The sequence below is a fragment of the Mauremys reevesii genome, linkage group 6 (assembly GCF_016161935.1).
Source record: "Mauremys reevesii isolate NIE-2019 linkage group 6, ASM1616193v1, whole genome shotgun sequence".
NCBI classification, from domain to species: Eukaryota; Metazoa; Chordata; order Testudines; family Geoemydidae; genus Mauremys; species Mauremys reevesii.
The window spans coordinates 28,545,529-28,689,707 of NC_052628.1; the positions used below are offsets into that span (position 1 = coordinate 28,545,529).

The 144,179-nt window shown below is 42.1% G+C and overlaps 4 protein-coding genes across 10 annotated transcripts; all 4 read right to left on the minus strand.

Annotated features, from left to right (window-relative positions):
* Window positions 1-1,464: 1,464 nt before the first annotated feature.
* On the minus strand, window positions 1,465-12,109 carry CCL28 (C-C motif chemokine ligand 28). Its single transcript, XM_039545210.1, is given in 5 exon segments — window positions 1,465-2,897; window positions 2,900-3,012; window positions 5,849-5,978; window positions 11,772-11,859; window positions 12,069-12,109. Coding segments are annotated over 4 exon segments (363 nt in total). The 5' UTR covers window positions 11,836-11,859; window positions 12,069-12,109; the 3' UTR covers window positions 1,465-2,841.
* Window positions 12,110-27,146: 15,037 nt separating this feature from the next.
* On the minus strand, window positions 27,147-66,590 carry TMEM267 (transmembrane protein 267). 2 transcript variants are annotated; one of them, XM_039545207.1, is made up of 5 exons: window positions 66,452-66,590; window positions 58,289-58,676; window positions 50,833-51,250; window positions 29,336-29,396; window positions 27,147-28,940 (listed from the first exon to the last, which is right to left on the minus strand). In XM_039545207.1, exons 2-3 carry the CDS (start codon window positions 58,610-58,612, stop codon window positions 50,915-50,917), a joined length of 660 nt encoding a protein of 219 aa, XP_039401141.1. In that variant the 5' UTR covers window positions 58,613-58,676; window positions 66,452-66,590; the 3' UTR covers window positions 27,147-28,940; window positions 29,336-29,396; window positions 50,833-50,914. The 2 variants fall into 2 exon arrangements, with proteins under 2 accessions (XP_039401141.1, XP_039401142.1); XM_039545208.1 differs by having other exon boundaries at window positions 27,147-28,944.
* A 3,089-nt stretch (window positions 66,591-69,679) lies between these two features.
* C6H5orf34 (chromosome 6 C5orf34 homolog) lies at window positions 69,680-90,994 on the minus strand. 5 transcript variants are annotated; one of them, XM_039545202.1, is made up of 14 exons: window positions 90,810-90,994; window positions 90,365-90,421; window positions 89,908-90,135; window positions 89,299-89,388; window positions 87,165-87,829; window positions 86,147-86,248; window positions 80,675-80,798; window positions 79,219-79,310; window positions 78,847-78,916; window positions 76,891-77,061; window positions 76,063-76,190; window positions 72,488-72,568; window positions 71,084-71,124; window positions 69,680-70,417 (listed from the first exon to the last, which is right to left on the minus strand). In XM_039545202.1, the coding sequence occupies exons 3-14, from the start codon at window positions 90,100-90,102 to the stop codon at window positions 70,227-70,229; spliced, it is 1,950 nt and encodes a 649-aa protein (XP_039401136.1). In that variant the 5' UTR covers window positions 90,103-90,135; window positions 90,365-90,421; window positions 90,810-90,994; the 3' UTR covers window positions 69,680-70,226. The 5 variants fall into 5 exon arrangements, with proteins under 5 accessions (XP_039401136.1, XP_039401133.1, XP_039401135.1 ...); XM_039545199.1 differs by having other exon boundaries at window positions 90,732-90,994; XM_039545201.1 differs by having other exon boundaries at window positions 90,662-90,994.
* An 11,973-nt stretch (window positions 90,995-102,967) lies between these two features.
* Window positions 102,968-138,697, minus strand: PAIP1 (poly(A) binding protein interacting protein 1). 2 transcript variants are annotated; one of them, XM_039545400.1, is made up of 11 exons: window positions 138,187-138,697; window positions 136,313-136,482; window positions 131,878-132,066; window positions 125,881-125,993; window positions 119,448-119,559; window positions 118,125-118,250; window positions 112,134-112,240; window positions 109,001-109,118; window positions 108,778-108,832; window positions 106,709-106,802; window positions 102,968-103,332 (listed from the first exon to the last, which is right to left on the minus strand). In XM_039545400.1, exons 1-11 carry the CDS (start codon window positions 138,422-138,424, stop codon window positions 103,239-103,241), a joined length of 1,416 nt encoding a protein of 471 aa, XP_039401334.1. In that variant the 5' UTR covers window positions 138,425-138,697; the 3' UTR covers window positions 102,968-103,238. The 2 variants fall into 2 exon arrangements, with proteins under 2 accessions (XP_039401334.1, XP_039401335.1); XM_039545401.1 differs by lacking the exon at window positions 138,187-138,697 and adding an exon at window positions 137,633-137,787.
* Between the last annotated feature and the right edge of the window lie 5,482 nt (window positions 138,698-144,179).

Here is a 144,179-nt window from a genome sequence, read left to right on the forward strand (position 1 = left end):
CAGAACTTTTTGTTCCTTCTGTCTCAATAAACAAAGCTCAAAGCTTGTAAGCACCAGATCCTCACCTCTGATAAAGATCCTCGGAGGCACCTCTCCAGTTGTACAAAGGCTTTAATTGGACAGCTGAGGATTTCCCCAGCATGGTGGAATTCTCAGCTGGTGTAAAGCTGACTATGCCAACTTTGCTCCACCTGCTCCCCAACCTTGGTGTAGAAGGTATCCAATGGGAAGCATTTCCAGGTGCATCAAGGGTTGGGGAACAATCCTGGGCCAATAGAACATTTTCTAGCAGGCGTAGGTGAGAGCTATGGCTGCTCTAAATTGTGCCAGAGGTGGATTCAGCCCTCATCGTCCTAGAGGATTGGAGGAAGAGTAAAGGTGGCCTAGAGCTACCATCCGTGCTGCGCCCCCTGCACTGAATTGAGGATCCAGTCCTTAGTTTTTTCTTACCTATTGCTATTTCAGGTGTGAATCAGTTTCTTCCAGCATTGTGCACGTCAGCAGCTGAAGGAGCTGGGTTGTTATTTAGCCGTTTTTATTTTGTTTTGGGGAGACTTGCTTGCTTCTTGTATCTACCATCCTACACGCTTTATCATGTGTTAGTAGTTTTAGTTGTTTGTATTAATAATAACTGCAATGTACTTTACACAGTCCCTACTCTCAAGGAACTAACAGTCTAATTTTAGATGTGCTGCAGTGAGAACAAAAACAACTGGAAAAGAGAGAAAAGAGTTATAACACCACATTATTGTAATTTAGGGTCATTATAGGTATACCTTGATGAGCATAGTGCTCTTATCTGATTTTAAATCTCTACCTTCCTTCACTCATTACTTCTTCTCTCACGTTATGTTGGGGCAGAAAGAGTGTGTGTGACTGACATGGCTTAGTATTTCTAGGCTGTGTGGAAGTAGTAAGTCTTCATGAGGGTTTTGAATGAGGAGGGAGAGGACCTAGTGATTTGAGTCTGGAAGGCTGCTCCACGCATTAGGAGGCAGCAGGAAAGATGGCAGTGGAAGGAGGGACATGTCGTGTCTAGCAAGGCTGGTATCACTGGCAATACTAAGATGATGAGGTGGGCCAAAAGGAACAAGATCAAAGGTGTAGGCTGGGGCAAAGAGGTGCAGGCCTGTGATGGCCAGGATGAGAAGTTTGGTACAGTAGGCAGGTAGCACTTGAAGAGGGGAGTAACATGATCAGAAAAAAGAGTAATGAAACTGGGGAGGTGATCTTTGCAGCAGAATCTTGGACCCCATAATTTTGAGCCTGAGGAGCAGGGAGGACAGTGGTATTGCCAGCAATAATGAAGGGCTTGGCTACACTTACGGTTTGCAGCGCTGGTAGTTTGCAGCGCTGGTCATCCAGCTGTGTAGGAGCAGCGCTGGTGTGTGGCCACACTCACAGCTACCAGCGCTGGTGTGTGGCCACATTTGCAGCATTTCCAGCGCTAATAATAACTGCAATGTACTTTACACAGTCCCTACTCTCAAGGAACTAACAGTCTAATTTTAGATGTGCTGCAGTGAGAACAAAAACAACTGGAAAAGAGAGAAAAGAGTTATAACACCACATTATTGTAATTTAGGGTCATTATAGGTATACCTTGATGAGCATAGTGCTCTTATCTGATTTTAAATCTCTACCTTCCTTCACTCATTACTTCTTCTCTCACGTTATGTTGGGGCAGAAAGAGTGTGTGTGACTGACATGGCTTAGTATTTCTAGGCTGTGTGGAAGTAGTAAGTCTTCATGAGGGTTTTGAATGAGGAGGGAGAGGACCTAGTGATTTGAGTCTGGAAGGCTGCTCCACGCATTAGGAGGCAGCAGGAAAGATGGCAGTGGAAGGAGGGACATGTCGTGTCTAGCAAGGCTGGTATCACTGGCAATACTAAGATGATGAGGTGGGACAAAAGGAACAAGATCAAAGGTGTAGGCTGGGGCAAAGAGGTGCAGGCCTGTGATGGCCAGGATGGGAAGTTTGGTACAGTAGGCAGGTAGCACTTGAAGAGGGGAGTAACATGATCAGAAAAAAGAGTAATGAAACTGGGGAGGTGATCTTTGCAGCAGAATCTTGGACCCCATAATTTTGAGCCTGAGGAGCAGGGAGGACAGTGGTATTGCCAGCAATAATGAAGAAAGTTTAGAACCAAAGGAAGCTTGACATGGGGGGGAGAGAGGTCATTTTTGGTCATCTTGAGCTTGAACTGGTGGCAGGCCATCCAGAACGTTATGTCAGAAAAACAGTCAGATACACAACTGGGAAGGAGAAGGCAGGTCACATGAGAAGAAATCAATTTGTGAGCCAGCAGCAAAAAGATCATAGCTAAGTCTGTGCAAGCGGAGAAGGATAAGATATAAGGAAGAGGAGGGTGCCAAAGGCAGGACCCTGAGATAAGCAGAGGAGGGGGAGAAACTGCCTAAGAAGTTGTTAAAGCAGCAGTCAGAGAGTGAGCAGGATATGAAAGCCAAGTCAGGAGAGGGTGTCAGAAATTAGAAGTATTGACAAATACAGAGATATCAGAGGATGAAGCGGAGTAAAAAGCACAAGGTGTGGCCAGGAAGATATTGTCATTCCTAATGCATCAACTTTTGCCTTTATCTGGCCAGGATGATTCCCAAAGAACAAGATCCTTTCAAGATGCATATTAAAGGTGGTAAAGGATGTGTACAGCTGACATCTGTCACTGCTCGCTCTGGGAATTTAGACATTTGGAAAACTATTTTTAAAGCTGTAATTGCAAAATGTTGAGCAGTCACTGTATGTGAACTCCTAACCAAACATTTGTCTATTGCAGAGAACACAATGCAGCATTCACAGGTAACTCCGTCCTGGGTGTTGTTTCAGCACACTACTGCTTCACCACAATTTGATTTTTCCTTTTGGTGTTCCTTTTCTTCCCAGAATGAAGATTTCCATTTCTTCTATGATTTGTGATTCTGTTCCTTTTCATCCATTTCTTAACGGTTTTATTATGGGAGCTTACACATAACTTCTTGTGCTTTACATGAAGGCTGCCAGAAGAAAAAGAAGTTACGTTGTCTATTGCAAAACTCATTTTTTTTTAAAAAAAAGAAGCAACTCTTAAAAGGTAACTAGCCATATTTGAAAGCAACAAAACTACTCTCAGCTCAGGTTTTGGGAGACCAACTTTTGATCACCATGTTATCTTCCAAACAGAGCTAGGCACATATCTGATTTTTTTTCTGTTGGCTTGTTTGCTGTCAATACTGCAAAAATAAAAAAAATGTTCAGTTTGGTTTGAACCATACTCAGACATTTTTGGCTAATAGAGGAAGTCCATTTTGGGTCAAATGCAATGCTCCATTAGATCTGAAATATTTTCTTTCTGGGCATTTGTAAAAGGACTGTATTTTAGGAGAATGAAGTGGTGGTGATGCCACCAGGGCTTTGGAGCTGTGCTCTGGCTCTGCTCCAGCTCCAGGCAAAAACCTGCAGCTTCACTGCTCCAGAGCTGCTCTGCGCTCCAGCTCCGGGCTCCGCTCCAAAGCCCTGGATGCTATCCTCCCATTCTAGCCCAGTAGTTAGGGTCCTCATCTGAGATGTGAGCGGCTGAGGTTCAAATCACTGCTCTAAAACAGCGATTTGAACCAGGTATCCCCCATCCCAGGTGATTGACCTACCGTATATTCCGGTGTATAAGACGACTTTCTATATTAAAAAACAACCCCCCATCCAAGATCGTCGTCTATACGCCGGTATAACGGCGCTGCTGGGTTTTTTGCTCTCGGCTCCCCCGCCATGGCCAAGCAGCCAAACCCTCTGATCCCCAGCGCGGCTGGGTTTAAAAGGCTGGGCTCCCAGCCAGGCGCCGCCAGAGCCCTCTGACTCTGACTGGTGGCCCGGCTGGGAGTGCCTCTCCTCGCTCCACCGGCGGGCAGCCCAGAGCCTCTCTCTGACGGCTCGGCTGGGATTTAAAAGGCTCTGGGCTCCACCACGCTCGGCGCCGCCCAGCCACTCTGACCGCCCCCAGGCTGGGACTAAAAGACGACTCGGGGCTGGGATTATTAAGCCGACCTCGGAAGGTATAGCCCAAAACCTATATTTCCCTCAGCCCGCCCAAGCTCTCCTTAATTCGCCGTCGCCTACGGTAACTACCAGTCTACAGAGCCATTCTCACTCTCTCTGGTCCAATATTATTCAAGTATTTTATCACAAGTAGGAAATCTTCCACAGAGAGATTGAAAGACATCCATGCTCGAATACCCTGTATCTGATGAGTAGGTCACCCAGCTTGGAGGGGGAGACCCAAATTCAAGTCCTTGCTCCAATGACTAGTAAATTCTTTATAAGAGGTAGAAGAGCTTCAAACAGCACACATTGAGATCTACCCCAGATGGGAGTCCTGGGATGGGAGTCCTGGGTTCAAATCCCTTTTCCAGAGCACAGATTCAAAGCTGGGTCTCCCACATCCCAGATGAGTGGACTAAAGGGATGAGAGGGGCGCACACACCCCATTTTGTCAACTGTGCCTAAGTCTCCTTGTGAATCTAGCCCCTCCCCAGGGGCGGCTCCAGACCCCAGCACGCCAAGCGCGTGCTTGGGGCAGCATGCCGCGGGGGGCACTCTGCCGGTCCCGGGAGAGCGGCAGGCGGCTCCGGTGGACCTCCCGCAGGCGTGCCTGCGGAGGGTCCGCTGGTCTCGCGGCTCTGGTGGAGCATCCGCAGGCACGTCCGCGGGACCAGTGACCGACAGAGCTCCCCCCGCGGCGTGCCGCCGTGCTTGGGGCACTGAAATGGCAGAGCCGCCCCTGCCCCTCCCCCACTTTTTTGGCCAAAACTATTCAATGAATTTAAATCAAATTAACAAATAGTTTGGGGTCAACCAAAACTGCATTTTTCAGTAAACAAACTATTCATCCAAAATGTTTCTCCCAGCTTTACCTTCCAAAGCAAAAGTAGCTTTAGTGCATAATTACTCAGTAACTCCTAACCTGAAAAAGTACAGAGCAGGAGGGAAGCGTCTTTGCTGGGGCTGAAGATAAACACAGTGCAAATTAGTGCATTGGGAATGAAGTGACACAGTCGGGTCTGTTCAAGTGTTATAAAAACAAAAGACTTACAAAGCCTAAGATGAACAGTAATATTTCCACGATTTTTAACTTAATTTAATTTATTTGGATTTTAAGCACTCCCTTGAGATATTACTGACCAAACATTGTGTTATTTTGCTAGTACATGACAGCAAAAAGTGAAACTGAGTAGGAATGACTATAAAAAAGAAGAAAATCTGATTTGCTAAGTTTATGCTCATTTTCCAGCACACATTGAGATCTACCCCAGATGGGAGTCCTGGGATGGGAGTCCTGGGTTCAAATCCCTTTTCCAGAGCACAGATTCAAAGCTGGGTCTCCCACATCCCAGATGAGTGGACTAAAGGGATGAGAGGGGCGCACACACCCCATTTTGTGAACTGTGCCTAAGTCTCCTTGTGAATCTAGCCCCTCCCCAGGGGCGGCTCCAGACCCCAGCACGCCAAGCGCATGCTTGGGGCGGCATGCCGTGGGGGGCGCTCTGCCGGTCACGGGAGAGCGGCAGGCAGCTCCGGTGGGCCTCCCGCAGGCTGCAAAAAGCAACAAAACATTAATGGTGAAATATAAATTAGATTTTAAACAATTAATTCAGTTTTAACAATTGAAGGTGTAATGCAGGGAAGGAACGTTTTTAAAATATACAGGGTCTGTTTCTCCACTGTTACATCAGTTTTATGCCAAAGAAATCAATGGAGTGATACTGGTATAAAATTGGAATATCTCGGTAGAAAACCAGGAATAATTTTTAACTTTTGACAATGTCTCTTTAATATATGATCACACAGAACTCCACTTACATCACAGCTGGTATGTTGCACACTCCATCATCTTTCTGGATTTCAAATTTTAGAACTTTTCTTAGAAGTCTTCTGGGTACATGGTGCGATACTTCCGTGCAACAGTTAAAGGATACCAGAAATAAAGTAGCTGAAAGAATCAAAGGGGAAAAAAAAGTCTTCAACGTTGAAATGAATGGGACATTGTGTTGCCCATCTTGTCAAACCCATCTTGTTTAGTGAAAGATTGCAGTCTTTAAGATCAGTCAGTATTTCTTCCTCCTGGGTCTTATCACCACCTCCACCACCACTCCTTCAGGTATAGCGTTTCTTCCAACTATCCCTGTGGATTTGTATTTAAATACCAAGATTTAATAAATAGCTTACACTTCTGGAGGGAGAACTCTGAAAGCAACTGTGATGCTGGTAAACCAAGGCTATAGGTGTTAGCTAAGAACTGACAAATTCATAGCTGGAATTTGTTCACCTATTTGTTAGTTTTGTTCAAAATAGGTATTAGTCTTATAAGAATGTATTTAGTGTTTAAATTCTATGAAATGCTTGTAAATTGCTGCATGCGCTAATCTCACTTGTTATGTCTGTATTCAATACTACAAGGAAATATGTAAGTTTTGCTTTTTAACTTTGAAAATATTTGCTCTGAACTTGTGAACCCAGGCACAGGAATCATCCCCCTGCCCATAGAGAAGGAATATCAAAATCAGATGGGCCATCAAGGAACATCACAATACAAAGGATTGGTTAATGGCCCTGTCACACTTTGGAAATGCTATGTGCCATGGTGGCAAGAGCCTGTGGACTGACTCCACAGCAAGACTGATATAGCTGTCCAGTTCACTTTTGTTACTGGGTAGGTGAAATCTAATTATAGACCATACCACCAGTTTGGATGTCCATCCTGCTGTAGATAGCGATTGCTGTCACACTGTGGTCACAACAGTCAGTGCCTACCTCAGGGCAGGCTCTGGCTGTTGTGACCACAGTGTGACAGTAATCACTAATGACTGTGTGTTTGGGTCTCAGCTCTGAAGCCACCTTCTGCAGCTACTCTCCTTATCTCTCTGCAGACAGCTTCCCTGGCTGACAAACCACCTAAAGAGCCAGAAGAGGCTTGTTGATGGGAAGGAGAAGCATGTATTTTGCCCCCAAGATTATATATCCTTGTGTTATGAGACTGAGGGGGTGCACTACTGGGATAAGCCTGTATGCCCCCCCTCCCCAGTATTTCCCTCTAATGGGGAGATTGAAGGGAGAAGGGGTACTGCAAAGTGTTCAGGGGAGTAAGTGGAGATCAGGGAACCCAGAGAGGACATGTAAAACATCCCCATTATGGCCTTCTTGGACTTGGGAAATGTACCTCCCTTCCCCTCTCCTGGGGTCCCATTTATTCAGTATCATTCAGCTCTCGCCAAGGTCTCTTTTTGCTCACCCACAAGGTTTAGTGTCCCACAGTCCTCCTTGGAACTGTGGCTTTAAATTCTGGCCTTCCTGGCTCATAATTCACCCTTCCAGTTTAAAGGTTGCACAGCCCTCCTTCCTGGGCTGTGTTGGTTGACTTCTTTCCGCCAGCCACCGTCTCTGATTGGGCTCGGAGCTTCCTTTTGATTCCCCTGCACAGTCTAGTCAGGATCCCCCCTCCTGCTCTGCCAAGCAGAGTTTTTAGTGGGTGTAGAATTCGTGTGTTTTGTAAAGACCCGGAACAAGCACATAAGGAGCAGCTTTCTGTAAGACATCACTCTGAAGGATATAGAAGTGTGGGATATTGTTGTGATTTCACAATTAAAAAAAAAAAAAAGGTTTAGGAAAAGGGACTAGGAGGGGTGGGGGCTAGTTAAGGAGCCCACCCTCCTTGCTAAATTGGTAGTTGACCAAAGCCTGCTACGACTGAGGATATATTCACCTATGCAATTTTTCCCCGACAGATGGGTAGGAGCAAGGACTCTAATCCTCCCCCTTATGGCCCGGCACCTCTATGACCAGGGGTGTGTATAGCTAGACAGTTTGTACAAACAGTGTATATCTGTATAGTTTTCCCTGACAGACGGGTCAGAGCGAGGACTCTAAATTCTCCCCCTATTGCCCGGCACCTCTACGACCAGGGGTGTGCACACCGGAATGATCGATCACTTTATACGTATGGGATACCTTTTAGCAGTATTTAGCAGTATTTTCAACAATCACAGTGCACGTCTTCCCCTTTTCGCAATTCTCCACCAAAAATGTTATGCTTATAAGAAGCACACGGGATCTTTTTCAGGGGAAAAAGCAATATAGTGCAGTGTCTGAACTAGGAGAGAGACTTGTGCCCTCTTCTTCATGCACCCAGGAAGACTTGCCCTTAAGTTTGATTTTTGGTTCAGTCTAATCCAGTTGCTAAAAGAAAAGAAATCTGAAGTTTGGCCTGGCCTTTTTCATTCCTACAGGCATTCCTCCCTCCTCCTCCTCCTCCCATGTTTTGCCTGCCTCTGTCACTGTCAGCAGCACAGACAGCAATCCATTTCATTACTCTTCATCCAGCCAGGATTTAGACTCAGTGTGGTAACACAGTCACAAGCTGTATTCCTCAACCAGCAAGCTAGAGCTAGTGGCTGTGTGGGATTAGCAGCTGCAGTGGCAAATCCCCAGCTTCTTGCTTCCTCTCTGTCACGAGGGACGGACATCGCCCTGTTGGTGTCATTATTTCTATAGATTATATTATCCATGTTGATCCTTCCCCTTGCCTGGGGACTTTCACCAAGGAGACATCAACTGTTTGTTAGAGGCTTTGTTCCCTTTATTTATAAAGAGCTGAATCATACAATCATGCAGAAGAATCCACCAGACGGCTATCCAAGAAATTCAATACGGTTCCCCACCATACAGAGCTCCTAATTTACGATGACAGACCCAGGGAGGAGCAAGGAGCCCTTCAACCACATCTACATCCCAAAATTTTCTGGAAAATCCCAGGGATTTTGCACCATCCAGTTCCAAAGCAGTATTTCCTGGCCTTTCCCATGACAGCAAAACCCACTGAGATGCTGTGCCAGTCAATACCTGTGGTCAGTTTTCACCCATCTCTGACGGGAGCTGAAAGCCACTTAGGGAGGATTTCTTGTTCTGAAGTCTTACTGGAATTTCCAACTGGAATTCTGCACATTTTCCAGGGGATAAGAACAAAGGAAGAAGCAATAGCTTCCCAGCTCTGGCCACCCTCCAACTACTGTCAAGAAGCCACATTTCTGGGTGGGCCATGTGATGAAGGAGGAGGAAGAGAGGCACAAATGAAGGGGTGAGGGTTAAGGACGGGAAGAGAAAAGCAAGGAGGAAACTAAGCAGGAGGTCAAAATATGAAAGCAAAGGAAGAGGGAAAAACCCACATCTCCCCCAACCCTCTGGTTGGACCCTGGCAGATCTCCCTGCCTGACCTCAGTAAAGCCCAGGAGTGGGAACCCAATCCCCCAATTTTATCTTTAAACACGTAACCTCTAATCTACCTCTTTTTGCAGATCCCACTTCTTTATGTGATTGAGCTACTCTTTTCCCAGGCAAGCATTTCCACGTGATAAGTTTGAGTTCAGAGGTCACTTAAAAAATTTTGGTTTAGAAAAGTGATTTAATTTTTGCAGTGCCCCAAATGTGCTCAAGTTCTTGCAAACACATATGAGACTCATCCCTGCCCTGCAGAGGTTACAATCTGATCCTGCAAACACTTACTACTGAGTGTGATTGACGATGGGACAATGAGACTGTAAGCCGCAGTAAGCACTCGGTTTGGTACAAGCAGGTGTTTGCATGATCTACTTGCATCATTACAATTAACTCAGTTGATTAAGTGTTTGCAGGATCTGGTCCTAATTTAAAAACATACAGGATCACGTAAGTAATTTCTACTTTGAAATATAATTCTCCTCCCTTGCCCATTCATGTTTATTACCATTTGCTTAACTTTAGTTGCTTAACTCACTCACTCTCACTTTATGACTGGCAGTTTGATGGAAGCCCTTGCCACTTATTTTTAACCCTTCCTTATTTTCAGCACATTTGAGGGGGTGGAGAGGTGGTTCTTATTTTCTACAAGTTTTTTAAAACTTTTTTCTTTTTTGTATCTTAATTGAAAATTAATTATTGTTCCAACCCTTTACCATTTATCATGCATTTGCTAATCCTTAGCAAGTAATAGTTCCCCAAATGTCTCTTCCTTTGGCCTGGGCAGTACAACCAGTGTCCTAAGTCGCACCCCAGAATACCCAAAAGACATAGCCAGCACTTCTCCAACATGAAATGCAATAAACCAAATCTGAATCCACTACCTTTGAAATACTTTGGAGATTCCTTATCCATTAGGCTGCCTTGATTCATGAGACTGCACAGGTATTATTTTGGCCACCAGAGGGCTCTCGTGTATTCCACTGAACTGAGGTCAAATATACGGAAAACCACAAAGAAAAGAAACCCACATAAAACTGAATATTAAGAGCCAGGTCTTATTCTTACATCTGTGCCACACCACTGAAGTAAATGGGGTGTAGCGGAGGCAGAATTTGGCTCAAAGCCTATAAAACTCCTACTGTATTCTCTAGTTCCAAAATGGGCTAGTATGTTTGCTAGACTTTAAGGAAATTTGCCTTTAATTACTGATTTGTTGTTAAATGCAGAGTGTGTTTGCCTTAGTCACCTAATTATTTGTCTCATACATATTGATCCATCTGGCATACAGAATAAAAGAATAAATTTAAGAAAACTCCCTTTATGCCCTTATTTGAACACCCTAGCATGGAAGCACATGCATTCCCAGCAAGTACATCCAGATTACAGCTCACACAAGCCTGTACCATCCAACAGGTGCAGAGGCCATTTTGGCAGGGTAGAATTTTAAGGCACATTTTACCCATTTGTGACATGATCCTGCAAGGTGCTGAGGGCTTGTCTATACACAGTTAGTGCACAGCAAGCCGGGGTATAAATCTGCAATGCCCTAGCTTGCTGGGCACTAACTGGCTGTCTGAGCCTGCTACCATGCACTAAAAGTTCTGCAGTGTGGTTTGATGTACTGCTGTTTAAAACTCTACTCTCGCTGAAGTCAATGGGGGTTGAAAACACTCCATATTGCACAGGATCAGGCTCTTGGATCGCCTCCTGAATTTGATAAAGATTTTAACATCACAGAGTTTAACAAGATTATTTTGTATATAAAATTACAAGGAAAACAATAAAATATTGACTATATGGGCTAGAAAATTCAAAGTATGTGGACCCAACTCATGTATGCACCTAGCATAGCTGTCAGTAAGCATGATGCAAAATGGGAGATTTAATCTATTGTGCAATTTGCTACAGTTAAAATGTGAGACCATGAAAATCAGTTTTTCTACATTTTAGCTATAAAATCCTACTGAAACATGGCACCTATCACACACAGTGTACATGACTTTAGAAAGTGCTGGTTAAGTCTGCAAGTAAAGTGTCCTAGAGACCCTCCTGCATGTGAGTAACTTCAGTCAGATGAATTGTCCCAGTTGCTCTGAAGTGCAGTTAAAATGGTAGCATTTATTGTCACAAATACCTTGTACTGATCCTTTCTAAAAACCTGGCATTTCCTGTTTAAACCATTTTACAAAATTTTTCCCAGTCTAAATATCCAACTGCCCTTGATTTTACAAATAGTAATTAGCTAAAACAGAGTGAAATTCTACCCCCAATGAAGTCAAGGGGAGTTTTGCCACTGATGTCAGTGGAGTCAGGATGTCCTGCTTAAAGTTCTCCCAGTTTTCTGTATGGAAATTAAAACCAAAAGCAATAATCTCCAATTACTCACAATGCTATGGATATAAAACAGCTCCAATTCCACACAGAGACGCTCTGCCTTATGTTTTGTTTTGGTTTTTTTTTAAGATAAACCTATTCTAAATGTAGCAAATAGATAATGTACAGGATGACTTACCCTCAGATGTTTGGACAACCACAAATGCAAAAGCAGCAAAGAGAGTGACTAGCTTCAAATCCATTCCTTCCAACTGCTGCAGCACTTACTGTAACAGACCAGGTTGTAAATTACAGGAAACAAAGGTGATCCTACCTCCAGGACTGCAGTAAAAGAAACTAACTTTAAAGCCCCACCCTTCACAGATGCTGCAAGTGGGCTTGAACCTGCAAGGTACTAAGCAATCTGGCCCAATCTAGCAAAACACTTCAACACATGCTCAACGTTTTATTGACTTTAATAGGACTACTCACGTACTTAACGTCAAGCATAGGCTTAAATACTTTACTGGATCAGGCCAAACTATTCAGAATCTTGCAGGATCAAACCCACTTCTGTGTTCTTACTTCTCTATCTCTGTGTTGGACTTGGCAGCTGCCAGTGCTTTGGCATTAAAGGTGCTAAATAACTGTGGGTGAAGAAGAACCAAAGAATCAGAATTGATCATTGCTTTATACAATTCACATATGAGGGCCAAATTCTGTTGTCAGTAACAAACATGCAACTCCATTAAAGTAAATGAGCCAAATTCAGCTGTGACACAAACAGGCACAACTCCTGGAGTTGCGCCCGTGCTGAATTTGGCCCATTTGTACGGGGAGATTTTGGCAAACCAGTAAAGTGGCCATGCAGCAGGTTTAGCTTAACCAAGACAGGAGGGGAGGAGGTTTTGGGTGCCACAGAAAGAGCAACTTGACCCAGCGTCCTTCCTGATAAGAATTGTGTTGAAGTTGCTGATACATGCATTTTAGGGGCCTGAAGGCTGCAAACTCTGGGGAAAAAACCCACACACCTGGTTAATCAATAATCAGAAGGAAACCTCCTGCTTGACCATTGAAACTGCTTGCTTAACAAGGTTTCTTTAAGGGTATGTCTACACTATGAAATTAGGTCGATGTTATAGAAGTCGATCGTGTATGTCCCCACTAAGTGCAGTAGGTGGCAGAGTGTGTCCTCAATACTGTGGCTAGCATCGACTCACGTAGTGGTGCACTGTGGGTAGCTATCCCACAGTCCCTGCTGCTCATTGGAATTCTGGGTTAAGCTGCCAATGCCTGATGGGGCAAAAACATTGTCACGGGTGGTTTTGGGTACATGTCATCAGTCTCCCCTTCCTCTCTCCCTCCCTCCTTGAAAGCAACGTCAGACAATCGTTTCGCGCCTGGGTTACCTGTGCAGACGCCTTAGCACAGCAAGCATGGAGCCCGCTCAGCTCACTGCTGCTGTTGTGAGCATTGTAAACACCTCACGCATTATCCTGCAATATGTGCAGAACCTGGCTAGGAGATGCCAGCACAAGGACAATTGTGAGGAGGACATGGACACAAACATTCCTGAAAGCACGGGATGTGGCAATTGGGACATCATGGCGGCAGTGGGGCTAGTTGATACAGTCGAACGCCGATTCTGGGCCCGGCAAACAAGCACAGAGTGGTGGGACCATATACAGGGCCGGCTCCAGGATTTTTGCTGCCCCAAGCAGCAAAAAACAAAAACAAACAAAAAGCTGTGATCGCGATCGGCGGCAGTTCCACTGCACCACTTTCTTCTTCGGCGGCAGGTCCTTCCCTCCGAGGGGGGCCGAGGGATCCACCGCCGAAGAGCCTAACGTGCCGCCCCAAGCACCTGCTTGCTCAGCTGGTGCCTGGAGCGGCCCTGATCGCATAGTGTTGCAGGTATGGGATGATTCCCAGTGGCTGCAAAACTTTCACATGTGTAAGGCCACTTTCATGGAACTGTGAGAGTTGCTTTTCCCTGCCCTGAAGTGCAGGAATACCAAGAAGAGACCTGCCCTGACAGTTGAGAAGCGGGTGGCGATAGCCCTATGGAAGCTTGCAATACCTGTCTGCTAACGGTCAGTTGGGAATCAATTCAGAGTGGGCAAATCTACTGTGGGGCTGCTGTGATCCAAGTAGCCAAGGCAATCAGTAACCTTCTGCTAGCAAGGCTAGTGACTCTGGGAAATGTGCAGGTCATGGTGGATGACTTTGCTGCAACGGGGGTTCCTAACTGTGGTGGGGCGACAGATGGAACCCATATCCCTATCTTAGCACCGGACCACCTTGCCAACCAGTACATAAACTGCAAGTGGTACTTCTCAATGGTGCTGCAAGCACTGGTGGATCACAAGGGACATTTCACTGACATCAATGTGGGATGGCTGAGAAAGGTGCATGACGCTCACATCTTTAGGAACTCTGGGCTGTTTGAACAGCTGCAAGAAGCGATTTACTTCCCAGACCAAAAAGTTACCACTGGGGATGTTGAAATGCCAATAGTTATCCTTGGGGACCCAGCCTACCCCTTGCTCCCATGGCTCATGAAGCCATACCTAGGCAGCCTGGACAGTAGTAAGGAGCAGTTCAACTATAGGCTGAGCAAGTGCAGAATGGTGGTAGAATGTGCATTTGGACATTTAAAAGTTCACTGGCACTGTTTGCTGACTAGGTTAGACCTCAGTACAACCAATATTCCCATTGTTATTGCTGCTTGCTGTGTGCTCCATAATATCTGTGAGAGTAAGGGGGAGACGTTTATGGCAGGGTGGGAGGTTGAGGCAAATCGCCTGGTGGCCAATTTTGAACAGCCAGACACCAGGGCGATTAGACGAGCACAGCTAAGCGCGCTGTGCATCAAAGAGGCTTTGAAAACCAGTTTCATAACTGGCCAGGCTACAGGTGTGACAGTTATGTGTGTTTCTCCTTGATGCAAAATTGCCCCCTTTGTTGAATTTACTTCCCTGTAAGCCAATCCCTCTCTCCCCTTCGACCACAGTTGGCAAAGGAAATAAAGTCCCTATTGTTTTGAATCCATGCATTCTTTATTATTTTTAAAAAACTGAGATGACTGACAAGGTAGCCTGGGTGGGGTGAGGGAGGAGGGAAAGACAAGGCCACATGGCTTATTGTAGCCACACTACAAATTAAAGCTGTTTGAATAACAGCCTTGTGTTGCTTGGGCCATCCTCTGGAGTAGAGTGGCTGGGTGCCAAGAGCATCCCTCTCCAATGTTCTTGGATGTCTGGGTGAGGAGGATATGGAACTTGGCAAGGAGGGCAGGCAATTATACAATGGATGCAGCAGCAGTCTCTGCTCTTGTTGCCTTTCCTGCAGCTCCACCAGACGCCTGAGCATGTCCGTTTGCTCCCACATTAGCCTCAGAATCTCCTTCTGTGCGTTCTGATCATGCTCACTGAATGCTTTCCTGGCCTCTGCCACTGAATGCCTCCATGCATTCAGCTGTGCCCTATCAGTGCGGGAGGACTGCATGAGCTCAGAAAACATGTCATTGCGAGTGCATTTTTCCACCTTCTAATCTGCAATAACCTCAGGGACGGAGATGATACTGGCAGCATAGAAACATTTGCACCTGCAGGGGGGATAAAAAGGGAGAGTAAAATTTAAGATACATTTCTGAGAACAAAAGGGAGACTCTTTCACAATTCACACCAGACAGCACATGTGCTTTAGGTACAACGTCGCATTTTGCCTTTTATATTGAGCGCCTGCCGGTATGGTGACACGTCACATACGGCTGGGCAACAGAATTCAGTTTCCAGGCAGCCATGGTAAGCCAAAGGGTACACGGGGTTGGCTTCTTCCACCTTCGTAACATCTGGGAATGGTTTCAAACTGCAGCGCCCTCCTTTCCCATAGCAAGCAATGCTGGGTTTGCCATTTAAAAGGAGGGGGCTGTAGTTTTGGGTTGGATATGCAGCACACCCCTCCCTCCACCACGTGGCTATTCTCCAGGATGATCCCTTTTAGCCAAGTGCAAACAGCCCAGCATGAACTGGGTCCTTCTACTGTTCCCTTACAAAAATTCCCCTATTTCAACCAGATGACCATGAATGATATCACTCTCCTGAGGCTGAGACAGAAAGGTAAAGACTGAATGTTGCATGAATGCGAACATAACCCTGGACCATTCACTGCCATGCTTTGTACTGCAATGATTCCAGACTACTTGCTACTGGCTTGGCATGGTAAAGTGTCCTACTGTAGAGGACAAAATAAGGCAGCCTCCCCAAAAATCTTCTGCAAAGGCTCTCGGAGTACCTCCAGGAGAGCTTCATGGAGATGTTCCTGGAGGATTCCCGCTCCATCCCCAGACACATTAACAGACTTTTCCAGTATCTGTACTGGCCGTAAACACATCCCAATTCTTCAGGGCAAATCAAACATTAAACACAATTGCTTTTAACCCCTGTAGTGTAGTTACAAATGTGCACTCACCAGAGGTGCCTTCTTCGCCTTCAGGGTCCGGGAACCCACCTTGGGAGGCTATTGGCTCCAGGGTGATGAAAAGGCCCTGGCTGCCAGGGAGAATGGATTCTCTGCTTCCTGCTGCACATTCTCCTCCTCTTCCTCCTCCTCTTCTTCATCCATAAAATCCTCCTCCGTGTTGCGTGAGACTCCCCCCCGGCAGGTGTCCATGGACAGTGGTGGGGTACTGGTAGGGTTCCCCCTTAGAATGCCATGCAGCTGATCATAGAAGCGACGCGTATGGGGCTCTGACCCGGAGCGACCATTAGCCTCCTTTGTCTTGTGGTAGGCTTGCCTGAGCTTCTTAACTTTCACGCAGCACTGCTGTGTGTCCCTGTTGTAGCCTCCCTCCACCATACTCTGTGCGATTTTGGCATAAATATTAGCATTTCTTCTTTTTGATCAGAGTTCTGCCTGCACAAATCTTCTCCCCATACAGCAATCAGATCCAGCATCTCCCATTTGCTCCATGCTGGAGCTTGTTTGTGATTCTGGGACTGCATGGTCACCTGTGCTGCTCAGCTCGTCACACTGACCAAACAGGAAATGAAATTCAAAAGTTCCCAGGGCTTTTCCTGTGTACCTGGCTAGTGCATCGGAGTTGAAAGTGCTGTCCAGAGTGGTCACATTGGAGCACTCTGGGATAGCTCCCAGAGGTCAATACCATCGAATTGTACAATGCTGCATCTACACTACTCCAAATTTGACCCAAGGAGGTCGATCTTAGTGCTACTCTCCCCTCACCGGGGAGGAGTACAGCAGTTGATGTTAAGAGCCCTTTAGGTCGATGGAATGGGATTGGTTGTGTAGCCGCGTTGCTTATAAAATCGACCTAATGCAGCTAAATTCAACCTAACCTTGTAGTGTAGACCAGGGCTAAGTGACATGTCATTGTATTACTTAATGTATAAATAAGGGGGAAAAGTTTGAGGTAGTTGGATGGGTCTCTCCCTCTAGATGCATCTTGTGTTCCCCACTGGCAGACGGGTTGTCGCTATGCCACTTGAGAGCCACACTCAGTTTGGGTAATTAGTGAGGGCTGGGGGTGTTTTACTAGCCTGTTGCAGATGTGTGTAAGTGCTTGAGACTAAGTAAAGTTTAGCCTTAAGTGAAAACACTCTTGTGTTGTCCTGTTTGTGCCAGCCATCTATCGGTCGGATGGCCTTCTCCTCCCAATTTATTTCTTGTCACCACCTCGCACAGAGTAAAAGTTACCAAGAGCTTTGGGTTGAAAGAACCCCGGGTAACACATTGACTTCCAAGAGGTTGCATGGCCATAAGTGAGGGCAGAATTGGACTGCCCCATTTCACCCTACCTCTTACTGCTTTTCTGAACTGTTAACAACAGCAGTAACTGAACTGGAGACCAAAGTTACACTGTAGGAGCACGTCTTCTCTGCCACCACAGAACCAGAGCATCCCGGGTGAAATTATACTTCTGACATCACTCTGTTCACATTCCCTGCACTCTTATTTCTGAACCAAATATAGAATTTCCATTTGGTGGAAGAACAAGGGGGTGGAAGAGGAGAATATTTTGTGGCAGCAATAGAACATCCAATCTGAACAAAAAGTGGGGGGGGGTGTTTGTTTTTTGGTGAATCACTTCAAGCTAAACTGGGAGACTAGTTGCTTTCCATATTTCTGTGGGTTGCATGAAAGAAGGCCCTTCCCTGATGCTTGCACATAGAGGAAGTATTTGCCTACATAAAATGTCTCCTGATCTAACTTTCTACCATTTCTGGTGCACAAAACGTTCAGACAAATAATTTGAAACAGTTCATGCTTAATCACCACTCGTGCAGAATGATATTACTGCTCAAGAAAAATGTTTCCTTTCCCCCTTGCAATTAGAAGTTGCCTACTTACCCCTCCCTTTAAGGTCTTTCTTGAAACTTAAATTGAACAAGAACAACTACATTTAATAATCAGAGGGGTAGCTGTGTTAGTCTGGATCTGTAAAAAGTGACAAAGGGTCCGGTGGCACCTTAATAGACTAACAAACGTATTGGAGCATAAGCTTTCGTGGGTGAATACCCACTTAGTCAGATGCAACTACATGCATCTGACGAAGTGGGTATTCACTCACAAAAGCTTATGCTCCAATACGTCTGTTAGTCTATAAGGTGCCGTAGGAATCTTTGTCGCTAAATTTAATAAGATTCTTATATGGTGCCCATCACTGGTCAACAAAAACAGACAATCTGTGAAAAAACTGAAGAGGAAGTCTTTCCCACCTACCTGTTAGTGCCTCTCCTCTGCTAAAATGTACCCACTTGCTAGTCTCTCTCCGGTCTTGTAATACCATCCTTCTCACCTCCCTGTGCCTCTACACCCTTGTTACAATAAACACTTACAGCTTCTTAGGCTCTCCCTCTCACCACAGTGCTGGCATCTGCTTCCCAGCATCTCTTCTCCCCTCTGTGTTCCCACGGACTTCTCTCTCCCTCCTACACTCCCCTACCCTTTGCACTGCAGTGGCTCCAGGTTTACTTCTTCCTTCAGTCTTTTAATTTGAGGTCAAAAGAGCTGGTTGGAAGTTTCCCAAAAGAACGTTACTCGTGTCAGAAACTGCCAATTCACTGAAAGCAAAACATTTCATGGAAACGGATCAGTTTTGATGACATTTCATTTTGAAAAGAGAACACATTTGATTTTTTATTTTGAAATGACATTTTATATTATGAAAAAATGTAAAATGTCAAAATTGGAAAAATACTTTGATTTTTTAATCAAAACAGTTTGATCTGATTTTTTTTCCTTCAGAAAAAATCATTTTTCCGGACATTTAAAAAATTGTTATTGTTTTGTTTCAGAACAAAGAACAGTCAAATTCAGAGAATTTCTTATAAAATGGGAAATCCACTTCCTGCCCAGTTCCAGGTGCTGATTTAGTAGGCAATCCCTATTGAGCAAGGCACTTAAGCACGTGCTGAAGTCCCAATGATCTAGTGGGACCTTCACCATATTTTACGTCTATAAATACTAAAAGTTGTACTCTAGCTCAACCAGAAATTATGAATTTGATGCAGGAATCACTTGGTACATTTCTATGGCCTGTGTAATGCAGGAGGTCAAGCAGTGGCTTTTCAGACTACTGTATCCCTTCCATGAGTCTGATTGTCTTGTGTACCCCCAAAGTTTCATGTCACTTAAAAACTACTTGCTTACAAAATCAGACATAAAAATACAAAAGTGTCACAGCACACTGTTACTGACAAATTGCTTCTTTTCTCATGTTCACCATATAAGTATAAAATAAATTGATTGGGATATAAATATTGTACTTACATTTCAGCATTTAGAGCAGTATAAAATGAATTGTCTGTATGAAATTTTAGTCTGTACTGACTTCACTAGTGCTTTCTATGAAGCCTGTTGTAAAACTAGACAAATATGTAGATGAGTTGACGTACCCCCTGGAAGACCTCTGTGTACCCCCATGGGTACACATACCCCTGGTTAAGAACCACTGGACTAGATGATCATAATGGTCCCTTCTGACCTTCAAATCTGAGTCCTGCCAGCCTGTAACAGTGAGTATGGACACAGCCATTACATTTCTAGTAAAATTTCCAGAAGCATGGAATCATGCTTTCCTACAGTGTAGAGACCTTGTAGTACATCTACTACATTCCTTTCCAACACTAATTTTGCAATTCAGTACTAATAAAAATGTAATCAAGTAGGTCTGGTGCTATGGATTTGTTCGTCATAATCCCCTAACCCTGCTTATCATCACTCTTGGGACATTAATCTTCCAGAACATGTCTGAGACACCAGAAGCACACAAAACCTATGTGGAAATTTTTGTATGTTTCTTAAGAAGAGAGATACAATAGAGCATGTTCATTTACTATTGGCATGAAGGAAGTTACTTACGTGTAACTCAGCAAGTCACGCAGCGAGCACCTGCCCTGTAATACTGTTTGTGCAATAGTAAAGCCAGAAAGGGACTTACAACATCTAGAAACCTTTGCCAATCTGCATCTGTACCAAGATAAGGACTTGCAGCAGTTTTGTATAAATTTTAGCTGTTCTTCACCATACACACAGAGAAACAAATGACTGAATAAGAAAAAGAAACCTGATAAAGTAAATGTTACAGCAATAGTCCCCAGGTTAGGAACTTGGTTGTAACAGATTTAAAGGAGGTTCTGTATGCCAGCTGCTGGACATAGACAGGCCCCTTGGGTGCTCTCTAGCTCACAGAATAACTAAACAGCCATGTCCTTACATAGAGTCACCCATCTTGGATCAGGATCTGAACTTTGTAGTTCAAGCCCATCTTTAACGTTAATGTTAAGGATCTGCCCCAGCTCCTGTTGAAATCAATAGCAAAAGTCTGAGATCAGTGGGAGTGAAAACAGATCCCTGCACAGGGGGTTGCAATGGAAGAAAGACAATGGAGGACCACGTTCTGAACCACACAGTTCCATATAGCATGAAATCAACAGTGTTTTCTGCTCATTACTCAGATATATGTGCATCTCCACTGTGTTTTCAGGAATACAATTAACTGGTTTTACTTTTCTGCAGGGATACATTTTATTTCTGCTAGCAGACATAACTATTGCATGCAGAATAAAACCAACTGCTTCAAAAGTGTTACTATGATTTTGCTCAAGTTTCACAGTATCATGTTCTTGCAGAGTTTGCAAAGCCATTTTTCTGTATTTCTGGGAGCCAAAGCAAACAAAATGTTTACTTACTTCAACAGCAACATGCAGGAAAGGAGACAGGGTTGGTTCAAACACAATACTTTTTTTATCCTTTAATATGGAGATATACCTGTCTGATAGCTGGAAGGGCCCTTGAAAGGTCATTGAGTCTAGTCCCCTGCCTTCACAGCAGGACCAAGCACTGTTCCTGACAGATTTTTGCCCCAGATCCCTAAATAGCCCCTTCAAGGATTGAACTCACAACCCTGGGTTTAGCAGGCCAATGCTCAAACCACTGAGCTCTCTCTCTACCCCCTTTAGCACTACTATATTAAAGAGCTTATGCTAGCAATTTTAAGTCGCATAAAACTATTTATAGGTGGATACTAAATAGTAGATTTAAAACCAACACAACCCATTCTTATGTCACTGAGAAATTTAAAAACAAAATCAGAACCGAGAAACAATATCAGAATGTGTTATTGCACATTCATAACTGCCACAGTCTAACAACCAACTATCACAGGAGAACATGTGAACCAACACCACCTTTTCCCAGAACTGTGCTAATCGGGCATAGTGTTGGACATTTGATTGATTCAAAAATAACTGGTCAACTGACTGGTCAAATATTTTAAAGCACTAGTTTATTAGAATAGTAACCACCGTAAAAACAACAACAAAAAAGAGAGTAAGAGTTATGGTCTCCAATAGGCTTAGCCTTTAGATAGATTCGGATGCCTAATTTAAAAATCAAGTTACTTAACTGAGCTCTTATAACTCAGAAAAATGTGAAACAATGAAATGAAGCTCTAAAAAAGAGAAAGAATAATAATTATTACCTTTTGAGCAGTTACATTAGTTTTCAAATGTGAACATTATTCAAGACTGAACAGTTGAAAATGAAAAGAAATTAAATTACACTGAACTAAAACAAACACTTAGTAACTATAAAAGAAAAACACAATTAAAATGCATTTATGCTCGTTAGGCAGCAGGTGAACTCTTCAAGCAACTTCTTGGCCATGCATATTTTGTTTTTGTGTTGGTGAGGAGGTTAAATGACTGTGACCCTTTGACATACCAGGGTATAATCCAGGTTAATGAGTAGCTGTGTCACCCTTGGTCTCTCAAACTGACTCCAGCGTGTAAGTCACTCCCAGCTACATCTGTGTTTGTGCTACAGCCAGCCAGCCATACCTTGGCTCTTACCAGCCTTAGTTATGCTGCAAGGTGACCCCAACAAACACCCCGTTTTCCTCATGGATTTTCCTCCAGAAACGTAGGTCCTGTACTGCCCAGCCCTCTTCTGGCCAGTAGAAGTATACTGAGTATGTTATCCCTTTAAAGGAATAATATGCACACAACTTGTTACCCCAAACAGAGTTGCCCAGACACTTCAACTTCAACACACTGCATCAGATAAAACAATAAAACAACGTTATTAATTACAAAGAGAGATTTTAAGTGAATACAAGTAATGAGGCACAAAAGTCAGAAATGGTTACAAAAAATAAAGATAAAATGCTTACTGGTGCCTAATTTAACTCTAGTAGATTCAAAGCTAAGTTTTCTCACCACATCCTTTCAGAAGTCTTACTGAACAAACTCTTTAGGTCAGGACCCTGCCCCCAGAGTCCAATCAATGCTTCCTTTGTCTCTTCAGGTGGAGTGAATGCAATGGGTCAGGAAAAGAAAGAGGGGTTCCTTGGGGTGTTTGTCCCTCCTTTTTTTTATAGATTCAGTCCCCCTCTTGAAAAAATTTCTAGCTGAGACCCAAGAGACAGAGTCTATGTGGAAGGATGTTCCACTGCTGTTTTTTTCACCTGTTTGAACTCCTTTCTTGTCCCTTCCTGCTTGCTGACTCAATTTGCATTTAAGCAGAAAACAAAGGCAAGCATACTTTCCTTTGTTTAGGACAGACCTGTCTGCCAACTTCTGTTTGGGCAAAGCTGTGGGGTTTGGAACGTGTGTTAATAACACCATAGGGGAATCTTATAATTTCACAATGCTGCCACACATATTTTACGGAGACGATACAGACCAGCAAATTATGAGTTTTCAAATGATACCTTACAAGGCATACTATGTACAAAGATTATTACAATAGTGTGTAGAGTGTGAATACAGAGATATACTCTGTCACAGAACCCTTCTCTCCTTCCACCACTCCTTTCTGAGTTAAGTTCTGTATGTGTCTCTAGTCAATTTAGATTGTAAGCTCTTCAGGTCAGGGGCTATGTGTTTTAGCTTGTTTAATGTGCTTTGTAAACTGCTATGTACATCGATGGCCTGTCTACATACATACAGTTTGTTCTGCAAGATCCCAGCTAGTCAAGATTATCAGTTTTCAATGTATTCACCTTTTTCCCCCAACATGTGGCATTAGCTTATAGCAAAGTGAGTGATCAACACATTTTAGTAGGCTTGCTAAACAGACGGTACCATAAGGCAATAAAAAAGGTAGGCCACTGCCTACATCAGGGCATTCTTGCTGGAATATTTAACAATAATTGACTGTGCCAAGCCTAGGCTGGAAATGCTTTAGTTAAATTTTGATTAAGGGGATGTAAATAATCTGTTGGCATGTTGGCTTGCGCTCCATACAAGGCTAAGAAGAAATCACTGAATTGCAGACAAAAAAAGATCCAGCCATTGGATTCTAACCTGGTATTCATAACAATTGTCATAGGAGTGGGGAATGGGGGGAATGAAAAGCAAACATTTAAACTCTACATCAAGTCTTTTTTGAAACTTTTAAGTGTGTGTGTGTGTGTGTGTGTGTGTGTGTGTGTGTGTGTGTGTGTGTGTGTGTGTAAATGGAGTGCTGGTGAGAGGGGCCAGATTCACAGCTCTTTGGGTCTGAAGCCTTTTCTCTTTTGAGCAAAAGGTGTGGCACAGGGAAAAGCAGCACAGACTTCCACACGTTGCCATGGGCAATGTGCCTTAACTTGGAACCGCAAGAGTGAGAATTATTAGCTGTGGAACTGAACTATCTGTGGTCTCAGGCTTCCAACAAGGATGCTAATTAGTGCCAAACAGGATGTGGACACTTATGTACTAGGTTCAGAACTGAAACTGCCAGCTCATTTTAATGAGGCCATGAACAGCTGTCAAATGACAGTTTTTGGTCACTGCTAAATTAGGTAGGATTTGAACCAGTGACTATGAGAAGAAAGGTCCCAGATCCCATTGCCAGTCACTATAATGTCACTACTTTACTGTCCTATTAGAGCTATCAGCTGACTGCTCTCTTCATTTATGTTCCTAAAATTACTTAAAAGCAATGAGCAGACAGAGGTATATAGGTTACAGCTGTGTCCTACATTTTCCGGACAGTCCTACAGTTGTTATCCCTGAACATGGAAGGGCTGCTTATTGTGTTCCCACGCAGCAAGACACCTCCTGCAATCCCTTTGAGCAGTGCTGCCTCACCACCAATGCCTACAGCACCTGGCGAAGTAGAGAGCTGACTGGAGGAGCATCACCAGCAATGCATGACAACAGGGAGAGTTCCCCTGCTCAGCGCTCCACTCTGCTCAGATGTTTCAGGAGTGTAGTTCTGGGTAGATGCCCTGCAGGAGCAGGATCCTAATGGGCAAAGCATACTGTTTGGACACTGACAGAGACCAGAACTGGGGTGGCAGAAGTACCCAACAGAGGCCAAGAGAGGGTTTGGAAGTGATCAAGGTAAAAGCAATTGGGGATTGAGCCAGGAGGAAGGTAGAGAGGGAAAAACAGGTGGGGCCACAGAATGCTGGAAAGGCAAAGGATAGGAAAAAAGGGATGTGTAGAGTACAGAGAACAATGGTGGGGGGAAGGAAGGCCTGGAGGAGGCTAAGAGCGTGTGGGGTAGGAGAGCAGAGACTCAAGAATGGAGGATAAAGAAATATCCTGTTCATAGAAGATTTTCATTGCATATCTACTCAAACACAAGCACAAAATGATACAACCTGCCTCTCTGGTATCTATTCAATTCAAAGTCCGTAAGGAGTTGATATCTGGACTTTGATTAAATTTCAGTTCCTCAGACATGCTGGCAGCCTCACCAGCTCCCAGAACTCTAACCATGTTTCATTTCAAGGATTTTCTCAATGTTTATAAGGAATATATAAGCACCTGCAAACTGGGACCTGTGGCTATTCATGTGAAGCAAAAAGAGTAATACTGGTGTTAGCTAAAAATGGGCACATTTCCAATTTGACATTTAAAAGCAACTCAGGCTGAGCTACTACCAAGCAGATTTGGAACAGCAGCTTCACTCACTGCATAAAAAAGTGAGGCAAAATGAAAACTGGAGATTAAAATAGCTTCTCAGCCCAAGCAAAGAAAACTCTCCAGGGTTACACAAAATGGCTGATGGAAACTAGATGAGAAAAAAAGGCTTTGTGTCTCTGCTTCTAGAATCTGGAAAACCTACAGTTGAGATTAGATCCCAGTAATATTGTTTCCCAGCTCCGACTATCTGTAGTACAATCACAATTAAAAATGAGATGGTGGAGTGTGCTGTTACCTGAAAGACAAAGGATTTGTGGGGCAGCAGCAGGAGACCTTGGTGATATCCAGTAAGAATAATCTTGTCAATAGACTCCAGAGCCATACAGCTGGCCTTGGAAAGAACCCAGTGCCTGGATACAAGTCCTCACTATTCACAGGCAGAACCAAGAATACTGTAGCTTATATTTCATAGTCAAAAAATGGACTATGAAAATGGAATAAAATTCAATAGCTACAAACTTTCCTATGATTTAAGGCAAATTCTTCTTGCTACTATACCTGACACATTCTTTTAAACAAAGAATGTAAAAAGCCCTGCCTGCATGAATGTGGGTTTTGTTTCAGTAATCTGGACTACTTCTCTAAACTACAAAGAATGAAAGAAAGAACGAAAGAAAGAAGACTGGATGAGAAGATAGGTTTGTTTGTTTAATTTCCTATGTTGAAAGAACATTACTAAAGTTGCGACATCAAGCACTCAAAAGGGCATGGAATGGATGGTGCTCATTTAACAATCAGCTGTTCAATATTTTGTTTTCTCCTCATTGTTCAATATGTGGCCTCCGTGCCTTATTTAGAGCACATGATTCAGACTCTGCTCTAAGAATCATTCATTTCTTCATGGGCTTTTCTAGGGTGTTCAACACTATAATATCTGAGTGCTTCACAAATAATCTATCTTCACAACACCTTTGTGAAGTGAGGATGATGGGAGTTGAGGCACAAGAAGATTACAGTAAAAAAATATCCACTAACTTTGGGTCCCCCATTTGAGATGACAAGGACCTGGTTTTTCAGAGGCCTTAGCATTATATAGCACTACATATGTTCAAAGCACAGCTCCCATTTACTTCATTAGGCATGGAGTGTGCTCAGCCCTTCTGCAAATCAGACTCCAGTGTATGAATTTGGGCACCCAGAAAATGAGAAACACAAAACCAGTAGATCTGTGAAAAACATGGTTTAAGTGACTTGCCTAGCCTCAAACAGGAAGTCTGTGGTAGAAGCAGGGATAGCATCTAATTCTCCTGGGCAGCATTCAACTGCCTTTGTTAGAGGGCTTTCCCTTCACCCCCTTCCCTGGTTCTTGTCATGCAGACGGAAAGCAGAAGACCAGAAGTCCTAAGCACAGGCAATGCGGTTTGCCTTGAACTAAAAACCCCAACAACATATTCCGAAGTCCTTCACACTAGTCAGGCTTATCTCTACACACGAATAGGAGTTTTCTCCTCCTCCCCTCCAACTACAGTTCTATACACTAATAGAACCTCTTCTTCTTCTAACCCCTAGCTCCGCACACCGATGGAGCTCCCTTTTCCCAGTGTTCTGTTTCTATCTCTGATGCTGCAGAGCATTTACCTTGTGTCCCCTCTTCCCAGCTCTGACACTGCAGAGCCTTGCCTGTGTCCCTGTACCTTATTCCCCTATTCCCAGTCCCTCATTCTCCCATTACCATTCTCCTTCCCACTCTCATTCCCTCTCCCACTCCTCCTTCTTAGCAGGTCCAAACATACCTGCAATGCACACCCCTAGTCACACCTGTTATAACTTATGGTCATGTTCTGTTCTGGAGGATCAGGAGTTGAGGTCTTCATCCCACCCCTTTTGTATCCCAGGAGAGGGGTAAGGAGTGAGGTTGTGCTTTGGTCAGGGTAGGTATTTCTCTGGTCTTAGTGTTTTACCTCTCCCCCACCCCCAAACCCTCTTTGCCCCTCCCAACTGGCTGCCTGACCTTGCTTTGAGATAAGGAGTTGAGGTAGTCAAGTGTGCGCTCATATTTAAATTTTTTATTATAATTAATGTTAAAAAAATTACATAGATAGGTTGAGAAAAGTGTCTGTACATCTGAGCATATTGCTTAGATTATCCACAAATACAAAGTTTGTTTTTAAAAGTCATAATACATAGAGCACATAATCAGCAATAACCCACATTTAGGTGAATGGATTTAACAGTACAGTTTAGATATTAGAATCTGAATACTCGGGTACATTACTCATGAAAATTGTACAGAGATTTGGTTGTGGAAAGCAAAATATATCAATGAGTGGAGACTGTCCCTCAGTAATTGAGAATTAGGTAGGTTGTCCATTTAGATAAAAAAAACACAACACAGTCCATCAGGAAAGTATGTGAGTTACTTTCCAGATTGCGCTTCTCATAGGCACTCCAGCTCATTCCTCCTGCTATTGCCGATGTCCAGTGATGTGTTCTATGTAGATGTCCCTTGACCACCTGACGGTGTCCGACACCACGAGTTGCCGCATCAGCCGAACACAGCATTGACCAACTCCACATTCGCTCGCTCGTTACCACGGTCCCATGCGCCGATGATCAGCACATGAGTTTGGACCTCGTAGTCCCTAGCTCTCAGGGTGTTGGCCAGAGGGTCATATTTCTCCAGCTTTTGAGCTCGGGCTTCATGAAAGGCTGGCGTCCTATTTCGAAAGGCACTCTGATGTCCACCATGATGACAGTCTTCCGATCCTTGCTGGTGATGACGATGTCTGGTCGCAGTTGACTGTTGGTTCCAGGGATGGCGGAGTTTACGGCAACCTTCCCCACGGGTGGTGGGATGGCTCTGGCCAGGCAATCCTGGATGGCATTGTGTCAAGTTCTCGAATGGGGCTTGCAGCAACACAGGACGTGATGTAGCCGCACTTCCTGCATCGCTCGTCCCGATTCCCATGGCGGACAGCTCTGTTCAGTGGGATGCAGTTGAGCTGGGCCCAGTGGATGAACCTCAAGTCAGCAAATCAGGTGAAGCTGCCCCTGGGGATGAAGTTGTTGCTGGTGCCCCACTTGAACGTCACCTCAAATGCCTTGCCCTGGTCTGGCTTCCATTTCAGGTTTTCCACGTATTGGCAGTGGATGACATCCTTCAGGGTCCTCTCCAGCATGGTTCTAGCTCTTCGAATGATGATGGTGTGCTCCGTGTTCTTCACCTGTGGCACCAGGACTCCCAGCTCTTGGCATTCCTCACACCATGTCCAGTGGCAGCTGATACACTTCTCCAGTCGTCGCATAGTGTTGCAGGCATGAGTTCAGAGCGAAGCAAAGTCTCCCGTCTCTTCCAAATTCGCCTTCCAGCGAGCCGCTCAGGTAGGTGGCTACATCTTGGTTGGAGGTGGTCCTGGTGATTCAGTTCTTCATGGCATCCCACAGAGCACTTTCTGTGATGTTCCTCACCATGGCATCTGGGCACATCGGAAGGCGTGAGCGATCACTGCAATGTTGCAGAGATCACCCATACGAGGGACAATGGCACCGCCCTGCCTGTGCGAGATGTACACCAATTTATTGCTGGCCCTCTGGGGAAGAAACATCCACTTCTTCACCAGCTGCCCAATGGTGTGGTCTGCCTTGTTCAGAGGTACCTACGCCATGGCACATCCCCTCAGAACAAATGAGATATGGGGGATCAGGAAGGTGTTCAAGGCATTGATCTTCTGCCACGGTGTCAGTAGGGAGGAGTCGATCCTTGCCACATCTCGTAGAATCTCTGCGATGGTATCCTCAGGTGTCTGCTGGACACGGAAACCCATCAGCGTGCCGAGATGTTGGCATGCTTGTCCGTCCTCAAAGAAGATCATGGCTTCACTCTGGATCTGAAATGGTGTTGCCTAAACCAAATCCCTTCTACTGCCATTGATATGCAGGGATGCACTCTTCCTGGCATTGAAGTGGAGTCCCATCCAGTTGGCAGCCTGGCTGGTGATGTCAAACATTTGTTGGAGACTCTTGGGGTTGTAAGTGATCAGGACCAGATTGTCTGCATAGGCCAGGATATTCACTCTGTTACACTCCCACCATGCCCTGTAACACTTTTAGCTCCATCCCTTATCTGACCCATTGTACTAAAAGCCCCATCTGGTTGTGGGAAATGCAACAAACAGCATCTTTGTCCTTCATACATATTAGTAAGGATGTAAGGGTATTAAAAGTCAAACCCAAAATACTATCTCAGGCTAACAAACAGGCTTATATGCTAACAGCCTTAATCTTGAAACCATCCTCTCTCTTTTTGCCATCCCCTGCCTCTTTCATGACACACCTTCCAACTTTTTCAACAGATGAAGAGGGGTTCAACAGACAACTTTACCTCACAACCTTGATTCATCTTCAGTGTAACTCCATCCTGTGAACTGAATGAAGCAAGGGACCTGTGAAAAAAATAGTATGTGATCATGCAATTAAAGACTATCATAATGCATATGCACAAGAGGCTAAATTAAAGTTGCACAGCCAATTTTAATTCTGGCACTTTCTAACATTTGAGTGCTTGATGTTCAAATCTTAATAATGCTCTTTTAACATAGGTTTTTGGTGTGTGTATATAGCATTTTACAAGCATTAATCAATTATTTCTCAGAGGTCTACTGAGAGCTAGGTAAGTATTATTACCCACATTTTACAGCGAGAAGCTGAAGCAGAAAGATCAGGAGACTACATAGGGAGTTAGTATAAGAGCAGGGATTAGAACTCAGCTCCCAGGGCCGGACCTCAGAGCACTGGACCATGCTTTCCTATTAATTTGTAGCCAATGTAATAGACTTCAATAGGAATAGAATTATGCGATATGATTGCTGTTGCTGCTTTATTGGAATGTGATGTTTCTCACATAGCACTTACCAAAAAATGTATTTATGAACATCGAGCTGATTTTCATTCATTCATTTTGCCACACACCTTCCCAGGTTATACGGCTCTATGTGGTACAAAGGACTGGCTTTTTCACAATCATTTCTTCTGCCTCTCAGAGTTTTGGAATAGATTCATATCTCTTTGTATTATTTTCTTTCCAGTCTCTCTCTGAAGTGTTGCAAATCCACATCATACAAATCAGAATATGAATTTACTACTGTCTCTGAACAACTCTTTACTCCATAATTTCATCCAAATCTATCATATCAGCTGGTGAGAAGATGGGAACTTCTGTTCAGGATACAGTGGGAGACTGAAGGGATGCAAAAGGACCTAACATTTGCTAGCAATTTACCTGAAGCTAAATAAAAAACAGCACTGCTTCCTTTGTTTTCAGATACATATACAACACATTTCCTTTTTAAACAAGTACATAGCCTGAGGCCAGCCAAATATATTACCATTCTCTTCCAGAGAATTACATGTACCTAGATACAGTTATCCACTTTAAAATGTTACTCATAACATGTAAATACCAATTTTTTCTCTTCAAAACTTAAGTGAGCTTTGTGATGGACCTTGGCACTGGGATTAATTTTATCATCTCTTTATATATAAATGTATTGATAATTAATTGCACATTATTTATGTTCAGTATGATAAGGTATCTCCCGAGTTGTAAAAGTTTACACAACTACCAGTTTACATGTTTTACAACCTTAAGCAAAGAATGTCAGACAAGAGGTGAAATGCAAAATTGGTTTGATGTTAATGTGTAGGAAAGTAGATAAGCTTTATGCAAATTGATTTTTATTGGTACTTTCAGGGAAACAAAAGTAAAACAACACTGTACTAGACACCTCAGATCTATACAGCCATGAAAGAATATATCCTCTGATGGTCATGGAGTGAGGCAGGGAGGCTGCAAAATAGACCATTAGAAGTGCTAATAATGCCTCAATAGCTCTAGAGTTCACACTTTAGTAGAATATTAACATAAATTACAGTCCACTCTGGTTTATATCAGGAATTACTCAGATATTCTGTGCATCATTGACTGGAAAGGGACCAGAACCACCTGAGCACTAAACTTGCTCCACCTGAGCACTAAAAACAGTCTGCAGACCACAACTTTGGCAGCTTATCAAAGGGGATGGAGTCTGATCTGAAAACCCATTAAAATGAATGGAATGAGTCCCATTAATTTATCTGGGCTTTAGATCAGACCCCAGGAGAGAGGTGGTCTCTTATGTAGGCAAGTCACTGAGCAACAGGGAGTCTTTGATTTCTTGTCTAAACTGGTATCTTCAATGACATCAATAAAGTAATTATTGGCAGGGAAAGTTCAGAGCTGTCCAGAATGAGGAAATGTCACCAGGGAAATAACCTACTCTCTCCCTTCAGTACAAAAACACTCCCCCCTTTTGAGATACTTCCTTATTTATCTTGCAGCAGTGGGTATCAAGTGCCAGCCAGCAGCTTATTAACAGAGCTTGCATATAAGGATTCTGTAACTGTTGCACTTGATCATCTGAAACCTTTAGTGTAAGCAATTTACACTATGTGGTAAAGCAAGCAATCTAAGAAGTCCTTCAGCAAATTGGGAATGTAAAACAAATGGACCAAAAAAAAAAAAAAAAAGAGAGATGACTCTCTATCCTTAATACCTGATTGGATGAAACCTCTCTTTTTAGTATCATTTGTCGTTTCCTAGAAAATGTCTACCTATAGCCAAATAGATACTGATGTGCTGCCCAGTGTCTGCTTAGTGTGATATTTAAATAATAACTGTGTCACCCTATTGTGAGAATGGTTTCAAGAATGGGTCAGAAATTTTTCTTCTTTGCAAAAGAGTGCCCCTAAATCATCCAGCATAAGCACAGAGTGAGATACACTATAACTGCAGACTGTACAAGAATTCTGGGGAAAATGCACTCACGGGAGACAGTCTTGTTGACTACGGAGTCCCAGTTTATTAGATGGATATGAAACCAAACCAGGAACTGGTTAAAAGAAAAATAATAATCCTGCGGCATTTATCAGAATACATTTGAGACAAACAGGTAGAACCTGCTTCCTCTTAATCCAGCCACAGCAGGATTGAGCTATACATATTAGAATCAGTTTTTCATAGTAATTGACCACTCATCTTACTCCATTCAGGCATTGCTTCAGCTGCAGAAAAGTCACAGGGAAAAAAACCACTCATCTATGGGCTAAAATCCTTTTCACAGGATTTAATGTCAATACAGAATCTTTTAATACTCCAAAGACCTTTCTTAGATTCATAGACTCAAAGGCCAGAAGGTTCCATTGTGATCACAGAACTGGGTGACTGGGTGTCAAAATGGCTGATAAAAATCAGATAAGTGCTAAGTAATGCATACTGGAAAACATAATCCCAACTATATATACAGAATGATGGGGTCTAAATTAGCTGTTAGCACTCAAGAAAGAGACCTTGGAGTCATTGTGGCTCAAAACATCTGCTCAGTATGCAGCGGCAGTCAAAAAAGCTAACAATGTTAGGAATCATTAGGAAAGGGATATATAAGAAGACAGTAAGAATCATAATACCACAGTATAAATCCATGATATGCCCACATCTTGAATATCATGTGCAGTTCTGGTCACTCCATCTCAAAAAAGATACATTAGAATTGGAAAAAGTCCAGAGCTGGGGAGGCCAGCTAACTGTGTCACAGGTGGGGTTGGACCCATCTCCCCTTAAAGGGTCAATCCCCTGGCGACAATTAGGAAAAAATGGTTACTTATCTTTCATAACTGTTGTTCTTCGAGATGTGTTGCTCACGTCCATTCTATATTAGGTGTGCGCATGCCCACGTGCACAGCTGCCGGAGGTTTTTCCCTTAGTAGTATCCATAGGGCCATCTCCAGTGCCCCCTGGAGCTCAGTGCTCATGCACCGGTATATGGGGCACCGTTGGTCCCATGCCCTCTCAGTTCCTTCTTGCCATCAACTCCGACAGAGGGATAGGAGGATGGGTAATGGAATGGACATGATCAACACATCTCAAAGAACAGCAGCTATGAAAAGGTAGGTAACCATTTTTTCTTCTTCGACTGCTTGTTCATGTCAATTCCATGTTAGGTGACTCACAAGCAGTATCCCTGGAGGTGGGCTTGGAGCTCAAGGACATGCTGTTTACAATACTGCTCTACCGAAGCTGCTGTCGTCCTGCGCCTGCTGAATGATGGTGTAATGGGGTGCAAAGGTATGGATCGAAGACCAAATGGCAGCTCTGCAGATGTCCTGGATCGGTACCTGTGCAAGGAAGGCCACAGACAAAGCTTGCGCTCTGGTGGAATGGGCAGTCACGGTGGTGATACCCCTGCTTGTTCATAGCAGAATTTGATACAGGAAGTTATCCACGAGGAGATTCTCTGAGAAGACTCCGTCAGACCTTTCATCTTATCTACCACTATTACAAAGAGCTACGTTGACTTACAGAAGGATTTGGTCCTCTCGATGTAGAAGGACAAGGCCCGTATAACATCCAGAGAATGTAACTGACACTCCTCGTTAGTCTTGTGAGGCTTTGGAAAAAAGACCGGTAGGAAGATGTCCTGATTATTGTGAAACTGACACCACCTTAGGTAAGAAAGCTGAACCTGGTCCTTGTAAAACACCATATAACGGGGTTCAGACATCAAAACTCTGATCTCGGAGACCCGTCGGGCTGAAGTGATTGCCCTGATGTCCTTCAGGACGTGCAGCTTGGTATCTGTCTACTCTGAAAACAGAACACTGCCCTCAAAAGGGTAGGTCCTGAATAGATTGCTGCACCTTGTAAGGACTGCGGCCATGAACTGTGCCACATGGACACAGCTGAGGCCATTGACCTGGCCTCCAAATCAACTGCATCCAATATCGACTGGTGCCGATATGACGACAACCGGTGCCGAGGAGATGGAGACAAGCATTGTGAGGCCAGGAAAAGGGCTCTGGCTACTGTCTAGAACTCCTCCATAATGACCAGAAATTCTTGCCTCGAATCCTGAGACAAGGAATCCTTAAACTTGGCCACATAGTCCCAGATATTATAATTATATCTTCCCAGCAATGCCTGCTGGTTGGAGATCCTGAGTTGGAGGCTGGCTGTTGAATACATTTTTCTCCCAAACAAGTCCAGCTTCTTTGCATCCTTATTTTTGTGTGTGGTGCTCTGCCTGTCCTGCTCATTCATGGCAGACACCACCAGAGACCCAGGGGTGGGTGAGAGTACAAATACTCATAACCTTTGGCTGGGACATAATACTTCTTTTCCTGCCCCTTTCGATTTGGAGACAGAGAAGATGGGGTCTGCCAGAGGGCCTTGACCAATTTCAGCACCACTTCGGGATCCACACTGGGGGGCAGTGTCGAGGTAAGATACGCAACTTCAGCTACGGGAATACCGTAGCAGAAGTCGAAGTATCTTATCCCGACTTACCTCCCGTCCTCACCGCTCGGGATCGACGTCCGCGGCTCCCCCGTCGACTCCGCTACCGCCACTCGCTCCGGTGGAGTTCCGGAGTCGACTGGAGCGCATTCGGGGATCGATATATTGCGTCTAGATGAGACGCGATATATCGATCCCCGCAAAATCGATCGCTACCCGCCGATTCGGCGGGTAGTCTGGACGTACCCTTAGAAGTGGCCACAGCCACCAGCATGTCAGTGAGACATCTGTAGACTCCTTCAGCTCCTCTGCCTCTAATCCTAAATTTGAGGCAACTCTTAAGGTACTCCTGGTGAGCCCAAAAGTCATCTGGTGGGAGCTGGTGGGCAGGACCAGCAACCGCCTTGTCTGGGGATGATGAGGACAACGGTAATGCTGGGGGAGTGACTGGAATCCTCTTCAATCAGGGTAATTTCCCTTGGAGCCGAGGTCTGCACCTTGGTACCGGCATTGGAGTCAGGCTCCTGCATCTGGGCAGGCGGGCGGTGCCATGATCTACTTCTCAGATGTGGCAGCTGATGGCATCAGAGGAAGCCCCCACAGGTTCCAATATTGCCAAATGTGCTGGTTATTGCCCTGGTGGCCAGACTCCCACCGCAGGGCCAGCACCGAAGTCTGGTGCATACAGCGACCAATGCTTCTATGGTTGGGGAGGACTCCTTCCTTGGAGACCATGGCGGGGCTGTCGGTGCCTCCCTCTGCTGGCTATGATGGGGAGCTGGGGAGTGGTGCCGGAGGGAAGGGGGTCCTGCGATGTGGCTTTGTGGATCAATACCATGGAGGCAGGGATCAGTGCTGAGATGGTGGAGAGTGTGGAGGAGTTGGGGATTGAGGAGTCGGGACCAGTGCCGGAGTCGGTGACCCATGATGAGAGGTTGGCAACCGGTGCCAATATGACAAAAATCAACATTGTGAGGCCAGCAATACGTGTCATGGAGCCAGTGACTGGGAATGAGCAGGGATGGCTTTATGACCCGCGGGGCCCAATTGGCATACTCAGCGGCAGTCCGGGGTTTCGACGGCATTTCAGCGGCAGGCGGTCTGCTCCAAGTCTTCCACAGCACCAAAGGACACCCCCCCCCGCTGAAATGCCACCGAAGACCCCCGGAGCGGGGCCCCCTTAGGCGCGGGGCCCGATTCCGGGGGATCGATGGAATCGGCGCAAAGCCGGCGCTGGGAACGAGGAGCTGGGGGTCACAGAGTTGAAGACCGAGGTCATGGTGTAGGAGACTGGTGCCAGAATGCTGGAGACTGCTGCCAGGTGAGTGACCATTGCGACAGTGCCATGGGGGGGGTCCCCTTGGAGGGTCCTGCCTTCACTGACTCCAAAGTCGAAGGGAGGTCTCGTGATGTGGATGGCACCGGTAGGGCTATCAGGTCCCTGGCCAGCTAAAATGCCTCCGGTGTTGAAGGAGCTAACAGGTGCAAAGGCCCCCAGGAGTGGGTGGTGGTTCCCTTTTTGGGCTTAAAGCCTTATGTGGAGATACTCTGCAGATGGCAAGTGGCCCGGCTCGGGTCCTTTACCTGCCACCCCTTTTTTTAATCTTTCTTTGGCGCGGGGGAGCGCTCTCGTTCAGCACACTGCCTTCTGTATCGCTTTCTCAGCATCGGCGATGGTGAATGGTGTTGTAGTGAGCCCAGTGCTCATGGAGCACTCTGTACCAAGGTCAAAGTGCTCGGCACTGAATTGGAGTGGGATGGTTCCAAGGCCAGTCTAAGGGCCACCTCTATTAACAGGGCTTTTAGGCAAATACCACATCCTTCTGTATGCGCTGCCTGAAGTGCCTATAGATCTTGCACTTGTTGACGTGTGTTTCCCCCCAGGCACTTTAAGTAACTTGGGGGGGGGGGGTTGCTCACTGGCATGGGCTTGTGACAGGCAGCATGCAATTTGAAACCCAAGGACTGGGTCATGCCCCGTTCCTGAAACAACGTCCCTAATAGAACCACTATCTATCCTAACTTATCTAACTACTAACACTAAAATATAACTATATACATTAATAGTATAATGAAAAAACACTAGGAGCTCTTGCAAGTGGCAAGAGAGAGAGGAGTTCCAGCAACCATCATGGGTGGTAAGAAGGAACTGAGAAGGTGTGGGCCTGGCGGCACCCTATATACCAGCACATGAGAATGAGGTTTTAAAGGGGTGCCTGACCCAGACCTACGGATACCACTAAGAGAAAAATCTCCGGCGGCCATGTACATGGGCACACGCACCTAACGTGGAATTGACATGAGCAAGCACTCTAAGAACAACTATTTTTAGACAGAAAAATTAGTTTTCGGAAAAACAAAAATTTTCCACGAAAAGCAGACACTTCTCGTGAAAACTTCCATTTATTATTTATTTTAAATAAAAAGTAAAATATTTTGGCCAAAAACTGAAATATTTTGCTTTAGAAATGCTGCCATGGTGCCTAATGAGAGTTGTAGTTCAGTGATGTTACATCTCCATTCTCTATGGGCCACGCTTCCTGGCTGAAATACATCTACCACTTTCCTTGTCCAAAATGGGAGATGTAGTCTGTTCTGGGAGACTGGCCTGTAGAGGAGAATAGAAGCTTGAGGCACGCAAACTACAGCTCCCATGAGGCACCATTTTCAAATTGAAATATTTCAGTATTTGAATTTCTGCTCAAAAAGTTAAAACTTTTTGTGGAAAAAACCTAACTTTTCAACCACTCTAATCACTATGTATTCACCTCCAAGCAAAATCAAAGTGTCTAATAAGTACTCCCAGAAAATAATCTGTGCAAGTTATCACCGTAAAAGAAGACCACCAGAATTTTCTAAGCACACTACAAAAACACCAATGAAGGTTTATTAAAAATATGCTGATTGAAAAGAGAATTCAATATTTTGATTCTCCATTGCTGTTAATGGAACAGCTGAAATATTAAATGTGAAGGAAAATATTTATTGACTGAGCCTTGGCATTTTTGGGATCTGCATAGGGAGTCTGTATGTCTATTCTTGACCATTAACCATTTTTGTGGAGGAGAGTGCTGTGTAATGAAATAGATTAAGTCTCCTCTCAGTTTTGCATCTCACAAATGAACTACTGGTCTCAACCTAACTCTTGCTGGATAGTGTCCACCTCATACAAGTAACTGACAATCTATAGTTATTTGGCAGTTACTGCTCACAGTTTTGCCCTGCTAAGAGCAGAAAAAGCAGAGTTGCTGGAGATTAAGACAAAGAGCAGTCTTCCTCGACTGGGAGAATTTGCAGATCTACTGTACTCAGGGCCGGCTTGGGGCGGCAAAAATGGTAAGAGCCGGCCCTGACTGTACTTGCACTGTGGGAGTTTTCCCATTGACTTCAGTGAGCTTTGGCTCATACCCTACAATCTAGCTTTAGCCAGTGTTGTCACTTCTCATTTTGACGAGTGCTACTCGCACGTCTTTACAGGTAAAAAAACCCACTCATGCAAGCAAACTGACTCTTGCTGAATTTTCAGTCACTTTAAAGCACCACAGAGTGCATAACCCTTATTCTTTATATTCGAATTTAGTGTTCAGACTTATGATGCAAACTATAATGATAGGTACAAGGTTATGCAAGTTAATCTACATCAATAAAATAGTCTTTTAAAAAGTGTTGCATTCTAACAGCAAATTAGCACAAGTAATCACCATTTTCAAGAAATATATTCCACTTGCCCCTGAAGAAGCACCAGTACCTACTACCAACAAAGTAAAACCACAGCTTTTTGCAAAGAGTACCGTTAAGTATCAATACCACACATGCACTGTTGGCCCCATATTGATACAATTTAAAATACAAAAAAGCTGCATCTAATACTTTGGAGTAATGAGCTTGTGACATTGTCTGGACTGACTCACAAGGATGAGTGCCAACCTCAGGGCAGACTGTTGAGAAATAGGCAGGGGCATGCACAGAGAAGCCCCCCAATCAGTGGTGGCACAGAACTCCTCTGGGCTGGGATGGGGAAAGTGAGCTCGTTGGCCCCGGGCTGGGGAGATGACCGCTCCACCAGCCCTGGACTAAATCAGCTCCTCTGGCCGCACGGGGGTGGAAGAGAAGGAGAGGGGAAAGGGAGGGGAGCCAGCTTCTCCAGCCACAGTGGAGAATTGGGGGGAAGAGAGGCAGCTCCTCCGGCATGAGTGGGAGGGGAAAGGCAGTTCCTCTGGCTGCGGTGGGCACAGAAAGTGCCCCTCCAAAAGCAGCCACGTTTTTATTCTTGTGCTAATTGATTGCGAGTCCTATACTTAGTTTTCACCAACCAACAAGTATGAACATCTCAAGCACTCATTTTTATTTCCTTCCCCCAGAGTTCAAACTGATGGGGGTGTTCACCTGGTGGTCTCTCTTCATAGTTGTGTTGGTGGGGAGCAATCAAAAGTCTGTACTTTCATGTTTCACAAAGGCTCACGTTAGCTTTCAATGGGGCCTTCTCGTGCGCAACACCAGCACTTTAATTAATGCTTTTACATTTACAGTGGTTTAAACTGCAAACACTCAATGTAACTTTACACCATGGGATAGAAATAATACAAGTGAGATTACTACATGCAATGTCCTGCAATCATTTCATAAACACTAACCACATTCTTATAAACACAGTATCTATTTTAACAATGCTAACACACTTGAGCCAAACTGTTTTCCAGCTATGCATCTGTCAATGTTCAGTGAGGCTCAGTGGCCTTGGCATGAGCTGGCACTCGGTATGCCAGTGTCACAGAGGTCAATAAACAGTTTCACATTACCAATTGTAATGCCCAAGCCTTTTTTGTTTTAAATCCCAGCCTATAGCAGGTCTTACCTTAGTATTATTCATTCATTGTATCAAATAGTAATCTACCATCTTTACATGAATACTTTACAGATCTACCTTGTGCTACATACACGTGTCTCCTTTCATCTAATCCCACATTTCAACTTGTCTCTCCAATATCTTCACCTGGACATTTTTGCTGTTAAAATAGAAGTTTAACAAGGCCAAAACTGAAACTCTTACCTTTCTTTCAAAGCCATGTCCACTCTTCCCATTCTTTGTCACTCTTGAATGAGTTACCATCATCCCAATCACTCAAGTCAAAACATAAAATCCATCTTTCATTCTTTCCTCTCCCTTGTCACAGACAAGCTGTGTTCAAATTTTGATGTTCCTTCCTGCATAAAATTTGTAACAAACAACATTCTCTATTCACACAACCAGACTGCTTCTCATTATCTGCTGTCTTGACTAGTATGATGGTCTCCTCTATATCCACAGCCTTCCTATCTCTCACATTGCACCTGCTGTTAGAGAGCTTATTCCTTCACTCTCCCACTTCCCCTGGTCCTTCTCGCATGAACAGAGAGCAACAATACCCGAAGTCTGAAGGTGCAAACAATTCAATGTTTATTGGGGTGAACTTCCAGCAAGCTTAAATCCAAGTTCCTTTTCCCTTACTTTCGAATCCCAACTTACTATATAAATTAGGGGCAAACAGGAAGTAATAGTCACAGCTATACCTTAACCAATTATTCTACTAAAATTTACCTAACCAATCCTAACGTATTGTAACATGATTAGCTAACCAATTATATCCTACCACCTTAGTTTACACCCAGCAAAATCAATTATACAGCAGACCGAAACACAAACAGAACCAGAGACCATGCAAATAAACATACAAAACAATACAGAAGCGAGGATTTCACAACTACATCTATACAGACATACGGGTTTTCCAGCTGTGTCTATTGATAAGTGAGTTCTTACCAGATAGAAAACTATCAAACTAAATTTCCTTTCACATCTTCTTGGCTCTTCCCTTTCTCTGGAGGCGATAGATCAGATCACCTTCCTAACAGCCCCAGATTGCCTTATTTCAATATGACTAAACAGGGCCTTAGACTGTCACAGTGAGAGAAGGCCCTTACACAGATAGAATCAAAATCATTGCCTTTCTTTTATACCTCTGTAACTAGCTACGTGATAAGAATACACCTAAATTCTTAAAGTATAGGCCTTTGCAGACAGGCTTGAATATCTGTATCCTAACACCCACTCTCTTCCCAGTCTATATAAAATGTAGCTACCAAATTAATCTTTCTTGCTTGTTGTTCTGACCATGTCTACCCCCTTCTGAATCCCTCCACTTTCTACCCAAACGATCCCTAAATCTTTTTGTCCCAATTTCCAAGGCCCTTTGTAGCTTTGCCCTTCCCTGAATTTCCATGCTTGTCTCTTCTTGCATTGCTTCTCTGCTCCACCACCAATGCCAGTTTCAACTGCCACTTAGGCACACCTAATACAAACAACTTTGGACTTTTTTTTATTACTCCTTATGCTTGAAATGCCTCCACTACAATTTGTATGAGGGCCTCAAAAATCTCCTTAAGACTCATGGATACTTTTCTTTTTACAACGCTTACAAGAAATTATTAGTTTGCGGAGGAGCGCCACAAGGTGTCCTGGCCCTGTGAGAAGAAACCGTGGCATTAGATAAGCCCAGGTCTGACGAGTTAATCCACCCCCCCGAAAGTACATGTAGTGTAGTTGATATGTACATAGTCAATTAAAATTAAAATGTATGTATACACAAAGACAACAGATGGAAAGTGATAACTTGAGTGTCAAGCCTCCAAGAAATGCAAGAGGGCTGAGTTGCAATAAGCAAGCACAATCATCATTACTTTTGTCAAACATCTTTAATGTTCCAATAGTGTTACAAGTAAAATAAAACTGACTTGCAGAACAGTATTCACTCTTATGGCCAATTTAGAGGACTTAAAACCAAAGTTGACAACAGTTAACAGATACCAGTGTAATACTTAAAGAAAATCCTATAATTACAGACTTCCTCCACTTAAAGAATGCAAACAACAGGATTCTGTAAATGCCATTAGGATGGTGATAAAGTGAATGGGAAAAGACGCAATACATTTAAGAGATTGATTCAGCACATTTTAACCTGACAAAACTCTGGTCCCTTACAATATATGCTAACTACTTAGGCTAAACAATCTGTTCAACCTTGCATTTTGCTGAGATGCTGGGAATATTTTACCCAGATCTTAAGAGCTATGTGTAGCTCAAAAGCTGCTCTTTCTCACCAGCAGAAGCTGGCCCAATAAAAGAAATTAGCTCATCTACTCTGTCTCTCTAAAACTCCCACTGACTGTTTTCAATACAAGTTTTGCCTGAAAAAAGGGAGTAAGATCGTTCCCTGAAAACCAAATTCTACTTTCCGCTGCACAGGTGTAAATTCCAAGTAAGGTAATACTAACAGAATAGAAATCGGCTTATGGTGAGTATAATTTACATAAAAAGGAGAATTGTAGGTTGATTCTATTAGCTTCTGTTAACTGAAGGCTCTCTTTGATATATTTATGTAGCTCATAATTTCATTTTTATTTTAGGGAATGATTACAATGCAAATGCACATTTACAAGCTCCAACCGGGGCCGTCACTTAGGATTTATGGGGCCCTATGCACTATTATTAACCTGGTGCCCCTATGCCCGATGGAAGCCCAGGCTTGCATATGTATTTTAGATAAGGGTGGGCTTTTGAAGGCTTAACTTAAAAAACTATATGTCTGAAGATCCAAGCATTTAAGGCTAAAGATGAATACTCAGATTGTGCATCTAAAATCTATGCAAGGATTTTGTTAGAGATGTGATTTTATAACCTTCAGCAACACACTAACGAAATATTTTTAAAGTAAAATTTAAACTAAGGTCCTGTAGACTAACATGTTCTGAGTAAATATTACAGTAATGCACAACTGTTTTTGTCAGTAAATTCAGAAACTGACAGTAGATACCTGGGGGTTGACAAATGGCTTCATTACCACTTGAATGGCTCTTTAACAGTTTCAGTGATGTGCTAATAGGTCTGGCAGGCTGAAAGGCTTTTTCCCTCTTAGTACTAGATCCCCTCCAGAGGAAGACTCACCAGGCTGCAGCAGCCAGCAGTGGTGGGAGCCTGCAGGAAGGGTCAGAACAGGGATAGGAAGAGGTGGGAGGGTAGACACAAGGATCCAAGGGGTGCCCCAAATTTTCAGGTGCCCTACGCAGCCGCATATGCTTAAAGACGGCCTTGGCTCCAACCTTGACAATTTCAACACAAGTAAATTCTCTTTAAAAGTTTTTTAACACATGGTTCCCCTCGCCTCAACTGCTTTTTTGTTTCCAGGTAGGAACATGAAGTGACGATGAAAAAGCTAAAGGGAATGTTATTCCAATAACTGGTGAATGCCTGAGCCTGGATAGTTAACAATATACTTAATTCAATTTAACTCAATACATGAAGACACAGCTTTGGGCAAGGCAATGATCAGTGAACTGTCATAATTTATCACAGATTAATTTAAGGCACAATCAGTATTAAAGTTCTTTAAAGCAAAAATTGTACAGAACTCATAAAAAATATCAATTGCATTTTAAAATAGAGTAGCCATGTAATTTCTGTGGGGATGTGTGTCTTATTTTCTAGTAAGGCCATTGGATAAGTAAAACAATGTTTATGTCCTATTTACACAGTTTTGTTGCATTTTTTTAAAATAGTTGTAAAACTGAATATATATTTAAACAGAAGAGCAAGTTACCAAAATAGAGAAAGAGCATATACCCCCCAAAACAGTTTATTTGGAGGGAAATAAATATTTTTGCACTTTAAAAATACAACCAGGAATTTTAGCATTTATGACAACCTGTGATGATTCTTTGTACACTACAGTAACTGTTAGACTAACACCTGGGAAAACCTTAGTGGTACGTATCCCACATTTTAAATTAAACTACTATTCTGCATTTGCTATACTATTTTCAGTGAATTTAAGACTGGTGCACTCTACACATTTATACTTACTTTTACTGTAAAGAGTGCAGTAAATTTCAAATACATTAATTACGTCACCCACCTTGTCTCTCTAATATTCTGGGACCGACAAGGCTACAACACCACTGCATTCAAATACATTAAGTTACTTATAGAGTGAAACACTTTCAAATAGTTAATGCAGTCAGAAAGGCCTTTGTCACCATCTGGCTGGACTACTTCACTGCAATCTACCTGCACATAAAGCAGTCAGCCCTCAAGAAATGACAACTAGTACAGAATTGAAGGTGACATCCTGTCTTCTTAGCAGCCTGGCATACCACAAGCACAAACCTGTCCTCTTCTCTCTACATTGTCTACTCATAGAATACAATGTCATATTCAAGGGATTGATCTTTATCTTCAAAGCTTGCAATGGCCTGAGTCCAAGTTACCTAAAAAGTTGCCTAAAGCTCCAGATGAGAAGCATGATTTGATACTCTTTTCCTCAGCAAAACAGATTTGTTTACCACAAAGGAAAAGCCTATTTGTGCAGGAGATAGATCTTTCTTGGGAACTGGTCCCAGATTGTGAAACAAACTCTTGGTCTAAGAACAACCACAATCCCCATCACTTTCCATGTCCAAGTGAAAGGAGAGCTTTTCTGACTTGACCTTTGCTAATACAAAGAGATAGTGATGTGTACATATAACATTTAATTTTTTTTAAATTCCTCGGGACAGGGAGACTAGAAAGAGCCACATGTGACAGACGATATTTATGTTGCTTAATGCACTTTTGCAGCTGTGAAAACAAGTTCACCATTTTTTAAACATTTAAGATGTCCACAGTTAAACTAAAATGACACTGTTAAGTGATTTCTCTCTCTAGCAGTTTAACACAGAAGAAGAGAATGAGGAGTACTTGTGGCATCTTAGAGACTAACAAATTTATTTGAGCATAAGCTTTCATGAGCTAAAACCCACTTCATCAGATGCATGCAGTGGAAAAGACAGTAGGAAGATATATATACACAGCAGACATGAAAAAACGAGTGTTGCCATACTAACTATAATGAGAGTAATCAGTCAAGGTGGGCTATTATCAGCAAGAGAAAAAAAATTATAGGTGATAATCAGGATGGCCCATTTCCAAGAGGAGAGAAGAGGTTATTCACCCCACGCAGTGTGGTTTGTTGAGATGTATCCCACTATGGGTGTTCCACTCTTGGTGCATGTGCCTTGATTGGAGATTTTCATTAGCGGTGTCCATTCAGCGCACTCATGCACCACTGGTATCCTTTTGCCCTGCACCGAGGCTGTATGGGAAAACACTCTCTTAGTTCCTTCTGCACTACTGAATCTCGGAGGAAATTCCAAAGAAGAGGGGAAAGAGGATAGGTACTGGAGCACTTGTAGGAACACACATCTAGAAGAACCACAGTTACTGCACAGGTGAGTAACCTTCGAGTAGTGTCCCTATGAGTGCTCCACTCTTGGTGACTCCTGAGTGTCCACAGTAGGAGGGGGATTTTGGAATGGAGTCCATCACAGAAGAGAGAACTGCATTGCCAACTGCAGTATCATATCTGGAGACATTGACCAGGGCAGTGTCTAGAGAAGGTATGTAGCGAAGACCATGTAGCGACTCTGCAGATTTCTGAAATGGGAACATTTCTAAGGAAAGCCATAGATGTAGATCACGCTCTACTCGAGTGCACCAAAAAGCTGATGGGGATGAAACATCGACAACCTGGTAGGAAACTATAATACACTCAGAAATCCATTTAGAGAGTCGCTGGGTAGAAATGGCAGAGCCCTTTGACCTGCCTGCAATTGAAACAAACTGTCTATTGGATTTACAAAATGGCTTAGTTCTCTCCAGATAGAAGGATAATGTCCTCCTCACATCTAGAGTGTGGAGAACAGTCTCTCGGTTAGAAGAATGCAGTTTTGGAAAGAAAACTGGCAGGTATATGGTCTGATTCAGGTGAAATTCGGAAGTTACTTTAGGGAGAAACCTGGGATGTGGCCATAAGGACACCCTATCCTTGGGGAATATGGACAACACATCTTGGTAAGATTGAGACTTGAGTAGCCTATCCTCGAGTTAAGGGAATATCACAATAGCCTGACAACATAGATAAGCAGCCACTACCAATAGAACCTCCAAGAACATTCTCGGAGCTGAGAACAAGGAGCACACAATACTGAAAATGATCCTGGTCTACTCTAATCGGAGGAATCTCTTGTGAGATGGGTGCATTGCTATATGGAAGTACATGTCCTGGAGGTCAAGAGCCAAATAACAACCCCTGAATCTAGAGATGGAATTATAGCCACCAGGGTCACCATTCTGAACCTCTGGGATCTCATAAATTTGTTTAGACATCTAGAATTGGTTGCCATACTCCATTCTTCTTTGGTATAAGGAAATAGTTTGAATAGAAAACCTTTCCCCTGTACTGAGCAGGTACCAGTTCTATTGCACCTAACAGAAGAGGAGTTTATTTGCTGCCTTAGCAGGGGCTTGTGAGAGGGGTCCCTGAAGAGGGACAGGGAAGGGGAATGAGGAGGGAGGGAGGAAGGAAAGTAATGAGGATGGTGTAGCCCGACAATATTACTTCCAGCACCCATTTGTCTGAGGTGATACAGTCCCAGGCATGCTGGAAATGGGAGTGTGTTTCCAAATGGGGGAAGATGAGCAAAACAATGAAACTGGCAGGCTAATGAGGGAGGGAATTCGAACCTTCAACTGTCCCATCAAAACTAATGCTTTGATGATGACACCTGTTATGAAGCCATATCAGATGGATTATACTGTCTCTTCCTCTGGAACCTGCCTTTCTTCCTGGGGTTCTGCGGGTCTCTGGAATCTGGAGAATTGTACAGGGTGGGATCTTAGTACCATTTGTGATCTGCTGAACTTACATTGGTTTGCAGGAGTACAGATGCCTAACAAGTGTAACGTGACCCTGGAAAATATGTAACAACTCGTCTGTGTTCTCTGAAAACAACTTCCATCCATCAAATGGGAGATCCTTGACTGGGAAGCCAGACAACTGTAGCCAGGAAGCCCTACTCATCACCGCCAATAGAATGGGCTTTGGTGTCTGCAGTATTGAGCGCTGCCTGCAGCAATGTTCTTCCCAATAACTGTCCCTCAGCAATACTGGCCTCAGATTGTTCCCTTTGATCTAGAGGAAGATGTTCAATAAATGACCCATATTTCATGTAGCTGGTGAAGTTGTACTTTGCCATCAATGCTTAGTAATTTGTAATGAGTAATTGCAGCATAGCCAATGAGTAGGCCTTCCTTCCCAGGAGGTCCAGGTGTTTTTGGTCTCTGTCATACAGGATGGATTTATAATGGTGTTTGCCCAACTCGGTAACCGTATCAACTACCAGAGAATTGGGAGCTGAGTGGGAGAAGAGGAATTCAGAGTTCTTGGTGGGGATAGACTATTTCTTGTGGGACCTCTTACAAGTGGGTGTTATGTAGCCGGGGTTTGCTAGATAGCATGTTCCGGTAGAGTCTCATTAATAGAGAAATCAACTCTAGAGGGTATTGGAATGTAGAATGTCCAACTGCTTGTGCTCGGGTTCTCCAACTTCCTCAAGGGGTATCTGCAGAGAGTCTGCCACCCACTTAACAAGGTCCTGGATTGGCTATTGAAGGAAGAGGAGGCATCAGGGCCTCATCTGGCAAAGAGGACTGAGATGGTGGTTTGAAACATGGCTTCTTTGCCCACCCTGGCCTCCTGCTACTCAAATGCTTCCTCTGTTGCTGGGGGGAAGCAGCTTAGTTCTCCCTATCATCCCAATGGGATAAGGTCAGGCCCTAGAGAACAGGTGATAATAGGGGTCCCAGCATGGCCATACAGGGGAGGGGGTGGCATCCAGGGTTGTTCTCACCAGGAATGATGAGATCCCAGAGCATCTTCCCTGCCCCTTCGGGAGAAGGGGTTAGGGTCAGGGTGTACTGGAGAACCCTGCACTGAAATGGAAGCAGCAAAGGGTAGGTCATCAACAACATCCTCTTTTTCTAATGGAGATATTCCTACAGAAAAGGGGGACAATGGAACTGGGGACGCAAAAAGATCCAGAAACCAAGAGGTTCTTGGTAGCAAAAGATGTTCACTACCTACCAGCAATGGAGACTCTGGTTGAACAGTCACTGCCAAGTCTCTCTAGTATCTGAAGTCCTGTGGTACTCAATGACACTGTTTGTCCTTGTCCAATGGTACCAGAAGCTTAAGGTGCTTTGAAGCTGGTATTGAAGAGGTTGGCAGCTTACATGATATTGAGACACTTGGTAAGGGCATCGAGAGATGAGTCAGAGTTGACAGTATAGATCTTCTATGTTCGGTGCTGTCCCCAACCAAGGGTGCCAGGGTCTTCCTAGAGCCCTGTTTAGCCTTAGAGCTGTGTTTTCTAACATCCCCCCAGAGGGGCCTTTCCCCTCTACAGTACTGAGCCTCATGGAAGACCTTTCCGAGGCTGTAGACAGAGGTCTTTTTGAGGGAGAACCCCTGGGAGGGGAACTAGATCTCCTCTTCTGAGAGGATTTGGGAGAAGGGCTCTGAGCATTTCTTCTTGCTAGGAAAATGTTGCACCAAGGTGGATGGGGAACTAGCAACTCCTGGAGACTGATATTCAGAGGGGTCCTGACCTGGTTCCAAAGGAGGGCAGAGGGAACACTTAATTATGAGGAGTTGAAGTTTGATTTCTTAGTTATTCCAAACCCTAGATTTTAGGGCTAGATGGAAGTGGCACTTCTGCAGCATCTATGACTTGCCCAGGCAGTGAATACCTGTCACCAGCTGGGATGGCCTCTTTACACAAGAAGCAGCGTTTAAACCCCAGTGAACCAGGCATGCATCTCACAGGGAGAATTTCCCTGACAGGAACTGAACAAGCCTTCCTAACCAAAAGGAGAGAGTTGTTTTGTTTTAAACACTAAGCTAACTACAACTAACAAACCAGTTAACTAAGCTAAAGAGAAGCTCCATAAATGCCAAAGTAGGTGAGAAATAAACATGCTAGCTCCATCTCGAGCTGAGGTGGTTGAGAAGGAACTGAAGGAGAGGTTCACCCACACAGCCTAATATACCCTCAGTGCAGGGCAAAGGATACCAACAGCACATGTGCAGGCCAAGTGGACACTGCTAATGAAAATCTCCAATCAAGGATGTGTTGGGCATGTGTGCACCAAGAGTGGAGCACTCATAGGAACATTACCCAAAGAAGAACCAAACTTTTTTTTTTTATAGTTCTAGTCTTAAGGAAAATTGGCAGAAATGTATCTGGTACAAAAATGCTGCGATTACAACCTGAAAATTTAATTATCTTTAAGAATCTTTAGTCCCTCTCCCCCATCAATTTGTGAGAGTTTCATTTCAGTTTTATCATAATAGTCTTTGAGTAAAAATAAGTTACAGATAATATTGTATTATGAAGCAAGAACAGAAGAAACTTTCCCATATGGATTTTCTTATGCACTGTTTTTAATTACTAAACATTTGGTAGCCTATATTTTTAAATAAACTTTAAGAGGAGAAAACAGACCTTTATTCTCCGAATAGGGTAGAGATTTTATTTATTGTTTTAATAAGAAAAAATGGATAAATATCCAATTCCTGCAAAAAAGGCACTATACAATTTGAAATGCTTGTGGTGTTGCATTCTGGGCAGCATTCCTGGGCGGTGGGTAAACCCCAGGCTTGGGGAGGCTAGCCCCCAGCCCCACCCATCCGTTCTGCCTGAGACCCTGCCCACTGGCTCCCAGCCCCCACCCCCCAGGCCTGGAGCGCCAGGTGGAGTCCCTGGCTGCAGGCCAGCCCCCATTAACCCCAGCCTGGGGCCCTGGCCACAGGGGAAGAGCCCACCGCAGCACAGCGCCAGGAAGCAGGAGGGGGCCTGGAGGTGAAGCCTAGGCAGGGCCACACAAGGCTGTTTGCGAAAGCTCAGCCTTCCCCTGCCTTTGATACCCAGTGCCCATTGCAGCATTTGTTGCATGTAAAAGGGAAAGATTCACATGCTGTGCAAAGCACTCCTAAAGAAGCTCTCTCTTTTCAGGCCATACTGCTCCCTCAAATTTTCTTTCCAAGGAGGGTACTCACTTTAAGACTTTTAGGTTTCATGCTAAGCAGAATAACTGCATCAACATTCTTCTCACAATCCTAATTACCATATTATACTCAAGTGGTGCTTAGTCTTCTGCTTCTGAGAGAAGATTGGCAGGAAGTAACTCTTCAGAATGGGGTGCAGTATTGCACAGCTGCATAGCACAGGAGGTCTATGCAAGCCCCCCATGAGTCAGCAATAACAGAGGTAAATTTAGAGAGCTCTAACATGCAGAAAATACAGAAGTTGTTCTTTACTGTTTGTTCCTATTATTTTAAGCAAATCCAACTCTACAGTTTCTCTTCCATAAAAACAACATCTCAGGCTAGATCTTCAGATGGTGTAAGTTGGCATAGCTCCAGTGAAGTCACTAACTTACACCAGCCAAGAATCTGGCTCCTTACGCATATAAATAAATTGGAATTTGTTGTTTTAAGAGTTTTTAAGGAAGAGGTTGATGCAAATATTTCACAACTTATAATGCTACCCACTAAAACCTAACACACACAGTTCTATTTTGAGGATTTTCTGAGAGATTTCTACAGAATGAAAAAGGTTACTTTGAAGAAGCTCATGGTGCACATTCCTGCCGTTTTCATGAATTTGCCATACACAAAGTTGCATTTTACCAGCATAAAATAACAACATTTCAGTATAATGAGGTGCTTGTTTTTAAGTAGAGGAACAATATTATATTTAGTAGAAGCTGCTTCAGCTAAAAAAGCTTCACAGTAACAGGTAATAGATACAGTAGTAAACTCTTAATACAATAGCTATATTTCTGGAGTCATTTCAGTTCTCTTAGGATTTAAACTGAAAATTCTTTAAAGCTTATATTTTCCTGCAGCAAATAAGCCTTTAACACAATTGTTTAAATATTAGATAAAATTATTAATATTTATTAGTATTAAATAATGCAAACCTTCTGTAATTTCACAGACACAATACTCCTAAACTAATTGTTTTCTCTTTTCTAACCAAAAATCCCAGATAAGAGTTTTTTGGAAATTGAGTATCAGGCAACTATGCAAGAGAAGTGCTTGGAATACATTTTACTAAATAGCAGTCACTGTTCAAACTTAAGTGTTCCCAAGACAATCAGTAGCATATCCTGAAAAAACAAACAGCATTATTTTTCCAGCCAGTTGAGTACAAGAAGTTAGACTCAAATGGGGTAAACTAACAAGTTACAAAAAACAGCTGTTAGATATTTCTCAGAAGGGGTTACAGTGCTGAATTCTAATACTTAGCACTTTTGTAGTGCTTTGCATCTTCAAAGTGCTGTGCAAATGTTAATTATAGAAAAAAAGTGAGTGCTCAAAGGGAGAACATATTTCCCAAAGTGGAGGGTGACCAGAGGAATGGCACTACTATAGCAGAGATAATAGTAGGAAGAGGAAATTTAAATATTTAGGAATGACTGAATTTTATATATTATTAGCTATTACAGAACTGACACTGAAGACTACAGATGTCATGAAGAGGACGCCTGGAAATTATATCAACACCATTAAGACAACAGATTTCTGTAGCCACAAATAATTGATTTTGGAATTATAAATGGCTCGGTGGCTTCAAATTACCTAATTTAGAAATCATGAGGAATGCACAGGGATCAACTTCACTGTAATCTTCAAAACAAGTGACTTCCAAGGACTATCATCCTTAGACATCAATGTGAATTCCATGTTTTATAGACATTAGTTCTCCGGTCCCTGTTAAATACATAAGAAATGAACACAGATGAGGTAAAGATGCTGTGATTGCCACATAAAACCAGTATGGCAAGGGAGCAGTTTTTCCAAATGGACAGATCCAGAGGCCATGACGAATTCCATCACGGACATGGTGAGAAGTCCAGGATATACACAACATCCAGGGAAGAAAGCACCATGAGTCCTTAAGCCTGAAAAGGTGCATAATAAACTTTAATGTCACAGCCACAACAGGAATCACAGTAGAACAATGAAGAAGTGGTCTTTGTGGAAGAGTCAGAGCAGCCTGTGGAAAGGAAAAATACAGTTGGCAATCAACACCATCATAACAAGGTAAAAATGCTTCTCGGATGTTTACAGATGAAATATAAAGTGAACAAAAACCATTTGCTTCCCATAGAAGTGCAAATACAAACTGTTTTCACTATTATCTTTATTCATTTCTCCCTCTCAGGATTTGAGCCAACTGTTCTTATCTAGTATGCTGCTGCGGTGAAATTCAATATACAGCATATAAAACAATTAACAGGAAATACACAACTGTACAATATACTATTGTCAAAAAAAAACAAAATGCATCTTGTATCAAACTAAATTTACTGTGCTGAAATACATTAATTTGTCAATATTAGATATACCTTATTTAATCAGAGGTAATTTCTAACAAAACAAAATGAACAAAATCCAATTAAAAACACCCACCAGCTCATTTTGGCTGTCTTCTTGGCTCAGTATTCCTTGTTTATGGACAAAGAACATTTTCAAATGCTAAAAGTTGTTTACATGTATAGTTAAGATCAACATGAAAATTTTTAAGATCAATTGTTGGCTAATAACCATTACACTGAACTTGCTTAATATTAACTCAATTCAACAACAAGATGATACTGGCTTCTGTTGAGGTATTTATCAAGACAGAATAATAAAAGTGTGAGATTTTGCTTAAGGTGAGATCAAATGGACTGTTTGTCACAAGAGGATCAATAAATGTTCACCATGTATATATGTATTGGGGAAGACATTGCAAATGTGCCTATTAGAAATACCTAGAACTTTCTCCATTATGTGTGCAGCCATACATTTCTTTAGAATAGCAATTTTTTCAACTAATATTCTAAAAGGGAAAGAAAAATAGCAGTTCAAAAGAACTACTGATCTCTCAGGCAATCAGGAAGCAAGGATTTGTATCTTCATTGAATAGCTTGCAACATGAATTCAGGTAGAACTTATTAACAAGGCAGGATGTATTCACTCTAATGAAATGCCTTGTATATAACCCTTCCGCATTCCTGAAGAGGATTTTGGAACAACTAAAGAAGAAACTACCCACAGAGAATCTTTCCCAGGTTTTACATAGAGCTCACTGTATGCTAGGATAGGACTTTGGGAGTTAATCATTGCTTTGTAACTATCCTTGTAGGTTAAAACATGATCAATAAAGCTAACACATATGTACACTTCAATACAGAATCTCCGTACTTTGATTTAAGGAGCTCTCAAAAATCGATTAATTTTGGTAATTGTTTTTATAGAATGTAATTGCACACAAAAGTCCTAGATGGGCACTCAACAAATTTAAATAGAAATTAAAAACATAATACTATACTAGACCTCAGAGCAAGTTAAAAATATAGAAACTTTGTCTTGCCATATGACTGTCAGCCCTTCAATAGCAAGAATGTTCTTTTTCTGTATAACAAATGGTAGTGGCAAGGTTCCAAAGAACTGGCCCCTCAGTCCACATGCAGACAGACCACTAGCAAAAGCTGATCAGTTATCATAGAATCATAGAAGATTAGGGTTGGAAGAGACCTCAGGTGGTTATCTAGTCCAACCCCCTGCTCAAAGCAGGACCAACACCAACTAAATCATCCCAGCCAGGGCTCTGTCAAGCTGGGCCTTAAAAACCTCTAAAGATAGAGATTCCACTACCTCCCCAGGTAACCTATTCCAGTGCTTCACCACCCTCCTAGTGAAATAGTGTTTCCTAATATCCAACCTAGATCTCCCGCACCGCAATTTGAGACCACTGCTCCTTGTTCTGTCATCCACCACTATCAAGAACAGCTGAACTCCATCCTTTTTGGAACTCCCCTTCAGGGAGTTGAAGGCTGCTATCAAATCCCCCCTCACTCTTCTCTTCTGCAGACTAAACCAGCCCAGTTCCCTCAGCCTCTCCTTGTAAGTCATGTGCCCCAGCCCCCTGATCATTTTCATTGCCTTCCACTGGACTCTCTCCAATTTGTCCAAGTCCATTCTGTAGTGGGGGGCCCAAAACTGGACGCAATACTCCAGATGTGGCCTCACCAGTGCCAAATAGACGGGAATAATCACTTCCCTTGATCCGCTGGCAATGCTTCTATCAAGTTATTTAGTGCTTTGTGGTGATCAAGAAAGAGTAGGCTGTACTGTGTGATCTCCTCAACATGACCAGCTTCCTATAGAAGAAGCTTGCATATGCAGGCATCAGCAGAAAAGGATATAGGGTTAAACAATAGAATACCAATTGAAATTAAATATTTTTCTACATTTTCAAATATATTGGATTTAAATTATAACAGAATACAAAATGTACAGTGCTCACTTTATTATTTTTTTAAATTTTAATACAAATATACAATACAAATATTTGCACTGTAAATATGCTAAACAAAAGAAATAGTATTTTTCAATTCATCTCATACAAGTACTGTAGTGCAATCTCTTTATCTTGAAAGTGCAACTTACAAATGTAGGGGTTTTTTTGTTACATAACTGCACTCAAAAACAAAACAATGTAAAACTTTAGAGCCTATAAGTCCACCCAGTCCTACTTTTTGTTCAGACAATCACTGAGACAAACAAGTTTGTTTACATTTACGGGAGATAGGCTGCCTGGTTCTTATATACAATGTCATCTGAAAGCGAGAACAGCCATTTGCATGGTGCTTTTGTAGCTGGCATTGCAAGGTATTTACGTGCCAGATATGCTAAACATTCGTATGCCCCTTCATGCTTCGGCCACCATTCCAAAGGACATGCTTCTATGCTGATGGGGGGAGAACTGTATGTCTCCTGCTTTGTTTTACATGAATTCTGCTATATATTTCATGTTATAACAGTCTCGGATGATGACCCAGCACTTTCACTGCAGATTTGACAACACACAAAGAAGGTACCAATGTGAGATTTCTAAAGATAGCTACAGCACTCAACCCAAGGTTTAAGAATCTGAAGTGCTTTCCAAAATCTGAGAGGGATGAGGTGTGCAGCATGCTTTCAGAAGTCTTAAAAAAGCAACGCTCCAATGCAGAAACTATAGAACCTGAACAACCAAAAAAGAAAATCAACCTTTTGCTGGTGGCATCTGACTCAGATAATGAAAGTGAACATGCATTGGTTCACACTGCTTTGGATCGTTATTGAGCAGAACCCATCATCAGCATGGACGCATGTCTTCTGGAATGGTGGTTGAAGCACGAAGGGACATATGAATCTTTAGTGCATCTGGCACGTAAATATCTTGCGATGCCAGCTACAACAGTGCCATCGAACGCCTGTTCTCACTTTCAGGTGACACTGTAAACAAGAAGCAGGCAGCACTATCTCCTGCAAACGTAAACAAACTTGTCTGTCCGAACAATTGGCTGAACAAGTAGTATGACTGAGTGGACATGTAGGCTCTAAAGTTTGTCATTGTTTTATTTTAGAATGCAGTTTTTTTTGTACATAATTCTACATTTGTAAGTTCAACTTTCATGATAAAGAGATTGCACTATAGTACTTGTATTAGGTGAACTGAAAAATATTTCTTTTGTTCTGTACAAAGCAAATATTTGTAATAAAAATAAATATAAAGTGAGCATTGTACACTGTATTCTGTGTTATAATTGAAATCAATATATTTGAATATGTAGAAAACATCTAAAAATATTTAAATAAATGGTATCCTATTACTGTTTAATTGTGATTTTTTTAAAATCGCTGGACAGCCCTAGAAAAAACAAAAATTTATTTCATATAATTGTTATAGTCTGGGCTAAGTCTTGTTGAAATTGGTGGTGTAGCAGCCACCTTTCATTCATAGATAAGTGTAAAGAGCCACTGATCTCATTTATGAAATCAGGTAGCTGAAACTACAGGAGCAGCACCCAAAACACAGGCACATGGCAAAGTCTGTGTAGAAGCTGAATCGTATGGCGCAAGGGATTTCCCTGGGGTCTGATACAGTGAATGCAGGGGATTGACTGGTGGAGCTGGGTGAGAGCATGACAGAGAAATACACAGAAAGACACAGAGAAGGAGCAGAAAGCCAAGGAGACATCCATAACAAGCACCGGGAGCACAGCCCTGAGAAAAAGCCTACAGAGAATACTTTTTGGATACAGTAGAGAACGTGCTTTTAGAATACAGTGGTGGCTGAAACTAGGCTTTGAACTGTAAGTATAGAAACTCTTTTCTGATTTCTATTGTGTTCAGTGAAACAGGACTTGGTATATTCTTTGTAAATGAACAGAACTGAATCCAAGAAATATCTGATTCCATCAATAATTTCTCTTCCTAACAACAATAACTTGAGAGATCCTGAATTTTGGAAACTGCTCTCAAGTCAAAAAAGGGATAGTAATGCTACACAGAATTGATCCATTCCTAAATGAAAAAAATCATGTTTGTAATTTTTGTTGATTCAAATCTTTAGTGTAAAAGGATCTCATACCCGAGTGTGGGCTTATTCCAAGTGCTGACATCAGTGTTAAAAGTAAAGAATATTCCATTATAAGAATTCCTGTCCTTCATATGAAATGTTAATCTGAGCAGCTATCCATCAATAGGTACTCTTGACAGTCACAACTATCCAAGGCATGTTTCAATAGTGGTAAATGATAAACCTATTGAGCAAAATTCTCCATGACTAATCTATTTATCTGCAGTTAATATACCGGTATTTATCAATCCTTAACGCATTACTCTGACTTATCTAGAGAATGAAATGTGCCACTTAAAACAAAATTTTGTAACAAGAATGAGTAAAAGGTTTTCTTAGATACTTTTAGGTACTTCAGGAATGCCCACTTCTAATAGTGAAGAAAATACATTATTATGCTACAGCTGAAGTTAATGGTAAAGTGCCCACTGACTTCCAGTGTATGATTAGATCCTACAGATTTATGTTGAAGAAAGAAATTAACAACATGACATCTGACCAGTGTCAGAGGATGTTATTATTTATTCCTTTCTTCATTAGTGGAGGTACTTTTCATTACTCAAATCTTGAGGTGAAAAGTCTCAATATAGCTCCTCTATACTGTAGCTAATGAAAGAATTGTTCTTGTCACAATCCTTTCATAAGCATACTGTTTTTCATTAACTATTGTAATACTGGGTGTTGAATTTTCATAATATACAATGACTGTCAGAGTTGGAATGTGAAAAAAACAAATACTCTTTTACTAGACTACAAACTAACAGCAAGGACATTTAAAAATAAATAAAGTATAATCATTCACAAAAGTAGGTTCACGCAGAGTACTGTAGTTGTAAACAGGAATGATAGCACAAGCTAGAGTATTGTACATGCAAATATTATCCTTTCTGCACTGACATAAACTATTGGTGAAAAGAACAGGAGTACTTGTGGTACCTTAGAGACTAACATATGCTCAAATAAATTTGTTAGTCTCTAAAGTGCCACAAGTACTCCCGATCTTTTTGCGGATACGGATTAACACTGCTGCTACTCTGAAACCTGTCACTACTGGTGAAGTCTGCCATCTACTGGAAATAGTTAAGAAAAGACTTATTTTCAGAATATTCCTGTTTGAGAAAAAAAAGCTCAGGATAGCAAATAGATTCTTAAAAAAAAACAAAACCAAACAAACAAAAAACCTAGGTTTTTAAAACAATTAGTATTTAGTGATTTACATATACAAAGCAGGTTTTAAAAAATAAGTGGATGTACAGATAACGTGTTCATTAAAATAAGATCTAAAATAAATTATATTTAAACTGTTTGACTAGATTTCAGGTTGTCCAAATCCCAGTTTCAAATAATGAGTTAAGTGTCCTCTGACAATTTTGTGGTTTTACAATATTTTTCTATTTAAAAATCAAAAGTGTTCTGCCTTTTCTGTGATATTAAAGTCCCACACAAACATACAGGGAAACTGACCATCCAAAGAGTACAGTCAAATGCACAAAGTACACAAACTGAAAAAATTGAGAATTTTCCTCTCTAATCTTTCACTTATAACAATTGAAGGTGTATCTTGCAACAATAGGAGGTACAACATTTTCAAGCACAAGTATGATTTTAAAATCTGTTACAAATAATAGTGCCTTTTACACAAAAAGTTCCTTACGAATTTAATTTAGAAAATTCCATTTACCCAAGTTGAAACATTTGTATATTGTTCTTTACTTTCTATTAGATTTAACTAACGTGTTACATAGAACACTCAAATCTGGTTCTCTCCAACAAGGCTGGCACAAGAACTTTGTTCTGACAGAAACAGCCCTGAAAAAAGATCACTATCTACTATACATATACATTCCTTAATATTGGTGTCATATTTACTCCTCTTATTAATCCAAAGAAAATCAATCTAGTGTCAAATCCTTCTTGAGTACCCCCTAATGGTAGTTGGCTACAAACATCAAATTGTTGATTAAGAGTGAGATGTTTCAAATGCTGGTCTCCATTTTTCCACCACAATTTCAAGCACAAATAATTGCAACATACAAGTGACTTTAAATGTTGCCTACAAATAGCTAAAATTACACCTGTAATTATTTACCACCACCACCACCACCTCCTTCTGCAGGTGCAAAACAGAGCCCTAGCTAAGCTTAATTTTCAATCTGTCAATGCCTAATCTTATTTAAACTAAATAACAGTTGGACGTTCTATCATCTGGCTGCTTTTACTACTTATTCTAAAAGAAAAAAAGGGACAATCCCATTTAAATAGACAAAGTGTATGAAGCTGCACACAAGTGTAACTTGGCTAACAAAGCAAGTGATATACAAATGTTAGGAACTATATGCACAGAATCTCTAGAACTTAAATATCTACATCTAATACCACACATTTTTTAAAAGAGAAAAAAATGCCATGTTGGGCTTTTATACTTTAAATTGCAGTGAGATGTAAATGAATTTTTACACATAAAATATAGCTTTTTATATATGTTTTAAAAACATCTAAATGTAACCAATTAAATACATCAAGGCAATGAGACCTCTGACTGCAAACTTTAGGCTCCAAGAGCTGATATAGTGTTTAGAAGTAGGTGGAAATGCAAAAATAATTAAGAAAACAAAGTGAACTTTGATCTACTTTGCTTACCTGTAATGAAAGGGAGCGAGCTAGAAAAAAATGGTCGACATCAATGACAGAAGAGAGGAAACCAGCTAAAAGGACTTCACTAAAGTCACTCTTCTTCCTGAGCCCAATCACTATCACCCAGGACCATATTCCCACCACACCATGCACTGCATTATCAGAAAGAGCTCGGAGCCAGTCGTGTTGCTGAATGAAAGAGAACTGCAGAAGTCGGTCTGCTATGAAGCAGAATATTCCCAATCCTAAACTGGAAATAACTGAAGCTGTGCTGAAAGTTTGGAGAAGAGCATGAGCCTTTTCAGTCTCAGATGCCATAGCAAATAACATGTCACTGTACACAAGATACCATCAGGATACACGCAGCCCATTGTCCTTTTAATCTTCAGTCATTCTGTAAATTATCAAACAGAGAAAAGTCTTAATGAAGAAGTGTCAGCTAGCACTAAATACTTGTTAAACTCAACTCTATCTGAAGCTGTAATAAAACACATCCTAATAGAAAATTCATTGCACAAAATCTAAGATTCTTCAGAAATATTAAATACAATTAACTTAATTCATTGACCCAAACAGTATGGCTCCTAATCACAATTTTTGTGCTGTTTTAATGAGAATAAACAAACTTTAGTACACGTTTTGACTCTATCTTTTGACATTTCCAATTTCATAAAACAAAATGAGAGGATTTTCCTGCAATATTCAGGACAGATAGCATCATGAAGCCAATATAGTTCAGTCAAAGAGAACTGAGAAGAACTTTACTCCTTTCAGAGGAAATCTAAATATGCTGCTCTAATTAGCACTCAGCAGCAACCTCTACTGCTGTTTCCAGCACATTCCCTCAATCTATCAACCAGGGCTCTATGTATTTTGCCGCCCCAAGCACGGCAGTCAGGCAGCTTTCAGCGGTATACCTGCGGGAGGTCTGCCAGTCCTGTGCCTTCAGCGTACCCACCACCGAATTGCCGCCAAAATTGCGGGACCGACGGACCTCCCGCAGGCATCCCGCCGAAGGCAGCCTGACTGCCGCCCTCATGGCAACCGGCAGGCTGCTCCCCGCGGCTTGCTGCCCCAGGCACGTGCTTGGTGCGCTGGTGCCTGGAGCCACCCCTGCTATCAACAATCACCTTCGCAGTTCTTGAGAATGCTGGGCTAACCCAAGTAATTCTACTTTTCACATTGAACGATAGGATCAAAAATTCGTAAAGGAGAAACCATATTATTAGTGACAATTGCTTTCTATCATTTAGAAAAATTCTTTATCAAATTATTTACACTTTGAAGTTGTTGCAAAGCTTTCTGCTGCAAGGGTACTGCACCTTGGGAACAACTAAATCTCCTTAATGACTCATTAAAACAACATCTCAAAACCACATACAATAATTAGATCCTGTTAGCACAAGGATGGAATATAACATTAAACAAATAGTAATATGAAGAACGTCCCCTACCTTACGTAGCTGGTGAAATTTGTTCTATTCCCTAGCTCTGTTGTATTCAAAACTGAAAAACTGCCTCTCTCAACACAATCTCTGTTCCTCTCCACTGGCCGCCTTGCCAGCGGCTCATTCAGCTCACCGCCTCGCCAGCAGTTCGTTCACCGGCCGACTGTCAGTCACCTTCTTCTGCCTCCTGATTCTCTGCTGTGACCTCTGCTCACCAGTCTATTAGAAAAGTTTGTTAACATGGCTGGCATTCAAGAAGCATCCCCGCATGCAAGCTGAATTCTGATGCCTGGACCTGATGTGTGAGATCTGAAATCACATGTGCTAGGTGAATAGTGATGTTCACTGTGAAACAGTATAACCATTGTTCTGTAAAATGTATCTTCTAAATATTTATCTCCCCGCCAGCGAGCCTTTAAACGGCCAAACCACCATTCCCACCATGCTCTTGCTGTTGCTCAGCCTGTGAACAGACAGACCGCATTTCAACATCCCCAACTGTTATTTTCTGGTCTGGACCAGTCAGTGCTTGTTTCCGGGCAAAAAATCGGCGCAAAATGGATAGAATCTCCCCCATTACCATCATCTCTTAGTGATTGTCAGCTCTTTGCAGGCTGGGCAGAAACACTGCCCCACCAGAGGTGATTTCAGCTCTCATTTAGGCACTTTGACATAAAGGCTCCTAATGAAGCCTACTTAGCTCTATCTTTGAAGAGTGGGGAGGAACAGACCGGGGACCCTTAGAAAGAGTTCACACCTCCTGGCTGGGACACCTGTCCCCATCCCTCTTACTTTCACAGGGGTCTGGCATTCGAGCCCCTGGTTTACAAATTCTTTTCAGCTGAGGGTGATCCCTCAATCAGGACACGCTCAGCACAGTTCTGCTCCTCTTTTGTCATACAATGAAGACAACATTGATAATAACATTTCACTACCCCTGCATGCCATACTAAAGTGATCTGTAACCCAACACCAGCCAAAGCAGATCACTTGGAGCTACACAACTCCTATCTGCTAGATACCTATGCAGAGTAGTGTTCACGTAAATACAGTTTGCTCCTGAAGTCTCTCCCCATCCCGAAGTAGCTATCAGGGGAGAGTTCATTCAGACCCTGCTTATATATCTAAATGTACTTTCATTGTCCTCTGCCTGTAATCAAGCCAGACAGAATCCATATTTCTTTGTCTATGGCAGGATGAGTTTATGCACTGCCTCCCAAATGCATTTTAAGAACATATTTCCAGGACACATGCATAACTCTTTGTACTCAACATGTACATACACCACACAATCATTTTTGGAACCAGCATGTCACCTGTTTACATATGATACCTCACATGATACCTTTTAAGTACACAGTATGATGCATATGTTGGGTGTAGTGAGTGTGTCAAGCCTGATATGCATTACAGTATAGTGGGCCACCTGCCTGTGGACATTTAGGGGCTCTTCAGGTTACACACCTTCACCACCATACTAAGGAACTATAAATCAAGGCTCCAACAAAAAAAACTCAGACTTAATTTTATTTTTTTCCTGCAAAAGACACTACTTCTGACACATAAGAATCAAACCTAACCACAAAAACACCTAGCAATTCAGAATGGTAAAGTCTGAAAGAACACATCTAACCCTCTGCTTTTAAGGAACTAAAGGCCAAAATCATAGACCAGGGAAAAAATGCCACCTTAAATTTAACATCTACTAGAAAATCCCATTAAAGACTACCCACTCCACCCCCACAGCAACACAAAAAAGCAAAGAAAACCTCCAGAAACTGAAAACTTGCTGTCCATAACATATAAACTGAGATTCTGAACCATACCACTACACACATGCAGCTTAACCTAACCCTCCACTGACAAAGAACTAGAGATGCTCTCAGCCAAGCAACAGAGGCACCTGTGTTGGCATCATCAATATTAGTAAACAATTCTGTAGAAGCCTCACATCTTTACACTACACACTTATTAACATACATATAAAAACATAAGACAAAGATAGAAACTAAGTACTTTTAAAAAAAAAGTTGAGTCAATACAGAACCTCATATTTAAACTACTACAAAATGGAATTAGTGTGAAAGCATTTGATACAATTAAAATAAACATAACAATCCAACTGAGAGATAAAAGACATGCAAAAAGAAGTCTTCAAGCAAGAATGATGAGTAAGGCAGGGATGCAGCCTCAGACTTACCCTATTCAACATTTACATGAGTGACCTAGCTGTTCTGTTAAAACAGCCTGTTCTTGCAGGACCACCACCGAACAAGACAAAAATAACTGCTGTCTCCAGATGATGTAGACTTTCTTTGCTACAGAACCCCCACAGGACATATCACTGCTCTAAGTATTAGATAATAAATATCAAATGAAATCTGGGCCTCCCTTCCAAGCGGTTATTGCAAACACAGCAAAGGGAATAAAACCCTAGTCGAAATCCTATAACTGAAGATATACAAACAAGTATTATGTGTACAAAGGTATTATCCCAAAAGTGGTTGAGAACATGCAGCTATAGGCTCACAAAAATATAGATTAGAATTAAGATTGCTAATGTACCAAAAAGGACACACTTCTGGTAACATGTCAATGAAAGCAACATACACTCTATCCATCGTAGCATTAGAGTACCAGAAAACCCCATTTCACATAGTGGGAATATCAAGTTGGGGTAGGGAGGTGATATTATCTCTGAATATGGTACTGAAGAGATCACTACTGGAATACTGCCTCAGTTTTGGTGTCCACACTTTAAAAAAGGATACTGAAAAACTGGAGCGGTTTCAAAGAAGAGCTACAATAATGATTAGAGGGCTTGCAAAATACATTACTTAATGATCTCAATCTAGTTATTGTGTGAAAAGAAGATTTAGACCAGATCTACAATTAAAAATTTGGTTGGTGTAGTAATATCAGTTACAGGTATCATTTTTATGACATATTTATACTGGCCAAAGCCTTATTCTAGATGCAGTTATACCAGCAAAGAATTGTTTTTGCCAGTTTAGCTTATTTCAATCAGGAAACTGGTATAAGATATACCTACACTCTTCTGCTGCTATAAACTGTTTCTGCACTAGCAGGGTTTGCTAGCTATAGTGTCAAAACTTTGCCAGTGTAGCACAGCTGCCTCGATCCCAGTCTATAAGTACGTCATGTAATGGCAGACAGCTGAAAAGTGACAAGTTCTTAAAGTGCTTATATACCAATGTTAGAAGTCTAAATAACAAGATAGGTGAACTAGAGTGCCTCATATTAAATGAGGATATTGATATAATAGGCATCACAGAAATTTGGCAGAATGAGGATAATCAATGGGACCCAGCAATACCAGGGTACAAAATATATCAGAAGAACAGAACAGGTCATGCTGGTGGGGGAGTGTCATATATATATGAAAGAAAGCATAGAATCAAATGAAGAACAAATCTTAAATGAACAAAACTGTACCATGGAATCTCTATGGATAATAATTCCATGCTTTAATAATAAGAATATAGCAGTAGGGATATATTACCGACCACACAACCAGGATGGTGATAGTGACTGTGAAATGCACAAGGAGATTAGAGAGGCTATTAAAAAAAAAAACCTCTATAATAATAGGTGATTTCAACTATCCCCATATTGACTAGGTACATGTCACCTCAGGAAGGGATGCAGAGAGAAAATTTCTTGACACCTTAAATTACTGCTTCTTGGAGCAACTAGTCCTGGAACCCACAAGAAGATAGGCAATTCTTGATTTAGTCCTAAGTGGAGCATAGGATCTGGTCCAAGAGATGAATATAGCTGGACAGCTTGGTAATAGTGTAATAATTAAACCCAACACTGTAGCATTGAATTTCAGAAAGGGAGACAACACAAAAACAGGAAGTTAGTTAAACACAAACTAAAAGGTACAGCGCAAAAAGTGAAATTTCTGCAAGCTGCATGGAAACTTTTTAAAGACATCATAGTAGAGGCTCAACTTAAATGTATACCCCAAATTAAAAAAGATAATAAGAGAACCAAAAAAGTGCCACGGTGGCTGAACAACAAAGTAAAAGAAGCAGTGAGAGGCAAAAAGGCATCCTTAAAAAGTGGAAGTGAAATCCTAGTGAGAAAAATAGAAAGGAGCATAAACTCTGACAAATGAAGTGTAAAAATATAATTAGGAAGGCCAAAAAAGAATTTGAAAAACAGCTAGCCAAAAACTCAAAAAGTAATAGGAAAAAAAGAAGTATTTTAAGTACATCAGAAGCAGGAAGCCTGCTAAACCATCAGACCACTAGACGATCGAGGTGCTGAAGGAGCACTCAAGGACGATAAGGCCATTGTGGAGAAACTAAATGAATTCTTTGCATGGGTCTTCATGGCTGAGGATGTGAGAGAGATTCCCAAACCTGAGCCATTCTTTTTAGGTGATAAATCTGAGTAACTGTCCCAGATTGAGGTGTCATCAGAGGTGGTTTTGGAACAAATTGATAAACTAAATAGCAATAAGTCACCAGGACCAGATGGTATTCACCCTAGAGTTCTGAAGGAACTCAAATGTGAAATTGCAGAACTACTAACTGTAGTCTGTAAGCTATCATTTAAATCAGATTCTGTACCACATGACTGGAGGATCACTAATATGACCCCAATTACAGGCTGGTAAGCCTGACTTCAGTACCGGGCAAACTGCTTGAAACTATAGTAAAGAATAAAATTGTCAGAAATAAAGACGAACATAATTTGTTGGGCAACTGTATTCTCCCTCCATGGTCCAGCAAGAGTGTTTGCTCCTGGGCTTCTTGCTCCCCAATTGTCACTTCTCTTGGGCAGAGACACACACATCTGTTTGCCTCCTAACCAGGTTATTTCCAGGCTTCACAATTTACTGCCTATACTGTGAATTTCCCAGCAAAGTCAGACTGACGAAGCAGGCCTGCTCTGATTTTCTCCTCAGAGGCTACAAATGGCATAATTGCCACAGTTGTAAGTTACCACACAGCCCTCTCTAACCAAGTACATTTATTCCTAAGGTAAAAGCATTACAGAAAAAAATATTAAAGACGACAAAAGATCCTACACTTGATGCATGCTAATAACATTACCAGAGATCGCCTCAACTCCAACAAGGGCTCTGACTGATAAACACTTGTTCAAACCCCAACAAGGGTTTTTTTCTATGGTCATGAGTTCACAACAGCTGTTAGCCCAGAACACACACACTCACAAATCTTAGAGTCACTCTTCTATCCAGTATAGGCCTCTGATCTCATCCTTATGTTACAGGTGATCAGCAAACAATAGGTTTCCTCTCAGATTGCAGCTTCAAATGGATGGATCCAGGGGTGGGTAATTTGCATTCCCCTCCAAAGTATTTTCTAGGAAACCCACTGAACTAAAAGTTCAGTCTTGTCTGGTCCACTGTTTTAAAGAGAGTCCACTGAAGAACTCCTTGGCAAGAAGTGGGAGGAGGTGATGGTGCACATCTTGTGATTTTTAGCCCAGTGGTTAGAGCACTCACTGGGGATGTGGGATATCAAGGTCCAATTTACCCCTCTCTCTGTAGTCCAGTAGTCTGGACATGCACCTGGGAGGTGAAAACACCCTAGGCCCAGTCCTCCTGCTCCTATCACTCTCTTCTATTATTTATCCACATTGGAAGAGCTTCAACAGTAGTGACTGCAAGAACCCCACACTAGATTATCCAAAAGCACAGCGGTTAAAGCTCTCTCCTCAGGTGAGAGACCCCTGTTCAAATGCTCTCCACCCCTTTGTCTCCCACATACCAGGTTAGTGCTCTAACCACCGGGCCAAAACTCAAAACATGGGCAACACCAACTCCTTGGGCTGTTTTGTGAGAAGTGAGGCAGGAACCTAACTCATTCACACAAGAAACAGTTTAGGTGCCTAAAATGCCTAACTCCAATCTGTGGCAGGTTCTTGTTTGTGGATAGCTAGCACCTAAATCCAGGCTGCAGGGAGGCACCTATCTCAGAGGGAGGAGCAGGGTATGAGACACACCCCTGTTGTTGGCATCTCCAATTGGCTAGTTTAAGCAACCCCCCATTTAGCATCCTAGCTTTTGTGGATCAAATTGTTAGATGCCTCTCTCCCCGCATTGTATGGGGAGCCTAGGTGCCTAACTCAGCTTTATGGATCACAGTGTTGTTCCTATGATTTTCTAGGCACCTAAAGTCAGGTAGCAGAACCACTGCAAGCAGGGGATGGCTGGGCTGGGCTGCGCGTGCGGGGAAGAGTGTATCGGCCTGAGAGAGGCAGTTCTGAAGAGCGGTCAGTAAATCTACGACTGCCTGGCTGGCTCCACAGAGCAGCGCTGCAGCCCAGTTGCCCCGGGGGCCGCTAGTCTCTAGTGATGACAGAGCAGCAGCTCAGCACTTGTTCTGCCCCAAACCCCTGCACTAGGCGGTCTCGGCTGCTCGAGCAGAGCCTGAGCACGCCGTGCAGGGAGCCCAGCTTTTGGTGCCGAGGGAAGGGGCGTGGGTGACCCCGCCCTAATCCCAGGGAGGGCGGGTGACACTGGAGCCTAATTGGGGCAGCAGAGGAATCTGCAGCAGCGCTGAGTCCCTGAGGACACGCAGCCAAGCGCGTCTGGGGAGCCTCGGCCCAGCCTGGACTGACATCAGGGCCCGGCCCAGCCCTCCACTCCCCCATCCTAACACCGGGGCAGGGCCCCGCCCGGACTGACCCAGCCCGGCTCACGCCGGGACCCCGCGCAGACCTTTCCGGTCCCAGCCGCTGCTGCTGCTGCTGCTGCCGCCTCGCTCCCAAGCTGGCGGCTCCGGCGCGCACGTTCCTGCTGGCGGCCCGGCTCCGTGCGGCGCCCGGCTCTGCTCCCGGGTGGGGGCGCTGCCGCCGGCGGTCACAGGCGGGGCCCGCGTCTCACTAGAGCAGCACAGCGGGCGGCCCGCCCGCCCGCTGAAAGGCACAAAGCACTCTGGGATAGCGGCTGGCGGACTGACCGCGGGTCGCGCCCCGGGACCCCGCTCAGTGTCTCGCCGCCGCAGCAGGGGCGGGGCGGTGACTGTTACTGCGGCGCGGGAGAAGTCGAGGCGCTGCCAAGGCAGACAGTGCCTCCGTCCCGCTGGTGGCAGCGCCGGATCCCCCGGCCCCGCCCCCTTGGCTTTGGGCAGCTGGTCCTTGATTATGCAGCGTTCCCTTGTAAAACGTTTCCTAGAAAGTGAGCCGTGCCGGCTCGGTCAGAGATTGTGAACACATCGCCAGCCCCCGCTCCCTTCCCCTTTCCGGCCAGCCTACCGTACAGCCAGCAGTTAAAAGCCACATTAATGGTACACTGTGCTCTGGAGGCAGCCACCTGGCTGAAAAGCAAGAGCAGCTTGTGAAAATCAGCATCATAGAACAATAGGGTTAGACAGGACTGTTATTTAAAACAAAACAATATGAAACTTGAAAAAGTCTTAAAATCCTTCAAAATCTGAATCAGTCTGATTCACCAAACAGTTCATTAAACTCTGCTTCAGTCACCGCTACACCTGCATTGTCATCGTAGATGTTGGCAGTGTCGTCTTCAGACTCAGATTCCTTCTCATCAGACTCTGTTGTGTAATCATCAAATATGGCATCATCTTCTGACCCCTTGAGTGCATTGCTGATAGAAATTTCATTTCAGAAATGCTGTATCATTTCCAAGGGAATGGACACCCACGCATCCTTGATCCACTGGGCAACCCGATTGATTTTGTGCTTCATAAGATTCCCGCCTTTTGTCAACTTCACCATACCTGAGCACATCCATTCAGACCACATTTTGCATAGCCTGTCTGTAAAGGGTTTGTTCAGACAGACATCAAGCGGTTGTAGAACTGAAGTTAAGCCTCCAGGTATTACAGCCAAAGTAGTTTTCATATTTTTGGCCACATTTTTCACCTCATCCATCTTGTGTGCCCTGAACATGTCTCAAACGAGCATAGCAGGTTTCTTGAAAAGTGCTCCTGGTCTCTTATTCCACACTTTTTCCAGCCATTCAATAGTCCCACTTTCATCCATCCATCCCTTTTCGTGTGCACGTACGATGACACCAGCAGGAATTTTCATGTTTTTAGGCAAAGTTTTTCGTTTAAAAATAACAACAGGAGGGAGCTTTGAACCATTTGCCAAACACGATAAAACCACTGTTAAATGGATTTTTTCCATGGCCAGTGGTTTTAATTAAAACTGTTTTTTCACCAACACTGGTTACCATTCTGTTGCTCGAGAGATCGAATTTCATCCGTGTTTCATCCATATTTCCTATTTATGACAGTTCAAATACATTTTCCTTTTGATATTTTATAATAAACCTTTGGAAAGATTCAACTTTTTCTTCCAGATTTCTCGGCAGCTTTTGCACTATCTTTGTTCACTGACAAAGTCAGAGATCATGATGGTTCATGAAGCGAGTACACCAACCTGCTGATGCAACAAACATTGACAGCTTTACTGACTTGTATTTGTCATCTTTTGACATTTGCAGAGCACGCAGACGACTTCCAGTTCTAGTGACAATGTACCCATTTTGTCAACATTCAACAACCTAATTATTGAGATCTTTCTCCAGCTCAGGAAATGAAGCACACCTCATTGGACGTTTTTTCTTGCTTCTTGGCATGTCTTTTAGTGTTGTTTTATTTTTTCGTCATTCTCTTACTTGCTTCTCAAGAGCAGTGGTGTAATTGTTTGCTTCTGCATATTCAACAACTTTAAGTTTGAACGCTGTGTGATAAGCAGACCATTTTCTTTTTATTTCACTGTTCATTTTAAATACTAGTATGAAAATAGATTAGTTATAGATTTTGTAGGACTTTATATAGGAATTTCACCTGCTTTATCACTGTCAAGTTATTGGGTTTTTTTTTTTATTTCAAAGCAGCCCTGTAGATTGGCATGTCTATGGCGATAACAGGCTATTTCAATTTTATTTGCGATTCCATCGATTCTGCACGTTATATTTTCATATTGGCTCGAGACTTATGAGGTTCATTGGTAGAAATGCATGAAGAGATCAAATTACACAGAAGCAGACTGACAACAGTGCTATAGTACTATCATTCATTGTATTTTTCTGATTGGCTTGTAAGGTGTAGCATTTTTGAACTGCATGGGTCAAATGTCATGCAGATCTGCATCACTGCTCTTTTAGTATTCATTTCAAGCCAATCTAGTCCACTAAACAAAGCCTTTGCAACTTTAAAAGGCTGTAGTATTGACATCAATAAATGGGTCGGCAAACTTTGGCTCCAGCTCGTCAGGGTAAGCCGCTGGCAGGTCAGGACATTTTGTTTACCTGGCCGCCACTTCCCGTAGCTCCCATTGGCTGAGAACGGCAAACTGCAGCCACAGGGAGCTGCGGAGCTCCATGCCTGCAGATGCTCCAGGTAAACAAAACAATGTATTAGATATTCAATTAAATGATTCCATAGAGTTTAAAATAATCAAATTTTGGTGTAGACCCATTTATAAGCCAACCCCCGCTTTTCAATGCGTCACTTTACCAAAAATATTCAGCTTATGAACAAGTATATACAGTACTAAAGTTGGTTGCAGGCTGAGTCATAGGGCATGACATGGGGTCCCAAATGCCTTTTCAGGAAGATTACACACACCTCCACCACTACGCTCCAAAGTATCAATACTAAAAACACAAAAACCTTGTTCATGCTGAAAATTGTTAAAGAGCATTTTATGAACTATTGGAGTGTTGTGGGTTTTGGAAATAATTTTGATAGCGCAAGCTTCTTTTCATTAGTGATTTAACACAAGACTAGATAAGCAGCGGAGAATATTCTGGAGGGAATAATCCTGTATTTGGCTGATAAGGTTAGGAACAGACAAGATGATCTAGAAGACTTTTTCTTTATCTACAGTATGTATAAGTACGATAACCTAAAAAGAAAATAAGTTTTGTTTAGGTAGGGCACTATAAGGCAACATTCATTAAATGAAAAACAAATGAGGGTTAGTGAAACTTTATTTTCAAAATGTTCTTAAAATTCTATTTTACAGTAAAAGTATAGAGTAGAAAAAGTTGAGGGGCCATCTTGAATATTCCTTTGATCTCTTAAAAATAAAACATTTAAGTGTTTCATATTTAAAAATTGCTTAACCAGATTATGATAGCCATGTCAGTTATTTACCAGTAATTCAATTGCTTAAAACAATTCTGTATATAAATCAAACATGTTGGAATTTAGAAACATGCACTGTCATTTTAATTTCTATTAAAGGCGGCAATTTTACTCAAGCCCTGTAAATAAAACCAGACAACATAAATATACCTCATTTCTGTTCTATCCTTTGTATGTCTGTATGGGATATTAGAATTCTGTTGTTACAGTAGGAGAGTGTCAATTATTCAGAACAAAAATTACAGGTTTCCAACTCTTAGGGCCTGATCTTTCATTCTTTGCACACCCAAAAATCCCACTTGATGCACAAGACTGCAGGATAGAGCCATAAACATTTAAATAATGCTAGTCTTTCACATGCTTGCTCAAGCGTCACTTCCCAGAGGAGGCTAGGAGAGATTCAATATCTTGGATGACTTTTGACGTTTTTTCCAAAGCCTCTGATATGCTCCTTTCACCGATATCCTCAGGTAAACTGTTTTCTGGTTGTCTATCAGTAATATGAGATGGATTATTTTTCATAGCCGAAGTCTTGTTTGGAACATTGCTGTTCTGCAGTAAGACTAGCAGTTGCTTTGTTAAGGAAATTTCTGTTTTGTCTCCCATCTAATAATGAAAGAAATTCTTTTAAAATATTTTAACCATTGTTCTCAATTAGGTGGTTTGCCACTGCATACTGCAACCAATAAATAAAGCTATGAAATCAAAGTGAAAGTTCTTTAATATTTCCAAATCTTATTCCAATCAAATCTCTATATAAAATGAATATTTTCCTGTATATATCAAAGTGTATTTAAAAGAAAAGTCATCAAGGAAGATGTCAGATTGTGCAATCTAAAGGAATTAACAATGCATGTTAAAAAACTGAAGTAAATTTATGGGTAATTACATGATGTTTTGAGTATATGAAGTAAAAGGTTTTTTGCGGCTGGCTTAACAATGGAGCAAAATTGAGGCACTTGATAACTTCGTTATCTGTTCCAAGTATTCCAAGAAAAGGTTAATAAAAAGATAAATATAGAAGTTTGAACAATAGAGCTATTCCCTTTTGGGGATTTCTGTGTGTTCTGCCCATTTTTTGGAGTTCCCAGTGGTGTGACATGGGGAGCATCTCTAGGATAAATAACTGGGCAGACACTTTTTAAAAAGACCTACACAATAAAAGGAATAAAGGGACACGGTCATTAAACACTCAAAATATGCTAAAGAAATATTTGTTGAAAGGATACAGTTAAATCTTTGTATTTTCTCAAGTTCAGCAACAACAGACCTGTTAAAAGAAGATTTAAAAAACTTATTTTATATAGCAGGATAGATGATGAAAAATTTCTCATGTGTATTTTTGCCTTTATGATTTTATTTCCTTATGCAGTTTTATGGATGACCTGTACAAGTAAAAGAATGATTTGCTTTGTCCTCTCCCCACTTCATATTTTTGAGGTCAACGGAACTGCTCATGTGGATAAAGTTAAATACGTGCAATTGTTTGCAGGATGAGAGCTCTACTTTGAGAATATTCTCCCCCAATTTTAATTCAATCTATATAGAGATTTTTAATGCCAAATTATATAGGTGTACCAGTCTTAAATATCAGCACAGTGCTAGGGAATAGCTTACATATTCATTAAAAAGGACACAGCTAGAAGTCTAGTTAATTTAAAACGTCAGTTGGAAGTACTTTCAAAATACTACACCTGCACCTAAAGCTCTCTGCCAATTACTGTGGGGTTGTGATCACATTTCCCTATTTTAAATTAAAAAAAATGTTTCTTCTATTGTTGTGTAAAAAAGACACAGATACAAAGGAAAAACTGTACATAAATTGTTTCTATAAAACATTGTGACGTGTTCAAAGCAAAGAAAAGATTTTTTCCTTAACTATCTCTGAGATAGTAATTTTAGATGTTACTTGTAACAGTTGAAAAAAATAATTCAGACAGAAGTATGATTAAATAGTCCCTTTAACTACTGTTACAGATTCTGTAGAAGCACAAGATGCGTTCCTGTGGGGTCAGAATAGTGGCTATTAGAACAAAAACTTTAGCAACAGGAAGAGTACAAAGCCAGCACCTCTGCTTCAAAGTAAATGTTTATAATCTGTGTTCTTAGTGCTTATTACCCATGCTATCTGAGCATTTCCCAAAATGATGGGAGTGTACACAGAATCTAAAATATGAAATGACTTTGTTCTTCTGATTATAAGATTTTTATAGTGGACCGTCACAAGGAAGCATATATTTTGAAACTAGAATTTTCTGGATTTCCTATGCTAGTATGGAAGTATTTTGTTTTTTAATAACGATGATTGTCTTATGTTCTCATAGCCCAGTTTCTCCGTTTGATCCTGCAACAAAGTCAAAACACCGTTTAATATTTGTCTTCTACTTTGACAAGAGCTTCAGCATTATGGCTTCAATACAGAAACAGAAAATAGATATGAGGAAACAAGCCTCTGTTTAAACTCAAGCTGCTTGTATAGTTTAATATATTGTAAGAAAAATTATGTGGAGTCACAAAATATAAATGGGTTTAAATTTTTCATCTTTAAAAAAGTGCAGTGTGTCATATTTAGAGTTTAAAACTTTGGTAGTTTCCTTTTATATTATGAATAGCAAGTTATATGTGATGAATACCAGTTTCTCTCAGTTGCAGGAAGAGTCTCTCCCTCATCATCATTCAAACTTCTGCACCATGCTACTATAATTCTGATGTACCTGTATTAAAAACACAATTCATAAAAAAGAAAATAACCATTTAGATCAGACAAATACCTCAATTAAATTTGAACAGAAAGTTGACAGCATTAAACAATAAATCTGGAGTAGGGTATGGAACAGAATAAAGCTAACCTCCAGGATATTCTTATGTGAATTTGATAAAAGAGGAAAACAAAAAACCCTCCAGAATCAATAAGTGATTACCAAGTGAAGAAATTTGTCCTTTTATGAATCCCACATATAAATGGAAGAGAACCTTACTGTACAACTGAGTATATTAATTATGTTTAAAAAGGAACATTACTTTGCATTTAATTTGTTGCTTGTAAAGCACTTTTTAGAGTTTCAGGTGATAGAAAGAAGAGATTAGATACTGGAGATAGAAAGGGACAGCTTAGTGGTTTAAAGCATCAGATTTGATATGCCCAAACTCACTGGAATCAAAAACCAGTTTTTAATGCTATATGGTCAATTCAGCCCTTAAACCTAATTCATGGAACTCCTATATTATGAAGTTCCATTCAGTTTGATATGCATGTGTTTTGAATGCGACTTTAAAACCGAGGCATTGTCTGCTCTGCATGGATATTAAAGAGTCCACAGGAATTTCTGTAAGAATACAGGTTGCCACAGGCATAGGCGCTGACTCCATGGGTGCTCTGGGGCTGCTGATGGTCTCGGCAGACCACTTGATATTTCCAAATATTGTTTGTACCGTTAGCTAACTATTGTAAAAGTGCTTTGGATAAAAGTGCTATATTAAAAAAATCTTAATAATTAACATATATTTGTTCTACAAATAACAGCACACAACTCATATTTTAATATCAGTAGTCTTACCTTTCTAATGCGATGGATGTGCCCTCTCTCCCCCGCTGCAGCAGCTGGGGCTGGGAAGGAGGCGGGGTCTCTCCCTCTCTCCCCACTGCAGCAGCCCCCGAGCTGGGGCTGGGAAGGAGGGCCCTCTCTCCCCAGCAGCTGTAGCCCTGGAGCTGCAGAAAGTCGCCTCTTTCTCTGGCCGCCACACCCCTGCACGTCCCAAATTCCAGCCACCCCATTTCCCCCTCCCACCTACCCCATATTCCCCCCCAAGGCCACCACCTCACCTTACATGTGCATCTTGTCCAGGGTCCAGGCACCTAATTAGTGGAGCCATGCCTGTGCTCCACTAATTAGGTGGGTGGCCCTTCACTCTCTTCTGTGCAGCCGTGCAGGCACAAACCTTAGAGGGAACTATCTGCGGACCACCCGACTAGAGCTCACGGACCAGTTTGAGAACCACTGAATTAGACTACATGTGTCATGATGGTGAGTAGAATTAGTCTTAAGAAATGTATGGAAATGATGCAAGAACATTAACATTAAAATAATTCAAGAATTGCTATCTGGTCAAATTTGCTTTAATATTTGTACAAAAATAATTCTTAGAGAATTTAAGTTAAGCAACCTTTTTGAACCCTATAAGTAGTTGTGGATATAGGGTATACCTAAGCAAAGAACAAGTGCTCTCCCTAGTCCTTTTGCTTAGGATACATTATTTGAGAGGAAAAAAAGGGGGGGGGAGCGGGGTGTTGGACTATATCAGGGAATTTCTGTACAGGCAAGTCTTATCATACGCGAGGGTTCTGTTCCGCGGTTATCACGTAAAGCAAAAACCGCGTATACTGAAAATTATATCCCCAAGCCCTTTAAATCCTGCCCGCAGCTCCGGCGGCAGGGCAGGGGCGGCATTTAAAGGGCTCCTCTGGGCTCCTGCCGCCATGGGGAGCCCAGAGGAGCCCTTTAAATGCTGGCCCCGGCCCCGCTGCCGGAGTTGCGGGCGGGATTTAAAGGGCTCCGCCGGGCTTCCTGCCGCGGTGGGGAGCCCGGAGGAGCCCTTTAAATCCCGCCCGCAGCTTTGGCAGCCGGGCTGGGGCTGGCATTTAAAGGGCCCGGAGCTCTACAGTGGCTGGAGCCTCGGGCCCTTTAGTTCACCCCAGGGGCTACCAGCCACCTCTGCAGCTGGGAACCCCCTGGGTGATTTAAAAGCCTTAAACTCCCAGCCACAGCTGGTGCCCCAGGATCTTTAAATCTTGAGGCCACGCCTCTTCCACTTGAGGCCATGCCTCCGGACTCCAGCTCTTCAGCGTAAAGCTGAAATCACGCATGTTAAATGCGCGTAAGTTGCGACAGACCTGTATTAGAACCATAAAGTGTATGTGTATAACAAGTCTGAGGCCAAGAGAGAAAGGGGCGGGAGGGGAAGTCAAAGATATTGGTAACAGAACAGGCCTCTTGATTTTTCATTTTTGTGTGTCTCTCTCTCTCTCTGCTAAATGTGTTAACACATCCTAAGACAGAAAGTCTGTTCTCAAAGAGTGATAAGGCTTTGCAAAAACAACTGTAATTGTTCTTCAAAACAGAACACAGCTACCCACTCTTCCTTGCTTTTAACTTGTTTGCTATGTATGTTAAAGTTTAAGTAGATTTGCAACATCCTGAGAATTGTTAGAAGTTAAAAGAGATAGTGAAGTAATAAGTGATAAATGTATGTTAAAATAGAGGATGTATGTGGATGGATGCTTGATTTAGATAAAGGATGAATAGTCAGGGAGGTGCCAGCCTAAGAATTACAACTTCAGTCTCGATTGGCCGAAGAATGTGTAGCAGGGAGATAACCGGATGACCCCGCAGGGCAAGCCAGAATCCACCCAAGTGCCCTCCTCTCCCCCGATGGAGGGCTGAAGACACGAAGAACAAGATAACATTCATCTGTCAGGGATGTGCCACCTGCTGATTGATAATCATTTCAAACAAACATCAGCATGATGAAGCGATTCCCATGGACTTGTATTAGGACAAAATCCTTTAAGAACAGAACCAAAAACTCAGGGACTTTTGAGTCTGGTTCTGCAACCACCCTCCAGGAGCATCGGATGCGCATCTGACGAAGACTCTGCTCCACCCTCGTGTGCAGGCTACCTAGCCAGTACTCTGCCGCGAGCAACCTTTAGGCTGGTAACTATAACAACTCTGCAGAACTTGTATGAATGAGTGTGTGAATGAATAAGGAATGGTAGTGAAATAATATTGAATTGCGTATCCTGATTTCTCGCTCTCTCTCTGTATTTACAATAAACCCAGCATTGTGTCTTATCCCTCTTATACGATCCTGTTGGTATTATTTTATTAGTGTAACGGAGGGGAGAGGGGGGGCAACTAAAAGTAGTGTCACAGTTAAGACCCCTTAGCAGTCCCTCTTGAATGCATCCCTCAGGTGACAGGCTCTGCTTCCGTCAACTCCTAATAGCTATTATTCAGAGTGATGGAAAAATGATTAAATTAATAAGTGAATATCCCATCAAATTAATTGGCTGAAGCCCTGTGCTGTGCAATCTGGATCTTTGCTGGACAGTCAGGTACAACCTTTTTCACAGTCTATTTTACAGAAACACATTCAACTTTTACTGAATTCCTGATTTTGTTAAATTTGTTCCATGCATCAGCTATACCTTTTATAGAGTCCAGGATGTTTTATCTGGATTAACTGCTGTGCCCCATCAGGAGAAATTACTTTACACCATCCTGTGGTACCACCTTGATTTATCTTGGAAGAGAAAGATGAAAGAGCATCATTGTTCTGTAGTGGAATCAAAGAGGTAGACCTACTTTAAACAACATCAACAACACTAGTTCAAAATGAAATATCTGCAAATGCTTCACTTAAACATTTGTATCTGGCTATAGATGTAAGGTGTGGTCTGGCAGCATGATCACAGAAACAAGAACAACTGGGAGTTCCTGGTGCCAAGCATTGCCCAAATACTGATTTCAATGTGCTGTCTGAGAATAATGGAAAATTCAACTCCTTCACTTCCTGTCTTAACCCATGTGAAGAAATATCCAGTCTTTCAGAATATTTAATTCCTTCTACTTTCATCTGGAGAATGAGGTTATAGATTTGTCTCCATTCTCAAGTTCTGTTATTGTTAGAGTAGTAACTTCATACAAACAAAACATAATTTCTTAACAAATCTTACTCTGCATGTACTGAGTCACATCTGCTGATGCTTCCCCGCCCCCCACAAGTACTTTTTACTTCAGTCAACATTCTAACACAACAGAGCTACAGAAGAGTGAGTTGTGACAGTGAACCACAGTGTATAACCAATGTGACTTACAAACTCAGGGCAGATGGAGGCTCCCCACCTGCACAATTTGCTTTTTATGCACATCAGAACCAAGTATAAAACTTTCCCTAGACTTCACATTTATTAACTAACACCACCTTCAGATAGAAAGATTTTAAAAACAGATATTTCCCTGCTCCTGAGAATTACCTGTGTTCTTCCATAGTAAGAGCTGAAATCCCAAACCATATTCAAGGTCATCCCATCACAAAACAGAGCATGGATTTTATTATCTGAATATGCAACAAGTCTCCCCACATTGGGAATAACTGTTTCATGCAACGGAACTGGCAGCATTTCTCTTCCATCTGTCCCTGGTATCTAATTTAAACCAAGTGTTCAAGAAAAAATAAAATTTACTATATTTAAAGTTATGTCATTACTAATATTTAACTTGTACCCAGATTCACAGTGCAGCTTTTTTACTGAGACACCAGCAACCTGCTTCCCTGCCTGGCTGCTCTCTGACTTGCTGACATCCCCTTACATTCAATGGGTTCAGGCCCCACCAGCTAGTCCTAGGTCTTTGTTCTTAGCTTATACCCACCTGTAGGATACATGTAACATTAAAGAATTAAAGTTATCTTAAGTTTGGTTAAGGGTGTGACTTAACCAACAAAGGATGGAGAAGCAGAGCACCACTTCACAAATTAGCAATCCAGAAGGTAAAAGATTATGATCCTGACTTCAACACTAGACATAGATATCTATGTGTGTGTCTTATAAAGAAGCCCCCAATCATCAAGTAAAAGAAGACCATGAGAATAATAATTAGTACTGTAGTGTGGTAAGGATATATATGACAGGGGTTGGCAAACTACGGCCCACCAGCTGTTTTAATCCAGCCCTCAAGCTCCTGCTGGGGAGCGGGGTATGGGGCTTGTCCCGCTCTGGTGCTCCAGTCAGGGAGCAGGGCCGGGGGCTACTCTGTGCGGCTCCTGGAAGCAGCGACATGTCCCCTCTCCGGCTCCTACACATAGGGGCAGACAAGGGGCTCCACTCCGCACGCTGCTCTGCCCCAAGTGCCGCCGCTGCAGCTCCCATTGGCCAGGAACTGCGGCCAATGGGAGAGGTAGGGGCAGCACCTGAGGACAAGGCAGCACGCAGCAGAGCTGCCTGGCCATGCCTCCGTGTAGGAGCCGTAGTGGGGACATGAAGCTGCCTCCAGGAGCTGCTTGAGATAAGTGCTGCCCAGAGTCTGCACCCCTGAGCCATCCCCCCGTGTCCCAACCCCCTGCCCCAGCCCTGAACCCCCTCCCACCCTCTGAACCCCTCTGTCCCAGTCTAGAACACTCTCCTGCACCCCAAACCCCTCATCCCCAGCCCTAGTCCTGAGCCTGCACCCCCTCCCGCACCCCAACCCAAATGTCATGAGCATTCATGGCCCACCATACAATTTCTATACACAGATGTGGCCTTTGGACCAAAAAGTTTGCCCACCCCGATGTATGGTTTCAAAAGTAACTAATAAAATAAAGAGCTGTAGTAACAAGACAAAGCAAAAATGTCTTAAAAGAAACAAGTCCAAATCTTCCCACTGTTCTGCTTGAGGATAGGAGGGAGAAGGTACAAAAGGGAAGGCCTTGGGAAGAAAGGAAGCTGTAAATCTTATCTGGATTAAAACTGGAAATAAGGGTGAATTGTCTCAAGTTGTTTTTTAGCTAAAGTCAGTAACTGACAATGACATTACCTGTTTGTTAAAAAGGGTATAAAAAGTAAATTCTTACTTCATTGCTAATACCTGCCTGACCACGTTGAAGCTGACCAATATGGATCTAAGCACCCACAGGTTTAGCTCATTTGTACGGATCTCGATCAAATGCTTATAAATGTTTTGTACTGTTTAACATAGTAAGTTGCTTATTAGTTAGGCTTTTTAGGCATGTTTAGAGCAATGGTACCAATACCATTTGGCCTTTATTAAATCCAAAGGAATTTATGGCTAAATTAGTGTTTGATTATGGGAAACCACCAATATTATGAATTTCAAATATTACTAATTCCAGCACCACCTCTCTTTTTCCCAGAAGCTGTTGTCTGTAGACCCTACTAACCACAGGCTAACAGTTCAACTGTTAACATACTTACAAGTCTTCAGTTACATACCATTCTCCAGCAGCAGATACTGTAATTATGGGTTAATGAAAGTTTAGTCTTGTGACAGTATTGGAGAATTCTGAGAAGGAAAAAATACATATCTCATATGCAGAAAACATGCTGCACTGCACAAATACTTGCTGTAGCTTCATTTACACAGTTATTGTTAAGGATCTATTTTGTAACCTATTTCATTATGTTTATATATTTTTCTGGTACTGTTGATATAAATTACTTTGATTTATTTCTCATATTCAGAGCTATAGTTGAAGTCTAACTAGAACAATATGGTAATCATTATTTGTCATCATTGTTACTGAATGCCCTTCCAAAGGCTAGAGCAATTAATATAACAAAAATAAAACAAAAGAAATAATTCACCTGGTTGCCTGGGTAATAATGGAACAGATGGAGTATGGACTTTCTGGTGTATCAGGAGGCAGACTGTTTGCTGAATACATTTTTTCTTCTCTCTAGAACAGAACAGAAAATAGAGGATTTATTTATAGATATTGTGGTATTTAAGAACTAGCAAGACATCAAGTTTTGGGCATTCCTTCGCCCAGTGAATAAAAAGATTTTGAAGGTTGCCACCCCTATTTTGAATGGTTCTTTTGAGGCACACCAGACATCTTATTCAGCATGGGAGGAGGCATCACCACCACCACATCAAACAAACATCATGTCATTGTCATCCCCTTGGACCAAGGCCTTTCACCAAGGCCCAACTGTAATACTAAGTTCCTATTATCTGATTTTGAAAGGTATTCTGACCAGACCAAGTAAGGAGATAGCCCTAGAAATAGTTATGTTTGTTTGTGTGTTCTTAGCTACTCCTAAGATGTGAACATAAGGTTCATGTTAGCCATACAACCCCGTGAGTCAATTTCCATCCCATCTCCCCCCCCAGTCCTCATTTTAAGAGCCTGGTTTAGACAACCAGAACAAGTTACACTTTGCAACACTCTGCTGTGACCATCTTAGAAACTGATTCACTGTGGAGTTTTTACCGAGTCTGCAGTTGCCAACTCAAGTCATTTGCTGTGCCACCTGTGATCATTTAGCAACTGAATTCCATCCTAGACACACAAGCTGCATTTTCCTATATTTTCTGTTCTTTTCCCACTCACCCCTTTATTATTTATAGTATGGCAGCACGAGCTAAAAATCAGGATCTCTCCAAACCCATTGTGCTAATACTTGAGACAGGCTCTGCCCCAAAGAACATGAAATAAATAGATAAAGGGTGAGAGGGAAAATAGAGCGAGAGAGAGAGAGGTGAAGTGAAGTGAATTGTCCAAAGTTCACTAGGTCAATCGCAGACCAAGGAATAGAAACCAGGTCTTCTGGGTCCCATCCACTGCACCACACTGCCTCTTTTATTTGTCTTGTTTTATTAAAGGAGATCAGAATGTAGTAAGACAGCTTAAGAATGGAGCGCTACCACTTAAAATGGACTCTCTGGACCTTTGATGCTATTTAAAAAAAAACAAAAACTTTCAAGAATTAAGTTTTTAAACGGGAAAAATCCTAACAGAGAGAGAAAAAAATAGGGAATATGGGATCACAATACCTACTTTCTTGAGTTTTTGAGATAAATGTTCTAACCAGATTTTTCTCTAATTTACAAGTGATAAAAATATATTATTGAAAAATCTTCAGAGAAGCTATCACACAAAGTACTAAAAAGTGACTTAAACTAGAACAATGTCTTAGTACAAACTATCCTGTTAAAGCAGTTTCTTCAAGTGAAATATGCAGATAACCTTGAATGGAAAATTAGAGTAGTATTCAAGTAGTAAAACAGTTTGGGTTTTTTAAGAAGGGCAATTCCCACCTGTCTTGTTTCTTTGTGAACTGAATAATGTGTAAAATAGTTTCCCAAAAATGCTCCTTCTGACTTGAAAACTGATCCATCTCCAGGATAAATTTCTATAAAGTTTTCAATATCGTGGATAAACCTAAGAGATCAGAAGACAGGACACAAAAGGAGTTAACTATCAGTATTGCCAATTAAAGGGGGGAAAATGGTAATTTGCTAGATGTGAATACACATCCTTTCATCAAAGCCTCCACATGAAAAGTTATTTCCTTGTTTCCCCATCAGTATTCTCACTGCTTACTTTTTATTTTCCCCTTTAAAAAGGAAGCTTAGCACTATCCAATTTTTTAAAAAGAGAGCTTTTTTTAGTTTCTTAAATATAAGTAGATATCCCATAAAAACATAATTCACCCACAGGTATTAGAAATGAAATATAGCAATGATGGAGGAGTATGTCCACATTAGGAGGGAAGTTTTGATTAAACCCCTCAAGAAGCAGGAAATTAAAGGTGTGTCTACACTGCAAGTTGTACCCAAAACTTTTGTCTTTCGTCGGTACTTAACCCCCCCCCCGACGAAAGACAAAAGTTTTGCCGACGCAAGAGGCAGTGTGAATGTGGCTTTGTTGGCAGGAGCGCTCACGGGGCTGGAAGTATTTTTTCAGCAAAAGTGCTGACAAAATACCACAAAAGAGGGTTCACACTTGCTGACTTTTAGCTACAAGGCTGTGTCGATCCAGCCTTGTCACTAAAAGCTGCGTAGCGAACATAAGAACGGCCATATGGGTCATCCAGCTCAGTATCCTGTCTGCCGACCAGTCATCCAAAGGTCCATCCAGCTCAGTATCCTGTCTGCCGACAGTGGCCAGTGCCAGGTGCCCCAGAGGGAGTGAACCTAACAGGTAACGATCAAGTGATTTCTCTCCTGCCATCCATCTCCACCCTCTGACAAACCGAGGCTGGGGACACCATTCCTTACCCATCCTGGCTAATAGGCATTAATGGACTTAACCGCCATGAATTTATAGTTCTCTTTTAAACCCTGTTATAGTCCTAGCCTTCACAACTTCCTCAGGCAAGGAGTTCCACAGGTTGACTGTGCCCTGTGTGAAGAACTTCCTTTTATTTGTTTTAAACCTGCTGCCCATTAATTTCATTTGGTGGCCCTTAGTTCTTATATTATGGGAACAAGTAAATAACTTTTCCTTATTCACTTTCTCCACACCACTCATGATTTTATATACCTCTATCATATTCCTCCCCACCCCCCCAGTCTCCTCTTTTCCAAGCTGAAAAGTCCTAGCCTCTTTAATCTCTCCTCATATGGAACCCATTCCAAACCCCTAATCATTTTAGTTGCCCTTCTCTGAACCTTTTCTAATGCCAGTATATCTTTTTTGAGATGAGGAGACCACCTCTGTACACAGTATTCAAGATATGGGCGTACCATGGATTTAAATAAGGGCAATAAGATATTCTCAGTCTTATTCTCTACCCCTTTTTTAAATGATTCCTAACAATCTGTTTGCTTTTTTGACCACCTCTGCACACTGCCTGCACGTCTTCAAAGAACTATCCACGATGACCCCCAAGATCACTTTCCTGATTAGTTGTAGCTAAAGTAGCCCTCATCATATTGTATGGATAGTTGGGGTTATTTTTTTCCAATGTGCATTACTTTACATTTATCCACATTTAGACAAGCCCTCAGACTTAATGCTACCTTAGCAACCTTACCACCTCTTCCTTGTATATATTTTGATATGATACAGGATTTTTCATTACACGATCACATAATATTATGTGATCTATGACTAGACCAAGGCCCAATCCTGCAACTTAATCTGGGTGGGCAGTACACTCTGTCCACAAAAAGCCCCACTGAAGTCCAAATGGCTTTACATGGGCACAGGGAAACACATGTGGAATGAATTGCAGAACTGGGGCCTTAATAGTCAGTCTGCTCATGTGGGTTAAACATTTGGAAAGTTCAGAAATATTTCACACTCACTGTTACTTGGCAAATAGATATTCTAGAGAAAGAATGAAGCTTTAAAGTATTTGCTTTCCCACTATACTACTGTGAAGGACATAATACCAAATTCTGTTTCAGTTGTCATCAAGATACTGAAATGAGATTTTCAAAACAAGTTCCAGAGCGATAGCCGTGTTATCCTGTATCCATAAAAAGAACAGGAGTACTTGTGGCACCTTAGAGCAGTGGTTCCCAACCTTTTCCAGGTGGCAGGCACCAGATGATGAGCCACCGAGGACCGTGGCCGGCAGACAAGCATCCGCCAAAATGCCGAGACGTGGCAACGTCAAGAGGCATCGCTGCTGAAATGCCGCCAAAAATCAGCAGCATTTCGGCGGCGATGCCTCTTGATGACGCTGCTTTTCGGTGGCATTTCAGCTGATGCTTGTCCACTGGCCAGTGCGCGGGTGCACAAATGCCCCAGCGGGCGCCGTTGCACCCGCAGGCACTGCGTTGGGACCACTTCCTTAGATACTAAAATTTATTTGAGCATAAGCTTTCGTGGGCTAATCTCTGTGAGCTCTCAGTGCTGAGAAATGGCATAGCAGCACAGCAGTCTGTCCCCCTCTCCCTGCAGCAGCAGTCTGCCTATGGCTGTGTTCCTAGTGCAGGGCAGAACAGGAGCATTCCAGTGATTTGCTCTTTGTTTGTTCCCCAAAGGGAGCAGCACACAGATACTTCCAGGAGCTTTGAAAGGGAAGAGGCACATGCCTGCGGGGCAGCAGAGATCAAAACACTGAGCAGAGCAATCAGGGCAGGCATTGTGGGATACTGGCGGAAGCCAGATCTGTTGACAAAATCAGTAGTGTCTACACTGGCTCTTTGTCAACAATAAAGGGAGGGGGAAAGACAAAAAAGTCTCTTGTAGGGGTGGAAGTTGTTTGTCGCCAAAACTGAGTGTTTTTTGCGACAAAAGTCCCATTGTTGTGTGTACGCTCTTGCTGTTTTGTCGCCAAAAGGCAGGTTGTGGTGACAAAACTTGCCAGTGTAGACAGCCCTAATTTTAAAGTAAGGGCTTGTCAAGCGATTAATCACACTGATAAATAATAATAGGATACCATTTAAATATGTTTGGATTTTTCTACATTTTCAAATATATTTATTTCAATTATAAAACACAGAATACAAAGTGTACAGTGCTCACTTTATATTTATTTTTTATTACAAATATTTGCACAGAAAAAAACCCCAAAAGAAATAGTAATTTTCAATTTACCTAATACAAGTACTATAGTGCAATCTCTTTATCATGAAAGTTGAACTTACAAATGTAGAATTATCTACAAAAAACCTGTATTCTAAAATAAACCAAATGTAAAATTTTAGAGTCTGCAAGTCCACTCATTCCTACTTGTTCAGCCAATCACTTAAACAAGTTCGTTTACATTTGCAAGAGATAATGCTGCCCGCTTTTTGTTTACAATGTCACCTGAAAGCGAGAACAGGAGTTCTCATGGCACTGTTGTAGCCAGTGTCACAAGATATTTACATGCCAGAGGCGCTAAAGATTCATATGTCCCTTCATGCTCCAACCACCATCGCAGGGGACGTGCGTCCATGCTGATGACAGGTTCTGCCTGATCACAATCCAAACCAGTGCAGACCAACACACATTTATTTTCATTATCTGAATCAGATGTCACCAGCAGAAGGTTGATTCTCTTTTTTGATAGTTTGGGTTCTATAGTTTCCGCATTGGAGCGTTGCTCTTAAGACTTCGGAAAGCATGCTCCACACCTCATCCCTCTCAGATTTTGGAAGGCATTTCAGATTCTTAAACCTTGGGTCGAGTGCTGTAGTAATCTTTAGAAATCTCACACTGATATCTTCTTTGCATTTTGTCAAATCTGCAGTGAAAGTGTTCTTAAAATAAACATGTGCTGCTATAACGTGAAATACATCTCCACCCCCATATAACGCGACCCAATAGAACACGAATTCGGATATAATGTCGTAAAGCAGTCCTTCAGGGGGAGTGGGGGGTTGCTGTGCACTCCAGCAGATCAAAGCAAGTTCGATATAATGCGGTTTCACCTATAATGCAGTAAGATTTTTTGGCTCACGAGGACAGCGTTATATCAAGGTAGAGGTGTATAAAACAGGCAGAAAGTAGATAAAACAGAGTCGAGGACATACAATTCTCCCCCAAGGAGTTCAGTCACAAATTTAATTAATGCATTATTTTTTTTAATGAGCATCATCAGCATGGATACATGTCCTCTGGGATGGTGGCCAAAGCATGAAGGGGGACATATGAATGTTTAGCATATCTGGCACATAAATACCTTGCAACGCAGGCTACAAAATTGCCACGCAAATGCTTTCGGGTGACATTGTAAATAAGAGCACAGCATTATCTCCTGTAAATATATAAAAAAAAAACAACAACACTTGTTTGTGTTAGCAATTGCCTGAACAAGAAGTAGGACTGAGTGGACTTGTAGGCTCCGAAGTTTTACATTGTTTTGTTTTTGAGTGCAGTTATGTAACCAAATAATAATAATAATAATAAATAAAAAAATCAAACCCAACCTACATTTGTAAGTTGCACTTTCACAGCAAAGATTGCACTACAGTACTTATATGAAGTGAATTGAAAAATATTATTTCTTTTGTTTATCATTTTACAGTGCAAATATTTATAAACAAATATACACTTTGATTTCAATTACAACACAGAATACAATGTATATGAAAATGTAGAAAAACATCCAAAATATTTAATAAATTTCAATTGGCATTCTATTGTTTAACAAACACGATTAATTTTTTAAATTGCGATTAATTTTTTTGAGTTAACTGATGCGATTAACTGTGATTAATCGACAGCCCTATTTTAAATTATTTGCATATAAATCTATACAATTAGTTCATAGTAGCGTTTGGCTGATTGCTAAATCTGGATTTATTTAGAAACTGGGACCAACGTATTAAAACTTGGTTGCCTGAAATTAGCCCTAAACAAGCAGCATAATTTTCTGAGGAGCCAAACTCCTTAACTCTGGCAGCTGTGCATAGGAGCTAAATACTCTCTCCCCCCACTGCTCCAAAAAAACCCCAGTCCTCTTATTTAGGAGTTTTAAATGTGGCCTCAAAGTCCTAACTTTATTTGTACAATACATACCCAGCCCAGAATTTTCAAAGACAAGAAATTCTGAAGCACCTTTTTAAAGTTCATATAATTAAAGAATGATTGAATAAAACATTTTTCAATTCAGTGAGATATGTTTACTCCCAAGCTAATACCACAATGGCCAAGTCACAGTCTATGAAGTTTTATTTCAGAGTAATGAACCCCAATAAATACAGCAAAAACATGTTCAGAATATTAAATGTAACTAACTCCTCAGGAAGTAAAATAGAGATTTGAATCTGGAAATTTCATTTTTTAAAAGCGTAATTACCACAGAAGTGCATAAGCTTCCAAAAGTGAACAAATTATTTGTTTCTTACCTGTAAATAATACCCTGGCACCAAACAATTTTTATTAGTAGAGGGTGTGAATTATGTTCACTGTCTTGCTTCCTCTGTAGAAAGGGGTCACAGAAACTCCACCTGGGCAAAAGTCAAAGACAGAAAAGCTGCAGTAAGTTTGCAGTTCATCAGTATTATTATTAATATTTTGCACTGTTCAAAGAAACAAGGGAAATCTTCATATAACTTGCTTAATTTTTTATAAAATATCCAAAAAAGTGCAATACTCGACTCATTTTAAAAAGCAGCACATGTTCAGGAACTGCAAATGGATGAAGTGAGAACTACCCAACTAGCCAAGAAGTTATTCTTCAGTCAATGAAATGTCTCAGAGTAAATTGGCATGAGAGAGTGTGTTCAAACTTAGTGACCCTTAAAAAATTTGTTTCAAGGAAACTCAGTCTGCTCAATTATTACCATTTAACCTTACTTTCTAAGTTATAGCTGTACTTTCCCTCTCATACTTAATACGGAACAAGTTACTTATAATCAAATATGAATCATGTTTTTGTGAACAGCCAACAAGAATGGATGTGTACAAACAAACAAACACACACACCCACCCACCCCTTATCCTCTTCCTTTTTCTGAAAATACAGTTTTTAAAAAGAGTAGTCCATGCCACTGGCAAACTTCCCAAGCATTATTTTCCCAAAACCCAAAGTAGTTTTAATGTATTTTTTCAATATCACCATTACTGCTACGTGCATATTTGTCGAATTAGAGGTTCTCGCTCGACAATATACCAAATATTAAAGTTTACCATTTTTCTTCAGATTACTATTACAATTGCTTACCCCAGTCTATGTATTGTTGGTCTTATGAATACTACATTTCATGAAGTTCCTACGAAAAGTGTGTTTGTTACATGTTTTATTTTAAATAGACATTTATGGTGGTTAATATTCAATCAGGCCGTTGAAGAGCTGACATTCAGATCTTCGGAACTATAAAAATATATTGCAGAAAACTAAAAAGCAAACAAATTTCCTGTTACCTGTGTAGGTGTGGTGCACTACAGCTGAGTGGCAAAGCTCTAGGCAAGTGAGAAACTGCCTTTGTTTTTTCAGTTTCCTTTAAAACATCAGATTCTGCAGTTCCATTTCTAGTGCATTTATTCTCCACATATGTTTTACATATGTTATCAGTGTGCAATTGATAGAACATTAATGCCAAGGACAAAGGGTATTTCCATTCTTCTGGATATGAGGAAACAGACCAGCGCTGCATAACCCACACGTATTCAGATGAACAGCATGTAAGAGACAATGGGGCCTCATCTTGTCCTTTTATTTGGTTTAAACAGTCCTTTGATTTGTCCAGTTCCCTGCATTTGTTTATAGTCCAGCAATGTTCCTCTTTCTTATTCTCCATTCTCATTTGTTTAGGAAACACTTCTGAGATAACACTTCTGCTTGATTTTCCATGCTGACCTTTGTTTTGATCATTGCTGTTTTTTTCAGAGAAAGATGAAGACGCAGCACACTTTTGGCTTACTTTGCATAAAAATTCCACTGTAAACTCTTGCTGCAGTTCTGACATGCAGAGATAAGCACGACCATCTAAGGATGAGATTTTTACACTTCCATTATCCATACATTCTGCTGCATCAGTAGCATTGGGGCTAGGCCAATTGATTTCTGAGATATCAGAGAGAAGAATCTAAAAAGAGGAAAATGAACAGAAGGTAATAGAATCTATTTTAAGTGAACTTAGTTCTTCTGAAAGGTGACAGCGGTGAAGAGTGAAGGTTCCTATTTATCTATAGAATAAGACATCTCACTTCACTTCTCAAGCGTGCCTCTACCTGTTCTAGCGGAACCATACTCAGTGCTAAAGGAGTAATTTAGTTATTATGCTCATTTAATCCTTGTCCTCTCTGTTGAGACTGCCAACAAGTAGGCTTGGCAGAATTTGTTTTTTTTTTTTTTTTAATAATTTCAATGGCTAGAGTTAGTTAATTTTTCGCATTTTTTTATCCATTTAAATTTTCACAGTTGTGCAAAATTATGGGAAGGGAGGTCAGACAATAGTTATGTAATAACAGTAGATGCTGGGACTCAAAAATTAAAGCTTTTTAACCATTAAAACCACAATTTTTCAACATCACATGTCAAAATATACAAAGTAATTATCCTTTAATCAAAGATCTCAAGTGGCTTTTTTTTTAAACTTTCCCTGTCTATAAATTTCAATTAAGATCGATAGAAATATGTTTATTTCAGTTTGTGTACAGTGAAATAAACATTTAAAAAAAAAAATCTAATCCTTCCAATCTTACCAACAGGGCAGCGGCTTTGGTGATTTAGTGATGTGGATCTCTTTTGGAAAGTGTCTAGAATACATTCCCGAAGGAAATTTTACAATATAATAATGAATTTACACTAGTGGTGCCAGATGAAGGACCGTGGTGGCGGTTGAGCATCCGCCGAAATGCCGCCGAATTTCGGCGGATGCTCGACCCATTCGGTGGCATTTCGGTGGATGCTCGACCGCTGGCCAGGACGCGGGCGCATTAAATGCACCCGCGGGCACCGCGTTGGGGACCCCTGATTTAGAGCTTTTGTGGTATCACATTTCAGAGGTACCTGAAACTATACCTATTAAACCTATTTGCAAAAAAGGTGTCAAAATTTGCTGCTGGATCAGTTACACCTCAACTACCTAGCTACATACAAGTACAACTTACATTCTTCAACTTGCTTCAACTTACATTCTTGTATAACTTTTTCCACTGTGCCCATCATTTTAATATTGGGTGCTTTTACCAAACTAAATACATTAAATAAAATAGTTTCCATCCTTATTTCCAGGATGAATTACTTGATGATTACTTGTTCTATTCATTCCCTCTGAAGCTCCTGGCATTAGCCACTGTTGGAAGACAGGATATTGTGCTAGATGGACCATTGGTCTGACCCAGTATGGCCACTCTTATGTTCTTCTTATGCAACTTAAAAATCAAAATTTTCTAAATCTAATTTACCAACCAAACTGCATTTTACAGAACTTAAAAACAAAACAAAAAACACATACTACGAAAGTAAAACAAACTAGAAAAAAAATCACTGAATCAGACTCTCACTGAAGTTTATTTTGCAAAAATATTATTAGGTATGCAAAAAACTTACATTTTTCCTTTCAGAAGGTATAATACTTGAAGGTAAATACAAGGAAGTACAAAACTGGTTCCGGAAACCTACTGCTCGTAGGAGTTGCTCCTGAGGAAAGGGTATGAGACACATGATCATGGAACTGGCTACACAGTGGGAACATTTCAGTGGTTGCTTTATCTCCTCTTTTTGGGAGGAAAATAGTGATTTAGAATTCAGCATTATTTGTACAGTGATAACCAACAATGCCATCACAATTTCTCTACACCACAGTGGCACTGTATGAACTACCAAACGCTAAGGCACTGTATGAACTACCAATCAACATTAAGAAGTCTACATAGCCTTTTGGAATACTAAGGGCCAGATATATTGTCCATCCACAATGGGCATCTATACATTTGAGAAGAACATGTTAGCTGACTGACAATGTTTACTTGGATTGCTAACATTGGCAGTTCATTCAATGTTTCAACTACCTTTTTTTAGCACATTTTTATGTTGTTTGCTGCTATAATGGAAGGAATAATAATATGCCATGGTACTATCTTCTTATCCCACCTGCTCTTCTCCTTTATTTTTGCTCTATGTGGAGATAGCATAAAAAAAGAAATTTAACTCACGTACTCGGTAGGTACTAATAACAAACTGAGTCCTTTGGCGAATCCTTTCAGCTGGCTGCAGAGGATGGGCAGAGACAGGAAGTGCCTTTTCAAACAGGAATTCAGAGCCACAGGGAGAAAGAAGCAGTCTGGATCCATCTATATAGTGCACCTCTACAGAGTCATCCTCATAGAGAATCATGAGACTTTCAGGCTTCATTGCAGTAAAAGGAAAATGTTTGTCGAAGAGAGTCTACATTAAGGGACAACAGACTTAGGCTATAAGGGTAGTCTTCCTAATACACATGTACAAATAATGAAACAGGAGCAGATCTATAAAAAAGGATTACAGTAAATTTCTAGCTCCACAGTTAACAAATTATCATAGCATGGGGGAGGTGGAGCAAGTTTTTACATAGCATGCATAGACAAAACAAACAGCATAAGCTCCATTTTATAGGTATAAATAGACATATACCCACCCCTTATTAAAGTATTGTTTACAGCTTCAGTATGTCCCAGGACAAATATCAACAGTTCTGGAAGAAAGTAAGTATCCAAACTTCAATTAATTCTGCTGCCAAGGCTGAAACGATCAGTGTAGGCTTAGTTAAGGTGCCTTTTGCTTAACCACACTTAGCATTTGCTTATTAACAATACTTGGTGGTACACAACATCATCAGCACAACAGGGGAGCGCTGACGATGCTCCTGAGCTACGTTGTGCCTTTTCCGCAGACAGCGACTATACTGCGGGGAGGAGGAATAACAATAACACACTTTTCTACAGGAGTCGTTTCAGCCTCAGCGCTTGGGGGCGTTTAGCTGTATTGTCCCCAGGGCCGCTTACAGAGTCAATGGCAGAGCCCCACAAGCACGGCCCAGGCCAGCCACAACCCTGCCCCGCCTCGCCCCGTCCGGTCCCGACCCAGGCGCGGGCCGCTCCGCATCAGGGCGCCGAGCGGCGCGGAGGGCCGGGTGCCGCCCGCAGCGCCTCAGACTGTGCAGCCGGATCAGCGCGGGAAGCGCCGCGCCCCGAGGTGCCGGTGAGCCTAGTTCGGCGACTCCCGCTTGAGCGGCGGCAGCTCCGGCGGGCTGGAGTCGGGGCCCAATGAGAAGAGGAGTGGGTGGGGCTTCGTGTAGCGGGGCGGGGCTTGCAGAGCCCGCTGGCGTGGCGAAGTTCTGGCGCGCGGCGGCTGCGCGTGGTGCCGCAGGCTCGCGCGGAAGCGCTGCACGGCCCGCTCTGCAGCTGGGCGCGCGCGCAGGGAGCAAGCCGCGGCGGACCGGCCTCCCGTTGCGACCTGTTCAGCGGCTGGGGCGTTACCCATTCCTTCGCCTCGGGGTCATTTCATTGTGCACTTCCCAGTGTTTACCAGTTGCTCGGTTCCCTTATCTTCCTCTGAGGTGCCACTGCAAGGGTGGCCATCCCTGCTTGAAATAGGGGTGCAGAGGGTAATGCTGCACCACGTGACTTGAAGTGATTTCAATTATATACAGGGTAGGGTGATCAGATAGCAAGTGTGAAAAATCAGGACCAGGGTGGGGCCTATATAATAGGAGCCTATGTAAGAAAAATCAGGACTGGCCCTAAAAAATAAGGAAATCTGGTCACCCTAATACAGGGTTACCATTTGATTCAATGGCTCACACCATCCCCACTGTCAAAATTGTTCCAGCACACTGGGGATAGCTCTGCAAAGCAGGGTTGGGTATGCTCTTAGGTCTAGGTTGAGCACCACGAGAGAAGAGAGCAGCTGTGCAGGAGGCTGAGGCCTGGCACTGCAGCCTCCTGCAGGAGCTGTTCCTGCAATTGAATGTGTGAGGGAGCATAACAAACAGAGAATGGAAGATGGTTGCAGGGGAAATGCATCCATTCTATGTTCCTACACCTCTCTTATACTATCACACCCCTGGTCAACAGTAGACACCCCATGAGGTATTTTACTCATGTAAGAAAACACTGATCTTGAAGACATCAGCATGTGACATGTCTGTATATAATGATACTGGACCTAGTCCACCCATTGATAGAAATTATACCATTCCTAAAGCTAGTTTTCAGGGTCTGGCTGTTTTACATATATGGGATGGATATGGCAAGTCTGCTGATAGGTTACTGTGAAATAATCAAAATAGTTGTAAAGCATGCAGAATAGGAGAAGCTGTTACTGCAGAAATGTCAAAAGAGAAAGAACTGAAATGGTAGGTATTCAACCACTGCCTCACCTATGCATCTCCACAATTGTGCTAACTCTCCATTTCTGAAATGAAAGAAATTACTGGGGATACATGAACTGAAACCAAGTTTGCAAATCAGCTTTTCAGTAATGTATGTGACAGCACTGGATTATTCCAATATTCAGTGTATTTCTTACAGCCCCAGCTCCTGGAGGCATGAGACTATATGCTTTCATTTTTTTATAAAACAGTAATCTTCTGTCCCCCATGCTTGCATAGGAAAGCTTGAAAACATGATCTGAGTGTAAAAAGGTGTTAAAAACAGAATATAAATAAAAAGAACCATATATATATTTAAAAAATCATGATTTTTAAAGCATATTATATTTGGGTCAGCCTGATTTTTGAGCACTCATGGTTGGCAATATTGTCACTGATCAACATGTTCTCTAGGTCTCTGCTAGGGATGGGATGATAACTAAACATCACAATCGCTGCAAGAGGAGTTGCAGAACCATCCTTTAGTCATAGATTCTAAGTCCATAAGGGACCATCGTCATGATCTAGTCTGACCTCTGTAGCACCCTAGAACTTTCCCAAAATATTTTCTAAAGCATATTTAAAAAAAAATCCAACCTTGATTTTAAAATTGTCCATGATATAGAATCCACCACCCCCCTTCATAAATTGTTCCAATGGTTAACTACTCTCACCATTAAAAATGTATACCTATTTCCAGTTGAATTTGTCTAGTTTCAACTTCCAGGATCAGGATATCTTTTTCTGATAGACTTAAGAGCCCACTATTAAATATTGGTTCCCCAGGCAGGTACTTATAGATTGTAATCAAGTCTCCACTTAACCTTTGCTGTTAAAATAAGTAGATTAAGCTTGAATCGATCACTACAAGGCTTGTTATCTAATCCTTTAATCATTTGTGTGGCTCTTCTCCTAACAGTCTCCAGTTTATCAATATCTTTCTTGAATTTATCTCTACTTCAATGGTTTTAAGGTGGCAGCTGAGTGACATCACAGGAGCTGCTAAGGTTGTGAGGGGGAAACCTTAGTTTCTGGATCAGTTACAGACCAGCAAATCAAATCAGCAAATAGGGTGAGTTATTTTTTAAGCACCTGTCTAATGTGTAGAAAACAAAATTGTGCCATTATGGGCAAAACTTCAATTTGGGAGACACATACAAGAGATTTCTTAATTTCTAAAAATATTATATACATATATATACACACACACAAATGATCATGACCTGATTACACAGAATATGGTCCAACAGAAGAAAGTCCCAACCAGTAACATATATACCCTGATGCTTCAAAAATTTTCCCTAGTTTTGAGAAATTATGAGTCAAATTGATTGGAATAAAAATTTAGACAGAAAAACTGTGAATGAAAATTGGGAGCTCTTAAAGAAGAGTTTATGAGATGGCCAAAAACCTACAAGGTGGCGGAGTAGGGCTGGTGGTCACAGCGGGATCCGGACCTCCTGCTCCTATCTGCTGTTGAGTACCTGTCAGGGAGCAGGTGGTGTGGATAGAGGTCGGAGCAGTCAGGGGACAGGGAGCAGGCGGGTTGATTAGCAGGTGGGGTCCTGGGGGTGATTAGGGACAGGTCTCTGGAGGGGGCAGTCAGGGAACAAGGAACGGGGGGGGAGGCAAAGCAAGTTCGATATAACACGATCTCACCTATAACACCATGAGATTTTTTGTCTCCCGAGGACCGTGTTATATCAGGGTAAAGGTGTACTTAGACATTTGCAAAGCATTTGACATAGTACCACACAACATTCTGATTTAAAAAAAATAGCTCTATACAATATCAATAAAAGTATATGTTAAAAGGATTAAGAATTGACAGCTCAAAAATTAGCAGTCAATGGGGAATCATCATCAAATGGGGGGTGTTTCCAGTGGATTTCTGCAGGGATTGGTATGAGGCCTGATGCTATTCAACATTTTAATAAATGACCTGGAAGTAAAATCACTGCTGATAAAATTTGTAGATGACACAAAAATTAGCCAAATGGTAAATTATGAAGACATTACCGTTCTACAGAGTGATATGGATTGATTGGTACCCTGAATCTATTCAAACAAATATCAGAAGGGTAGCTGTGTTAGGCTGGATCTGTAAAAGTGGCAAAGAGTTCTGTGGCACCTTATAGACTAACAAACGTATTGCATGCATCCGACAAAGTGGGTATTCACCCATGAAAGCTCCTGCTCCAATATGTTTGTTAGTCTATAAGGTGCCACAGAACTCTCTGCCGCTTATTCAAACAAAATGCATTGTAATACAGCCAAATGCAAAGTTCTACATCTAGGAACAAGGAACGCAGGCCATACTTATAGAATGAGGATCTTTATCCTGGAAAGCAGTGACTCTGAAAAAAAGAAAAAAGTTACCTTTTCCATAACTGGTGTTCAAGATGTGTTGCTCATGTCTATTTCACAATAGGTGTGTGTGCTCGCCCTGTGCACTGGTGTTGGAAGTTTTTCCCCTAGCAGTACCCATAGGGGAGCGCCCCTAGCGACCCCTGGAGTGGTGCCTCCTTGGCACGGTATAAGGGGTGCTGCGCGTTCCCTCCACCCTCAGTTCCTTCTTGCCAGACAACTCTGACAGAGGGGAAGGAAGGTGGGATGCAGAATAGACATGAGCAACACATCTCAAAGTACACTAGTTACGGAAAAGGTAACTGGTCTTTTCTTCTTTGAGTGACGGCTCATTTGTATTCCACAATAGGTGATTCCAAGCGATATCTGTTGGAGGTGGGTAGTTCACAAACTCTCTGGACGGAGCACAGCCCCAACGAACCTGGTGTCTTCCCTGGTCTGAGGGATGATCACATAATGCGAGGTGAACGTGTGAACTGAAGACCAAATGTTCTGAATGGGGACATGGGCTAAAAAGGCAGCTGACGAGGCTTGTGCCCTAATTGAGTGTGTCCTCAATTGACGGCGGAGGGATTCCCGCCAGGTCATAAAAGGTACAGATGCACGAAGTAATCCATTTGGAGAGCCACTGAGTGGAGATCGGCTGACTCCCTCATGCATTCGGCCGAGGCGATGAACGGCTGCGAAGACTTCCTGAATGGCTTAGTTCGCTCCAGGTAAAAAGCCAGAGCCAGACTCACATCCAGCATGTAGAGGCAGCGTTCCTCACTGGACGCACTGGGCTTGGGGCAGAGGACCGGCAGGAAAATGTCCTGACCCACATGGTAGGCGGAGACCACCTTCGGGAGGAACAAAAAATGTGGGCAGAGCTGGACCTTATCCTTATGGAACTCCATGTATGGGGGCTCGGAGGTCAGGGCTCTGAGTTCCAAGACCCACCTAGCTGATGTGATCGCTACAAGGAAGGCTACCTTCCATGAGAGGTGCGACCAGGAGCACGTAACTAGCAGCTCAAACGGGGGACCCGTCAGCCGGGCCAGCACCAAGTTCATGTCCCACTGCGTGGCTGGGGGCCTAACGTACAGGAAGAGATGATCCAATCCCTTAAGGAATTGGCCAGTCATGGCATGGGATAATACTATGTGCCCCTGCATCAGCGGGTGGAAGGCTGATATGGCTGCCAAGTACACCTTGACGGGTGAGTGTGCCAGGCCCTGGGCTTTAAGGTGAAGGAGGTAATCCAAAATGAGCTGGATCCGGGCAGCCATGGGGGAAACGCCCTGCTCAGCCGCCCATTGGGAAAACTGAGACCACTTTGCCAAGTAGGCTCGGCGTTTGGAGGGTTGGCTGCTTTCCAAGAGGATGTGCTGAACCCCTTCCGAGTAAGTCCCTTCCTCCTGGCCTAACCATTGAGCAGCCATGCCGTGAAGTGGAGTGCCACTATGTTGAGGTGGAGGAAGTGGCCCTGGTCCTGGGACAACAGGTCCAGGTGGGATGGTAACGGCCACGCCGGGGCGACCGCCAGGCTCATGAGGGTCCCATACCAATGCTGCCTGAGCCACACTGGGCAATCAGGAGGACCCGGGCCCTGTCCATCTTTATCTTTTCCAAGACCTTACCGATCAGTGGGAATGGGAGGAAGGCATAGAGAAACTGGCCTGGCCAGGATAGGAGGAAGGCATCGGAGATAGTGCCCCATCCCAGCCCCCTGGAGCAGAACCAGGGACAACGACGGTTCTGTCGAGTCACGAACAGGTCCACCCAGGGAGTTCCCCACTCTTGGAAAAGTCTGTGCACCACCTCTGGGTGAAGAGACCACTCGTGCTGAGAGGAGAAGTCCCTGCTCAAGTGATCCACCCTCGAATTCCAGGTGCCCGGTAGGTGGTAGGCCTGTAGACAAATGTCATGGGCTATACAGAAGTCCCACAGCTTGAGGGATTCCAGGCAGAGGATCGGGCCTCACCTTGCCTGTTGATGTAAAACATCGAGGCCATGTTGTCCATGAGAACCCTGACCACCCTGCCCTCCAGATGCGAGCGGAAGGCCACGCACGCCAGCCAGACTGCCCTGAGCTACTTGATGTTTATGTTCATATCCCTTAAAAGGGAGAAATTACTGATTCTCGTTCCTTTTGGCTGTAGGGGCCAGAGATGCAGGGGTCTGCCATAGGGTCTTTGTTGTCTCAGAAATCATCCTTATTAAGGACAACGAGATACGAGAGGGACCAGAAGGTGTGAGGATGTCGACGACAGGGTCAGATTCCTCCACGACCTCCTCCACCTGTATGCCCAGGTTCTGGGCAGCACAACATAGGAGCTGCTGGAGGACCCTGTTATCATCCAGACCTGGGGCCGTCGACATCCCTGCCACTGCTTCATCTGGGGAGGATGAGGAGGAGAGGCCTGCTCACTCTCTTCAGTGCTCCGTGGGTCTTGCCGCACGTGTTATTCTGAAGCTTGTGGTGCCAGGGCCACTGGAGATGGAAATGTTGGTGCTGAGGCAGGCGGTACCGAAGTTGTTGGTTCCAGCGGTGCTGATATTGTCAATGCCGGTAGTAGCAATGCTGCAGCCACTAGCGGTACTGCTGATGGGCGGGTTGGTGCCGGAGCTGTAGGAGACAACAGCGGTGTCGGCGGCGCTTCCGTTGGCCATGCCACTGCTGGTGGAGCCGGCGGTGCCTGTGGGGGATGAAGGACACCGATGCAGACCTGGACCTTGGGCCCTGGACCTGTCCCTGGTGATACACCCAAGGTGTCCAAAAGGGCCACTGCATGGAAGGTTGCAACTGAGGAGGCCACAGTGCTGAGTAGGGCTGGTTGCGGCGGGATCTGGACCTCCTGCTCCTATCTGAATGATAGGATTCTGCCTCTGACTCTGAGGTCTCCGAGTAGGACCATGGAGGAGCAATACTCTGGGCTGCCAGAGAGCAGTGCTGAGTGGTCGGGGACTGGTGCAACTCCCCTGCGTGGGTGGGCCGTGCCAGGGAGAGATGCGCCAGAGATGGTGATCTGCGTGCCATCATTGCTGATCTGATTGGAACTGGGGCCACGCAGTCACCGGTGACTTGTCTCTCCTTTGCGGGGAGGACGGCGCTGTGAGGAGTATAAGATCCCTGGCTGCCTTGAATGCCTCCATCGTTGAGGGGAGCTGGAAGTGATCACCTTGGCGCTCCGGGGACCGTTGAGAGTTCAGACTCAACTGAACCCCAGACAAGGCAGGAATCAACAAGGCTCTAGAAGGCTGGAGAGATGAGGTGGCCTGGCTTGAGACGTGGTTCGATGCCACAGGTCTCTTCAAGGGGGAAGAGTGACTCCTATCCATCCTTTTCTTCTTTTGTGGCACTGGGGATTGAGAACAGTGCTGCACCAAAGGGGGTTTCTTATGTGCAGAGCCGTGGCGGTGCTGGGAGTCAAGTCCTTGCTCGGCTACCGGAGCACTGCAGACTGATGAGGAAGTGCTCGGCGTGGGTTCTGCAGACCCCACGAAGACTGAAGAGGACACTGCCAAGCACTTGCAAATTGAAATACCTGAATTTAAGCCTGTTCTATACATTCGTTTTATTTCACACCAGGTGCTATTTTGCAGCAGTCTGTGTGTGGACACAAATTTGGATTATTAATCTTTAGGATTTTTGTTCTCTGTAAAATACTAGGAATATTTGTTTTAAAGGAAGGATGGTTCTATGCTTATGGCATTGGACTAGGACTCAGAAACAGAGTTCTTATCCTGAGTGTGCTGTAAACGGTGTCACTTTATAATTATCCCCACTTTACAGATAAATAGCGCTCTGATTGAATTTACTGTAAGAACTATCTGTTGCTGAGTGGGTGGGTATGGAGCAATTGTGACATTCTGTGGTCAACTTGGTGAAGAATTTTATAATATGTTTGAGATGAGGTGGGAGGAAGGAACAAATCCAACACTATGTTAAATACTGCAGTAGCAAGGATTATTGCAGCCAAAGCTGCAGTATGGTCTTGGGTGTGAAGGAAAGCTTTCTACCCCTTATATAGTAGTAAGAGCCAAAAAGATAAACTTAATGTGTGGGACTGCATTTGGCCCAGAGAGAAGAAATGCTGGAAAGTTGAACCATCACAAGTAGGATATACAGTGAAAAAGAAAGAAAGATCATACTAGCTAAAACAAAACATTTACAAGAATCTAATAAAATCGACAAGAGAAAAACTGGGACAACTGTCATTTAAAGGCTGCTCCCATAATTTTTTTTTTTAAAACAAGTTAAAGTTACACATATTTGTGAAACCTGACACAGCTGAACCATTTTTTGTTTCTTTCTGTAACTAGCATCAATGGACCATTGTTTAAAATAAACATTCAACAATTTAGCACACATAGATTTTGACCTATGTCCACAAAGAAAGATGAGTCCAGGAGTGGGAAGTGTTAAGCAGAAGTATTTTTAAAAAGGCAGTTGGAAGAAAGTAATTTCTGACAAAAGGTTCGTTTCAGTCTGGAATGTTTGTCTTTTACTAAAGAAAAAAACATACACTTCAGAGCGGATCCAGCTGATACTGGATCCGCTGGATTTTTTTGTGTTCCAACTGTGCATTCTGCATATGTAATTTTAAAATCCCTTTGCATACCTTTGGTAAGTATGCAAAGATTTCTGATAAATTTAGCAAATACCATTCATTTCTATTTATATGTGAAGTTTGAAATAGCAGCTGTTCGAATTGGTGTAATCAAGTAATCTACCCACAGGTTGGTATTTTCAGCATTTGCACTTGAAAATGAATGAATATATTTCCTCAAGTTCCCCTCCACTCCTTGAATGCCATTATCTGGTTCCTCACCACCTTTCGTTTCCCAAGAGACAAGATACCTACAAAAGCACTGCCAGCTGATAGGAGCTAGACAAGTGATCATTTATAACTACTGCATTCTATACAAAATATGCTCATTTTCCTTGTTACCACATGCCCCCTTCCTCCACCCACACACTTGTTTTGTCCACCTATTGGACAAAACAATAGGCAAGAGTGTTAGCTCTCTGGGGGTAAGAAGTGTCTTTTTACTTTATGTTTCTACAGTGCCCAGTGCACTGAAGCCTCAATCCCTGATAGGGACTATTTATTTGTAATATAAATAATCACATCGTTTACAGCCTCAAATCCATAATTCTGGATGTGTCTCCCTCACACACAAAGTATCATTCATATAAACTTTTAAAATATGCTTTTAAAATTTAGATCTGGCATTTAGGAATGAAACCATTTTTTTCCAAATACTTTTAAATAAAATTGATTATTTACCAATTTCCACTTCCTGCTTGTGTAAGCAGTGGGGGGGAGGGGGAGGCTTAGTGATTTTATCAGCAGAAGAGTGCAGGCAGTGTCCCAGTGAACAGGACAGGGCACCACTCTGTAAAATACCCTTTACAGATCTAAGTCAAGTCTCCCAATTTGACTGAGAGTCTCTTGATTTTTGGCACCACCTGTTGGACTCCTGATCAGCTGCTTCATTCTTTCAATTAGGAAATCTGCGGACCTCAAGGAAAGGCACATTAGGCAGTCTCTCTATAATTGGCTTCTTCCAGGTAGGGTCTCTATGGATAAAGCACTGGAGGATAAGCCATATAAATATCAACATAGGAAGGCTCTACCAATAAGGTGTCTAGATCTCAGCCACCAAGCTGCTGCAGCTACACACATGAAAGAAATGTGACATAGAAGAGCCAAGCCAGGAGAATAAGCATTTGATTGTGTAAGCTAAAGAGAGAAAAAGCCATGCACATATACAGACCCTGAGGAGTGGGGAGGAGAGCCAGAAAACAGAGCCAATGTCAGGTGCTCAAGACTCTTGACCAGCAGTTCTTGGGAAACAGTGACTGTGGATGGGGTGGCTTTCTCGAGCCAACTCTTTAGTGGCAGTGGCAGCAACAGATTCTTCTCCTACTGTACAGTCACATGCTGGAAGAGCAGCCAGGGACCAAGAAAACATTGCTGTTTCTGGATAAAACAGCATAGTGAAGACAGCTCAAGATAAAAGTCCTTCCTTCACCACTCATTGTTTCTTTAGGATCACAGTCTTCCAAGCAACACTACTGCATAGCTTCCTCCAACCCCTGAAGAAAATAGGTAGGTTTTGAATTCTCCACCAAAATTAATTGATGGGGCTCTGCTACCCCTTGTTCTCACTCCCCAGCTGGCCTATTAAAAAAGTAGCAGACAGGAATTTTGACTGACTTGTTAGTGAGTTAGGCTAGCAACTGGAACACTGCTGAGCTGCCTGCTGGTTTCTACCAGTGAAGTCTTCAGCTTGGAAGCCTCCCGCTTACATCCAGAAGCAGGAACAGGGGCAAGAGAAAACAGCAAAATCAGTTTAAAACCTACTTTAAAACCCCCTTGTGAGAGAGACTTTTATTGATATAACAAATAAGATAAACACCTGAATTAAGTTTGGGGTTCCCTGTATTAAAAATGCAATTGTGTATGCACTGTTGTGGAATTGTATTAAACGTTGCTCGGAGACTGACCAATGCAATCTCTGGAAAGGATCAGGAATGTCAAAGGACTTTTTAGGACAATATGTGTTGAAGTGGATTTCCTAGGAAATACTGGGGGTTGGGAATGCAATGATCTAGCTCTGAGTCCATCCTTTTGAAACTGTGACTTGAGAAAAAAAACATTGTTTATTGATTACCTTTTCCTGGAAAACTCCAGCTCAAAGACCCCCGAACTGTATAAAGAATGGACTAAACTTTTTTTTTTTTTTTGGACAGAGAAGCCTGCTTAGGCAGCTCATCTTTAGTTGGGAATAACACAGTGAAGGCAGGGAACTGTTCAGCCTGGAAATACCCTGGTCAGAAAGGGGGGGGGGGGGGAGAGAGAGAGAGAGAGAGGTCTCCAGCCAAGAGAGGCAACAGCCAGGGAAACAGGATACTCAGAGTGGATACTCTTGCTGGACCATTAAGGGGAAAATACAGGTGCAATTTGCCCCAAACTGAGACCATGATAAAGGCCTGATTTAAAAAAATATAATTGGGAAGAGGTGTTAAAACAAGTTGGGTTTGGATGAAATGTTCTTTTCAAGAAAACTGCTTTGACGGATCTAGTTATATTATTTCTATGGTGATGTACTTGTACCTGAAAATGTGCAGAATAGATGTGTAAGGGAAATTTAATTAATTTACTCTTACCTGCAAATTCCAGATTGTGTATGGACATTTTTAAATGCGAATATTGTACTTGTATATATGTATTGTCCTTTCATGAATTTGCTTTTCAAATCTGTATTACAGAAAAAAATTCTCAATGCAGTTGTATAATCAAAAAAATGTTAATTTGCTGCCTTCTTGCAAGTATAGTTTGATAAATGCTTGAATACGAGATATTAAGTTGATTCAGTATTAGGCAATGAGTACATTGATACTGTTAAAATAAACTGGGGAAACAAAAAATTCTAATCATTTTTTTTTTTAAACCAGGAAAAGAAAAGCATAATGAAAATATTCCAAAGGAAACAAAGCTAGTTCAATTTTATTTTTCAAAACTTACTTTAAACTAATATGCTAAACAAATAAACAGCAAGAAAATGTAGTCAATGCTAACGGTATTAGCTGACACACAAATTATTGTACCAAATGTATTACAGTGCAATATTAACAGAACTATTTACATGCATATTTACAACATGTGTTTTCTTTACATCAGCTATTTTACTTACTTCTTGGGAAGTTGGAAACATATGCATTTTGAGTTTGGTAATGGGTTCTACTTCATCTATCCAATACTAAATAGCATGAACCACTACAACTGAATTATAGGCAATAAGAAGAATTGTCTTTGGGTATTTCAGAAAAACTACAAAACAAATTAGATAAGAGACAAGCAGCAGTTGACTTCAGAATTTGTTAATACATCTGAAATGTAAAAGTTGATACAAACCAAACTATGGAATCAACACAATAAATTGCATAAGTTAATTAGAGGACTAAGGAGTGTCCTGGGGCTCTCTCAGAAGGGTAGACATGTTAATCATGTTAATCACATTCAAGAATACATAGATTGAAAGCTGCACACGTTGTAAAGCATGGGCTAAAACCTAGTTAGATTAATGTTTTCTTGTAGAAGAATGCAAAATATTTAGCAGAAGCTTCTGCTTGTAAATAGACAAGTGTCCTTAAAGCACCTGGCTTCCAAAGCAGTGCTTGCGTATTAATGATGATGTCACATATTAAAAATGTTTATTCCAGAAAAGAACCCCAAATACCGCCACACACATTGGGAAAAAAATAACTAGCTTTTTTCATGATTGTGATACACATTTAAAAAAAAAATCTACCCATCTGTAGTTGAGTTTCCTAACTTAAAAATATGTAATATCAGAAAACTCCTGTATGATAAAAAGGGTGAGGCAATCTTAGTGTATACTAAAATAAGTGAGCAATTTATTTTTAACTCAAGGTTTTCATTTCTTCCAAGAGAAATTTAGCATTTTAATGGGACAGTTCCCAGTTAGTAAAATTTTATTTCCATGTGATACTTTTCATAACAATTTTATTGCAGCCAAAACATTGTTCATTTAACTGTACATAAAATAAACTATGATATATACACAACATTTTAAGTTACAGGGCATAAGTTTACAATTTTTGGCAGATTCAGTTTAACAAAATGGAAATTGCATAACTTTAATACTCAGAGAAACTCAACATCCTTAATTTGGTATACGTGTGACAAGTTCTCTTGGTTTTCCCTGTTTACTAATCATACCTAAACTGCTTTATTAAGTTAATATTGTGTATAACATCTCACTGTTTTCTCTTACGTTCCGATTCTAAGCAGAATTTTTCATATGCCTCTTCAATTTCTGGATCCATCTCATCATCGATGTCATCAAAATACCTGCAAAAAAAATTAAAAAACAAAACAAAAAACCAACCATACTGTTAGGCTATATTTGTACAGTTTTCTTTTAAGAAAAACAAGTATACAGAGAAACAGAACACAGATTAAATTGCAAGGTATTCTTTGGAGAAAAACATCTTTTCATAAATAATCGTCAATATACCACAACTCTAATTAAGGGTAAAAAAGTCAAGGTCACCAGACAATACACTGCCATGTTGGGACAATGTTTGGTAACAAAGTGGAGAGTGACACTTACTGTATAACCAAAACTATTTCCTGCAGTATCTAGGATATCCTTGGAGATTTGACATGTCTGTTCAGTTTATGAGATTCAGTGGTGACACATCATAAAGTCGTATGGTTACAGGCTCTGGCATAAAGCCTCTTAAAGAAAAAAAAAGCCTGCATTCTCCAATGGCCTCTGCATTGGACCAAATACTATGATTACAACTTTATATTTGTCATTTCAGGACCTTTGAGTATTTAAAGAGTGCAACTCCAACACTAGTATTTATTTTACAAGTAACCACTCAATAAGCCATTTTTATTTGTTTTATAGCTCTTATAAATGAGCTTGACAAAAACTTTTGAACTATAGAATGATTATTAATATATTCATGACCCAAAACAACTTTCCTGCACGAATTCAGTAATGCATACTTGTTGATCTATAGGCATAACTAACAAAATGACAGATAATTCTGTCAACTTCCCAGCTCAAATACTGTATCCAACTTTTATTCATATATCACGACAAATTAATTTGTCCCATTAGGAGTCTAGAAAGTGGATTATTAGGTCCTGTCTACTCAGATTCCACAGCTTCAAAATTTGCTACTTAAACCAACTACTAATGCAAAATTGCTCAGTATAATTTAAGACCCTGGTCCTGCAATGCAAACCATGCTGGTGGAGCTATGCACCCATTAAGGGTATGTCTACACAGCAAAGAAAAACCTATGCCTGGTTGCTGCCAGCCGACACGGGCTCAGGCCACAGGGCTGTTTCATTGCTATGCAGACTTCTGGGCTCGGGGTGGAGACCAAGCTCTAGGATTCTCCCACCCTTCAGGTCCTAGAGACCAAGCTCCAGCCTGAGCCCGGAAGCCTATACAGAAATGAACAGCCCGCAGCCCGGGCCCCATGAGCCTGAATCGGGTGGCACAGGCCAGGCATAGGTTTTTCTTTGCTGTGTAAACATACCCTTAGAGCCACACTGAGGTCAGTGGGCCTCAGTGAAGGCACTAGCAATTTGCCATTGCAGTTCTCAACGCAGAATCAGGGTTTAAGCCATGGGTCGGCAACCTCTGGCACGCAGCTCGCCAGGGTACGCACCCTGGCGGGCCAGGCCAGTTTGTTTACCTGCCGCGTCAGCAGGTTCGGCTGACCACGGCTCCCACTGGCCGCGGTTCGCCGTCCCAGGCCAATGGGGGCGGCGGGAAGCCACGGCCAGCACATCCCTCACCCGTTGCCGCTTCCCACCCCCATTGGCCTGGGACAGCGAACCACGGCCAGTGGGAGCCACGATTGGCCGAAACTGTCGACTTGGCAGGTAAACAAACTGGCCCGGCCTGCCAGGGTGCTTACCCTGGCGAGCCGCATGCCAGAGGTTGCCGATCCCTGGTTTAAGCTTTCACTTCTAGCCTTTTGGGTTGTGAAAAATCCTTCCAAATGCAAACTGAATTGAAAGGAATGCAATGTTGTCTCCCCAAGCCTGCAGAGTCTGCAACAATGTATTTGAGACATGTGAAAATCATTGAAATCAGTGGGTGAAGCCCTGAAACCTGATGACAGAGTCAAGACTTAATTATTTCACTGCTTCTCATTGTAATAAAAACTTCCATCAAGTGTCCATGTCTATTGGTTTCATTCAGTAGTGGTTACTGCTGTGAGGGCAGTGGAGTGGCTGGTTGCTGTTAAGTACTGGGATGTATCCCTTTTTTCTAGAAAGGAAGCACGGAGACTAACAACCAAACTCTACTCCCACACATCCCTGTGTTCCCAAAAGCCTCAACTGTTATCTCATGAGTGGAAAAAGCCTCCAGCAACAGTGTAGTTATGCATTGTCATTAACATTTGTAGAAAACTGAAAATGTAGTGATACCGTAAAATTCAGGGTTAAAATAAATTCAAGGGATATTGCACTGATTATTCCTTTTCAGGTTAAATTCAATAAAAAGCTTCTATTTTTAAAATTTACCTGAAGTTTACCACAGAATTTAGTGTCCAAGTGTTACAGAAACCAAAGCCAGCTGTGCTACAGAACTGCAGCCCAACTTGTAGTAGAGTACAAGAGGAGTTTGACCATTATCTATTGACATTGTCTTTCTCAAATACCCACAATTTCCCCAAACAAATACTAATCAAACAACCTTATTCAGAAAAAAAATGTATAGAAGTTTGTCCATCTCAAACTGGTCTCCAATTTGCTGACATATGAAAGATTGCAACCTTAATTCAGTTGCCTTGTTTGTCTCCATTATGATAGTCTAATAATTACATGATCACATACTCTTTTTTCCACATGACCCTTGTCTCATTCAGTGTACAGGCTAGATTGTGCTCTGGGACTGAATCAAGGTTGTCTACTGATTGGGGCTACTGCAGCGGTTCTCAGAGGAAAAAATAATATGGGGTGATCTAATTAAAGACTATCATAATGCAGACATAGGAGGAGACCAAATTAAGGTTGCACAGGCAACTTTAATTCTGGCATTTCCTAACTTTTGAGTGGTTGACTTTGGAACATTAATGTTCTGTAGTTTTTAGTGTTTAATTAATCATATGTAGTTTGCACAATGCAGCCAAGGTAACACTGCTGTGGAAATAAATACTGATTTCCCAACTTAGATGTTTAGAACTCCCCATTGTTAGTTTATTACCATAACCCTCAATACGATGCTTTGTATTGTGTGTAGGGCTTGTGTTCTCAAAACTGCAATGCTCTATTTGGGCATAAAACTATACTCTTCCATTTTTTGTAAAATTAGTTCTTGAATGGCTCAAAGAATGCCAGACATCCATTCCACCTACCCCTCCTCACGTCATCCTTCTCTCTCCTCCTATTCATGCATGTCTTCTCCTATTTTATTACTGTTACCCCAACCCAAACATGTTATGTCTCTGTAGTATTGTCTGGTTTTGTATTGTCTGGTCTTGCAGCTTTGACAAATTGTCAAATTACATAAATCTTTTAGAGATCCCATGAAGCACATGATATTTGGAAACATACCCAAGCTGTAAGGCATGTACCTTTTTGAACTTTTCATTGTGCTGCCTTATGAAAAATCAATAAAAATTTAAACAAAAAAAACTGAAATGCAACATATAGATATTTTTGAGCAAAAGTATCAGACTAAAACAAAACATACGGATCTCCAGCCCCTGATAAGTCTGTTCCATTTTCTTCATAATCTGGAAAGAAATCCTCTCTGTCAAGCAACTCTTGGTATTTTTCTTGATAATCTACAAAAGAAAAAAAAATCATAAGTTTATACATAGTCTACTTTTAACATATGAATGTTTCTCAGAGATCTTGTAAAATCAGAAAATAATTTAAAATAGAGTAAGATTAGTCCAGCACCAGTAGCGTAGCTGGGGGGGAATGGAGGAGCAGCTGCTCCCCCACCGAGCACAAGTGGCGCTTTAATTTTACTCACCCGGGCGTGAAAATAAAAAAAAAAAAAAAAAAAAAAAAGGCGCCACCCGCTGCGGCGCTTTTACTGTTGGGGCGGCATTCCGGGTCTTCGGCGATGGGACCTTCACTTGCTTCGGGTGTCTTCGGCGGCACTGAAGCTTCATCGCCAAAATGCCGCCGAAGATCCGTGGAGCGAGTGAAGGTCATGCCACCGAAGACCCGGAACACCGCCCCATCAGTAAAAGCGTCACAGCGGGTGGTGCCTTTCTCCCCCACCCCCACTCCTGGGTGAGTAAAATTAAAGCGCCACTTGTGCTCGGTGACAATACCGAAGACCCAGAGCGCTGTCCTGTAAGTAAAAGCATCGCAGTGGGTGGCTCTTTTTTTTTTTTTTCCCCCTGCTCCCCCTCTTCCCTCCACCTGGCTATGCCACTGTCCAGCACCCAATGATGCAGTATGAACATGGCCTTTTTATTAGGCTCTATAAACAATGAGATATGTATAATGCAGGAAAGTGATCTTCCTTTCTAATTTCAATGTTACATGCAGTGTTGTCATTAATATCCTGGGACCTATACAGCTATAACAAGGTGGATGAGGTAGCATCTTTTACTGCACCAACTTCTGTTGGTGAGATGGACAAGCTTTCGAGCTTATACAGAGCTCTTCTTCAGGCCCGGGAAATATACTCAGAATGTCATAGCTAAATACAAGATGGAACAGATTGTTTAGCATAGCTGACACATATTTCAAGGGACCATTCAAGATGAAGTGGCCCATTAGCACCCCTCTAGTTATAGGGAGGAAAGGAAGGTGGGGGGGAAGCTAGTGTGTTATAGATTGTTGTAACAAGCCATAAATCCAGTCTCTCTGTACAGTCCATGATTTTTAAATGTCTAGAAAAGTTATGAATTTAAGCTCGTCTTTTGTATGTGTTCTGCAAGTTTCCTTTGATGATGAGGACTGAAAGAAGATCCCTTTGTGAAAAGTGTTCACGCACAGGTGATAGGGTGTTTTTGTCTTTTCATTTTCTTGTGTGAGTTCATTCAAGAGCATAATGACTGTCTGGTTTCACCCAAATAGTGGCTATTGGGGCATATAGTGCAGCAGACCACATGTGATAGGCATATGTGACTCATGGATCAAGAAAGGGGTGTTAATCATTGTAGCAGTAGTGATATGTCTGCAGGTTTTGCATCTGTTGTTCTGGCAGGGTCTGGTGCTGCTTTGAGTTGGTGTGTCCTGGTTTGTAGCACCAGACTCTAAAAACCATGGACTAAACAGACACTGTATTTATGGCTTATTACTACAATCTATAACCCACTAACACCCCCCCACCCCCAGCTTGGCTCATATCCCTTTCAGAGTCAAAGTCATGTCTGCCCAAGCCTAATGGGCTCTTTTGACCTAGTTCAGCTCTTTTCAGGGTAAAATTCTCCCAAATGATAACAGATCATGTCACAGGAGAGAAGAATAAGGAGTGCACATAAAATACAAGATGTCTTTCTTCCTTCTCCATTAGCTAGAAAACAGGAAAACAACAAAGCAGGAGGAGCCAGCTATCCCTCTTTACAGAGGGAGTGATGTAAGAAGAGCTTTGCTTTTTCTCTGGTCCCCATCTGTGGGCTCACTGGAAGGATTCAATCACTTGTTTGTGTTACCGTCTTCACACTATTTGCCATTGAATCTGCATTAATTTCCATTATTTAAAGATTGTTTATACTTTGTGCCTATTTGGACAGGGCCTCGTCAACTTAGTCATTTTCCTAAGAAAAATATAGCTATATTAAGCTGGAGACATACCTGGGTCTGCTGCAGTGAAAGGAACACCCTCAGAGGTGTAAAATGTTGGTTCATTCTAAAATTGAAATGACACAGTAAATTATACACATATTTAATATAAACAGGATAATCATTCTTTATCCTTTACTACTTCCAGAACATCTATCAAGGTTAACAAAATTTCTATGCATTTCTTTATGAATATACATCAACCTGAACATTTGAAGTTTGAGTATATTCATACCATAAAATAGTTGGGGTCATTTTCAGGTGTTGCTTCTCTATATGTTGAGGTTACGTGAACTCTACCCCAGTTACTTGAGCGTAGTTCTACTAGTTTCAGTAGCATCTGTTTTACATCTCTGCAAATAGACAAAAAGCACCAAGTACTTTGTATTAAAATGTAAAAAAAACCAAGATTCTTTACAATCCAACACCTCTGTAACACTGCATATGCTACTATTTAAGTCAAAGTCCCTTAAAATAATATAAAGAGCATGCTTCACACATATTTATAGCTAAAGGTAGGGGGAAGAGAAACAGTTGTTAAACCAGTAAGATATCAAAACCCTAGTAGTTACTAAACAAATCTACAGTAAAATGGTTTTAGGAAATCCACCTATTTTGCCACCACAATTGATTTTGAATGAACACATATGTGAGCTAGTTTCTTACCATGGATGTAGTAAAGTAATTCTGATTGTATAACGTAATCAATTACAGGAAACAAGTATGCAAGAGAATCACATTGAAATGTTAAATATAGCCCCCCAGGATATTACATCATCCACTTATGTATGACTACACAGTATACATAATATTAATACATTCAAATGATGTTTTACATCCTTACTCACTTCTTATGCGTTGCACAATACAATTACAAATGGCAAGTTCCTGCCCTATTTTAGCTAACACATCCACTTAGAACCAGTGCAATATGAAACAAATAACAAAAAACTATTACATTTATAAGTAACTATTTATAAAATTAGAGGCTGTAGTGTTCTTGGGGAATGAGAAAGTATGACATGTCCAAACTGTCTTCATTGACTACAATCTGCCTCAGAAAAATCCTCCATATCTTTTGGCCCAGAACAATCTCAAACCAAAATCTATTGACATAGTGCAGCCGAGAGGATCTGAGCACCAATCACTGCCAGGAGGCGCTGGAGATTGATTGGTCATGTGCTTCGAATGGAAACTGATTCCAGAGTAGCAATAAGATGGACGCAAGCGAAAACGAGGCCGCCTGAAAACAACATGGCGAAGAGCTGTGGAAGCCAACCTGGAAAACCTGGGGCACAGCTGGGGAACCATTGAAAGACTTGTCAGAAACAGACAGGAGTGGAGGAGCTTTGTCACTGCCCTAAACACAAGAGGCGTTATAGAAATATGATAAGAGAATACAAGAACAGTCATCATCATCATGTTCCCATTATACCTCTTATGAGTAACATGAAGTTTTCCCAGATGTCTACTGTATGACTGTCTAGGTTTGAGGAATCTTTCCCAAAACTTTAGTTGTTTAACTCAATCATCATCATTTTGGACTTATAGCTGAAAGTATCGCTTATAGTCCATTTTTTCCCTTACCTATTTTTGTGAAGGAAGATATTGTAGTTTAATCAATGGCAATGAAATGTGTGCAGTGACAGAAAAAAATTAAATGTCAGATTTCCAAGCTCACTTGTTCTATAAAAAAAATAAAATTATTGATAAGCATATAGTATGATAAAATCATGAAAAGTAACAACTCACAAATTATTTAAAGTTGAGTGTTAATAGTAAGCAAAATCCAAGATACTACAAAGGCTTTTGATTTGTGTAAAGTGGCTAACCGTCATAAAGTTGGTGCAACAGAACAAAAAAATCCAATTATGTTCAGGAGATCACAGTACTGGGTAATTGGAGGACATGGTTTTCTTTATAAAGTTACACCTTGAAGACAATAAATCCTTCAGATTTGTTTTGTTCCAGGATTTATTTTGGATAAATTCTCTTTCCCCATCAGGGTCTGGATGCAGGGAGATGATTTTATACTACTTTCTCTCAACTAGATCCACAGAAGGCACAAGCTCAGGGATTTGATTTTTCCCCTCAGAGTTAAACAGATAATTGAAAAGATGACATGCAATAGACAGTGCTTCCGTGTCCAGTAAAATATCAAACCTGCAGCAAGAGTGAATCAAGCAGAGTCTGTAACATTCTCTTTCATGTCAGCATTGCCATCTGTGATTTTATATCAAGATGACAATTTCACTAATTACGGTATTACCCCTCCCACTGAAAAGCCTGCATAAGAAAGCTAGGGGGGGGGAGGGGGGGATGAAAACTCAGCAACATTCACTTATCTGAATTTATCTTTGACTTTTTCCTCTGGTGAGAGAGGCTTTGGTTACCATGGCTTTTGGAGGCTGTAGGTCCTCCCATTCCCAATGATCTTGGGGATCCATAAAAATGAATCTCCTTCCATGCAAAGCCAGAAGCTCTCCGGTGTAATACCTGCCACAGATGCTACTGAGGAGCAACAAGGCTCCTGCAGGGACAACTACTGATCCACTGGCCTTCCTCCCTCTGACAGGAGACCTGCTGCAATTGTCTGGATCCCACTACGGCTGTGTAATAGCAGCCTTGGAAGGACTCAGAGGGATGGAATAAACTCCTGCCCAGATTTCTATGTAGAAGTCCAGAAGCTGAAAGTAGTAGAGTGACATTTACCTAGCCACTCCTCCATTGTTTCTCCAACCTCTAATCAGATCCATAAGAAACAGAGGATGTACTGTGGAGGCAGAATAATCATAGGGGATGATCAGTGACACTGAATAAAGTCAATAAACCCTCATATTAGTGAAGTCAATCTCCCTCACAATGTCTTTAATCAACATGTTCTATGCAAGATACTCTAGCAGGAACAGTTTTGCCACTTATAGTTATAGCATCCAACATGTCCTCTTAGAAAACTAATCTTAACTCTTCTGCACAGCACTTCATTTTGAAAGTATCAGAGGGGTAGCCGTGTTAGTCTGTATCTGTAAAAGCAGCAAAGAGTCTTGTGGCACCTTATAGACTAAAAGACGTTTTGGAGCATGAGCTTTCATGGGTGAATACCCACTTCGTCGGATGCATCCGACGAAGTGGGTATTCACCCATGAAAGCTCATGCTCCAAAACGTCTTTTAGTCTATAAGGTGCCACAAGACTCTTTGCTGCTTTTAAGGTTACTATAACTCTGAAAAGAATGCATTCTGCACATGGACATACTTACTTCTACTGTATTCAAATTCACACACTGCTCTGAAGAAGAAGTAGGAAAACCCCATACATGAGTAAGGGAAAGCAGTGAAGAATTAATGATCAACTAATTTTTCTTCCCACCTGCTGCAGTTTGCATCCAAGACAACATTTTCAATTCTCTGAACCATTTCATCCATATCAGTCTTTCCTTTTTCTTTCCATGCATCTTCCAAAACTGACCCGGTCAACTAAAAAAAAAAAAAAAAAAAAAAGAAAAAGAAAAAAGCATATTTTATTAATAAAAAAAGCATGTAAGTACACTACATAAAATCTTAAAAAGCAAAGTTATTACAGTTCATGGAATTCTGTGACAAGTGTAGACGCATTCTTTGACTACCTTAAAGGAAAAGCTAACCTTGATTTGCTAGATGTCTTTAATTTCATAACATTACAGACCGTATAAGCTGATGAATTCTCATTAAGTTGAGTTGACAGTTCATAAACAGCTGACCTTTCGTTTCTGGAAGCTTCCACTCTTTAATGCTACTTAGAAGTTGAATGAACAGCCCTATTGCCATTTATGTTATCTTCAGGACTTTACACTAACCACAATTTGAAAACAACTCTTCAATAACCTCACAAGGCTTTAAAGCATTCACATAAGGTTCACTCTTTAAATGTGTGCACACAACCTGAAGGTATTTTTCAAGTAACAAGGACTTTTCTATTTTAATGATAATTATTTCCCTTCAAAAGAGGGATATATCACTGGGTTTGCCCAAAAACCCACATATCACTGGGAAATAGGGAGCTCTTCCTAAAGTACTTAGTGTAGGCATTACCTCATAGGTCTTGCAATTAGGCCAAAATACCACGAGAAAGATAAACTTCAATGTTATCTCAAAATTAAATTCTGCAATAAATGTAATATTTATTTAGATTTATGACAAAAAGCTAAGCAGATTGGTACTAAATTCCCAAATTCCACATTTTAAAAAAAAAAGTTTTTTTACGATATCTGAAATTAAAGAAGAGAAAAATAACAGTTTGTTTGCAAGTTTAGAACTTCCATGAATCACAAAAGACCAATATGGCTACAGGTATGAGAGAAGAAAGCAGCATGATTAGCCCTTACCTGAAATTTTGACTTTTGACTCATTTGAAATTCTGTCCCTGAAAGATTTCAACCCTTATTACTAAAATGTAATATCTATTTTTTTCTAATGAACTTCTGATTGATGCATTTTATGGCAATTGCTAATGTTGGTCTATCATGTATAAAGCTAGACTCAATAAACAGACTTCAATTCCAACCAGATTGATCTGGCCCTTCTTCACTCTGAGGAATCTAAATTGAGTACAATGCACCTCACTGTTGACAGCATTAAAAAAAAAATAAAAAAAATCAAGGCCATCTTGACTGCTCTCTGCAGGGATTAACAAGATCTTGGCACTCTCAGAAGAGCCAGGATTTGCCTGTGATCCTTGTCAAAATTTTCCCTGCCTCCAATATTACTAGCTGGTTGCTGACCTCCAGCCTGAGAGTTGCTATATTTCAGTGGTGCTATATATAGTTAAATTGTTTTGGGATCCTTTGTATATAGTAACTATAATCTCAAAGTAAACTATTTTTAAAGTTACATTGCTATATTTTCTGTAGTTAGAAAATGCCACTTAATTGTTGCCAAGTTAAATCCCATATAATACCCAATTAACAAAAGATAGCAACACTTCTTTTAATATAGAATGATTCTGCTGGTACCACCGTTTTAGATGAATGATTTTGAAATGCATGTTTGTCCTGATGACTTCAAAAACAAAAAAGATATCAAATCTACTGTATTTTATTAAGCCAACAACAATCAAATATTTGATTAGTAGTTCTAACTTGTAACTGAGGGCAGATATCCATGGTCACTGGAAGCCAGAGTGTTATTTGTATTGGCCTTTTCCATTAAGGTAATCATATATTTCTACACAGACTTCATGAACTACTCAGGATCTTTCATCAGGTGTATTAAATATTCAACCACAAATCTATGTAAAACAGATTAAATGCTGTTTGAAAAACAATGAATAAAAAAAGTGTGAAATGCGAAAAAAAGCTACAGGAGTCTTTATGCCTATACCTCCTAACTTACCTCTTTTTGAAAATAAGCTGAACTCCCCCAAATCTTAATGCTGCAGACATAAAACAAACCTTCATAAAGAGCTCCACATTTTTAATTTATATTAGTTCTAGTGTAGATATTTTCAGAAAGTCCAAGCTTGGACATTTAAATGAAGATATAAAAGCCTAGATTTAGTACCTAAAGAAATGACTTTTCAGAGCGCTGAGCATCTGCAGCACCCAATCAACTCATAAATAAATCATAGGGAGCCCAGCACTTGTGAATATCAGGCTGCTTAATTAAATGCCTAAATATGGTTTCAGAAGCCTAATCTTACATATCCAAATTTGAATTTTATTTATTTGAAGTAGAGGTTGTTTTTGGCTTATTTCGAGCTGTAAAAACCCTAGATGATATCAAACAAGCAGTTCTCAGAACAACATTATGATCTCCTGTTCTCCAACACCAATTATACTTGTGAGGTTACAACCATTGCTGTAACTAGATATCATCCCAAGAGAAAAGTGAATTTTTCTTAAATTGCAATAGTTAAAGATGAACTACTTAGATTCTCAATGAATTGCAGAAGTTATGTGCAGACTCAAACAATGCAAATAAATTTTACATTTTAAAATAACCAACCAACCAAAACAAAAAAAACCCCAACTAATTGCTCCTTTACTTATCTGCCAAAACTTCCAACTGTCCTATGCAGCGTTGTTGTAGCCATGTCAGTCTCAGGATATTAGAGAGACAGGTGGGTGAGAATATATTTTATTGGGCCAACTTCTGTTGATTAGAGAGACAAGCTTTTGAGCTTACAAAGAGCTCTTCATGTTTGGGAAAATTATGCAAGGTCTACACTACACACTTACTTTGGTATAACTATGTTGCCCAGGGGTGTGAAAAATCCAGTGCTATCTTGGCAGGAGAGGGCTTCTCATGGAGGTGGTGTTATTAAGCCAATGGGAGAGCTCTCTGTCTGCTTAGAGTGTCTACACTGACGCTGCATCGACCTAACTACACTGACCTAAGCACTATGCCTCTCGTAAAGGTGGAGTTAAGTTGGTGTAGTGGGCAAGTTACATGGGAGGGAGCTATATTTCAGTATAAGCGCTTACAGAGTTAGGTCAAAATAAGCTGCCTTACATCCAATTAACTCTGTAATATAGATCAGTAGTCATAGATAAATACAAGATGGAACAGATTATTTAGCATAAGTAGTTAAGACATTTAAAAAAGGACCATTCAAGGCGAAGTGGCCTGCTAACACCCCTCCAGTCAGGGGCGGCTCCAGGCCCCAGCACGCCAAGCGCATGCTTGGGGCGGCATGCCGCGGGGGGCGCTCTGCCGGTCGCCGGGAGGGTGGCAGGCAGCTCTGGTGGACCTCCCGCAGACGTGCCTGCGGAGGGTCTGCTGATCCTGCGGCTTCGGTGGAGCATCCGCAGGCACGCCTGCGGGAGGTCCACCGGAGCCGCGGGACTGGCGACCGGCAGAGCGCCCCCCGCGGCGTGCCGCCGTGCATGGGGCGGCGAAATGGCTAGAGCTGCCCCTGCCTCCAGTCATAGGGTAGGAAAGAAAGCAGGAGAGAGAAGCAGCAACTGGGCAGGGGGAGAGTGTTAGCAGGCTATAGATTGTTGTAATAAGCCATAAATCCAGCGTTGCTATTTAGTCATGATTTTAGTGTATAGCAAAGTTTTGAATGTAAGCTCCTAGTCTCATCTTTTGAAAGTGTTATGGGTTGTAGGTCTCCTTTGAAGAGGATGACAGGTAGGAGCTTAAATTCATAACTTTGCTAGACACCAAAAATCATGGACTGAATAGAGATACTGGATTTATGGCTCATTACAACAATCGATAACCCATTACCAACCACCCAGCTGCTTTCTTCCTCCCCTCCTACTATTCCTCCCTAGGACTGAAGGGGGTATTAATGGGCCATTCTACCTTGAATATTCCCTTCAAATGTGTTAACTACTTATGCTAAACAATCTGTTTAATCTTGTATTTCACTGTGGGGCTAACTCTGAGACTTGGTCTACAGCAGTGGTTCTCAACCTTTTTGGGCTCAGGACCCATTTGTAAATGGGTATGTCCTGTCATGACGCACTAAGTCAGAGGTTGGCAAACTACGGTCCGCGGGCCACATCCAGCCTACGGGACCGTCCTACTCGGCCCCTGAACTTTTGGCCTGGGAGGCTAGCCCCAGCCCCTCCCTGCTGTTCCCCCTCCCCCGCAGCCTCAGCTCACTGTGCCACCAGTGCAATGCTCTGGGTGGCAGGGCTGCAAGCTCCTACCAGGCAGTGCAGTTGCAGAGCCATGGCCTGACCCAGTGCTCTGTGGTGCGCGGTGGAGTGGCTGACTCCAGCCGGGCAGCACGGCTGCCTGTCCTGGTGCTCTGGGCAGCGTGGCTGTGGTGCCACCAGCCAGCGGTGCTCCAGGCAGCACGCTAAGGGGGCAGGGAGCAGGGGGGTTGGATAGAGGGCAGAGGAGTTTGGGGGGGGTGTCAGGGGTAGGGGTGTGGCTAGGGGTCAGGGCAGTCAGAGGCCAGGGAGCAGGGGGATTGAATGGGGGCAGGATCCTGGAGGCAGTCAGGAAGGGGGCGGTGATCAGGAAAAGGGTTCTGGGGGTGGTCAGGGGACAGGGAGTGGGGGTGTGTGTGGATGAGGTAGGGGTCCTGTGGGGGCTGTCAGGGGACAGGGAACAGGGATGGGGCAGGAGTCCCAGGGGCACCATCAGGTGGCGAGAGGCAAGGGGGTTGAGATGGGGGCAGGGGCCGGCCCATGCCTGGCTGTTTGGGGAGGCACAGCCTCCCCTAACCAGCCCTCAATAAAAATTTCAGAAACGCAATGCGGCGGTAGAGGCCCTGGGGTGGTTTCAGTTGAATCCTGCCCTGCACTCACCCAACAGTGATTACTCCCGCAGCTCTTGTGCTGTGCGGCTGGCTGGGCTTGGCACTCTGCTCCAGGCATTGCAACTTCCGGGGTTGCAGCACCACTCAGATTTGGCCCTGCCTCCTTGACTGGACCAAATTTGTGTGAGTGGAGTTGTGACCAGGCTCATTGGGTTGCAGTGCCACTCACTCAAATTTGGCATATCCGGACTCCCGTCATCATGACAACTGGGCCAAACCTGAGGGGCTCTGGGACCCCAGAGGTTGCAGTGTCTGTAATAGGTAGACAAGCCCAGCCATCCCCTTGGGACAGGAGCTGCCATGCGACCTTTTGAAACATTCTGGAGGCCCAGTGTTGGGTCCCGACCCATGGGTTGAAAACCTGGTCTACACTATCAACTTATGTCAGTATAGCTACAGCGCTCAGAAAAAATCCACCCCCCTAAGCAACGAAGTTATACCAACCTAACCCCCACTGCAGACAGCACTATGCTGACAGGAGGGCTTCTCCCTTCGACATAGCTACTGCCTCTCGGGATATCCACATGGATGGGAGAAAGGAGTAAGCAATGTCTTCACTAAGTGGTGCAGCTGTGCTGCAGCAGCGCTGTTAATGTAAACAAGCCCTGAGTAAGTTTTCCAGACCCGAAGAAGAGGTCTGTGTGCAAAGGAGCAAATGCTTTTCAAATGTTTTGAAACACCAACATATTTGCATTTGTTATGGCTACACATAAAATTGTATTATAGATAATCTGCAGTTTACCAGCAGAAACTATAGCAACTGGCATATTGCATTCCTTGCAGTCAATGTTTTCTCTTTCGTTACCTCAGAGAGAACTATCAAAAAAATATAGCAATCACTTTAAGGAGCTCTTTTAACATGAAAATATGAAAGCAATAATAATGAACTAGCAATTTTCTTTAATATATCTTTGTGTCAATTGATTTCAACTTATATTTTCATATAAAAAAGGTAGTGTTGGTCAAGTACTTACTTTCATACAGCAGGGCAATCTGGTTATATTATGACAAAACCTGCAACATTTCATCAACATTTAAGTTTACAAAAAGTAGCAGTTTATTTAAAAGTATATTGTAAGAAAACACTGAATACTGAATTCTTCCTACCTTCAGTAACTTTACTGCACAAATCAAATTGTTGTCCACAGGATTAGAAAAAAGCGCGTTCAGTAATTCCCGAAGGCCAGTCTGCAGAATCTCTGCTCGCATTACTTGTCCTTTTGTTCCCTTAATCTACAAATGACCAAAAACCATGTCTGAACACTTAAAATAGATTCAAATTATTTCTAAAGTTTGCTATAAAGGTTTCCCCTCTTCAATTCTGTACAGGTCGATATGATAATACAGCAGTTGGACTTGACTGGTGGAGGAATATGAAAAAGTTTAATAAAAACTCAAAAAAAAAAAATCTAAAGTAGCTTTTCTATAAAATTTGACACACAGCATACTTACTGGATAGTATTGCATAATGGACTGTATTAGCACTTGTTTGGGAGAACCTACAGAAATGCTTGTGTGACTTCCCCATTCATGAGTGACAAACGTCATCCCAAGCTCTTGAGAATAAAAAGCTTTCTACCATACCATTATGTGCCCTGTCTCCCCTCTAGCTCACATTTGGAAAGTTCTCTTTGTAATTAGATGTTCTAGAAACTGTTTTTTTAAAATAAAGGTTAGATTCTGCAAGAGCTGATGGCTGTCACCTGGGAAAACTCTGACTGCCATCAGCAAATGGCTTGTTTGAGGTCTAGTTATAAACAAATTAATGTGCAATACATACATTTCTTTTGTGATTAGGTTCCCCAAAACAGCAAAGCACATACTTAACTTATTGGAACATTCAATTAAATTGAAACATGCACCAAAATTTAAAAGCCAGTGAAAGGCAATATATACTTTCTAAAAATCTCATCACATATTTACCTGTCAAACTCACCATGGTAAGATTTTATATATGGAAAATGAACTGGCATGCTTCAAGGCATAAGCCAAATTCTAACTGATAAGAGTTAGGAAGGAACTTCCCCTATCAGCTGGTTCTTGGATTTGAGTACAGTAATTTATATTGTGGTGGTTTCATCAGGCAAAATCTCATTTCAAAACAGAGAAAGGAGACACCTCATGCTGACTGGTCTGCCCTAGCTTAAGACAGACAGGCAGACAGACAGCATCCACATCAAATACTGACTTTAAGAAAGTTGCTCTTATTATAATTTATTAGAAGCATTTTTAGTGTTTAAATGGCTTGTTCTTGTGTTGTTTTCTGAGACTCTGATGATAATGAATCAGTTTTGAAGTTTCTAGATGGTTAAAGGTTCAATGACATAAAAGATTAATATAATTTGATGTTCTATTTTAATCTGTTTTTTTAAAAAAAGAAATTTTAAATGAACAACAAAAAAGGGCCATGATACAGAAATTTTTTCTTACCTCGAGGTTAAGATAAAGTTCAGCTAAGAACAGCACAAAAGCATGAAATTGTTTTCGAGTAGCCTCATCACCTTTTGCTGCTTGATCTCTGTTTTCATACTCCGTTCGACACCTACAAAAACATCTTCAGAATCAAACTACTGTTACTGCTAGAAATTCTAGTGTTCATAAGAGATAGCGTGTTAAACAGTTAAAATGCTAGGAACTACTAAACTGGATAGAAAATCTCTCAAGGACATTGAATACAGGACATCAATTAAAAAGGGACTGATTCATGAAGGAATGTATAAACCTCATACAGACAAAATGAATTTTTTTCTTTTATATTAACTAAACTTAATTGTATGATTTTAAAAAAGGCAAAGTGTTTTCTAGTCCTGAAAGAATGGAAGCAGACAGCAGAATGGAACAGAACACATTAATTTTTTTAAATTATATCACTGATATATCAGAGGGGTAGCCGTGTTTGTTGCTTTTTACAGATCCAGACTAAGAGTCCTGTGGCACCTTATAGACTAACAGACGTACTGGAGCATAAGCTTTTGTGGGTGAATATCCACTTTGTCAGACGCATGATGAAGTGGGTATTCACCCACGAAAGCTTATGCTCCAATACTTCTGTGGCACCTTATAGACTAACAGGACTCTTTATCACTGATATATATTATTTCCCTACATTGTCTCTGTACAAGTTAAATATTATTAAGTGGGTCCAAAAAAGATGCAACTTACATACAGTAAGGAGAAGTTGAGTAGGGATACTTTAAATCATAGTTTCTCATATCCTCCTGTTAGTGGCTTCGTGTTCAACACCACAGACTATTTTACACCACTTATAAACATGTATCATACATATAACCTTAGCCCATCAGTTATAAAATGATTGATATGTATAGTTTAATTGTAAATCAAAATGTGATGGCGGACTACAGTTGAATGGAAATACAGAACATAAAGATGAAAGGGAATAGGGGCAGTTTTGTATAGAACGCTAAGTACCCATACCAAACAATGTCTTTGGAAATGTGCATACCAGTACACAGCAACAGAGAATCTCATGGACCAATCCTTTTCATTATCAAGCATTGTCAGTGATAATTTGATGGAACAGAAAGAGACTTGGCTGTGAAGCTGAGGAATATGATTGATTTAGGATTATGTTTGGATAGAAGAACATGCAAGTTAAGGTTGGCATAAATATTAATGTTATTTCCTGGATTTTCAGTGTCAACATTGATAAGAAAACCACATGAGCAACCTTAACTAAGGGCTAGTCTACACTTACCTGCCGGGTCGACGCGGTGAGTTCGACTTCTCGGAGTTCGAACTATCGCATCTAATCTGGACGCGATAGTTCGAACTCCCCGTGCGCTCCGGTCGACTCCGGTACTCCACCACTGCAAACGGCGGTGGCGGAGTTGACCTTGGAGCCGCGGACTTCGATCCCGCAGCGTCTGGACGGGTGAGTAGTTCGAACTAGGGTACTTCGAGTTCAGCTACGCTATTCACGTAGCTGAACTTGCGTACCCTAGTTCGACCCCCGCCCTTAGTGTAGACCTGCCCTAAGTTTTCTAGATGGACTAACAAGGCAAATCTTCCTGAACACATTTGTGTTTCTAAGCACAGTTCTAGAAAGCTGAGCATGTTTGTGGTTTAATGGATTGATTTTGGGACTGGGAACCATAAACTTTTAATCTGAAATACTGAAGCGAATTTGCTATATTGGTCTTGGGCAAGTCTTATTCTCCCTGCTTCTTTCAAGCATAAGCTTCTATAGCTTTTCTTCCAAAGTGCTATCTGTGATGCTGGCAGATGAAGTGCCAGCTCATGCCAAGGCCCCTAAGCCTCACTGAACACAGACAAATGCATTGCTGGAAACCAATCTGGCTTACCTGTGTGTTACTATTGTTAAAATAGATATTAGAGTTTTAAGCATGTATTTAGTGTTTAGACTTTATGAAATGCTTGTATGATGCTACATGTATTAATCTTACTAATATTATCCACATTATCAGGTGATATTTAAGTGTTTGCTCTGTAACTATAAAAAGTTTGCTAATATTATAAACCCCACAGCCAGGAGAGAAGCATTACCAAGTGCGATATACTAGTTTATCGCAAGAGACATCATCTCCTCCTCCAACAAAAGAAGGCCCATAGACACCAGACAAACCATTATGGAACATCAGTGGACAAAATACTTTGTTGATTGCTTCCCTCACACCTACGAGGACAGCAGTGGACTGGACTAGATGACCTCTCGAGGTCCCTTTCAGTCCTACGATTTTATGATTCTAGGTGCACAAGCCCTCATCCCATCACAGATTGAATGCTGGGGGAAGGGAATAGAAATCCATGTTAAGGAGAAATCTCATCACTATGCTGCTTGGAATTGGGAGAGGACAACAGTTCTAGGCATAAGCCAGGGATCCCCAAGTCGCTTAGTTTGGTTAGCCCTAAAAGACATCTAGTGCTTGCATACATAGCAGCTACTATCACCTTGTTGGAATTTAAGACTGTAACTCGTATGTGTGTATGGTAATCTACTTTAATCTTGTAAATAACTCATTTCTTTTTCCTAATTAATAAATCTTTAGTTAGTTTATTACAGAATTGGCTACAAGCATTGTCTTTGGCGAGAGATCTAAGGCATAACTGACCTGTGGTAAGTGACCGGCCCTTTGGGATTTGGAGTAACCAGAATATCATTGTGCTTTTTGTTGGAAGGGACCATCTATTACAAAGGCAGGCTTGCCTGGGTGACAAGATAAACTGGAATGCCCCAGGGAACTCTCTGTTATAGTGCTTGTCAAGTTCACATTTGTTACTCGTTTGGTGAAATCTAATACAAAACATTATGGCTGCAGATTAATTGCAGCTAACCTATGCAATTAACAAAAAAATTAATCGTGATTAATTGCACTGTTAAACAATAGAATACCAACTGAAATTTTTCTACATTTTCAGATATATTGGTTTTAAATTACAACACAGAATACAAAGTGAACAGTACTCACTTTATTCTTATTACAAATATTTTCACTGTAAAATGATTAAATAGTATTCTTCAATTCACTTCATACAAGTACTCTAGTGCAATCTCTTTATCGTGAAAGTGTAACTTATAAATGTAGATTTTTTTTGATACATAACTGCACTCAAAAACAAAACTTTAGAGCCTACAAGTCTACTTAGTCCTATTTCTTGTTAAGCCAAATCGCTAGGACAAACAAGTTTGTTTATATTTAGGGGAGATACTGCTGCCTGCTTCTTATTTACAATGTCACCAAAAAGTGAGAAGAGGCATTTGCATGGCACTTTTGTAGCCGGAGTTGCAAGGTTTTTACGTGCCAGATATGCTAAACATTCGTATGCTCTTTCATGCTTTGGCCACCATTCCAGAGGACATGTTTCCATGCTGATGATCCTCATTAAAAATAATAAATATGTAAATTAAATTTGTGACTAAACTCCTTGGGGGAGAACTGTATGTTTCCTATTCTGTTTTACCTGCATTCTGCCATATATTTCATGTTATAGCAATCTCAGATGATGACCCAGCACATGTTTGTTTTAAGAACACTTTCACAGCAGATTTGACAAAATGCACAGAAGGTATGAATGTGAGATTTCTAAAAACAGCTACAGCATTCGAACCGAGGTTTAAGAATCTGAAGCGCTATCCAAAATCTGAGAGGGATGAGGTATGGAGCATGCTTTCAGACGTCTTTAAAAGAGCAACACTCCGATGAGGAAATACAGAATCCAAACCACCAAAAAAGAAAGTCAGCCTTCTGCTGGTGGCATCTGACTCAGATGATGAAAATGAACATGTGTCGGTCCGCTCTGGACAGTTATCAAGCAGAGCCCATCATCAGCATGGACGCATGTCCTCCGGAATAGTGGTTGAAACATGAAGGGACATATGAATCTTTAGCATATCTGGCACATAAATATCTTGCAACACTGACTACAACAGTGCTATGTGAACACCTGTTCTCAATTTCAGGTGAGATTGTAAACAAAAAGCAGGCAGCACTATGTCTTGCAAATTGTAAATAAACTTGTTTTTCTGAGCAATTGGCTGAACAATAAATAGGACTGAGTGGACTCGTAGGCTCTATTGTTTTGTTTTGACTGCAGTTATGTAATTTAAAAAAAATCTACATTTGTAAGTTACACTTTCACAATAAAGAGATTGCGCTACAGTACTTGTATGAGGTGAATTAAAAATACTATTTCTTTTAATGTTTTTACAGTGCAAATATTTGTAATAGAAATAATATAAAGTGAGCACTGTACATTTTATATTATGTTGTAATTTAAATCAATATATTTGAAAACATAGAACATCTAAAAATATTTAAATAAATGATATTCTATTATTGTTTAACAATCCAATTAATCACAATTAATGTTTTTAATCGCTTGACAGCCCTACAAAAAACATACAACCAGTTTGGGTCTTGTGCCCTGGTTTGTGGCAATCTGCCCTAAGGTTGGCACTCATGTCTGTGAGCATCTTCAGACAGCTTGACACCATCATTTCAAAAACTGTATTCCACACACAAAGCCATGGAACTTGAGTTCTAATAGCAACTTGAAAATTTGGACTAAGTGGAAGAATCATAAGATTCCACCCTGAGATAGGAAAGCACAAGAGACCCAACCCCAAAAGGGGACAGAGGGGTAGCTAGCCCTGTAATTGTAATAAATATATATTAAATAATGGTTTTCGAAACACTACACAATATTTATTTAACTCATATGGGTGTAACCAAGAGTTATCCCCAATTTCATTTGTTACAAAATAAAACAGAAGCAAACAAATGAATAGAAGAACTAGAAGGGAGGTTGAACAAGCCCTTTGTTTTCTGAGAACATAATTTGCTTTAAATAGCAACTGAACTCTCCATCTCTATTTCGAATCATTTGTGCACTATACTTAGTTTCACAGAGTTGTGGTCAACCTTGCCTTTCCAGCAGGGAAATAAAATACTGATTAGAATAAAGTTATCTGACAAGTTATTTGACAACTAGCAAAACAAAAAAGTAGAATGTAAGGTATAAGTTTTTAACAGTGAGGGTAATTAACTATTGGGACAATTTACCAGAGGTCATGGAGGACTTTCCATCATTGACAATATTGATTTGTAAATACAAGTCCTATACTGTATTTATTATCTGAGTATAATATTTAATATTATTAATCTAGAATGATGCTCACATATCATTCAGGGAAAGAAGGAAATAAATATTCAACAACATGGTAATAAAGTATTTTATTAATCATGAAATAGAGGAGTGGATCCTTTGGAGAGTTCCTAGAAATCCACAGTAGTCAAAAGAAAAAACATCTATTCAATGTCTAGTATCTTTCCTGGGAGGTCAAAGGGTTAGAAATTCAGACTCTTAAGAGCGGAAAAGAATTAGCGCCTCTTATTGCCCAGCAGCAGATTTCTCCCGATTCACTGATGTGATGATAGCCTCAATGCTGATTATCATGCATTTAGCTAGAAATCTACGGATTGCAGGAGAGTATAAGAAAGATTTAAGAGGAAAAGAACAAATCTTTACAGCTCTGACAATGACCGAAAGGACCCTTGGGAAAAGGAAGAATAATTTCTTTTAGAGACTAAATCTTATGAAGAAAAACTGTTAAATTAAGTATACCTTTCAAGTGCACTAATCTGTCAAGCCTTTTGCCATACAAAGTGCTCCCAATATAATTTATTAGAGGCCAAGAATACCCCTCTTTCAAAATAGGATTACCTCAACAGAACTCTTGATTCAAAATAAAATGCCTTGCCAAAAGAACTCTGAAGAGAGAATCCTATTCTTTTATACCACACTTTTAATCTCTCTGAGTCTCATATGTGTATTTATAATCAGAAGACAAACTTGAGAACAAAAAAGTGAAATATCAAAATCCTAAAAATGGTTTTAACACAAACAATTCAGGGAATTTAAGAACTGTTGGTGGCAGCAGCAGAGCATATTGACATGCAAGAGAAATTCAGAATGATATAGACACACTGCAGAGATATGTCACTCTTGAATTTCAAGAGGAAGGTGCAAGTTACTTCACTGAGGAAGCACATTTTCCTTTTCAAACAAGAGACTAATACAGGACACTTTAGAAGTTATGAAAAATTGGAAAAAGACTGTGGAGGATACTACACTGAGTTTTGGAGGAACTAGTTTCCAGTCAGCTTTATTAGTAATTTATTAATTCACAAATTCATCAAAAATGAGGGTCTTGGTCTCGAATACATAGCTTTCATTTAAAATCTCAGTCTAAACTTTGCTTTATATTAAATATGTATTTTGACTCCTTTGAACTAAGTTCAGGGGTAAAGACAAAAAGAGGAAAACAAGTCATTTTTAAGCATACCAGTTTTTCCTCATCATAAAAATACAGGTAGATACTGACCTCTGAAGTAACAATTGCCGGAAGTTTCCACTTTGTGGATTAATGGTTAGATGATGAGATAGATAATTACACAGCCGTGCTCCCATGTAGGAAAAATTGGGGACAGATGTGGCCTTCCAAAATAAATTCAGAAAATAAAGTATTATTCACAATAAATGAAAATTAGCTCATTAGGAAATAAAGATATTATCTTTCAGTAAAAGCACTTGATCAACACCAATGGATTTCTAAAAAGCTGGCTATATCATTGAGTAGCAGACTAAGCAAAAAGAGAGAACTGTTATTTGTAACATGCTTAAATTTCAGCAAGGGATTGCTCAGAGTCTAATGGCAATTCAATATCAAACAAGCTTTCCCACACCCTGAAGTCTTGACTTTGTAAAAATGCCAACACCCTCCAGCATGATGGCACTGTAAGAACAGTAGGACAATGGAACAGACTGCCTAGGGAGGTTGTGGAAGCCCCTTCACTGGAGGTTTTCAAAAGGAGGCTGGATAACCACCTGTCCTGAATGGATTAGATACAAAAATTTCCTGCATCTTAGTTGGGGGTTAGATTAGATGACCCTTGCAGTCCCTTCTAACCCTATGATTCTGTGTCTCTGTAATTCCTCCTTCCCTTCACATCCCAATGCCCAGTGTATTTGAAAGTTACACTCCATTAGTAATTTATTGTTTACCTCAACATCAATACTTAGATGAAAGTTCAGAAACACCTAAGAATGCTGTCAACATAAATAGCCAAAAACTCAACTAAAAATGCTTGTGTATCACTCAATAGGCAAAGCACTTAACACCCGGGAAACAGAGTCATAACCATTATAAACTAGTCAAGGTTGCAAAACCTTTGTTTTCTCCCTGTTCTCCTAATTTTGGGAGGAAGGGAGGTCTATTTTTTGAACTTTTATATCACTAATTAAATGAGCAAAATAATAGTAGAAACATTTTGATCTGTAAATGAAAGTCTATTCTAAAAATTGACAAGGGAAGGACATCAAGATTTCTGTTATTCTATTAGGAAGCAATATGAAATTTAGAGACCCTTCGAGAAGCCTGTGAAAAAAGGGTAGTGGGTAAACAACACAGGTGATCAGAAAGAGGATCATGGCTAGAAGTTACAATCAACAGTCAGATGCTGAAGAGATGGGACGTGTAAAATTGTGAACTGTTAGAAGGGCTTGGTTTGCTAGAATCTAGAAACTAAAAGGTGTGCTAGGCATTTGATAACATTGTTCTCTGCAGAGGTAGCTCGTTCATTTTACTTTTAAGCCTTCAGTGATGAATTTACATAGATGGTTGTTTCTCTTTCTAAAAGGCAATGCTAAATGGAAAAGCTATTGTTCAGTAAAACAAACTGACTGTTTACTGATTAGCAAACATTAGCATATGAATTCCTGACTCAACATGCCTAAAACTGAAGGAAACAGATGACTGGACTATAATAATTAAAACAAATGTTATCAAGAGTTATTCAGGCATGGATAATGGATTCATGCTCTTCTAGGAAGCTATTTTCTTCTGACTCTTCAAAATCAAACATGTCATTGAAATTTTTTCTATTGAAATGAAATAGCAGAAAATTGATTAGTTTGATGCTGCTGCAAGCAATACATTCTCAATACATTCATCATAGTCAAGACTTCTAGCAACTCTTCAATTTCAGTTTCTTTCAGAAGAAGCTGGCTTGTCTGCAACACCCCAAAATGGCAAATTCTGCGATTATGTCAGCCTTGAACTTGATAGGTAAGATACGAAGTTATTTTATGGTAATATCATCATCTTCAATGTAGCACAAAATGAATAAATTAAAATAAATGATCAAAGTACTTTTCCCTCAATATATATACTCCACTGGACAAATTTACACTTGTGACTCCACTGTTAGAGACAGCAAATGGAGAAAGATAGGAAAAAATAAAGAATTAAGAATCAACACCGACAATGGAAATTGGTTTGTCAAATGGGATAATCGAACAATGGCTATACTCCATAGAGGAAAAATGCTTTCCTACTTAATTATTAATTCTACATCTGAAATTAAAACCACACAGTTTTATGTCCAAAATGCAAATGATGCCATTCAAGAAGGATGAGAAAAATATTGACATGGAGGCCTTTACCATTTGCTTAATGAAAATAAAATGATAAGGTCATCCAAAACGTCTGATGTATGGGCATTCAGCACACTATTTAAAAGCCACTGACAAAGTAGCAACACTGGAAATTACAAAAAAACCCACTACCTGGCTTAATGCTTGGTTGAAAAAGGAGAAATCATGCCTCAGCTTCCCTAAGACACTCTAGATCTTTTAGGAAAATTGCGCATCTATCCAACTGTGATAATATAAATAAATTTGCACTATGCAGGCCATCAAAACAGCACCCATTTGATATAAGAGGGTACTAAAATTACAAACATAACTGAAAGAGGTTTCAGAGGGATTTGAAAGATTACAGGCTGAAGAAAAGTGCTGTAGTTTCACTGGAATCTCATCTGAAATAAGTGAAGACCTAGAATCATACAAGAATAAAAATTAAAATTGATTCTATGGAACTTTTTGAATACTTTGCCAACATGACTGAACCAATCAAGGTCAGAAGTGGAATCCAAAACAAAACCGCCTCTTCACACCTTCACACCCAAAATGTAGCTGATGCAATGTAATCCTAAATTTTGTCCTTCGCTAATATTGAAAAATTGAATATTCAGGTTTCTAGCCCAAATTCCATGTTTCCAAAGGACAGTGTGACAACAACGTTGCATCAAAATGGTAAAAAGTTGTAGATGTCAAATCATGAAAGACAGAATAGCTGAATTCAGAACTGTTTAAAAAAAAAAAAAACAAGAAGAAGATCTGTACTTCTGTCTAGTTAGGACACCATCAAATTGAGCAAATGCTTATAACACACCGGAATTGATTTGTTTAAAATTTTTGTAATAGGTCAGATGCTGAAAAATTAATTAAGTTTGTAAAATTGTAATATTATCTAGGAGATACTAAAATAATTGTATGCCTAACTAATTAGTAGATTGGGAACTCAAATATTATATTCTTGTGCTTTACATACAGAACTGCGAACTTTTCAGTTTGGATACTATAAGTGCCTTATGTTTAAGATGGAGTGATATTGTATACATTATGCATTGTATCACTTTGGGTGGTCTACCTCCACTGGTTCCTCTACCGCATTTGAAGAAATCACAGCAACTCAAAAAACAGGCTAATGCAAAAAATGGTTAATTGTTTAAAAAAAAAAAATTTACAATTGTCAGACAATTTTACTCTATATGAAATCTCCTTGCTACTTCCATATTTTTATATATATAAGTTTTTACCTATTTCCTCCCTTCCCCACCCCCCATAAACTTGAGTTGCATACACTAGGTTCTCTATTCACGGTGCTCCATGGAGAATTAAAATTGGAGAAATAACAGTGATACTGCCAATTGAAGCACTGATAAAGGAAGGAAAGAAGGGTTGGATGAACTGTTTGCTTAACTGGAATCAGTCTTTTTGGAAAAATATGAGAAACTTTATACAGGCTAGGCTCTCATATGACTGATCAACCACACATTCAGCTCAATATTCTTCAAATTATCTCACACATCAGACACCAAAACCAATGTACAAACTTCCACCCTCCTGAAACATTTTAAGATAATTCTCAAATTCTATTTTAAAACTGGATACAATTATTTCAAACAACATTTGTTATTTTTCGCTTTCTGTAACAAGTAGTAATTACAAATGTTGCATGAAATTAAGCCAAAAGCCCTGGAAGAACAATTGATATTAGCTCATTAGCACAGAAAAATTGTTCTTCTTAACCTCCAAGGATAGGACAAGAAGCAATGGATTTAAATTGCAGCAAGGGTGGTTTAGGTTGGACATTAGGAAAAACTTCCTAACTGTCAGGGTGGTTAAGCACCAGAATAAATTGCCTAAGGAGGTTGTGGAATCTCCATCATTGGGGATTTTTAAGAGCAGGTTGGACAAACACCTCTCAGGATGGTCTAGATCAGGGATCGGCAGCCTTTGGCAAGTGGCTCGCCAGGGTAAGCACCCTGGCGGGCCAGACCGATCGTCCCACGCACCCTGGCGGGCCAGTGGGAGCCACAGGTTTGGCCGATCGTGGCTCCCACTGGCCGCGGTTTGCTGTCCCAGGTCAATGGGGACGGCGGGAAACAGCGCGGAGTGAGGGATGTGCTGGCCGCCGCTTCCCGCTGCCCGTATTGGCCTGGAGCAGCGAACTGTGGGTGGGAGCCGCGATCAGCTGAACCTGCGGACACAGCAGGTAAACAAACCGGCCCGGCCCACCATGGTGCTTACCCTGGCGAGCCACGTTGCAAAGGTTGCCGATCCTTGGTATAGATAATACTTAGTCCTGCCTTCAGTGCAGGGGACTGGACTAGATGACCTCTCGAGGTCCCTTCCAGTTCTATAATTAGCTTAGCAACGCTGCTCTTTCCAATGCCTCCCCAATTAGTACATAGTTCAATTCAAGACCTTCATCCTCATATTCATGGGATTGGATCTATCTACCCCAGAGATTAGCTCTTTCTTCAGTCATGATTTTCCAAAACAGATACATTCCAATTAAAGCACAGAATCTTCAGCCAGTAGAGAAGTGTTTCCCAGTGTCAGGAACTCAAAGGGATATGGGCAGATCCCTCAATTGTTTTCTAGTCTCAACTTGTGTTTTGTAAAAAACGTAATCCTCTAACTGTTATTAAGAAGAAAACCCTCAAAAATTGACTCAGTTTTAACTAATGAAGCAATGTCTGAGTTTGCAGAGAACCTGCAACAATAGCTCTGGGAAGTGTTAACTTGCCCATTCATTGTGATGGAAGGAGGATTCAACAGAACATGCTGTCACCTTCCATTAATCTCTATTATACAAACTCCAACATATGCCCATGGCAGCCCTCAGATGCCAAGAAACTAAAAAAGTGAGCCTCAGAAGTAGGACAACAGGTATCTTTTTCAGTCCCACATAACAGTGAATTTCATTCTAAGGATATATCTGCACCAGGGGTGGGGCTGGGGGAAGACCCGCAGCAATGAGTCTCAGATCCCGGGTCACTGGGCTTGCACTATGAGGCTAAAAATAAACAGTGGAGATATTTGGGTACAGGCCAGAACCTGAAGACTCATTCCTTTTACCGGGTTTCAGAACCTGGGCTCCTACACTGCTATTTTTAGCCTTGTAGCACAGCCCTGCAAGCCTGAGTCCATTGACCCAGACTCTGAGACTCACCACTGTGTCTTTTTTTTTTTTTTTTTGGGGGAAGAGGAGGAGTGTAGACATAACATCTATGCCTAAGTTGCAAGACATTGTCAGAGAGCAATAGAGAAATGAATACAGCTGGAAATGGCAGTGCAAACAAACAAGTGATATTTATCCTCCCCCTTGCAGCTATGAAAGGGTAACGCACTTCCAGTCACTATTTTCAATTTACAGGGCAAAAGCTTTGCCCAGATACTTCAATCTCACATATGAATGGAACTATACTATAAAAATATTACATGTGCACAGAAATGCTAGTTGATATACGGTGATATGCAGCAATCCTAGAAATCCATTTGCTGCCAAAAAAAAAAAAACCACAAAAAAAAACCAAAACCAAATAAAAAACAACCAACCAAACCACACACCTGCAAAATTTGCATTTTTACAGAGAATCTTTAGTTTTTTGCATTAAAAAAATAAAAACATCCACAATGGAACCTGGTACCACCAGCAGATGCAAAGGAATATGGGAAATTGATGCTGTCAGCCCTGGGCAGCGGGGCTCCTGCTACCCAATTTCATTTTAATTTTGGAGAAACACTGATTTTTATGTTTTTTCCATCTGAGAATTTTGTTGTTTTTTTTTTAAATCAGGGAAAACTAGGATTCCTGGTGATTTGTATCTTACATATTTTAATAAATTCATGCTCTGTAGCAAAATCCTGCAACAGAACAATGCTATAAACAGAACAATACACAGGCTACCTGTCGATAGATGAGTTCAACAAGCTCTTGTAATGCTTCATCTGTAGTGACCCAACCATTCAATGTCTCTGCAAAATGCTCTATTTCAGTTTCAAAACAGCCTGGTTGTTCAGTGAGGTGATTTAAGAAATCCTGTACGTATTCTGTCAGAGTTGGATAGCCATCACATCCATCTTCGAAAGAGGAATCCTAGAGCAATGAAGAAATATACCTATGGTTAGAGGCTACTTAAAAAGCAATCTAACTAAATATGTGCCAGTATCCTCTCTAACAGGAGCCAGCACCAGATATGTCCAAGGAAAGTGCAAGAACCCTACCGTGGGCAGCTGTGGGATGATTTCCCCCCCCCACCACATTAAACCTCATCCTAATCTCTAATAGTTAGACATTGGTTTAAACCACAAAGCATGAAGGTTAATATCCCCTCCAAAAATTGTTAGCACTAAGTATTATAACTCTGGATATTCTTGTTATCCATATAAATTTCCAATCCTTTTCTGAATCTTGCTAAGCTCTTGGCCTCAATGACTTCCTGTAGCAATGAGTTCCAAACAACATTTTTTAAACAGTCTCCCAAAAACATTTTCACAACATTTTCTGTTTTCCCCTTAACTTGTTTTAAAATTAAATAAAAACATTTATCTGGTTTAATTTTACAGGACTATACATTATCTAAATTAAGCCGACAAATAGTTGATAAGTTATAGACCCTACTGAAGGGAACAAACTGAACCAAGAGTACTTTTGGGGAACTGTGGCTTTGTAAAGACTTCTTCAGACCATAAGATGACAAATCCCTTCTACAGTGAATTAACAAAAAATTACTGAAACACAATTGTCAACTTTAAATAATATCTGAGAAACACTAAACTTGACAATGATTTTACATCCATATTTTTATTATATGCAATGCTTAATTAACAAATCCTCACACAGCTTGCTAGATATTGTATTTCTACATTAAGAAGTATTGCAGTCTTTATAATAATCCAGTAAACTATTACGTGAATACGTGAAAAAAATTAAGTATTGTAAAATAAAGTAAAATTATTCTTTCCCATAACTGCCGAGTTACTGCATAGCAACCACAATTCACATTAGGCAGGTACAGAAGAACAGGTGCAGGTTCAAACAGCATCCTTGAAATCTGCTTCTACAGCCAGAGTGGAGTGCAGACACAGCAACAAGTAAAAGAAACAGCTGTTGCTTCTGATTGTCAGCTATTGGGATGTACTGGACACCCCCATTTGGCAGAAAGTTGAAGGACTTGGAGATGGGAGGAAGATGATAATAGGAGGAGGATAAAACTGAATTCATTTTTTGAGGGTGGCCTCAAGCTTCAGTTAGCTTAGACGTGTCCCTGCATTAACACGCCCCCTCTGTAGTTTAAAGGATAACTTCTGTACCACATCCATCATATACAGCTCTAGTGTACTATAATTTTGAAAGAATTATAACTGAGGACACTGTGTACCAAATGGGAGGGAAAGATGCATTATACATATTATTACTACCAATATAGGACCAGCTTGGTGGCACCTGATACACAAAGGACCAATTTAAATCTAGCACTAAATCTTAAAAAACCCTCAGGCCACTAATAATAAAATAATAATAAATAATACCTAGCTCTTATATAGCACTTTTCATTGGATCTCAAAGCACTTTACAAAGGAGGTAAGTATCACTGTCTTCACTAGTATCTCAACTATAAGGAGGTCTCTGTTAGCCAGGAACTCCAGAGTGATCCTGGTTATTTCTAAGTGGCAATCAGCTAATAAAAGACAATATGCTCACAAATTCATATAGGGTCTGATCCAAAGCCACTAAAATCAGTTGGAAGATTCCCATTAATTTCAAAGAGCTCTGTATTAGGCCCATAGTACGCAATCCTTCAGCTAAAGTCAATAGCAGCAGGGCAAGACTGGAACCTGAACGATCCATAACAAAAATCTACTTGTCCCCAAACATAGCCATTGTATGAATGTTAAAGATGTTATGATATGGAAAGATTGAAGAGGTAGTAACATATGTTTGTTTTAGCGAGAGACAGAGAAACAGATTGAAAGGCTGTGTGTCAAATCCTTGGCTGCAAGTCTGTCCCACCCCTAGTAAGTGATATAGTAAAATAGTAAGCACTGTCCCAACATACCCTAGCTTGAAATGCTGGGCCAAATTTGTAGATAATTGTTTTAATGACCTATAATGTATCTTTTTTTTAAAAAAGTTTTCTTTAGCTTTTCTAGAAACATACTCCTCTGCCTTTAGATTATATACAGACCAGCTGAATCTTATAGGACTTTACAATGCAAGCTCATTGCAATCTTAAGCAGAGAGAGGTTTGTGCCTCTCCATAATCATCTGTAGCTTTATACTTCAGTAAATCTTATGAAACATCTATTGAACTCAATCCCCTCTGCCAATGAATTGTGGTAGGCAAGAAAAGGAGTTTACTTGACTCTGAAAGTTACTGAGGTGAAAACACTCTAGCCTTCTGCTGGAGTTACAGTAATGTTATTGTTGCATGTTCTACTCCTGGGGAATTCTGAGCCGCTGCGTATGCACAGAATTCATGTCCACTGCATATTTCTTTGCTTCCGTGCAGAAAAGTGACTCTCTGATGGGGAAGTAAAGGGAAGATGCAAGAGCAGGGTCACGTGCCCCTCCCCAGCAATGTGGGAACCTGATTTTGGGTTCCCAGAGCAGGCAGTGGAGAGGTAAATCACCACTGTGAGCAGGGGGGAAGGAGAGGATCTGGGGATGCCCTGGCCGGTGGTACCTACCCTGTGTGGGTAGGGCTGGGCTGAGGAAGGACAGGACTTGCTCTTTCCCTGCAAGAATCACTTCAGTTGTCTCTGAATTACAGCAGCTATTTAACAGTGCACAGCAACACTATGCTGCAGATAAGACTATGGAGCTAATACTATAAATAAAAGCATTGGGAGACTCTTATGCACAAAGTAATTACGCAATTTGAATTTGATCTTAATAACAGAGTTCAGCTGCTTGCTTTTGCAAAAAATACTAAGGGGATCTTTAATGAACTGAAATCAACAATCCTTTGGTTGTAAGTGTCATCTGATCAAATAATTAAATTTTAAGACATTTCATGATTCTCATTTATAAGAAATACACACATTAAACAGGATATACACAGTTTTCTATCCTACACCAATTATGCAGTCTGTTTTAAAGTATTGCATCTTTTGATTTACACATTTCAAATTAACATATCTTTAGAAAGCAATGTATTCTTCTGTCCTGGTCCTTAAGTTATGCAAAATGCGTACCAGCATTTTAAACAGGAGCATCAAGTCAAAAAACATTAACATTAATCAATATGTAGCACATGACAAACTGGAGCAAAGAAGGCAATGTTTATGTGCCTGCACCATGCTCTGGAGGGACCACTTCTTTCAGGGAAAGTTTAGCTCAATCTCATCCCTACTCCTTTGTCTTCAGAAACTGACAAATGGTACCATTTGCTACCCCTTGTATTCAGCTTACTGGTTATTAGGTGATGGAATAGCCGACAGCAATAGTTGGTCCAAATATAAGCTTCTGATTTAGAGGTGGCGGACTCTATATCCATTACCAATAGGTTCTCTTTCCCCATGTTTTAATAAAGCTGATGTTAAAATTGGCAATATAAATTAGAAACTGGAAGCTACCAATCACAGATGTCACACAAATCTAGTTTCACCCATGTACAAAAAGCTTTTACACTGTTAGCCAGTTCAACACCTGAGATCCCTTTCAATTCTGATATTCTATGATTCTATGAACACATCAGCATTTATATGTCACAAGTGATGTCAAAAATATGCATGTCAGCTTTTATTTCTCCACCTATGTTTCTCAAAACACAGTTTTTATATAAAAAGTAGTTGTCCCACCATTTATAAAACAACAGCATTAAAGTTTGAGGGTTGGTTGTTCAGACAATACAATTGGAATGCTAAATGATCTGAGTTATTATCATGGAATAAATGGAAAGGGAGACTCCAGGAATTCTCAGCTGCCTCCCCAGGACTGGAATTATTACAAAGGTAACACTCAAGACAATAGCATAGATGGTCAGATAGGTCCACCTTGCATTATACTTATAAGCTGGTCATGAAGAAGCATTGCAGACTCAGGAAGAGACTGCCTGCTGGGATATTGGTCAAATCAATGTGTGGTGAAATCAGGAAGGAATGCAGTTATCTGGGACAGAAAATCAGCACACAAAGACTTTCATGTATTCTGTGGTGGTCATTCAGATCCTTTAACATTCAAATTTATTGCTGCAGGAAGTGGACCTCTGGCATGGCTGAAGTTGGTGGGGGTAATCTAGTGCTTTCAAACCTCTGACATCTCACACCAAAAAATTATGAGAAACAAGTTGACAACTTGAACCCAGCTAGATATCAAAGACAGAATATTAAACACTTACTGTAAAACTAGGATTATATCCCGATGGATAAAACTCAGGTGCATTCACTGACAATTTTGACGTTGCCACTGGTGCCACAACCAACTGAGGTTTAGCCATTGTTGATCCACAATCGTGAGCTGCAATTTTATCTTGGGATACAGGGGGGACTTTTGTCTGCGGCATATGTTCTGTAAAGATTTTAAAAGCCATCATGTTACGTTAACACCTCAATCCTAGAATTTATCAAATGTCTGCAATTTCACGCAAGTAAACAACCATATAATGGAATTCATATTCTTGGGGGATGGAAGAGAAAGCAAAATCACTTCAGGAGTCACACATAAAGCAACCTGCAGAGAACTTTTTAAAATTAAAAACCTTTTAGGCCTATTTACACCTTAGTCTGGTCTTCACTGGTTTTGACAGAAAACTTGTAAGGATCTCAGATTTGTGTGATTTCTTGTACCTTAACTAAAACAGGAGAAGGCTCTGAATCTTTAGCAAACATTTTCCCCCCAAATATTTTAACAAGACACTTCTATACAATCTGACTAAAAATCTTGTCTCCTTTCAATTGCTCAATTTTCAGTTTTTTATAATGTCATAATTTAGGATTTGATAAAAACACTTATGCACCTGCTTAAGTTTACTACCATAAGTAAGCTCATTTACAACAACAGGCCTACTCATGGTAGTAAAGCATATGCAGTAAGTGTTTGTAGGATCCGAGCCTTAAATAGTTATCTAATCACCACAAAAATTTCCAGAGTAGACAGGATCTGAATTTCTAACCGTAAAAAACAAAACAACACACCACCACACACATGACTTTGTTTTTATCAAAACACATTTCAGGCCTTTTTTCTACATTGGAAAGAAGCAAAAGCTTATTCCCCCACCCATTTTTGCAGGTCCCCTTTAAGACAATTATACAAAAAATCTGAAACTACAAAAATCATCATTTCTAAATCACAGATGTCTGAAGAAACATTTGGCTAATCTTGTGGATTTCTCAACTTTTTTAAAAATAAGCCTAAGACTGTCATTTATTGACAAGTACTATGAAAATTGCTGAATGTATATTTTAACAGACCATGCACCCTGCTGTAAGTCATTGCAACATCATCAAGTTATATTCTTGTTTTTAAAAGTTATCTGCATTTTCACATGTATTTTTATACCTTTGTTCTCTTTAGCTAGGTGAACTGTGGAAGTAAAAATTTGGATCCCTAGCATTGTTTCTTTGTTATCTGCTTCAGCAAACTATTTTTACAGAAAAAAAATTGCTTTAGAAGAGAGCTGAGGAGGGAACCATTTATGAAAGGTTGAGATACAAACCTCACCATCTGCTGCCAAATAAAAGAGACGTGTGGATAAATAGAAAACAGGAGAGGATGGTCAGGGTAAGCCTATGGCGCTATATAATGCAACATCACATCTAACAACCTGGGTACAGGCGTCAGCGAGGAGGTTATAGCCCCCTGGGGAGGGGAATAGGCAGGTGCCTGCCCTGGCTTTGCTTGTTTCAGTTGGGGGGGGGCTAGGTTGAATCATGGGCTGTTAGGTCGCTGCTCACTCAAGGGCCCCTGGGCGAGGGGCGCAGGGCAGCTCGCCAGTAGGACGAGACATGGGTCTCGGGGCCTCTGCTGTGCTGGCCCTAGAAGAGCAGATCGCGCGGGAGGCAGGACGGGGTCCCAGCAAGCAGGCAGTAGGCGAAGCAGCGGGCTCCGGTGCCCGGTCCGGGAAGGGGCTCCCTGGGGCTCCGGTGTCCGGTAGCTGGGGATTCCCCGGGGCTGCGGCGCCCTGCAGTTGCGGGAGGGGAGCCCCGGCGCCCAGTAACCGGGGCGGGGGGAAGGGTTTCCCCGGGCTCCGCTGCCGGTGGCGGGCAGTACCTGCGTTTCCGGTGCCCGGCGGCGCTGTCTTGGGCGGCCGAAGCGGCTCCTGCTGCTGCAGGAAGCCCGGCTTGTGCGGCGGTTCGGCGGGCCCCGAGCTGGGGAAGCCGCTGCCTCCGAGACGGGCCCCGCTGCTCCCGCTCTCCGTGGCGCCGGATCCACTCAGCAGGGCGCCGCCACCTCGGCCCCGGCCCTGGCCTCGGCCGGCACCGGGAGCCCGGTCGAAACAATCCGACATGCCCGAGCCGGGTCGCTCAAGCGCTCATGGGAGAGAGGGGAGGGAGCGAGAGGCCGGGCCCGAGGCAGCTCCCGCGGGCCGCTTCCCTCCCTCACGGCAGCTGCCGCAGCCTGAGCCCTTCACTTTCAGTTTCATCCCACGCTCGGTGGCGGCTTACAGCGCCCCCTAGCGGCCGGGAGGCCTCCCATCACCATAGTAACCCGGACCCCGCCGAGGCCCGCTGGGCATTGCCGAGGCGGCGGGGGGCGAAGTGAGTCCCGCCCCGGTGTCCTTAGGGGGAGGATCTAAGGGCATTAAATAGAGCACAATTCGCCCCACGTCACGCCACGTGGAATGGTTTCGGGCAGGGTTGTGGCGTGGGAGCAGCGTCAGGAAGAGCCAGCTCTGACTCTGTGCCAGATCAACCCATTCATAAGAGCAGGGCTGGATTTAGGGACATGTGAGGCACGTGACTGCCTGTGGTGCAGAGCTTGGGGGGTGCCCGGTTCGGGGTGCCGCTTCTCTTAGTGACAAAGGGAAAATAGCTGGAGGTAAAATGTTTCAGGTAATCCTGGTATAGCTTCATTTTCACTAACCTCCTAGAATGTTCTGGACCCTTGTAAAAACAACGAGGAGTCCTTGTGGCACCTTAGAGACTAAGACGTTTATTTGGGCATAAGCTTTCCTGAGCTAAAACCCACTTCATCAGATGCACGGACTGGAAAATACAGTAGGCAGGTATAAATATTCAGCACATGAAAAATTGGGAGTTGCCATACCTAGTTGGGAGGATCAATGCCAATGAGGCCAATTCAGTTAGGGTGGATGTAGCCCATTCCCAACAGTTGACAAGAAGGGGTGAATATCAACAGAGATCTGTGTTCATACCAGGGTGAAAGTAACTTAAAGGCCTTACCAGTAGGCTGGAGTCCTGAGTGGGTGCGGGGCCTCAACCAGAAGAGGCGAGGCCTTTCAAGATTGAAAGGTCCTGGGGCTTTTGCTGTGGCTGGGAGCCCCAGGGCCTTTAAATCACCCCGGAGCTACCAACTGCAGAGGCATCTGGGAGCCCTGGGACTCAGGGGTAAATTAAAGGGCCTGGGGCGCCGGCTGCTGCGGCGCTCCAGGCCCTTTAAATCCCCACCCAAACCCGGCTGCCAGAGCTCCGGCAGTGATTTAAAGGGCTCGGGGCTCCCCGCAGCGGCTGGAGCCCTGGGCCCTTTAAATCACCGCCAGAGAAGCCAGTCCAGTCTGGCACAGCGTACCAGCTCTTGCCAGTATGCCGGACCGGACCTGCTTACTTTCACCTTTGGTTCATACTCACCCTTCTTGTCAATTGTTGGGAATGGGCCACATCCTCATTAGCACTGACCCCCCACTTGGTAAGGCAACTCCCATCTTTTCATGTGCTGTATATTTATACCTGCCTACTGTATTTTCCACTCCATGCATCTGATAAAGTGGGTTATAGCCCACAAAAGCTTATGCTCAAATAAATTTGTTAGTCTCTAAGGTGCCACGAGGACTCCTCGTTGTTTTTGCTGATACAGACTAACATAGCCATAGGCGGTGAGTTCTATGGGCCCGTGGGGCCCAGGCTCCACCAATAATCCTGAAGGTGGGCCCAGCTCCACCAATGTTTGGGCCCCAGGCCCTGTGCTTTGGGGGTCCCCACGTCGCAATGACGAGCGCTCTCACCTCAGCGGCAGCTCCCGGGAGAGACCCCAGCCCCGACTTGGCTCACAGCTCATTGGCCGGGAACCCCAGCCAATGGGAGCTGCCGGGGGCGGTGCCGGAGCTGCCTGGCCGCGCCTCCACAGCAGGGAGGGGGAGCGAGCCACAGGCAGCAGCTGAGCCCTGGGCAGAGCGAGCAGCAGGGTCTGTGCCTGTCAGACAGACTCAGCCGGTGAGCTGTGGGGGCAGCCAGACACATGGACACAGCCGGGGAGAGGGGGTTGGTGGGGACAAACAGACACAGCTGGGGGTTGTGGGACAGACAGACACAGCGGGGGGTGGTGGGGGCAGACAGACAGACACAGCCGGGGGTTGTGGGACAGACAGACACAAGGACACAGCCAGGGGGTTGTGGGACAGACAGACACAGCCGGGGGTGGTGGGACAGACAGACACAAGGACACAGCTGGGGGGTTGTGGGACAGACACACACAGCCGGGGGTGGTGGGGGCAGACAGACACAGCTGGGGGTTGTGGGACAGACACACACAAGGACGCAGCCAGGGGGTTGTGGGACAGACACACACAGCCGGGAGTGGTGGGGGCAGACAGACAGACACAGCCGGGGGTTGTGGGACAGACAGACACAAGGACACAGCCAGGGGGTTGTGGGACAGACACACACCAGGACACAGCTGGGGGGATGTGGGGACAGACAGATGGAGCCGTGGGCAGGGAAAGGAGCAGCAATGGGCACCCCAGGGCTGGTATAAGATACACAAGACGGGGGGGGGGCTTCCTGAGGGGACTATAGCAACACCCCCCACAGAGCAGACCCAGGTTGCAGCTGGCTCCACCCATCACAGCACCCTGCCCCACAGAGACCCACACAACCCTCTGCCCCCTCGAGAGACTCCCAATGACCCCTGTGTCCCTGTCACTCCTCTCCAGAGAGCCCTCCCCTTTGTGCCAGCCCACTCCCCTCCCCCACTGCCTCCCCTCCTCCAAAGCTCCCTACAATCTCCCCCTTTGCCTTCCGCCCCCCAGCCCAGCCCATTCTATTGGCCGGGAGGCTCCCAGTCTAGTGGCTATCAGGGCCCATGGGAGCTGCACCTGAGGCAGGGTGCCTGCTTGCAGATGCAGACCTGCCTGGCTGTGCCTCCACAGCACAGGGAGCGGGAGCCACAGGTGAGCAAGCCCTGGTCATCATCACAGGCCCAGTAATTCTCTGGATATTTAATTTCAGTGAGGCAAAATGTGTGCAATTTTATGGGTTGAATGATTGAATGACATAATACCCACCTGCCTGCATTGTCCATCACTAAGTCCAGTAATTTTGTCAAGTGTTTGTTGCACAACATGGTGGTGCCTACCCCTACCTTGTGCTTCAGGGGGTGATGGGGTCCAGGGCAGCCTGTTGTAGCCTGTTATAGAACTACCTGATTAGTAATTGGATATGTTGGCTGGCATCTTTTTTTACGTGTTCGCTCCCCCTGATGTTAGAACCTGGCTACACCACTGGGGAGGGGAGCTTCCTAGACCTGTGCAGCTGGGGCTTGGGTGAATTTTGTGATACTCTGCCTCTCCCCAGCTACCACCCTGCAGTCCCCACTCCTGCACCATGCTGGGCAAGGGGCAGCCCCATCCCCAGTGAGGCTATGGTGAGGGGTGGCAGCAGGGGAGGCCACACGTGATGGCAACCTCCCCCCTCGGTACCCACCATAGGGGAGGCGAGTGGGCTTTCTGGACCTGAGAGGGACCCTAGGAGCATGTGCAGTGAACTGTGGGGGAGAGGAGGGGTCCCTCCCCTGGAGCTTGCTGCTGCCAGGGAGGGTGGAAGGGAGTCCTCTTTGGCCCTAGCCCTGGGGCAGCCTGTCTGCACCCCAAGTTCCTTATCCCCAGCCCTGCCCCAGAGTCCTCACCTGACAGGAAAAACACGCAACTTAAATTTGGTGGTCAGTTTAGAGTATCATAGAATATCAGGGTTGGAAGGGGCCTCAGGAGGTCATCTAGTCCAACCTCATGCTCAAAGCAGGACCAATTCCCAACTAAATCATCCCAGCCAGGGCTTTGTCAAGCCGGGCTTTAAAAACCTCTAAGGAAGAAGATTCCACCACCTCCCTAGGTAACCCATTCCAGTGTTTCACCACCCTCCTAGTGAAAAAGTTTTTCTTAATATCCAACCTAAACCTCCCCCACTGCAACTTGAGACCATTACTCCTTGTTCTGTCCTCTGCTACCACTGAGAACAGTCTAGATCCATCCTCTTTGTAACCCCCTATCAGGTAGTTGAAAGCAGCTATCAAATCCTCCCTCATTCTTCTCTTCTGCAGACTAAACCATCCCAGTTCCCTCAGCCTCTCCTCAGAAGTCATGTGCTCCAGCCCCCTAATCATTTTTGTTGCCCTCCACTGGATTTTCCAATTTTTCCACATCCTTCTTGCAATGTGGGGCCCAAAACTGCACATAGTACTCTAGATGAGGCCTCACCAATGTTGAATAGAGGAGAATGATCATGTCCCTCGATCTGCTGGCAATGCCCCTACTTATACAGCCCAAAATGCTGTTAGCCTTCTTGACAAAGGCCAGAGGAGGGAGTGTTAGTGCCTGTGCGGACTTCTGGGAAGTGCATGGGGTGGAAGGGGATGCTGGGATGCTCTGGAACCACTCCTTCAAAGCCAGTCAGGACTCTGGGGGAGCCTCCTCTCTGAGCAGACTGTCTCCAGGGCAAGAAGCTTACACCTTCCTGGGTCTGACCTCAGAGCATTCAGCATGCCCTTCCACACCATGCACTTTCCGCAGTGAGTCCGCCTAGGCGGGGTCCTGGGGCAGCCAGAGGTCCCTGCACCCCAACTCCACAGTCAGATGTGACTCTCAGCCAGACTGTAAAACAGAAGGTTTATTAGATGACAGGAACACAGTTTAAACAGAGCTTGTTGGTACAGAAAACAGAACCCCTCTGTCAGGTCCATCTTGCAGGGTGGGGAGCCCAGAACCAAGTTCTGGGTCTCTCCCCATTTCCCCAGCCAGCTCCAAACTGACACTCCCTCCTCTGGCCTCTGTGTCTCTTCCAGACAAGGAGGCCACCTCATCTCTTTGTCCCCAACACCTTCAGGTAGCATCTTGCAGGGGAAACTGAGGCACCCACACAGTATTCAGAGAAAATATTAAGAACATTCCCACTTCATCACAACAGGTGCAACAAAATATAATACCGTATATTGAAGTAGGCAAGTTGTGCTTCTGACTTTCCACTTTTAATTGACCCTTGTAATCTTGTGGTGCTGACGGATTATAGCTTCATTTTATATCGGCTTACAAGGCGGGAGCGGGGGGGAACCACCCTTTTGGGCCTCACCAAAAATTATACAAACCTGCCGTCTATGAACACAGCTACCCCTTTGAAACCTGGACCTTTGTAGAATTTCATATAACCTTCCAGACTTTCTGAGAACTACATTTTCCTTGATCCTCCTAGATTATTATCAGACATGCCCCCATGAGTATGTAAAGGGCAAGAAGTCATCTGTCAGTCAGTCAGATAGAAGAATGAAGTGATTTGAGAGCCCAGCTGTGATATTGTGAACCTTGTGTAATTGTACTTGTGTTTTAAGACATGAAGAGTGTAAGTAATGACTAAAAAAGGACTATTTAATGAGATGCCAGAGATATCTATTGAATCCCTGTCTATGCATCAATATAAAAGAAATTCTGTTACTTCTTTTGCCTTGCTTAACACATAATGTTTGATGATTTTCTAAGACTGCAGAACATAGACTTTTGCTCTCCCTAAGGGTATGTAAACTTATAGCGCCTTGAAGGGAATGGGCAGGTGTCTGCCCTGGCCTATTACTACGGTTCTGCATGTCCACACTATCTTCTTTGGGTTGGTGGTGCACATCCTCACCAGGAGCACTTCCACCAACCTAAGAGGGGCAGTGTGAGGAGCAGAGAGCCAGATCTCTCAGCTCCGCTAGCAGTTCCCGGCCGGAAGCCTGGCTGCCATGCCCCCGTCCTCCTTGGCTCCCTGCTAGGAATGGGGAAAGCCACCTGGAGCTTCTCGCCTCCCAGTTCCCTGCCAGGAGAGGGGTGCAGGCTTCTTGCC

What these genes read in the sequence shown, in the direction of transcription:
- C6H5orf34 (XM_039545202.1), bottom strand. Translation starts at nt 90,102, where the DNA reads ATGAAGCCTGAAAGTCTCATGATTCTCTATGAGGATGACTCTGTAGAG. An exon ending in ATTATTACCCAGGCAACCAG is followed by an intron (nt 78,917 to 79,218) that starts GTGAATTATTTC and finishes TTTCCTTCTCAG; the next exon opens with AATTCTCCAATACTGTCACA. An exon ending in CATCCTGGACTCTATAAAAG is followed by an intron (nt 72,569 to 76,062) that starts GTATAGCTGATG and finishes TTTTTAATACAG; the next exon opens with GTACATCAGAATTATAGTAG.
- TMEM267 (XM_039545207.1), bottom strand. Translation starts at nt 58,612, where the DNA reads ATGTTATTTGCTATGGCATCTGAGACTGAAAAGGCTCATGCTCTTCTC. An exon ending in CTCGCTCCCTTTCATTACAG is followed by an intron (nt 51,251 to 58,288) that starts GTAAGCAAAGTA and finishes TCCTTTCCACAG; the next exon opens with GCTGCTCTGACTCTTCCACA.
- PAIP1 (XM_039545400.1), bottom strand. Translation starts at nt 138,424, where the DNA reads ATGTCGGATTGTTTCGACCGGGCTCCCGGTGCCGGCCGAGGCCAGGGC. An exon ending in AACTTTATCTTAACCTCGAG is followed by an intron (nt 118,251 to 119,447) that starts GTAAGAAAAAAT and finishes GGTCATTTGTAG; the next exon opens with ATTAAGGGAACAAAAGGACA. An exon ending in GTGCAGTAAAGTTACTGAAG is followed by an intron (nt 112,241 to 118,124) that starts GTAGGAAGAATT and finishes TTTTTTTTTTAG; the next exon opens with TTGACCGGGTCAGTTTTGGA.